A 102578-nucleotide genomic window follows, 5' to 3' on the forward strand; every position below is an offset into this window, starting at 1 on the left:
CTATGTCTATATATATATATATCTATATATATATATATATATAGATCTATATAGATCTATATATATATAGATAGATATATATCTATCAACAAGGATAGACAGGCAGCTTGGAGGGGGTAGAGGGGGGAAGCTGTCCCCGGGTGCTGTGGGGGTAGAGGGGGGAAGCTGTCCGAATGTGCTGCGGGAGGAGGGGGGTCCCTGCTGCTGCTGAGGGGAGAGGGGGTACCTGTCAGCCTGACACGGCGCTGCCGCTGCTGTATCTCCCCCCCCGGCGGCCGGTCCTTGCGGCGTATGTACAGTCAGTGTCGGCGGTCCAGGGGAAATAAGTACTATTTCCCCTGCGCCAGAGGGACCGCCGACACTGACTGTACATCCGCCGCAAGGACCGGCCGCCGGGGGGGAGATACAGCAGCGGCAGCGGCCGCCGGGGGGGGAGATACAGATTATGCTGCCAATGAGTATTGCGGTGAGGATTAACTCACTTGAGCAGCGTGTCTGATTGGTGTGTGGGATACAGCACGGGAGACCACGCGCACACTCTGGATGGGCGGTGATTACCTTACTGTGACCGCGTGTCTATCACCGGCCGGGGTGGCGGGTCTGGTTGCGGCGGTTAGCGCGTCATTTTCTATGTGACAGGCTGACAGGTACCCCTCAGCAGCAGCAGGGACCCCCCTCCTCCCGCAGCACCTGGGCACATCTTGCCCAGCGCTGCACGCTGTGGACCCGCTGCGGGTGCCTGCACCCGCAGCGGGACCATGTACACCACCATTTACACGGACCCGTGTAAAAGGGGTATAACAGGACGGGGGCGAGGGGGAGGGGGGGGGGGCGGAGGGCAGCGGGGCGTACCGCCGGGCTGAAAGTGGTTAATCTTTCAGCCCGGCAGCGCACACACACGGAGATGATTGCTGAAAAAAATCAGCAATCATCTCTACCGTTTAAAGATGCATTCCCATTGCATCTTAAACGGTAGATTACCGTGCAAAACCCTGCTCTGAAAACGGGTTGAAATACCGTTTAACTTTAAACGGTATTTCAACTCTGGCGCTTTCCCACTGCAGCCTTAAACGGTATTTTGCCCTCAAAAATCGGCAAAATACCGTTTTAAGGCTGCAGTGGGAAAGGGGCATAACCTTGCTGACTCTGCTTTTGTTTTCATTTTTATATTGTTTTTAACATTGTTTTAATTACATGTTCTGTTTATATTTATGTTTGTTCATGGCAGTACATTACCTTCCTGCTAATGTACAACATCCCCACCGGGGTTACGGAGAGGATGCTGCTGGTTGCCATGCAACGACAACTGGCCCGGTCTGCTGATGTTATCTGGCGGTTCCAGGAACAGCTGATGGCGGCTCTGTGATTCCACAGCGTGGAGGACGGCGGATGCAGCCCTGGGTGTCTCTACATAAGCAGGGCTGCCAAGAGAAATCCTGGGCCCCGGTACAACAGCGTCACGGGGCCCCCCCTGGAGTGGCGAGCTACAGAAAAGAGGTGCATACCTCCCAACTTTGGCAGCAGACAAAGGAATATATGTGCGTGCCGCAGGCACACGGCAAAAAATTTTGGGCGCCGTTTTGTCGCTGTGAGGGCATGGCCAGTGCTGTGTGAACTGCTGGTCATGCCCTCAGCCTCCCCGCCTTAGTAAACGCATGCAGTGTTTAATTCCCGCAGGACGGTCCCCAAAAAATGGGATGTCACACAAAAATCCATACACACTGACTATGCCACACCACGTTGCCCCCCACAGTAAGGCTTCTAATAAATTATAAATTACCTGCTTGTTGCCAAGGGGGTTAATGTCCGTTGCCAAGGGGGTTAATGTCCGTTGCCAAGGTGGCTAATGTCGGTTACCAAGGGGTTAATATGCATTGCCGGGGTTATTGCTTGTTGTCAAGAGGAGTTAATGTCTGTTGCCAAGGGTTCTTGCTCGTTGCCAAGGGGGGGTTAATGTCTGTTGCCAGGGGTTCTTGCTCGTTGCCAAGGGGTTATTTTTTGCCAGGGGTAAATGCTCGTTGCTAAGGGGGGTTATTTTCCATTGCCAGTGGTTCTAGCTTGTTGCCAAGGGGTTAATCATACTTGCCTACTTTTGAAAACTAATTTCAGGGAGATTTGAGCTGCTAAAAGAACGCAATGTGTCGCTGAGAGGGTGTGTCATGCTCTGCCCAGAGGGCGTGTCTAACTTCACCTATGGGCGCACCTATGGCCACTATGGGGTTTTCCTGCAGTGGCACAAGAAAACTCTGGAACACTTTGGGCCTGATTCAGTTACGGATGTTGCTTCCTGTAACACTGCACTAAACATGTCAAAGAAAACTTCTGCCTCTCTTGCTGCCTATACATATATAAGTATGCATTACACACATCTACCCCAGAACCCTCCCCTCATATTGCAGTCAGTACACACCACTATATTACATTACACACATTCCCCCACATTACACCCAGTACATACATGCTATTACATTACAACAGGGCTTGGCAAATTTTTAAAAATGTAGGAGCCAGGAGGAAAATGTGGGAACTGCAATGCGTATTATACATGCTACACACCCATTACATATTATACCACTTTCTTGATGCCATGGGTAACATACTCTTTGCCAGGGGTTGCATGCTCTTTGCCAGGGGTTGCATACTCTTTGCCAGGGGTTGCATACTCTTTGCCAGGGGTTGCATGCTCTTTTCCAGGGGTAACATGCTATTTGCCATAAGGGATTACTCCTCCTCCTCTTCCCTCTCTCTCCCTCCCCACCGCTACAATGCGCGGTAATGACAAACGCTGTGGGGGACAATCCACCTGGCTCTGGCTGTATCAGATCAGGTCTGCGGCATTGGCTATTTCAAAACTCAAGGTGGCTTTAGGGCCAATTGGAGCTTGTGGTCTGACAGCCATCAGGAGCCACCACTGTTGCTACTGCTTGGCTCCCGAAGTGCGAGCTCTGATTGGTCGCAAGCCATCTCCACACTGCGGACTTGATCTGACACAGCCGGAGCCAGGGGGATTGTTCCCCACTCTGCCCGGCTGTTGCATTGACAGAAACCACCACTCTGCCCAGTGTGATCTGATACCTGGCAAATCTGGTCACCCGCAGGTTCTGGTCCCCATGGCGACCTGGCCCCGGGGTTTGTCGAGCCCTGCATTACGCACAGCTCCCCCATACACAAACTGCCACATAACACACATAATATTAAATTATACACAGTACTCCTAGGGTTACCACCTTTTTGTTGAGAGATTCCCGGACATTGGCCCGCCCCTTGACACACCCACTGACCCGCCCCAGCCCCGCCCTTTGACCCGCCTTATGTTGATTTTTTTTTTTAACCTTTGCTTCAATTTCATTCTTGATTTTGCACACCATAATGCCAGTTACATGTTAGATCACACACATTAATGGCCATTACAAGTTATGCCACACACCGTGATGCCCAATACACATTATGCCAGGACTCAACAATTTTTTTTCAAACGAGGGACAACATGGACAGTGCGCGCCGAAGGCGCGCGCCAAAATTTTCAACATAATGCCGACACACCACACACCCATTACATAGTATACCACATGCCATAATGGCCATTACATGTTATGCCACACACCATGATGCCCATTATATATTATGCCCATTACTCGTTATGGCAGGACTCAAATATTTTGTAAAGTAGGGACAAAACGGACAGTGGGCGCCGAAGGCGGGCACCAAAAAGCTCACTGTAATGCCGATTACGTCACACACCCATTACATAGTATACCACATGCCATAATGCCCATTACATGTTATGCCATACACTGTGATGCCCATTACACATTATGCCCATTACTTGTTATGCCAGGACTGATATGTTTTCTAAAGTAGGGACAACAGTCAGTGCGCGCCACAAAAAAAATCACTGTAATGCCGATTAAATGTCACACACCCATTACATAGTATACCACATTCCATAATGCCCATTACGTTATGCCACACACCATAATGCCCATTACACATTATACCAAACACCATAATGCCCATTACGCATTATAGCAAACACCATAATGCGTAATGGGCATTTAGTACACTATGGCAAGTATTCAATGCCGGTGCGAGCAGCCGGAGAGGGGGTTAAACTGCGAGGATCACAGAAAACCAGTGATCCTCGCAGTTTAACCCCCGCGTCGGCCGCTCGCACTATGCAACGTTCCGGGGGAATCCTCGCAGTCACAGAACGGCGAGGATTCCCCTAAACTGCGAGAGCCGAGGCTAGTGCAGCAAACTCGCTGTAATTAGCCTCGATTCTCGCAACTTTTGGAGGCACATTCGCAAATTCCCCCTCGCTCAAAAAACGGAGCGAGGGGGAATTTGCGTATGAGGGGTGTCAGTTAAATACTGACAGGGTGAGCAGTGACTGCGAGCAAAAAGTCCTGCTCGCAGTCACCGCTCGCCCACGGCATTGAATATATGCCTAAATGTATTAACAAAACGTATTCACAAATTAGGTAAAACCAAAAAAAGGGGATATGCATGCAATAGTTTAATATATCTCCAGTGGGGCTGATGGAGAACTTAGTCCCACTTTGATGTATAAAGTACCGGGCTGTTGTGTGATAAAGCCAGGGGGTGTGTTGCAGGTAGCTGGCGTCCCTACTCCCTGCAGTGCACACACCCCTGGTTTACCTTTTGACAGGACTGTTCCCTGCATCCCACGTAGGTGATGAATGCTGTGCCCTCCTCAGTCTGGGGTGCGGGGGCTGGCAGTAAGCTTTCTCCGGAGTTACTGTATGATTGCCATGCTGTCACCGGAGCATTGCACCGACTGCCAGAAGCAACCCGGCACCAGTGGATCACACACGAGGAACACGCCTTCTAAGCGTATATAATACTGCGGCAGGTGGACTACTGGCTGCCAGGAAAGATAACTGTATAATTTTGATCCGGCACTGGGACTGGCTCACGCTGGGGTGCGCCCGCCGTCACGCAGCGCCGCAGGAGGAGAAGCCAGAAGCAGATGAAGAAAGCCGGAGCCGGAAAGCACATGATGAGTGAGAGTGACATACAGTCTCTCCCTCCTCCGTGCCGCGGCAGAGTGTAAAAGTGAGTGAGACGGAGCGTCCTCATGTCAGGTGGCAGCAATTCCCGGACATTGTATAGTCCAGGACAGCCACCCGCCCGGACTCCGGACGCCGGTCTCAATTACCGGACTGTCCGGAGTAATCCCGGACGGGTGGTAACCCTAAGTACTCCATATTACAACCAGTACACACACACACACACACACACACACACACACACACTGCTGTTACATTACACACACACACACCATTAGATTAAATTATACACAGTATGCCATCTTACAGCCAGTACACACACACTGCTGTTACATTACACACACACACACACACACACACACACCATTATACAGTATTACATTATACACATCCCCCCCCCCCCCAAAAAAAAAATCATATTAAAGCCATTAAAACCTCTGTTTTAAATGACACCCAGCCAACTCCTCCCACCCCCACCCCACATACATACACATTTTCTGCAGCCCCCACTGCCCCAGGAGATACAGCTCTCACCTGGCTGTGTTCTCCCTCCTGTGCAGGTGCAGGGACATTGTAGTGGAGCAGGCAGCTAAAGGCAGACATATAGGAGCAGGAAGAGGCAGGAGCAGGGCTTGTCCCTGACACACAGAGCCGGGCTGCTGCTGCTGCTCCGAGTGTGGTGGGCGGGGCCAGCCCCGCAGTGCAGAGCCCTGGCTGTCAGTCTCTCACTCTCCCCTGCTTCCGCTGATCGACGCTAGAAGTCATTTTTCACTTCCAGCGTCTGACAGGGAGCACAGCCCGGCAGCATTACCAGGAAGTGCAGAGCTGTGCTTCCTGTCAGACGCTAGAGGTGAACTATGACTTCTAGCGTCTGTGCACTATATGCAGGGCAGCAGGGGCAGCCGCAGATGTCAAGCGGGTGGCCGGACACATGGGCGGGCGGGCGGACACTAGTCCTCCCGCAGCCCCAACAAATATTTTTTTTTAAAGTGTGTGTCTGGACCCGGGCCCCCCTGGCAGGCCCGGGCCCAGGTAAAATGTACCCGCCCCCCCTGCCTCTCGGCGGCTCTGTACATAAGGTGAGCATCTGGCAATGTATGTCTATATTTGTTTTTCTTCCTGTTAAAAAGACACACAGTGCTATGCTTGGACCTAAACATCATGTGGATTCTACGGGTTATATATATATATATATATATATATATATACCCGCTGGCACCGAGCGTCTGCACATGCGCATAAATGTGCATGTGCCAAATATCGCTCCTGCGAATGCACGGGGGAGCAAATAACTAGAATAACCCCCTAAGTAACATGCACGTGTATTACCATACCCTCCAACATGACCCATTCCATTAGGTACAAAATGCTCTGTTCCTGGACTTCCCTGCCAGTGGCAGTTACAGAAGTTGGACTCCAGCACAGTCCAAAATTCAAAGAGGGGGGTCACATTAACTGTCAGTGAGTCCAGGCAAGTGATTTTTGGAGTGTCATTAGGTGTGGCTCCGTTTTTTGGAATATTGGACTGTGCTGCAGCCCCACCTCTGCAACGTTCACTGGCAGGGAAGTCTTATTATTATCAATATTATTCAGTCTAGGGCCAAGCAAATCTCACTTTTTAGCATTCCAGCATACTTTCACCCATGCAACGACATGCTTTGAGAAAGATATCTAAGTATATCGAAACCGGTCAGCGGCTGAACTTAACATACTTTGTGGGCCTGTGGGACTTTATCTATCTACACCCAGCATTCCAGGGACACCTGTTAGATTAATATCATGCTAACTTGGAATGCATTTTTTGTGGGCCGAGGTTTATGGTGAGAGTCCTCTGTTTCACACATTGTACTGTTTGTTTTTAAATGATTGTATTTAAATAGTATTACACTATTTCCTAAATCTTATGTGCAGTCTCCGGGCAGGGTCAGCGGGCGGGGGACGCCGGGGAAGGTGAGCTGACAAATAGTCAGCAGGCGGGGGATGCCGGGCATGGGGAGAGGCTGGCAGGGGCAGCTGACACTATATAGACAGCGGGCGGGGGGTTGCCGGTGAACCGGCGAGGGGAACAGCTCACTGCTGGGCAGGAGGACCAGGCAGACGCAGCTTCAATACAAACGAATGGGGAGGCAGTGATTGGCTGAGAGAGCTCTCTCAGCCAATCAGCAATTGGCTGAGAGAGCTCTCACTCTCACTGGCTCCCCATTCTTTGTATTGGTTTTTTTATTCCTTGAAGCTGCGTCTGCCTGGTCCTGCCCACGTGAGCTGTTCCTCTCGCCGGTACACAGGCGTCCCCCCGCATGCTGCCTATGTGTACACTGCCCCTGTCAGCCTCTCCCCATGCTCGGATCAACAGTGTCCCCGGCCAGCTGACTATTTGTCAGCTCACCCTGCCCAGCTGTTCCCTGCTGCTCCCCAGCGTCCCCCACCCGGCTCTCCCCCTGCTCCCGGGGAGCTGCAGGGGAAATCAAGTCCAACTTGTCCCTAGGACAAGTCGGACTAATGTATGGGGGCCTTTAGATTCATTTCTACTAATGTAAGTCGGAAAGAATATCCTTCAGGAAGTACACTGCTTTGATAAGAGCTGCCAGGGAGTATGAAAAGCCAATTATACTTACAGTTAATTAATTTAATTTAATTTTATCTGTGTTTACTGTTTTGTTGGACAAACGCCTTGGGGTCACGGGCAATATAAATTCCCAAGTATTTAAATGTTGAGGCCCATTGTTAAGAAAGCTGGGGAGATGGGAGGTAGTTAACTGGAGCGCCTACTGGAAAAATAATTGATTTTGTCCAGTTAATTCTGAAGCCCGAAAAGTCTCCAAAATCCTTAATCAAATTGAGGATTAGGGGGAGTGCTGTTGCATGGTGCTTCATAAATATCAGCAGATCATCTGCGTAGAGCGAGACCACATCGGTTCGATCTCCCATCTCAAATCCCATAACACCGGGATGTTGCCTGATCAGACAGGCCAGTGGTTCGATTGCCAGAGCGAACAAGACAGGGGAAAGAGGACACCCCTGTCTTGTCCCCCTGGCAAGCAGAAAAGAAGGAGATGTCCAGCTGTTTACCGATACCCGAGCTGACGGGTTGGTGTATAATAGCCGAACCCACTTTATAAAATTTGGGCAGAGACCATAAGTCTGGAGAACAGCCCAGAGATATGGCCATTCTACAGAGTCAAAGGCTTTTATGGCGTCTAGCAAAGCCACGGCGGCTTCCTTCTCTCCTACCTTCCTCATCTGCAGATGGGTGTATGAAGCCCGATTGGTCTGGGTGGACTAGTTTCAAAATGTGCCTGTTCAACCTATCAGCCAATATTTTCGCCAATACTTTGGCTTCCGAGGAGATCAGGGAGATGGGCCGATAAGAGTCTAGCTCCTGCGGGTTCTTGCCTTGTTTCGGTATCACTATTATTTTCGCCTCGGTCATAGAATTTGGAACGGCCCCCACCTCAAAGCTGCCAACCAGTGTGTCGTGTAATAGAGGGGCAAGAGTGTCTATGTAATTTTTATATACCTCGGCGGGGAAGCCGTTCAATCCGAGGGCTTTCCCGCTAGGCAAGGCGTTTATTGCTTTTTTCACTTCTAATTTTAAAGGGGCATCAATTTCCTGCATATCATATCTATTTAATAGGGGTAAATCGATATCTTTAAGATAGTTCGTTATTTCTGTTACGTCGTTACTTGACCTGCTAGAATATACCTGGGCAAAATAGGACTCAAAGGCCCCACCTATCTGTGGTGTGGTGTTCAACTGAACCCCTGCCTCGTTTTTAATTGAGGTTATTATATTTGGCGGGTGCTCTGCCTGTACTAAGTAGGCTAGATATTTACCGGAACGGTCTGAGTTTTGGTAGTTTTGTTGGGCTCTGTGAGACATTATCTTATCGTTTACTGTTTTAACTGCCTCTAGCCAGGCGGCCTGGGCTGCCTGCCACTCCTGATGGGCGAGGTCAGTGTTTTTTATGCGAAATTCAATTTCCTTGGCAAGGGATTCCTTCTCCTTTTCCTGTATATGTTCCCTACTTTTACGTTTGGTCTCAGCTATATGTTTTCTAAATGTGCCTCTCATGAATGCCTTAAAGGCATCCCATACTATAGGGAGGCTAGCCGAACCCTGGTTATGGACCCAGAACTTCTGCCAGTGGGAAACCAATTCCGCACTTTGTCCCAGACTTCGCAACCAGGTAGGGCTTAGTCTCCAGAAGCTGCATCCCCATTCGCTAGACTCTGAAAATTCCATGTATACTGGTAATTGGTCTGATATACCTCTAGACTTATAGTCGATCTTTTGGACTAAGGGCATGAAGTTCCTGGAGACCAATATAAGATCTATTCTTGAGAATGCCACATATGTGGCCGAGAAGCAGAAGAACTGCGTGGTCGTTGGATTGCGCTCTCTCCAGGGGTCTGTCCACCCTATATCTTGAATGAAACTAGAAAATCCCATATTGCTTCTAGCTGCACCCAGTGAACCATTCCTCCACCTACCCAGCTGGGGATCCAATACATTATTGTAGTCACCCATACATATAACAGCAGAGTGCGGGGAAAGGGCTGAGAACTCGGTCGCTTTTATCTGAACGTTATATGCAAATGGCGGTGGGATATAAATTGACAATATTACCAGCGGCATTGCATTAACCACACAATCAAGAAAAATATAGCACCCTCCTGGGTCAATAGAAACCCTGTTGCATGAAAAAGACACTGTTTTTCTTATAAGAACTGAGACGCCCCTGGATGAGAAGGTGTAGGGGGCATGATAGGCATAGCCCACCCATGATTTTTTAAGGGACATTACTTTTCCACCAACTAAATGAGTTTTGGTCAAACAGACAATGTCTGCCCCGTACTGTTTTAACTGATTCATGACCAAGGAGCGTTTTATTTTTTTATTTATCCCTCGGATATTCCATGCTAGCACCTTGAACATCCCGCTATGCTTATTTTCATTACCGGGCCTTCACGTCCTGCATCTAGGCATCCCAGCCTTCCTCGAATCGTCTTGGATCCCCCAACCGGAAGCTGATCTGTACAATGTTTCCTAAAAAATGAGCGCATACCTACGTAACATACAAACATTACCACCCAAACATATATTCCCGCCCCCCTCCCCGTATACCTACTACCCCAAGGCATACCTACACCATTATCCATCCCATCCCCCCCAGAAAAAAAGAAGAGAAAAAAAGAAAACACAAAACACAAAAACATTTACAAAAAAATAGAAAAAAGAAAAAAGTCCAAATGGTATCTTCTTCTGCGGGGCTAAAAAAAAAAATTAAGAACCACCAATGTAAGGGGGAGCTCCCTAGAAATTTCAAGTGTTCCATTCTTTTCTACTCCCTTTTATTTGAACTATGCTTTCTCATTCGCTGCCAGCTGGCGGCCACCCGGGACCCATTTGTCTGCCCATTTCGCGGCCTCCTCTGGGGTTGGAAAAAAGTGGGTTTCGCCATTTGCAATGACCCTAAGTTTTGAAGGGTAGACCATTGAGTATTTTATGTTACTTTCCCGCAGCCTTTTTTTGATAGCAAAGAATTTCACTCTGTCTTTCTGAACATCAATTGCGAAGTCGGGAAAGATTGAAATTTTAGTTCCATTGTACTCCAGCGGTCCCTTTATGCGAGACTCCCGAAGTATAGTATCTCTGTCCTGTAAATTAAGGAATTTTGCAATCAGTGTCCGAGGAGGTGCCCCTGGTGGTGGGGGTCTAGATGGAACCCGGTGGGCCCTTTCCACTGAGAATTGGCTAGTGAACACTGTTTTCCCAAATTTCTCGGTCATTAGTTTTTCAAGGAATGCTGTTGCCACAGTGCCCTCCTCGTGTTCTGGCAAACCTACGAATCGAAGGTTATTCCTCCTCAGCCTGCCCTCTACATCTGATAATTTTGACTTCATCTCAGCCATCTGTTGGGCCAATACGGAAACTTTATTGCACCACTGTGTGCTTGTATCTTCCAGTGAGGAGATGCGACTTTCTGCCTGTTTAATTCTTTCATTTGTCTCTTTAAGGTCAGTTTTGATTGCCGAAATTTCTGTTTGTACTTCATTGATTTTTTCTGCCAGGCGCTGCTCACTACTATTTATAGCCTCCAAAACCTGTTGAAGTGTTATTTCAGGAAGCCTTTGTGGGCTTTTATTTTTTGACGGGGTAGTCTGCGGTGTGGAGGTTGGTGTCTGCGTAGTGTTACCCGCCTGTGTCCGGGCATATCGCTCCAGCCGCGCCGCGGCCGCGGTGTTGCCGGTTTTTCCCATGTTTTCAAAAAGGAGGAAAAAACAAAACAAAAAAAACAGGCTTAATAGACAGGCCAACTTATACTTTAGGGCTGTGGTTTAGTAAACTGCACCAATTTGATGCAGAGTTTATAGAAAAGGCACTGTCCTTAGCCCGTTTATAGATACAAATAGGCATATATGATCGAATTTAGCAGATATGGGCCTTTTTCAGGCCAGTTTGTGTAAACAAGTCTAGATCAGTTGATTAGGCGTTGTGCAGGGACAGGGTCAGGCAGGATTTTTTTTTTATTTTTTTTCCCCTTTCTCTCAGCCCTGTACAGTAAAAAATCTATTCTCTTTCTTCTTTTCTGTCTTCCACCCTCCCCTTTCCCACGAACAGACTTAGTGTAGCAACACAGTCCTGTACCTTCAAACTTGTTGAGGAAGTGCACTCTGCATGAAACATTAGCCAAGGGGTATAGGCAGGGGTACACAGTCTCGGTGTATCACACTCACAATTGTTTAGACAATGCTTTCCACGATGTACAGATTCAGTAAGTTCAAAAGCGACTTATACCATATGACGGTACACTCAGCACATGTAGAGTTTTTCAGGCAAATTTGAATAAACACATTCGGGGCGGATTGCCCGGCAGAAAACAGGGTAAGGCTGGTAAGTGAGTAAACTGGCTAGATAGCCTATACAGACCAACACTCCTAGTTTAGAGGGCAGATGATCTCTTAGGAGTGCTTAACAGACCAGGGGGGGGCAGGAGTGTGGCTTGTTAATATATTGCTCTCCAGTTTATTGGGCAGGTGCCTATTACCAAGAGGGTTTAGCAGCAAGTTCAGTGGCAGACATATAATAATGGTGCAAGATTGTTATACTACACCAGTCTCTTGATGCGCTGCCTCCTTGCCGTACTGCCAGGCTCCACTCCAGCTCTGCTTGCACTGGCTCCTTGGACCCTTCTGCTCGCTGCTCGGTTAGCCCTGGATGCTGTCTCTCAATAGTCCGTCACACAGCAGTGCGCTTACGGCCAGGCCTGCTATCCCACAGGCTGTTCTCACTCCAGCTGTCTGCCGCCCGTGTCACACTGTTTCTCCAGGAACAGATGTGGCTTGGTTGCTGTGCGCAGTTGACCGGCGTCTCCCCTCCAGCCAGGGGCGCCAAGGCTACTGTGTCCTCTGCCTCCGTGGGAGCTTGGCCTCTGGGTGCAATTGCTGTGGTCTGGCGTCCCTCCGCTCACACAGAGCGCCGGAGCTGCTGTACTGACACGTGCGCTACGTCAGTTTCCGGGTATGAGACGCCGGGTGTCAGCTCACATCGCGGGTATGGCTGGGAGTTTCACCGCTAAGATATTCAACCAGGGAGCTCCCTTTCCCTCCGCTCACTCCCTCACAGCCGTGGTCCCGCCCCCTATTGAATTGATGTTTAACGTTAACCTGCAGTAATTAGTATTACGGGGAAATGTCATTCATGGTAATTATTCACTTTTTTTTCCTGATAAATATTGGGACATTATTTTACCTATTGATTGTATTTGTTATATATACGTCTTGTTCTTTCACTGAAGACTGATCAAAGTGCACACAATATCTTTGCCTAATCTCTCTTAAGGTCCATACACACTTTGCCCAGCATGTATGGATAACGATTATGTGTACAATCGCTGGGCTGAAAAATGCTCAGTGCATATACACAGGGAATTTTTTGTACGTTTTAGTGATTTTCCCCTGGGAGGACGGCTTGGAAAACCGTCCACTCTGTCGCTCATCTGCTGGTAATACCAGCAGATGAACGGCCGGGCCAGCAATGATGCAGGAGAACGCATCTTTAAGGTGCCCACACACGTTGCAATTTGTGCTAAGTGCATCTAGCGCAAATCGCATGCGATACACTACAACAGCGTGCAATTTGAACTAGATGCAATCGATCTAGTACAAAAAGTTATGCCTGCACATACATTTATGTCGATATGAACTACGCAGAGCACGCATCTAACTAAAAAGTTCAAAACGCATCCGAGAATCGCACCGTGTGTGGGCACCAAAAGGGACATATTTATCAAACACACATTAAACACAATATCAGTTTTTAGGGGTCACCAGAAAAAGGTAAGTATCCCCTGTATTTAAGTATCCCCTGAATTAGACATTAGACACACAAATAAATACACAGCAAACATACATACATATACAAACAACACACACACACATTGCATACATACATACATACAGGGCAGCACGGACGGTGTAATGGTTAGCATTACTGACTCACAGCGCTAAGGTCATGGGTTCAATACCCACCATGGCCCTAACTGTGCGGAGTTTGTATATTCTCCCCGTGCTTGTGGCTTGGGTTTCCACCGGGTACTCCGGTGTCCTCCCACATTCCAAAAATATATTGGTAGGTTAATTGGCTCCCAACAAAAACTAACCCTACAATATCTGTGTGTACATGTACATGTGGTAGGGAATATAGATTGTAAGCTCCACTGGGGCAGGGACTGATGTTACGGTTCAACTATTCTCTGTAAAGCTATGCGGAATATGTGTGCGCTATATAAATAAGTGGTAATAAATAATAAAATACATACAGTGATGTACCTATCGTGCCGCAGACCATGCGTCAGCTTAGGGGAGTCAGTGACAACAGGGTCTACCCACTGTAGACCCTGTAATCACTGGCTCCCCTAAGCTGCTGTGGCTCCCCATAGTGCGCCACTGCCACTGGCTCCCCATAGCGCACATTGAAAACCTGGAGGCTGAGGAGCTGCTGCGGTGGCGCATGTCATGAGTTGATAACTCTGGGGGATGCTGAGAGGAATTCAATTGGTTCCCTCTACAGCACTGATGCTTTAAGAAGCCTGTGGTTGGGCCATAGTACATGGTTTTTACTGCTTTTTTCCACTAGTACATCCTGACTTGCTACTTAAAGAAATTTGACAAGGTAGGTTAAGAATATTCAACATGCCACTTACCAGTAAAGTTAAATGTATAAAACCTGCATGGTTAAAGTGCTCTAAGTACCATCAGACGAGTAGGTTAGGTGTCCAAAGATAGACGCAGGGAGAACAAAACAGGTTTTTGGGGCACACTTTAAATGATAAATACGTGAAAGAATTGTGAAGAAATGGGTGAAATAAAATCTAACCTTTATTCACTGATACTTAAAATACATACATATATGCACACGTCAATTTTAATGTAATAGACAAATTCTATAGGCGCAAATAGAAATACAATAGAGGTGTAAAACTAGAATTAAATCAGGGTGTAACGGGGGTTGTTACACAATAACCGTCAAATGGGCGAAAATGATTATCAGGGGTTTAGCCAGATAAGAATCCAAATTGTAGGCAAGACAACAATGGTGATAATCACATACATGACTTGTGTACCAATACGGTTAATTAATTAGATTAGGTCTTGCTACGGACCCTCAATAGATCACATATAGAAAACATAATGTTTTCTATATGTGATCTATTGAGGGTCCGTAGCAAGACCTAATCTAATTAATTAACCGTATTGGTACACAAGTCATGTATGTGATTATCACCATTGTTGTCTTGCCTACAATTTGGATTCTTATCTGGCTAAACCCCTGATAATCATTTTCGCCCATTTGACGGTTATTGTGTAACAACCCCCGTTACACCCTGATTTAATTCTAGTTTTACACCTCTATTGTATTTCTATTTGCGCCTATAGAATTTGTCTATTACATTAAAATTGACGTGTGCATATACTGTATGTATGTATTTTAAGTATCAGTGAATAAAGGTTAGATTTTATTTCACCCATTTCTTCACAATTCTTTCACGTATTTATCATTTAAAGTGTGCCCCAAAAACCTGTTTTGTTCTCCCTGCGTCTATCTTTGGACACCTAACCTATTCAGTGATTTTGCTGAACTTTCTTTGGGAGCACCGCCAACCTAGTACCACATATCCATTTGTTTAATATTAGGTCTTATGTTGGTCTTTACTATTTACTATTTACTAATTCTTATCGTATAATAATTCTCTTTAACTGCTTGTGACACTTCACCCAGTTACTAACAATACCATCAGACGAGTGTCAGAATCATGGCACAGGCTTTGTCATGTCAATATACGGTCTCTGATTATAGTCATTTTCTGCATATTATAAACAACAGAATTCTTACTCTTCTATTATAAGATGTCAACAACCTGATTCAGCTTATATTTGTACAGAATACCCCGTTATTGGGGTTTTTACCACATTTTGGGATGCTCTAAGCATCCCCCGCCGGATTATCGCGACAAGGGGCATCGCCAGAAAAATCTGGCGATGCCCCATAGAAGCCTTACCGCATCAACACCTACCGCCTCGCATCGACCCCCCCCCCTCACCTGTGACCGAACAGCACAGAGCTGTGCTGCCCGGACCTTTGACCTCCTCCTCCCTGCACTGTAATCCTCTTCTGGGTGCAGCAGCAGCGCCGGGTAAGGGAGGGAGGGGAGAGCTGCCGGGTCCCCATCACCGCAAAGGACAGCTCTTAACGCAAGAGCTGTCCTTTGCCATAATTATCACATATGTTAGTGCATATGCGATAATTATGAATGCGATGGGCGGCGAAGGGGGGCGGAGCTGGGGTGCGTATGTTAGAACATCCCCCCCTAGGTGTTTTACACCTGCTTGACATGACTGCACAAACACAATAGGAGTGTTCTGGCTATTTTAGGTGAGGTGTTGCACCTGGGAGTTATTATCCATTATTTGTTCATGCCCTAAATGTTCAGGATATTTCATCCTGGGAATCATACCAAATTCAGGGAGTCCCAAAACATTTCACGAACTGAATAAACTCTCACTGGCTTTAATTTCCATACTGCATGATATAATAGTCTTGTCGAAAATAATCTCCCTTGAAATTACTAGCTTCCCCACATTCATAAATTACTTTAACATCAGGGTGCCTTATAAAAAGGGGATACGGTCATATTGTCTACAGCATTTAGGTCTACAAGCATTAGGTCTACACCACTAGGTCGACCTGCATTTAGGTAGACATGCATTTAGGTCGACATGACTGATGGTCGACATGACTTAGGTCGACAGGGTCATTAGGTCGACAGGGTCTTAGGTCGACTTTTATAAGGTCGACAGGGTCATTAGGTCAACATGGGGAAGGTCGACAGGCAAAAGGTCGACATGGGGTCATTTGACTGTTTTATGAGTCGACATGTGCCGACAGGCGGTATTTCATGCCCTACCATCCACTAGGGCGTGGTGGGAGAATAAAATAATGTCACAAGCGTAGCGAGGCACCGTGCCCGAAGCATGGCGAGTGCAGCAAGGGGACGCGGTGCTATGTTGACTGTGTCGACGCTTGAAAAAATTAAGGGTACTTGTATACTATCACGGCTCCCATCGCATGCCATCGCATGCATTGTTCCCTCTAAGCTGTGTGCACGTGCGGGCGCACACAACTCGACGAGAATGCGCACAGACATTAGAACAGAGCGCACTAAGCAGCAGTGGTCCCTTTATGCAGTTGTGGACTCAATTAATGTGTGTTTCACCCATTAACTACATTGTGTGCTGTGTTTTGAATGTTTAAAATCATTTTGAAATAAAGTTAACACAGATGCTGAACGTCATTTTCCAGTTATATAAGTGACACACAAAAATTTTAATTTCCTTCCAAAGTTGCACAGCCAAAATCTTATGCCGCACACAGACTTCGTAAAATTAGAGGGAACATTGGTCCCAGGGATCACGACTGGGATTAGTAACCTGTGGCAGGCGCAGTAAACCCACAAGGACCACAACTGGGAATAGTAACCTGTGGCAGGCGCAGTGAACCCACAGGGACCACGATCGGGAACAGTAACCTGTGGCAGGCGCAGTGAACCCACAAGGATCACGACTGAGAATAGTAACCTGTGGCAGGCTCAGTGAACCCACGAGGACCATGACCAGGAATAGTAACCTGTGGCATGCGCAGTGAACCCACGAGGACCATGACCAGGAATAATAACCTGTGGCAGGCGCAGTGAACCCACATGGACCACGATCGGGAACAGTAACCTGTGGCAGGCGCAGTGAACCCACAATGATCACTATCGGGAACAGTAACCTGTGGCAGGCGCAGTGAACCCACATGGACCACGATCGGGAACAGTAACCTGTGGCAGGCGCAGTGAACCCGCACGGACCATGACTGGGAATAGTAACCTGTTGCAAGGGGCAGTGAACCCACGAGGACAGACGTTTATACTGATTGAGGTCATAAAATTTAACTTGTGTCAACCTTTATGTGTCAACCACTTCCATTTTGACCTTTTATACAGTCAGCCTTTCCATGTCGACCGTATGGGGGTCAACCGAATGCCGGTGTATGTAATTACTGTAGCTCTTCTTACTACACCCATATGACGCTGATCAAACCCGCTCCCACTTAAACCTGGTGTATAAGCCTCTATGGTGGCCCCGGCAAATACAAACAACATGAAGTGCATGTATAACTGCTTGCCGATGGCCTGCAGAATAGTATAGCGGAGAGCTGGCCTCTAAACCTCTGCAGAGTTGAAATGGACAACTTCAAAGACGAGGACGCCGGAAAGGACACCAAGAACCCTCTGGTCGGTTCTTGACACCATGAGGAGTCAATACTATATGCGGAAGAGGGAATCCGGTGACATCACAGGGGCTTCCTCAGCAGAGGCGGATCCTGGGAGTCTATTCTACTGGCCAGCAGGATCACAGCTGTGTAATGTGGATCTGGGGTCCGTCGGTGGGAAGCACAGGACCAATCTATCAGTCGGACAAGCCATGCCAGAGGTCAGAGCAGACTGACTGTTGGTGCCACCCATGCCATTACCACCGGCACCCTGTGGAATCAGCCTCTCACCTCTTTCTCCTTCTGCAAAGCCTCAAACTTCTCCTTCAGCGTCTGGAACTCAAACTGCCATTTCTCCGCCCGCAGAGACTCTGCAGAGTGCTTCTTGTGCAATTCCTGGATCTGCCATGTGCACAACAAAGTAAAGAGGTCTCCTGTTAGTCACGGACATTACTTCCAGCAGTCCGTCCTGTAGCTTTGGGCCTAGCTGATCGTTCATCTGTACCTTGCTTTCATACAAAACTACTGTATCTGCCCCCTGCAGGAGATGCTGGGTGTAGCAGGAATGTATTCACTCACCTGTCGGCTTAGGCTGTCCACCTGTCCATGTGACGCATGAGCTTTGTGCAGCTCATCTTCCAGTTGACAGGTGCGCTGCATGTAGACCGTGTTCCTCTCTTTCAGGAGCTTGACCTGGCGCAGTAGGTCTCCCAAGTCTTCCAGCTTCTTCTTATAGGACTCTACCAGGAACTCCAACTTCCCCACACGGTCTGAGGAGTGCCTGAGGGTGATGGATGGAAAGAGAGAGAGATAGGCAGAGAGAACATTTACCAAAAGCCAGCGAGAGACACGGTCGATATGCTCCTACATCTCTGGGGCATGGTGTGTTATAGGCATACAATGGCCAGAAGCCACACATGGAACAGCTGTGGCCGATGCTGAACAAATAACAAAGGAACACAGGCAGCAACTGCTTGGGAGGCAATAAATAGATACTGAAATTCCAAATATATCCTGCAGGACCCCGCTGCTACATGTTCATGCACGAAGGTGCTTATGCTCTATCCTATTACCGTAGCATGTAGGAACCTTACATTCGTCCACATTCCACAATTGAAGAGTTTCTTTTCCCTGCAGTTTTTGCAGTGTTCATTCTAGCAACCTGCACCTTTCAAAACATGTACAGTTCCTTTTTCCTGCCTGTGGTGGCGTCATCTGCTGTGATTTTCTTCATACAGACCAGACTGTACTAGAAGCACCACAGCAGACAGCACCACCACAGGCAAGAAAGAGGAACTGCACACATTTCAAAAAGGTGCTAGAATGAACACTATTTTGGGATAGCAGCTGTTTATTAATTGTATGTACACAGAGTCGTGAGACATGCGCACCACAATAACAAGCGATGTAAGGATGTGGCTTATACTCTCACTAGGCACTTAGTACATCCCTGGGACTGATCCAGCCATGTAAAGTGTTCAATAGCTGCATACAGAGGAGTCCAGCATAATCTAGGTCACGCGCATTGAAGCATGTAACTGTTGGAGGCCGCATGGGTCTTTGATGCCGTGCATAAGCAACTATTCTTTCCCTTTGGGACGTGGGTACGAGCGCAACACATAAACCTGTTCATGGGAACTACTATCGCGGGTATATTGAATAGTCGCATCTGGGGAAAAGATGAAGCAGGGCATATCTGTACATTTATCCCATTCTCACAGAACAAACTTCATCAACATCAACCAACAAGAGCATTTTATTCCTACTCTGCCAGTTGGTAAGCTTCTACCTTCTACTATATAACTCTCAGTCTGTGTTTGAAAATGACAGTTGGGATTTGACTGGCTGTTGCTTTATCTCCTTTTGCCTGATCTCCACTTTATCTCTTCTCCAGGCTTAATACATCTGCCCCATTATCGGTTGTCCCCATTAAGCCAAGTTATGGCTTCCGGATTACTGAAGCAGCACTAAGCACTAGATAGATATAAGCTACATTGAGCAAATAACTCCTTGTAGGACTGGTGGAAAACACTGGCAATATTAAAGAACACATTTAGGTTTTCTAATAGTTAGAATATCAGAAATGGTGAAAATAAGTTTTAGAATTTGTAAAAAAAAAAAAAAAAACACCTCATATCAGCTGGCATAATGTAGATGACCTTTAGAACTATGCTCCATTGTGACATCACAGTTACCGAAGACATCACACAACTGCTGAAGACACAGAGTCTCAGATGTGATATACAGTTCTTACTGGAGGTCACAGTTGTGATTTGTGCAAATTTGTTTTTGCGATAGTGCAAATTTGTTTGTTCTCTAAGAGCCCTAGTCTTGTCTTTGGACATAACATGGGTCCTATCAAGAGAAAGAAAGCATGGATAAAGAAAGGAAAGAAAATGCAGAGGAGAAGGAAAGTGAGCAGGAAAATAAAGCAGGGAGTGAGACACATGAGAAGAAATGCGCCAATGGTAGCAGGTGTTCAGAGAGGTTGGAAGAGATTGGTAGCCTTTATGACAAAGAAAAGAGATCAGTTCCTTAAATTATGTCGCAGATGTCCCAGATTTTGGCAAGTGAGAAAAAGGAGAAACATGGCCATTGCTGAAGATCCAGGGGAAGGATTAAGCCGTTGGGCAGGCCAGACAAACTTGGCAGAGAAAAAGAGTTGCGATAAGAAGTTAGGCAAAGTAGCTTGGCATAGACACTGGATTAGATTTGCTGGTTTTATTAAAGAGAAAAAGAGTCAATTTATAACAGCAATTGGCAGAGGACAACCAGACACCCTACCAGGTCAGCAAACCGCAGAAGGTCAGCAAACTGCAGAAGGTCAACAAACTGCAGAAGAGAGCGTTACTGTCCCCTTAACAGTGGGAACATTTACTTTCCACTCGCTTCTTGGAAAGGGAGGTTACGGCAAAGTGATGCTCGCCAAAGACTCTGTTCATAAGAAAAGAGTAGCAGTTAAGATCCTAAAGAAAAGAGCACTCATTCAAAGTGCAAAGATGGGAGCATCACTGGAACGTGAGTACGTTATGACCGAGTGTCGGGTACTTCAGGTGGCACATGAGAGTCCTTTCCTGATCCGTGGATACGCAGCCTTCCAAACAAACAGCTATCTTTATTATGTAATGGAACTGGCTGGCGGAGGGGACCTCTTTGATTTTGGGGTCAGGAACATGCTGAACCCATTGGCGATAAAATTTATTGCCGCAGAACTGGTCTGTGGATTGCAGTTCCTGCACTCCAGAGGAATAATCCACAGAGACCTAAAACCTGAGAATGTTTTGCTGACAAAGTGAGGACATGTAAAGATCACAGACTTTGGTCTGGCCATGTTGAATGTATATGGAGAAACCGAGGACAGTATGATTGTTGGGACACGTGGCTATAAGGCTCCAGAAGTTTTATTAGGTGCATCATTTAGTGCAGGAGTGGACTGGTTTGCATTCGGTGTGATATTATATAAGCTCACCCTAGGAAAGCACCCTTTTCCTGGAAAGGATAAGGAAAAGATTGTGAGAAATACCCTTAAGAAAGAACCGTCGTACGCAGGTATTATTGATCCCGCAACAAAGGACATTATATCCCAACTCCTGCGCAAGGACCAGACCCTCCGGCTTGGGGTAAACGGCAACGTGCGAGAACACCCCTACTTCTCTTCAGTTGCATGGCAAAACGTAGAGACTGGAAAAACAGCGTCTCCACTCAAACCGCACATGTGCAAGGCACACGTGCATGGTACAGATCAACAATGTCCCCTGTCTTACAGCGAAGCCTACAAAGAGCCGATTCCTGCCATTGACCAAAGCCTCTTTGACGACATTCAATTTGTGTGCCCTAAATGGGCTCAAAGCTATCATAACGTGCCAATGGAGCTAGATACCATATCATCAGTTAATGGCGAACTGCACGACAAAGAATAGACACCTGTTGCACCTGCTGCCTGCTCCGTCCTCGACTACTTCTCCGGAGATGTACCGTGTTCCACCTGTCCGGTACAGTTCTGCTAACCGACTCTAAGCAGTCACGACTTTCCTTGTCTGTAGTTTGGTCTGAACTACAATGTCATCTGGGGATTAGGGCTACTGGCGACACCCCACAAAAAAAAAACTACACTTGGCAGCCACCTCATGGGTGTGTTGGAAGAGCTGTTAATTATTTTTGAAAGGTTTATAGTTCTAGTGACACCCATTTCATGGATAAGAATTAAGCTGGGTACACCTTAGTTCCTGCCTCAGCGGAGCTTACAATCAACATGCCATACGTACCGTTCACACCAATTTTTTTTTACATACCAGATAAGGAATATATGACTGCCATAATACATACTTCCAAAACATTTAACAAGATCTGGTCTCTATGCCGACTTCTCAAAACAACCCCCCCCCCCCACACACACACTTTGTTTTCTCTCTCTTTCCTTATGTCTTCTCCTTCCCAACCTTTTCTTGGTTCTATTGCCTGTGATGGTTCGCCGCACGGTCATTGTGAGATTTTTTCCCCTTATCTTTTAGTCTAATAAAACTGGATCTGACTTATTGTGATATCACTGCTACTGTATTTTGTTGTGTTGTGTCGAATTTTATGGCGATTCCTTTAATAAATTGTATAATAAAATAACACACACCTAAATAACTATAAACGTAACCGACATGGAAGGTGGCCTCTCTTATCTTTGGGCCCCATAGCAGATGCACCCCCTGCCCCTATAGTAGCTACGCCCTTGTATAAAACACATGGAACTGACAGGGAAGGTGGCCCCTCTTAGCTTTGGGCCCCTAAGCAGCTGCACCCCCTGCCCCTATGGTAGCTACGCCCTTGTATAGAACACATGGAACTGTGACAGGGAAGGTGGCCTCTTTCAGTTCTGTGAACCTTCTACTACATACAGTGCCTGTTTGGCTCTCAGTCTACCTGCTACCACTATTCCCCACTCATATCACTACTATGTGCTGCTGGGTACCCTGCTCCTTCTGATGTAACTCTGCGCACCGGATCGCAGTCGGGGGAAAAAAAACAATACAAATGAATGGGCAGCCAGTGATTGGCTGATTGCTCTCTCAGCCAATTGCTGATTCATTTGATTCAGCCCATTCATTTGTATTGGGGTGTTTTTTCCCCTTGCAGCTCCCTGATCCTCCTGCCCAGCTCACCGCCCTCACTCACAAAGGCGGCACTGCTTGCATTCCTGTATAGGCTGATTCACCCCACAAAATGGCTGCCTCAGCTGTGCTTAGTAGGCAGCTACTAGAAGGGATATTATTCAATCTCATAGGAACCAGTAACATCATAGAGACGAAGGGTTCATCAAGATTTCATGTTTACCTGTTAACAAGCCATAAGGCCACTGCTAACACCATTTTATCTTTGTTTACTTCTTCAGGCGGTTCAGGATTTAAAATTCTGCAGAGTGTCATGTGACTACCATGGCAACCACAGTCACTAGACGATGATGGAGTGAGCAGAGGCTCTGGAACATCCATTTGAGCTCTTTCCTGTGAACTGTAAGCTCCCACCCCCCACCCTAGCTCCCTCTCATCACATGGCATAGTGAGTCTGCATCTGAGTGGAAGCCATGTGTTTCTCCACCCTCAGAGAGATTTTGAAAAGGAGTTAAAAAACATCAGATGACATCCATGAACATTTAGATACAAGCTTAAAATAGATGTGTGATTACTACATTACAGCGAGTACAGACAACAGTGCAAATCAGGACAAGAACAAAGGACATATTACACCTAGGAACCAGAGATTAGTACAACATGGGACTGTACGACTTCCAAGGTGCTACAAGGTCTGTTATAGCCCTATGGAGGCTCTGCACTCTGTGACTGGAAGATACTCACATCCTGATAATATTCCAGAACACTTTGCAGGATACGTTTCAGGTTGCTGACCTGGTGAAAGATAAGAGAACCAATCAGATCACAGCTAGAAATTCCAGGGGAATGTCACCTGTGCAACCAGTCACATTACTGCCTCTATCCAGAGGCACACAATGTTACCCCATTGCTTTAGTAGATAAATACTGAACAGCAGAAATGTGCTAATTTGTTGTTATCTCCTAGGCGAGGCATGTCCAAACTGTGACCCTCCAGCTCTTGTGAAACTACACATCCCAGCATGCATTGCCACAGTTGTAGCATTCACTATTAGTAGAACTGTGGCAAGGCATGATGGGACTTGTAGTTTCACAACAGCTGGAGGGCCACAGTTTGGACATACAAAAAGAAGCTATTTAGATTGGTGCGCTACTAAGATACAGGTACTGGGATTTGTCAATTCCCGAATAAACAAGGTAATGTGAAAAATAGAATGGTGTACCAGCGCAGGCTTGTGGAAAAAATAAAATGCTACTAGAACAGTATCTTTTACAATTTATTTAAATTTTACTTAGCTGTAGTTTAAATTATGGAATTCCATATATAAAAATTGATTAAGAATTTTATGGACATACAATAGTCAATCAATAATCATCACTGTATAATTATCAGTAGTATTAGGCATATTACCAAGCGGACATCAATATTCAGTAGTCTCCAATTTAGCAGCAGGTGAAACACCAGGTGGCCAATTAGTCCCAAATAGCAGAGTCCATAGATGGAATAAGGTCCTCTGGTGGGGTAGATGGTAAACCTGGATGACTGTTACAAGTCTAACGCTGCCTCGGATTGTCCTCCGGATAAGTGGTAGGTATGGAGATAGAAGACTGGATTGTCCGTGTACTTGGATCGCCCACAGTGAGAAGGATATTGAGTGTCCAATGTTTAAAAGCTCAACGTGTTTCCCTGGGATTGGTCTCCCAGATTCCTCAGGAGCAGAATAAACAGTACATCCCATAGAGGCTCTATAAATACCCCCATGGTAATTACATGAATGGATACAGCTGTACATTTGCAGAATAAAACAAAAAAGTTATGGTAAAACCTACCTTTGTTAACTTTCTTTCCTTGAAGTCCATGGGAACCACAGGGGACATCGGCGATGTAGGCGGATCCAGGGGGTCCAAGGCACCAATCAGCGAAGCTTTAAGAATTCCCAGGATGCCCGGGCCCTCTCCCTTGCAACCCCGCCTCCAGGCTCATGTAACCAGTTATTTGAAACAAGCCATAAGCAGGAAGCGGAGCAGAGAAGAGGACAGGAAAAAAGATACATGCCCAAGGACTCATGCACACAGTTAGCACAAGGAAAAGATATTGGTCATTAATAATTACAGTGTAACATATAACTGATAGGGAAACCTCAGGAACAAATTAAAGGGAGGGCACCCTGTGGTTCCAATGGACTTCAAGGAAAGAAAGTTAACAAAGGTAGGTTCTACCATAACTTTCCGTTTCCTTGTCAGGGTCCATCGGGTATGTTACAAGCCGTATTAAGGGTGGGAATTTGCCTGAGGTGTCAGAAGTGCCCGACGACCAAAGGAGGCATCCTGGGAGGCGAACGTGTCAAAAGCATAAAACATGATGAAAGTGTGGACAGATGACCACGTTGCAGCCTTGCACAGCTGTTCGGCAGATGCACCTCTGTGCGCAGCCCATGATGGACCAGCCGCTCTGGTAGAGTGTGCTTTGATAGAGACAGGGACCGGAAGATTAGCCTGTTGATAAGCCTTTTGGCTAGCCATGCGGATCCAGCGAGCGATAGTTTGTTTGCTTGCCGGCCATCCCTTTTTGTGAAATCCATATAGGACAAACAGGGAATCCGATTTTCTGACCGATTTAGAACGGTCGACATATATGATCAGAGCCCTGACCACGTCAAGGAAGTATTCTTCCGACGACAGGTTTTCTGTTGAGAACGCAGGAACCACGATATCCTGATTGATATGGAATCTGGAGATGACTTTTGGGAGGTAGACTGGTTTAGTTCTTAGTACCGCCATATCCGGGTAAAAGACCAGAAAAGGAGACTTGTAAGAAAGTGCAGACTGATCAGAAAGCTGTCGGCTGAAGAAATGGCCAGAAGGAAAATTGTCAGCCATTTGAGGTCTGCTGTGCGAAGCGGTTCAAATGGGTGCTTAGTTAACTCTTGTAACACAATGGAAAGGTCCCAGGCAGTGTTCCCTCTAAGCTGTGCGCACGTGCGCCCGCACACAACTCGACGAGCATGCGCACAGACATTAGAACAGAGCGCACTAAGCAGCAGTGGTCCCTTTATGCAGTTGTGGACTCAATTAATGTGTGTTTCACCCATTAACTACATTGTGTGCTGTGTTTTGAATGTTTAAAATCATTTTGAAGTACAGTTAACACAAATGCTGAACGTCATTTTCCATATATTTTATATATAAGTGACACACAAAAATTTAAATTTCCTTCCAAAGATGCACAGCCAAAATCTTATGCCGGACACAGACTTCGTAAAATTAGAGGGAACATTGATCGCATGCCATATGTAGTGGCATGCGATGGCATGCGATGTGATTTTTCCCGGGGTTTTTATGCATTTGATGTAAAAATCGCATGCCATCACATCGCACATTTGGGGTGCATTTAACATGTTTGCTAATAATTTAAATGCATTTGGATGCATTTGTGATCAAAATCGCATGCGATCGCATGCGATTTTGATCACAAATGCATCCAAATGCATTTAAATTATTAGCAAACATGTTAAATGCACCCCAAATGTTTTTTTTCACACTGTACCACCCCCACTATCAACGCCAACCTGAAGCGTGGCGAGCGCAGCGGTACGTGTCCTACGACCTTTTCATACCCCCACTATCCACGTCGGCGTGGAGAATAGAAAGTGTGGCGAGCGCAGCGAGCCACCAAGCCTGAAGTGTGGCGAGGGGACGCGGATACCTTCACAGGTATCCGTGTCCCCTTGCGGGATTCACAGCTATCCGTGTCCCCTCGCGGGGCTTGCTGCGCTCACCACGCTTCGGGCACGGTGGCTCGCTCCGCTCGCCACACTTTCTATTCTCCACGCGGACGTGGATAGTGGGGGTATGAAAAGGTCGTAGGACGCGTACCGCTGCGCTCAACACGCTTCGGGTTGGCGTTCATAGTGGGGGTGGTACAGTAACAAATGCCCTTTGGGGTGCATTTAACATGATTTTAACACATGTCAATGATTTCTGTGAAAAATGGCATCGAATCACATCGCATGCGATGCAATGCAATTTTTTCCTATATGATACCCATCGTGGGAGCCGTGATACTACACAAGTACCAAATTAAGAAAAACCAAACCAAAAAAAAAACATGTAGACTTTTTCACTGTCGACCTAATGACCCTGTCGACCTAACACCTGTCGACCTAATGGCCCTGGCGACCTAATGACCCTGTCGACGTTCAGTCAGGTCGACCTAAATGCAAGTCGACCTAATGGTGTACACCTAATGCTTGTAGACCTAAATGCAGTCTGACGAATGATCCCATTCCATAAAAAGAGACTGGATGAGTTCTCCAAGATGTGGCTGTTGAACAACAGACATGATATACAACCGTGTTTATGGGGTCATTCTGACTTGATCACACGGCTGCTACTTGATCACTGATAGACTGCGCATGCGTGCAGCATGTAGCATGCCTGCATGAGGCCATCCCCCAATGAATTCCTGATACTTTTTCTATTTGCACACTGTATGATTGACAGGAAGTAGGTGTCTGGGGGTGGAAACTGGACCTTTTGTGGGAGTGCTAAGAAAAATGCAGGTGTGTCTAGGAAAATGCTGGCAGTGACTGGGGAAACGCTAGGTGTTTCTCAGCATTTATGGTAAGGTTTGTCAATGCTGTGTAAAGGTTTTGCTTGGGAAATTGGACTATTTATATTTCCTCATATGAAAACATATTTGTGTGCTAAGCAATCTACTGAATGTTTAATCTTACTGTATAAATGTGCGTGTCTGGCTCACAAACTGCCCATCACACCAACAGAATGTATTACCATCCAAGTACCCATTGACCTTCTACAAGAGCCCTTGCACAATATGACTCTGGTTTCATCCTAGACAATCACAATCTTATTATGTCCACAGACAGAATTATAGTCTTATAGTCATGCCTCACAAAGTATTCTATATATCTGATTTATAACTCATGTAACGTTATTTGATGTGTGCATGTACTAGATAAGAAGACAGAACTGAAAGGCGTTTTGTAAGATCTCCACATTCATTTGGAAAATAAGCTTCCAAAACCAAATTAGTTTCAAAAGTGACCATAAGTGACTTCTGCATATACGAGTAATAGCCAAGCACTTACATTTGAATCCTATCAGCAGCTTGTATAAAGATTTTTTAATCCAAGCAATAACAATCAGGATAAAAGTTTATATGATTGTATGTGACTTTTAAACTTTTATCCTGCTTTTTATTGTTTGGATTAAAAAATCTTTATGCAAGCTGCTGAATATTGTCCTGTGAATATTGTCCTGTGGAAAAGAAACCTTTATGGGAACGCGAGGTAGAATTCAAATGTAAGTGCTTGGCTATTGCTCGCATAACCAGAAGTCACTTGGCAAAGATAACCTTGGCCCTTATTCTGATTGACGCGTACTTTACCGCATACTTTCGGATCGCGTCTTTACGGCGTCTGCGCATGCGTGGAGAACGCAACGCGCATGTGCCACGCCTTGACTCCGTACCTGTTCGGCCAAATCCCGTCCAAAACTGTTCCCCGCAATCAGTCGGGAAATATGGGCGTATTATGGGCGTCATGCGGAATGACACATGGGCGTAGTTTCAAAGTGGGCAAAACGGGGCGGAAACATGGGCGGACACGGGGGAGTACACTTATGTTGGGGGGCGTACATTCGGATAGCACTCCGAATGCACGCGATCAAAAAGGGCAGAAATGTGCGGTGTCCACAAGTGTACTATTGCTTTGCGGACACCACTCGTTCATGCGGTAGGCGAACGTACGCCTAATGACTACAAGCATTAACACCTGAACCCAATAGAATCTACTCCTTTACTCATTACTCACTAATAGGACGCTTGTCAGTGCTTTAATTGAAACCATTGCACTTCAATTGCTGTAAGGGTTAATGTGTGCAATGCATGTGTTAGGCATGCTTGTAAGGATATATTGGCATCTAATTGATTCCAATTCCAAATAAGCAGTTTTTTATGAGGATAGGTAATTGAATAAGTGGGTCATGTGATGTATTGCAGAATATACATCATAGTGGGTTGTTTGGCGTAAATACTCCGCTTACGGGCGGTAGCACCGCTTGGCTCCCGTTCGGATGCGGTATTCCCGAGCATACTCTGTAATACTCTGTAATACCGTGCAGAATCGGAGTGTTTCTCCCGCACACGCATGGTTTGTATGTCGTCCGTAAACACGCCCTGTTCTTAAAGAGTGAGTCCGTCCGAATGCGGAGGACACGTGGGCGTTTCTACGGACGATGGCCGCACGCGGCAAAACACCGTGGCGTGCGGACCGCTCCGTAAGAATGCGGGAATATCCGCACCATTCAGAATAAGGGCCCTTATGTGCACACCTGATAGAACTAGAATGTATGTTTTATTTCTACCTAATAGGGGAGACACCATACTGCAGAAAGATACCTTTATATGCACTCGTGACAGAACATACATACCCTCCAACATGACCCATTCCATTAGGTACACAATGCTCTGCTTCTGGACTTTTTCCTTACTTTAGGATTGCCTTCACCTTTGCTAAAACACCTTTATCATCACTGAACTAGTTCAAACACAGGTGACTGCAATTATCAAATAAGAAGGAAGTCCAGAAACAGTGCATTTAGGGCGGGATGTATTAAAATACATCACCGCCCTTCGCGGCCCCCCCGCCGCGATGCCAGCGCATATGTACTAACATATGCGGCTGGCATTGCGGTGCGGTGACGGAGCTCCCCCGCGATACCTGTACTCTGGTGTGCGGGGGGTCTCCGTCACCTCACTGCCTCCTGGCTCTCCCCTCACGCCGGGGACAGCTAAGCAGGCTGTCCCCGGCGCCTCCCCCCTGCAGCATGAAGGATGTCTGGCTGCTTCACTAGGGGGAGGAGGGGTTTACCTTCCGGGGTCCAGGAGGACCCTTCAGGAAGGTAAGCCAGAGGGGGGGTCGGCGAGGTGGCGGGTTTGCGTCGGCAGCGACGGGCGGTGAAAAGAAGCCCATAGGCTTCTATAGGGTATCGTCACCTAAAGGTGGAGATACCCTTCAATGCGGTATCATTTTTGATACATTGGAAAATGCGGTAAAACCGGGGTTTTACCGCATTTTCCGTTTGATACATCTCGGCCTTAGTACCTAATGGAACGGGTCTTGTTGGAGGGTATGAACATATATGTAAGCATGGAGGTCCTCTTAAAATTTAAAGGGACACTGCATCATTTCAGAACGATTCATCTATCGTTACCATCACCTTCAGCGCTAGTCACTTTAATAATTTCTTTGTGAATCAAAACCAGATTGCCTACAGGAAAAAAACATGGAAACGTTTCTTTTCCATGAGCACTTGTGTTACAAAAAAACACAATCTGTTAATCTGTTTTTCTATGAAGTGGGACACCCATAGCAAATGATCCCTAACCGGTGATTCTTTATGGATCTTGAATCTTCTATTTAGTAAAACAAAACCATTGTGTCATTAATTTTAAATGATAGGGTCAGATGAACCAAGCTTCAAAAAGTGATAAAGTGCAGAATGATAAGCAACCAGACAATCAGCTCCCAACTGTCATGTTACAGGATGGGTTTGAAAAATGTCAGTGCTGACTGGATGATTGCCTATCACTCTCCACTTTATTACTTTTGGAAGCTTGGTGCATCTGGCCCTCTGCTTTCTATTTCTCCCTTGTCCTACAATAAGATGCATTATTCATGGTATATTAATCACACATAACTCTTAAATCATCTTCTATCAAACTGATTTTATTTTCTATGCATAAAACCACCCATCCTAATCCAATATAATGTAGATGTTTCTATTCTTTCCACAAAGGCAGATGGCAAAATAAATAGAAATGCAAATGAAATGGCTGTTATGTATTGTGTGTATTGCAACCGCCTGTGACGTCTTTTGTACAGGTAGAAATCAGTTTCTTATACAGTACATCAGGAGAAGCTGGTATGCAAAGGTAACCTACCTTATATATTCTATACACTTTACAATATAACTGCTGAATTTCTCATCTATATATATGCCTAGTGTCTGTGAGTCTCCGATACACTGCCATCTGCTGGCAGAGAGTGAAACAACATTTCTTTCTCACAAATGCACAAACACAGACGGTAGCAGACTAGCTTTCAAAGCTTTTGCTTCGAGCCAGCTTACTAGTGTAAATATATATATATATATATATATTTATATATGCATTTATGTCTACACAATCTATCTTTCTGGGAGCATGTCGGTCTTCTACCCTTGCTTGCCTATTTGAACATTCCTTCCTTAACCCCTTCAGTGGCAATCCCGAGAATTTTCCAGGCTGTGCCTCAGTGCCCAGTCTGGCAAGCCCGGAAAATTCTCGGGATTGCTGCTTTTTAGAGCCGGTCAGCGCTGCTGAGTTAATCGCTGAACTCAGACAGTGCGCCGGGGCGCAGGGCTGGGCAGCGTCTGATTGACAGTTCAGCGGCGCTGCCCGGACCCGGGGAGGCAGTGGTGGGGTTTTTTTTAGGGAGCACTCCCATAAAAAAACTCGCCCAGTAAGGAGAGCTCCCTAAAAATAAAAACACCACTGAAGGGGTTAAACTGTCATCAATATAGTAGTCCATTTCAGCTACTTAAAGGACCTGACCACAGGACCACAGGACCTTCAGCAATTTAGGTGAGAGTCCAACAGTACCTTTTTTACTATAGTATCAGTAAATTGCTTCATAGAAATAAAGCACAGTTATAAACACTATGCTTAATGTTAGAGTTTAGTTTGCTACAGAGAGCCTGTGTTAGTTTTGTGCGCGATATACAGATGCCAGTTCCTGACTTGCTTTCTTGTTTGAGTCTTTGTGCAGCACGAATGATCTCTGGGGCTGATCCGATGCATCAGACATATGCTATTTGGGCCGATTTTGCCCGAATTCTCGGCCGACCCACTTGAAACAGGTGAAATTGGGCCCAAATTGCATAGTGCATGGGGGCCTTAATACTGTGTGTGTCCTGAAAGCCTAGCCTTGTAGGGATTGCCCTTTGAAGTCATAACTTTTTTCTGGCATGTGACCTCAGCGCAATGCAGGAGGTCACGCAGCACAACCAATTAGTGAAGGAGAAGTGCAGTCATATGCCCTCCTTACTCTATGTCGATTTGTATCTATCCAGTTTGTTTAATCACTGTTTCCAATTGTAAAGCGCAACGGAATATGCTGCTCTGTATAAGAAACTGTAAATAAATAAATAAATAATAAATAAATATGTTCTCCCACTCTGTTCTCCACAGGCTCTGGCTGCATAAGTACAGCTAATGTCTTTGGACATGCAGGGGATGTCTAAGGAACATGCTGTGAAGGTATGTTTCTCATGTGAGTGGCACTAAAGGTGCCCATGCACGTCCCGATGCGGGCGGTGCGATCTGTGCTTTGAGGTGTGCGCTCCCGCGGCACCTCATCGCACAGTACAAAAAGTATGTGCTGCACATACGTTTTGTACTTGCTTTTCATAGCATCGCATCACATTGCATGCACAAGGCATGCAATGCGATGCTATGCGTGCTATTTAAGCTCAAAACGCATGCCCGAATCGGGATGTGTATGGGCACCTTTAGGCAGGTCTTAGGGGTATGTTAACAATGTATGCGGGACATGAAGGAAGGGGCAATTGTGGAAGATCTGAGGTAGAGTTCTGGATGAGTGTCATCTGTACCAACGGGCCCTCAGTGAGCCCGGGCTCCTTCTAGGTGTACAGCCTGTACCTTCCTTATGGCACTCCTGGGTCACATGCTTTGGGGAAAGCATGTGAGAAACATGTCAATGAAGTCTAAAGGATATGTGGAAAGGTCTGAGGTACATGTAAGTGGTATGTTGGAGATTTCTGAGGGGCATCTAAAGAGTTCTAAGCCTGGGGCGTGTGAGGAAAGTCTGAGTGGCATGTGACTGAGATCCAAAGGGCATGTGGATGCATTTGGATGAGTATGTGAGGTGGTCTGAATGACATGGGATGTTCAAAAGTATGTGGGGTGCCTGAATGGCAGTATGGATAGCTTGTGGTTGGAGTCTTCACTGGCCTGCAGGAGAAGAGGCTTGGGAATGGTCTGAGAGATATCTGGGTTTGGCATGAGTGTCATATGGGAGTTTTAGCAGTCGATCCCATTAGCCGCGACGATTTTGTAGGTGCGAATCATTTGGTAGCAGCCACACTATGCAGATGAAATTCACATTAAAGTGCTCACTGCCCTGTCGCAGTGAGCAATATAGTGTGAATTTGGGATGAAAACTGCCTGTGAAGGGTGCAAGTTTGGGTGCTGTTGTCGGCGTGAAAACGGACTCTTCTCATTTAATAGGATTGACCCCTTAGTGTATATGTGGGATCTCAGTAATTGTAACGGTCGGAGTGTATGGAGAGACACTTTGTGGCATGTTAGGTCTGAAGGAAACGTACAGGAATTTAGAAATAAGTGAAGGGCATGTGGGTGCATTTTGGGATCATCACCATTGTTTAATTATAGCATTTCACAGATTATGTAGTTCAGAACAATCATAAATAGTACTTAAGCCACTTACACAAGGGGGGATATTAGACCATATCCCTGTGTGTACGGGGCGACAGTCTCTAGAAGTGCGCTCCCATGACCAGCCCAGTACTAGTCGTTGGTCGGAGGAGCAGCGGCTTTCTCCTGCAGTGACTCTGTTATCATCAGCGACTATTGCTGGTCAGTGGCATAAGTTCGTTCCAGTTGCCCGGAGGCAAGATATATATTGGTGCCCCCCCCCCCCCTTACACACACACACACACACATATACACAACACAATAAAACATTATATAAAATATATATTTCTGTTAAGAAATATAGATAGATAACACATATATTTCTCAGAACTCTATAACTGATTTATACTTGCATGGGGAGGAGAGGTGCCCCCTTGGGAGCAGGAGCCCGGCGGCAGATGACTCCATTGCCTCCCAGAGTTCTGCCTCTGTTGCTGGTCACTGATGAAAACGGGACACTCAGCAATTTGGTCGCTCATCGATTTATCGCTAAGAAACCAAGTCGCTCCATGTGTATGGAGCTTTACATGAATACAAACAATAAACAAATAAAAGAATATTATGAAATATTGAATATACTACACATGACTACAGAAGATTGAAGAAGTAAGCAATTACATCAGCACTGATACATATATGAAGTTCATGCATGTGAGTACAGTAATTAGAATTTTAGAATTAGCCAAAATGCAGCAGACTGACAGTTGACAGGCTTGAGACAAAGGGGGAAATTTACTAAGATGTGTATTCTGTATTCTACTTCACATGTGATGTTGCTATGGGCAACCAATCAGAATCTACTTCTTATTTATTTAGCACCCTCTAGAAGATAGTAAACAGGATCTGATTGGTTGCCCATAGCAACAACACATGTGAAGAAGAATACACATCTTAGTAAATTTCCCCCAAAGGGTATGTAAAAGAGCACAAAATGCTGATTTTAACTTGTGTTCAATATATACTAACAATTACTAGAACATTAGCAAGAATAATAAAAACATACTGCATTTAACCCACAGTGCATTACTGACTTAGACATGCCTCTAAAATAATTGTCAGTCTTCAGCAATGGAGTTAATGTAGCTAAGTATGTGAAAAGCGCACTCCATAATATTTTACAGTCAAGTATCCATCAAGTTCTATTGAGTCCCTCTGAGATCTCTCACTCTCCATAATGAGTTCTGTCTCTGAGCTTTAAAAGGGCTCTGGTTTATAGCTCGGCTTTCAGAGTTAGTGCATGGTCTCTGTTCATATAAATCTAATAGTCGGAAGCACAAATTGGATCTTGATTACATTAGGTGGGTTTTCTCCTGCTGCTGCTACTCCTGTGAGATTCATTATTGGTTCATGCTAATGGGAAATATATTTACCTGTAAATGTAATGTGATCTTATCAGCGTTCACTTACTATATAGTCTCAATATGTATGTACACATGTGATATTGTACACATATCATATATAGTAAGGATTTATATACAGCAAGAGAGAACACAAGCTACATATTATGGTGGTGGGAACCAGTGTTCTTTTGCTGTGAAAATAGAACCATATCACCAAGTATAACTTGAAGGAGAATGCTGGGACCACTGTGGGGTTAGACAGGGACCATGTTTAAACATCATTTCAATATTTTAGGCTCAAAGCTCTAAATGAAATCAGATTTAGATTTATAGTTGTATTTAAAATATATTTATATTATAAATGAACAACTAATTTCAATCTTTGGTTGCCTTTGACTTCTAAAAGGAAGCCAACATTTTTATGAATACACACTACAAATTGAATAATAATATATACAGGTTGAGTATCCCTTATCCAAAATGCTCAGGACCAGGAGAATTTTGGATAACGGATTATTCTGTATTTCGGAATATTTTAATATTTCAATGATGTATTTTGAAGTATCTTGCATTTATGTTGTACAAACACATGAAACACATGAAACACACACAAATATATTTTATTTGTTAAAAAAAAAAAAGGTTGCAAAGGGATGTGGTCAATATGCCGGCGGTCGGAATCCTGACGGATGAAATTCCGATGCCGGAATCCCGACTGCCACAATGCCGGCACTTTGTCTCTCTATGGGTGTCCATGACACCTATAGAGGGAGAATAAATTAGTGTGCCGAGCGTAGCGAGCCCACAAGGGGGGGGGGGGGGGGGGATTTTATTTTCACTTTCTGGAATGTATGGTTCTTGGAATAATTCGGATAACGGATATTCAGATAAGGGATACCAAACCTGTACTTCTATTCCTTGGTTTTTATTTTGTTTAAGTATTTTGTGATATATTGCTCTTCTATTTATAGTACTACAGGTTGAGTATCCCATATCCGAATATCCGTTATCCGAATTATTCCGAAAACCATACAATCCAGAAAGTGACAAAAAATAAAAAAATTTGCTAAAAACTCACTGGGGTCATTTGTAACAGCACTACTGGGGACATGATATGTAACTGGCACTATATATGTACTAGACAATGATTGCTTAGCATTCAAATTCAATATCTGAGATAGTGCACAAATTTTGTTTCATGTTTTGAAACCTTGTTTTTTGAACAAATAAAATATATCTGTGGGTATTTTATGTGGTTGATGTGTTTATACAGCATAAATGCAAGATGCTTCAAAATACATCATTGAAATATTAAAATATTCCAAAATACGGAATAATCCGTTATCCAAAATTCTCCTGGTCCCGAGCATTTTGGATACGGGATACTCAACCTATATTTGATTTGTCTGTACTTATATGTTAGTTGTGCGCCCACTATAGTTAGTACGCTCATACCCCCACTATCAATGTCGGCATGGAGTTGAATTTACACAGTGTGGCGAGCACAGCGAGCCACCGAGCCCGAAGCGTGGCGCGCGTGGCGAGGGGACACGTAAAACTAAGCAAATAGCTTAGTGGGCGCCCAACTATCATATAAGTAACGTTTTTTCATTATAGCACCTTGTAGTTGGTAAGTTCCAGATGAGCAATGGGAGCCAGAGGTGGTGCAAAGAAATAAGTTTTATTTCTGGCTGACAGAATCAGCCACTGTAATAGTTTCTTACAAAGGGTACTATTAAATAACACATTTCAATGTACTGCCATAATCAACATATAAGTCAGTCTAGACTGACTCATATGTTGGCTGAAGATTGACGAATTCAGGGCGGGCGCTGATGTCATTTGATGTCAGCCGCCCACCCAAGCTTTTTCTAAGGGGATGCCCATAAAACAATACGAGGTCGAATTTGGTCCCATACGAACGGGCCTGAATCAGGTCCACAGTTCAAACACTGCTTATATATAATATAAATATAGTTACAAATATTTAAAATATGCACATAACTACAATATATTCCAAACATGCTATATTCTGCTACCAGCACTTAATGAATATGTACTTACTATGTATGTAGACACAAACAGCGCCCGTGGATACAGAAGGCCAACCACAGTTCTCCAAAGTGCACAAAAAAGGAACATGCTCCTGATTGGCTCACACCATTGTCTTCTGGTGCACAGAAATGTAGCACGGATAAGCCAGGTCCCCTACCTACCATTATAGGCACAGGAATCTATCACTAGATTGGCTTTAAACCTTCGGCCATGCCTGATGATAGCATTATAGGACTTTCTATTAATAGGAAGTAATGTTGTGCAAAAAAACAAAACAATAACTCTATAGCACATCTATAGTCTGGATCAATAATCCTGACAGCTAATAAACATGAATAAAAATGTGATAATTAAATTATTTTTGTTTTATAGACAAATGCAATATCACTTCACCATAATTTTGTTCAAATTAAAAAAAGTGGTCTGTATTTATTCTTTCTTATTAATAATAATAATAGTAGTAATAATAATAATGTCTGTCAGTCAAAGGTTCCAATTAATGAGATAATGAACTACCTTTAGGGGGCAATTTACCAAACAAGTAAAATCAACCATAATTTCACCTTTACTAGGTATTATTTCTTTTCCGATAGATATTGTACATCAACTTAGCAATATAACATGCATTGTACATACAGTATACTTATACTGTGTATAAGATATATATATATATATATATATATATATATATATATATATATATATATATATAAGATTTAGAGCCAATATGTACCATCTTGGGAAAATTGGTCTATGTATGGTCATGTCCTTAGGATGACCCGTAATCATTACAAATGAGGACAGAAGCTCCTAACCTATTGATCCAATTATGGGTGTGATTCTTTGGAATTCCATTAGTGTTCATGGGATTAAGTGATGTGTGCAGATGGTCAGTCTATAAAGGTACTGTAAATGTAACACTCTATAAACAAAACATTTCACTAGCAAGGGGTGGTATGGTATACAAACATAATAAAAAAAAATTATATATATATATATTTATATATATATATATATATATATACATACATACATACATAGTTATGGAACCAATGCACTTACAGTTTACGTAGATTCTTGTGCGGTGCTCCCATCAGGCACATATAGAGTGATTGCTATATGGTCCAAGTCCACAGTTCAAAAGAATTAGGGCACTCACCAATCAGCAGTGAATAAATGTAACAGCCATCCACACGTGCAAAACCATGGGCAAATGCTATGAAATATACAACTGGATAGTAAGAACATATGTATAAAATGATATTTTATTTCATACATGGCTTGGTGTTAATTCAAATGCAGATCCTTCATCGCAGGTTCTCAATCACACACCTGACTGCCGATAAATGATGTGATGCAGATATCTTACTCTTTGTTTACATTAACTTAGCCACCTGGTGACCTTATTATATTGAAGTCAAACCATGTGCATCTTTATAAATCAGCAGAGAAATGAATATGCCAGTGATCTCCCATTGCCGTTCATAAAAATAGTTTTACAGACAAAGGAAGAATGACATATGTCAATAACTGGACATTTCTAGAGAAAAACTATGTTACTGTGTCACTTAAGACCCCTTACACATTGCAAACATAAACCCATGTAGATTCCGGATTGTTGCCGGTTCGACCGGGTCTGTGCGATGTGAAAGTGCCTTTTTTGAATTTCCCGGGTCCAGCAACTCGGTATTCTGATCCAGTTTAAAAGAAAGGTTAAACCGAGGTCATAACTAGGTTGTTGTGCAGTGTTAACAGGTAACCCAGGTTGAGCGACCCGGGTCCCATTTACACCATAGAGGAGGTAGAGGTTGGAGACAGCGTCAGCTCCTCCCCTGCTCCTGATGACGCTCCGCCTCTCCCCTGTTTGATGTCATCACCCAGCAATATGCCGGGTAGCTGTGGGCAGCAAAACAACACAAATGCCAGGTTGCTCGTGGGAAGGACCCATTTCCAAATCTTGGGTGTGACCCGAAATTTTCGACGTGAAAGGGGTATACGTCTACATAATAGTACATAAAAGTAACCTTTTTCATCTCAGCACTGAACCCTGCAGATATGATGGAAGAATAAGATTATAATATAGAATTTGAGAACCTCCTGGCCCAGCTAGTTTGCTGCTTTATATCGGTGGCTAATGTGCCCTACACATGCAGCGATATGCATGCATTTTCTCAGCAATGTTACTTAATTTTACTCAGGGTTGCCGACTTTCTTATTCTCCTCTCCGGGAGAAGCCCGGAGAGGAGAGATTCAGTAGCCGCTCAGGGAGCGGGGCTTAAGCGTGACATCACTAAGCCCCACCCCCATGCTGTTAAACCAGCGAATTCAGGGATCTCAGTGGAATTTAATATTGCCCTTGACATTAACTATAACTCTACGGAACCTATTGATTGATTTCTGAATGCAATATTTATTCTGTATACAAAGTACAGGGTATAAGTGGTACTCCAGCTTTTGTGTAACCATAAGTCACTGCAGGACATGATGAGACTTGTAGTTCCAGAACTTCTAGGTGGCATGCCGTGCCACAGTTTTAGCATTCCCTAATAGGAAAATTGTGGCAAGGCATGCTGGGACTTGTAGTTTCGCAGCAGCTGGGGAGCCACAGGTTGCCTACGGCTGCGCTAGGGAGACACTGTTTCCTACCACTGTTGTATAGAAAAAATGGGTACTCTTTACCTAGCACGGCGCCCATCGCGGGCATCGCGGGTACATTTATGTGTGCCCGCGACGCGACCGACGCGATGCTCACGATTTCCCATTGAAACCCATGTTAAACATGGAAATCGCGTCGGTCGCGTCGCGGCCGGCCATAAATGTGCACACGATGGCCGCGACGCGATGCCCACGATTTGCCATAGGAATTAATGTTAAAAGACCCGATGGACACGATTTTAATGTTAAATGGCTCAATGGACCCGATTTTAGCATAGGAAACAATGTTAAATGGGCCTTAGAGCCCAAATACTTACCCTGAACTCAGAAATGGCCCCCCCAATTTTTTACGCCACCCCACGATCAACGTGAACCCGAAGCGTGGCGAGCGCAGCGAGCCCGCGAGGGGCGGCGGTACGCGTCCTCCGACCTTTTCATACCCCCACTATCCACGTCGGCGTGGAGTTGAGAATAGAATAGTGTGGCGAGCGTAGCGAGCCACCGAGCCCGAAGCGTGGCGAGCGCAGCGAGCCCCGCGAGGGGACGCGGATACCTTCACAGCTAGACGCGTCCCCTCGCGGGCTTCACAGGTGTCCGTGGCGACGCGGACACCTGTGAAGCCCGCGAGGGGACGCCTTTACCTGTGAAGGTATCCGCGTCCCCTCGCGGGGCTCGCTGCGCTCGCCACGCTTCGGGCTCGGTGGCTCGCTGCGCTCGCCACACTATTCTATTCTCAACTCCACGCCGACGTGGATAGTGGGGGTATGAAAAGGTCGGAGGACGCGTACCGCCGCCGCTCGCCACGCTTCGGGTTCACGTTGATCGTGGGGTGGCGTACAAAATTGGGGGGGCCATTTCAGAGTTCAGGGTAATTATTTGGGCTCTAAGGGCCATTTAACATTGTTTCCTATGCTAAAATCGGGTCCATTGAGCCATTTAACATTAAAATCGTGTCCATCGGGTCTTTTAACATTAATTCCTATGGCAAATCGTGGGCATCGCGTTGGGGCCATCGTGTGCACATTTATAGCCGGCCGCGACGCGACCGACACGATGTCCATGTTTAACATGGGTTTCAATGGGAAATCGTGAGCATCGCGTCGCGTGCGGGCATGTTTAGCCCGCATACGACGCGACCGACACGATTTTTTACCTCACGATGCCCACGATCAAGATCGTGGGCGCCGTGCTAGGTAAAGAGTACCAAAAAATGTATAAAAGGATCATTTATGTATGTATGTACTCCATGATTGCAGCACCATATGAAAGGAACACCTTTACATACCTCCCAACTTTCATTGGTGGCTCAGTGGGACCTTGCATGTGGTGCAGCCGTGTGGCCGAAATTTTGGGGGCGTGACCTTGCACTGAGGGGCATGGCCTGCAAATCGAGTCACTCGTGCGATGCAACACCCCCGTTTTGCGACTGCTACCCCTCTGCCTGCGGGGAATAGACGCTGTGCGCATAGCGTCTATTCACCGCTGACAAGTGGGTGGCAGCGAGGACTCCCAACTGCACCCCCCCCCCCCCAGCCGCAGGACACTGCTGGCCCTGGGCGGGATGCAGGAACGTCCCCCAAAAAGACTGGACGTTCCCGATGTAAACATAACCATTGAGAGGTATGCATTTATGTTGCTTGTGGGCAATCACCATCTTTGGACTGCTGTATTTAATATTCAATTCAGTTGTTAGTGATGGAAATGGGAGCTATCTAATTTTGGATCTTATTCTGATTGAAATTTGCTGCCTTGCGAGTCCATCAGATGCTGGCCACTACCCGCAGTGCCCGCTGCCCCCCCCCCCCCCCCCCGCACACACTCCCCACCCTGCACAACTATGAATGAATGATTTACATAATCATGCATTCGCAGGCGGGGAGAAATCATTCGGTGGTTGGCCACCATCAAATTATTTCTCCAGCGCTCGCAGTTCAGAGACACCTATATAGTGACTCTGAACTGTGGGTGCTCTGTGCAAGGACAGGGCGGGCAGCTGACATCCGGTGATGTCATCTGCCTCCCCCCCCCGCATGTCCATCACAGCCTCATTAGCTTAAGAGTGCCTAGGGTTCTCATGGGAATGCCCATGGAACATTGGATGTTCCCATATGCTAATGGGGCTGCCTGGCGTCCCCCACGTGGGGTGTGTGCACCCGGCGAACCGAATGTTCACAGACACCCTGTGTCTGCGCATGCGCCTGCGCAGACCCACAACATTGGTCCTTCGTGCTAATGCACAGAGTACCCAACAGATCAGAATGAGGTCCTTTATTTCTGTAACAAGTGCTGAAATCAGCAGTCTCATATTGTGACCTGCCCCTTGCAATATTCTCATTATAGCAGAGAAAAACTAAGTCATGTACTGTAATTGCAATGGAGAATTAAATCAGCCCTCCCCTTGCAAGGCATTACTAATAGATATAAGTTGAAATCAGGGGTGAATTTGGGGGTCAGGCTGCCCCACATCATGTCACTGCACCCTTCATGTTGGGGCCTCCCAACTGACAGGGCAGCACCAACCTCTCCACCACTACAATTTACTAACCATTGTCCCCTTCTCCCTCACCAGTTACTAAATAAAAAAACGGTACTTGTGTATTATAGCGGGTTTACGTTTATAGTGGGGGGGTGGCGTGGGGGTACATTTAACATTGTAAGCACCCATTTTGGTGCTTAAAAGCATCCTTTAGGGTGCTTATACAATGTTACATCGCATAGGGGGCATGGCATGCGATGCGATGCAAACATGAACGCGATGAACACCGGGGGCGCCGCTATAATACACAAGTACCAAAAAAACTATTAGCAATAAAAAAAAAAAGATCACTTGGCTTCATCTGACCGTCAGCCTAGCAGGGCTGTTATGCAAGAGAGCATGATATGCTGCCCCCAAGCAGGTGTCATCCCTAGGCAAGTGCCTCGTGTGCATAATGGGAAATCCACCATTGGTTGAACTTCCTGTTCTAATAACTACTATACATAAAAGTTAGCTCAACTGTAGTATGGAAAGAGACTTAAACCAATTTGAGGGAGAGAAAGTCAGATAATTATATGGGGTACATTATTCATTCAATTACCATGAACATGCTGGACAGGTGTGATAATAAGATAAATGGAACCACTGCTGGGACAAACTACTTTTAGTCATAGGTGCCGATTCTGTGGGTGCTCAAGGGCCCGAGCACCCACAGAAATTGATGAGCACCCACGGGCCCGAGTCCCACCACATTAACTTGCTAATTTGCGGCTGCAGTACCCACATCGCCGGACCCGCCACCTGGGAAACAGTATGCCGGGAAGAGTGTATTCTGTCCGCGGAGTACCTGCACTGTGGGGGCATTTATGTATGTGGAACTCTGTTGCGTAATTTGAATATTGGAGACCACTGTGCTCCATAATAGAAATTGGTATTATTTTGTGGCCACACTTCTTCCCCATGAAGCCACTCCCCTATATTTTTGGCTTGAGCACCCACCAGCAAAAACATAAATTGGCACCTATGCTTTTAGTGATGCATTGGCTCCAACATTAATAAATATTGTATGTATATTTATTAATGGTGGAGCCAACACGTCACTAAAAGTAGTCTGGTAATGGTAATTGAATAAATAGTGTGTAGATTCTCCAACCTGTCAGAATTTTACTGAAACTCTGGCCAGTCACCCCTGTAACTGAGGCACATGACATGACCCTAATTAGGGGCACAGGTCTCGCAGCCACTAATGTGCAAGACAGTGAAAGTGTATGAAGATGTGAAATGATAAGTATAACCAGTGCTACTGTCCATGTCTCTGCCGCATACTGTACATCACACAGCCTCCTACTGTACACCATTGTTACATGGCTACACAATCACATCTGCCCTCTCTGTTGTTATATGGACCCAGCTGATTTTGGAGCTGGTCGCGCTGACTAGCGCATCCTGTATAATGTGCAGCTTCCTCTGCAGGCGCCTGCAGCCCCTCTCTCCACTCCCCAGCCAGTGCGCTGCTGTCATCCAGCCCACATACCTCTGCTGCGGTGCAAACTTACCTGCTGCTGCCGGAGCACATCCTCCCCGCCTTCCCCTCCCCGCTCCTGAGTGCTACATTCCCCGCACCAGCCAAAGTTTGGCAGCTGACACTCTTTCAGATACATCCACTCCATCACCCCGGCGCACAGCCATCACCCTGCCTGACTTACCTGCTCCGTAGCCGGGGCAAACTTCTCTGCTGCTCCGGTGCATCCATCATCACCCGGACACCCCACTGGCAGACTACAGGACGCAGCATGGGGGAGCTGACCTCCCTGTTTCTCCTGTGCGCTCTCCTCCTGGCCGACAGTGAGTAATGTGTTTCCTATGTATCCCATCAAACTTCATGCAGCGATCGAGCCTTACACACTGATGTGCCATTTATACTCATTCACGTCCAGCGGGGAGCAGCCGTGTGCTGGCTGTACTGGAGTGCTGGCTGCCTAGGCGGCAGCAGGCACTCACCCTCCATCGCTGTGTGTACAGCATGCCCTAGTAATCCTGTGCACTACGCTCTGCTTCTTCCCTATCAGGTCACTCAGAAATGGCATTTGTATTGTATGTTTGAAATAATGAGGAATATTTGTGTAATATGTAGGGCTAGTCAGAGACACACACACACGGACATTCTACTTGTTTCTTCATTGTTTTCCTTACATGTGGCTAAAAATAAGATGTTGTCTGAAGTTCACTCATGCACAACATCCATCCCAGGGCTGGTTACTGCTGCACTGTATAGTTCGGAAGGATATGACAGTGTGCAGCCTTGCTAACATCAACACATTATACAGAGCCATTGCCCTGGCCATATGTATGGTAATCAACACTTGAATGGAACAGTAAATCTTGTGATCTCTGTATTGAGTGCACGCAGATCACACTGCACAGTTCTGATGAGCATACAGTATCTATATTGAGAATCATGTACCATTCATGTGTCACTATGCATATATCACACACATGTGCAGCAAATGAGCAGAAATAACTTACATAAGGTTCCACAAATTAAATAATCTGTATATATGATCTAAACTGGATTAATTATCAGTTAATAAAAGTATATACAATATACAACATGTCACTCTCTGTGTGTGTAACAGTGACATGTCACTCGTTACATGTATACAGTGTTGTGATAGTCAATAGTTTATAAAATCTAAATAAAAATATACAATATCCAAACTATAGTTATTGTACACAACAGTGTATATTACGCAATTCCTGCCTTTAATACATATGTTTATGTAGATATAAAATGTATTCATCTAATGCAGACATAGCTAATAACACAATTACCAAATACAATAAGCCACACATCCGACATAAGTATACTAAACTAACCTGAAAGTTATTCACACACACACACACACACACACACACACACACACACACACACACACACACACACACACACACACACACATATATTTGATATATTCTATATTATTTATTTATTTATTTACAGTTTCTTATATAGCGCAGCAGATTCCGTTGCGCTTTACAATAGTAGACAGTGATAAGACAAACTGGGTAACAACAGACAGACTTGGAGGTAGGAGGGCCCTGCTGCAAGCTTACAATCTATAGGGATATAGGGGGGAAACATAAGGACAGGCACCAGTAATAGCATAGCAGTTACAAGTCCAGAAGGGAAGCTATATAATACATAAGTGCCTCGGAGGGTTATGCATGTAGAACTTAAATATGATAGGCTTGCCTGAAGAGGTGAGTTTTCAGGGAACGCTTGAAAGTTTGGAGACTGGTGGAGAGTCTTAATGTGCGTGGAAGGGCATTCCATAGGATTGGAGCAGCCCGATAAAAGTCCTGTAATAATGAATGGGAGCTAGTGATCCGTGCAGAAGAGAGTCCGATGCACTGCTAATATATGATATAAATAATACAATACATCATTAAGAGTTTAAAGTTGCATTAAAAATATATAGGATTATAACATTATTTTTCCAAGAGTCCAGAGTAAGCGATGAAATAAATGCAATTATTGTATAAAGAGTTTTATTGTGAGAGCACTTACATTAATATTTGTATTGTGCACCTCAGGTCAGATCATACAGGCAGGAGAGGAACTTTATGCTCAGTGCATGTTTGTCTCCATGTGACAAGTGTGAAATCATTAGCAATGTATTTATCAATTTATTACTGGTTATTTACATAGAAGCACTTCACTGGTAATATGTAGTAATTCATATTAGTCCCTGTCCTAGTGCAGCATGCTATCACTGTTCCCTACCACATGAACACACATACACATAGATTTTTGTCAGACGTCGCTATTGTACCAACATACACAACTGTCACACAGAGGGCCTTGCTCATGTATTGTATACTAGCATTTCAGAGGTACAGTAACTGGCTGGCTGACAGCAATGTCTAGGTTGACACCAAAAAAAGTTGACATGCATAAGGTCGACATTGACAAAAGGTTGACAGAAGCAAAAGGTCAACACATGAAAATGTTGACATGTGTTCTTAACTTTTTCCTACTTTACCATCCATGTGGACACCCATAGGGAATGGTAAAGTGTGCTAAGCGCAGCGAGGTACCTGGCCTAAAGCATGGCGAGTGAAGCGAGCTATGTGAGGGAACTCAGTGCTCAGGTGTTGACATTAACACCAAAAGAGTGAAAACTAATGTTGACCTTTTGCTTGTGTCAACATTTTGTCAATGTCAAATTTGTGCTTGTCAATCTTTTGTTGTTGACCTAGATTAAGTGGTTAATTCAGTGTTAAATTATTCTGTGCGTTGTATTCGTAGGTACTGTACAGTGGCCTTGAGTCACACAAAAGGTTCACTGCCCCATAGAGCTCTGAACACCTTTGTGCAAAGTGGGGCCTATTTCTGCCCCCACACGGTCAGGGCAGGCGACAGGGGGGGGTCAAGGGGGACAAGTGTGATGGGCCCCAGCAATCTCAAGGGCCCCAGAGTTTCCATGCCCCATTACGGCCGCTGGCCTGTCAGTGACCCTCGCGGCCAGGCCATCTACTGTGCACCATCTATGTGTGACTGAGTCTGACTGACACTGTGTGCCACCGCTGTCTACTGTGTGTGCGCTCTGCCCTTCGGTGCTTAGAGCCATCTACTCTGTGTGTGCACATGGCCTGTGGCCGCAGGTGCACAGCCATACCCGCCGCTGGCACTGTGGCCTCAGTTTCTGGCTCCTGTACTTTATAGCACATGCGTGGGTCATCTGTTCCGTGCCTGCTTGTAGTGCTCGGCATTCTTTTGTGAATCTGACAGGCCAGAGAAGGCAACAGCCAGGAGCCAGATCAACAGGACTGAGAACGAGAGAAATATGCACCTGAAAGCATGGACCTGGAGCAGCGGAAGGTTAAATGATCCTCGTACAGAAGAGGGTTGTGTGGATTTGGGATTAGGTGGGGGCCCCAGAAATATAATTGTACAGGGCCCCAAGATTTCTGTTGCCAGCCCTGCACACGGTGCAAATACAGGTGCTGCTGCTGGTAGTAAAACCCTGCGCCAATGGTAAATGGTAGGGATGCCAATTCCGGGGCATTTTTTCAATCCCGGAATTCGGGATTGAAAAATGCCCAATCCCGGGATTCCCGTGATCCCGGGATTGGCTTCCCTAATACAAAAAACATACAAATACAAAAATCTGCACTGGCCACATGCATATTTACTTACAGGTGCGGTGTGGCCGGATGGGTGGACGATGGAGCCTGGGCAGGTAGGCGGAGGATGGAGCCTGGGTGGATGGTCTCATGGAGGCGGCGGCAGGAGGTCAGCGGTGGCAGGAGGTCAGCGGCGCGGTGCACACAGAAGGAGGCGGCTGTTGTGTGGCCTGCGCAGCGTGACCTCTGACGTCGGCACGCTGCGCAGAGCCGCACTGCCTGGGACGGGAGTAGCTGGGCAGCGTCTGAGCATCAGCTGCATGCGCAGTCTAGTCCCGAAATCCCGGGATTGGAAACTCCAGGCGTTTTAGGGGCCAAAAACTGGGATCCCCACCCCCCCACCGATCCTGGGATTGGCCACCCTAATACCGGCCCGGGGGGCATATGGCACCCTGGTCCAGCCCGCCCCTGGCAGTAGATCCCACCCAGATCGCATTGCAAATGCGATCCTATGGTAAAAGGACCCCTCTATCCAAACTCCATTGCAGAATGTACAGTAAAGGTCTTTTCATCATCCCTTAATTTCCACAAAATTAACATTTTCACCTACTTTTGTAAGTAAGTTTAATTTATATAGCGCACTTTCTCCAACAGGACTCAAGGCGCTTTGTAGAAATTACATTTTTAGTCCATTGATTAGAAAAAGGTAAAGCAGGAGATGTCATGGATATAGAAACATTTAACAGCAAATAATAACCACTTAAAGCATTTAGTCTGCCTTTTTTTTTGACCTTTAGATAGCCTCATTCTTCTTTGATCCTTAGTTCTTTGTAATTAATGAATATTTATATGCCTATCCCAAGCATGTTTACATTCCTATGCTGTCTTAGCCTCTACCACCTCTGAGTTCTAATACTTCTTTTCCTTTGAAGAATGTTTTCCTCTTGGACCTTTTTAAAACCCTTGATATACAGTACAGTATTTGAAAGTTTCTCTCGTGCCCTTCTCCCCATTCTGTTTTCTGCTCCAAAATCTACATAATAAGATGTACAGGGTAAGATGCGCTAAACAGAAAATGCAGTAAAAACCCTGTTTTTAGGGTTTTTACCACATTTTCATGTGCAGTAAAGCCCCACTGACGGGGTTTCGCCGCCGGAGGGTTAGTACAGCTCTAGCTGGAGTAACCCCATAGAAGCCTATGGACTTCCTTTCGTGTCCCCCACTGATCTGCACTGCCCCCCTCACCTCTGTCCGGGCAGCATTCTGCTGTGCTGCTCGGGCCAGTGACCTCCTCCTGGGTGCAGGGAGGAGGAGACGGAGCCCGGCAGCCCCTGCAGACGTCTGACCGGGGGGCTGCCGAGCACAGCAGGAGGGGGAGAGCCACAGAGACCCCCTAACCCCCTCCTGCTGCTTTGCAAGGGCATCTCTTATTGCAATACTAATCACATTTTTTAACACATATTAGATTAGTATGAATGTGATGTGCATAGCTGCCTACCATCCTGCATGAGACTCCCTGAAATAACAGCAATCTCCCTGATTAGTCTAGCAATCTCCCTCATTTCACCTAGCCCACCTTACACTGTTACATTTTTGGGGAAAAGAGGAATGAGAGATAGATACAGTTACATTGAATCATCTGCACCATTTCCCAGCACTTTACCAAGTATAGTATTTCTTACTAACTGCTTTGGGGCTCATCTACATTTAGCAGTACATACCCACGCTTCTAGGTGCCACATTCACAATCTCTCCATATATAGAACTAGACATGCCCTTTGGGAGGAGCTTGACATGCCCCCTCAATGGGGTGCTTTGCAAAATTCTATTACCAACTATAAACTCCCTGAAACTAGTTTTCAAAAGTAGGCAAGTATGGTGATGTGTGGCGGGATGTACCGCAAGTGTTTGGTACATCCCACCCACAGTCTCTAATGTATTTATATCCTTCTGAAGATATGATCTCCAGAAATGGACACAGTATTCCTGATGAGGCCGTAACAATGACCTATACAGTGACATTATTACTTCTTTTTTCCTTCTACTGTTCCCTCTCTCTATGCAACCAAGCATCTGACTTGCCTTAATGCTATATTTAGCATCGGGATGCGGTCATTTGGTCTACAGCATGATGGTCGACAGTCATTAGGTCGACACCGTTAGGTCGACATTGGTCTAGGTCGACATAGGAAAAGTTTGACATGGTTCTAGGTTGAAAGGTCATCAGTTCGATAGGTCGTTTGTTCGACAGGTCATTAGTTTGACAATGTCCAGGGCGACAGTCAAAAGGTCGACATGGGGGTTTTTACTGTTTTTTGAGCCAACATGTGCCGACAGGCGGTATTTCATGCCCTACCATCCACTAGGGCGTGGTGGGAGAATAAAATAGTGCCCGACGCATTGCGAGGTCCAAATACAGATCTTAGGGTACTTCACTGGTACCAGAATGCAATGAAGTTGTAATTTTCCTATCTTGCACCCAGGGCTGTCTTCTGCTTATCTTTCAGCATTTCATCAAGTCCCAAAGACACAAACCGTTCTGTGCTTTACCCCCAGAACCTCTGCCGATCTTCAGATAGCGCTGATTCCCTCACCCTCCTCTTTTCCTTCCCAACGGCGGAAAGGGTTACTTGTTTGAATCCTTCTGCTCAAAGTTGCATACCTGACCCTGATAACAACATGATGTATAGGCCCCTAGATGTGCACAGATTGATCATGCTATTAAAGCTGGAAGATATATGCTACCAAAAAAGGCAGCTGCTACATGGATTAATCTAATGTTAGGTGATTACGCCATCAGTTAATTTCACCCCTCACTCTATCTGCAACTATCAGAACTGTGAGGTCCCACCATGAAAGGAAGCCTGGTCTCATGCCCCCACTGCATCAGCTTCCAGCTTCAGCATCAGTATGAAGGGAAGTCATAAACAGGCTGTTATTTCCCAACCCAGGTGCTGTTTGTACAGGGCTGTGCATTCAGGAACTCATAGTGCTGCTTGGATTTCAGATTTGTCAATGAGGAGAGACAACATTGGGCCGGATTCAGACATGAACGTACGGCTACGAATTCGCACAGCGGGCAATTATGGATGCACTATGCATGCACGCGTTTCTCAGTACGCATGCACGAGGCCTTCCTACTAAGAAATCCTGCTATTTCTTCGTACTCACCGCAGTCGCAAGCTGATTGACAGGAAGTAGGTGTGAGGGGGTGAAACCGGACATTTTGTGAGAATGTTAAGAAAAACGCAGGCGCGCCTCAGAAACCGCTTGGAGTGTGGGGGAAAACGCTAGGCGTGCCTGAGTATATTAGGTGAGGGTGGGTGACGTCAGCTCCAGGCTGGATATGCCTTTATCCATGGCACTGCCGAGTAAGTCCTGGGTTACGCAGCACCTGCGAGGAGTTGTGGAAAGTGTAAAAATCATTATATGGTGAGCCTGTTACCATGGATTTTGGACATTTATGTACAGCAATGCCCCTACAGTAACAAAAATGGGAGACATGGCTCAAGATCAAGCCTTTCCGTGACCTTATAGATAGGCCACACACCCATTTGGGCACACGGGAGATCTCCGCACAAGGGAATACTGACTTAAAGATCATCATGTTTACAGGTGTGCAGTTGGCAACACTGTAGTAAAAGAAGACTGGGCATTAACAGACAGAGAGCAGGACCTGCTTACAAGCTTACCATCCGGGTATGGATCATTGGATAGACATCAATTAGGTTGACAAGCATTAGGTCGACACCACAGGGTTGACATGCATCAAGGTTGACATGACAGAAGGTCAACATGGGGTATAGTTGACAGGGCCATTAAGTCGACTTGGGGAAGGTCGACAGTTAAAAGGTCGACAAGGGTTTTTGTCCAGAATTTTGACACAGTCGACACGGACACTGAAACGTAGAACCACGTACGCTCGCCATGCTTTGGACACGGTGCCTCACTACACTCGGTACACTATTTTATTCTCCCACCACGCCCTTGTGAATGAGGCATAAAATACCTACTGTCGGCTCAAAGAAAAAGTGAAAAACCCCATGTCGAACATTTGACTGTCAACCTTCCCCATGTCGACCTAACCCAATGTTGACCTTCTGTCATGTCAACCTTGATGCATGTCAACCTTGTGGTGTCGACCTTATGCTTGCCGATCTAATTCTTGTCTGTCTAGTGACCATATCCCTAACATCTACCTGGGAATAGGAATTGATACATGCGATTAAAGCTGTGTACACACTATGCTATATTTACAAACGATATGCAGAATAATGATATTGTTACCAATTTTATTGTGCATATCGTCTAGTGTGTACCCCCTATAGCCTTAATGAAGCACAGACCTGAGGGGCATTACTGAACATCTGACATTACACTGTCATCTGAGCATGCAGTCAAATCTGCCTATATCATCAACGACTGCATGCCATTGATGATATAGTGGGGGGGGGGGCAGGTGATGTCACTGATTGATATCGTTAACAATATCAATCAGTGTTTAAGCAATAGATCGATTGTTTGTCTGGGACCACCTCCTATAAAACGATATCGGCGGTGCCGTGAATTGCATAGTTACATAGTTACAAATTCCATATTTATCCAGACATATTTCAAGGATAGAGCGTGCTTAGTGGCTTATGCAACAATCTTGAAACAGTACAGAAGATAAATCATATTTGTTTCTTTTCTTAAAATGAGATGACCTAGTGCCCATTTATTTGGACACTGGTAACAGTAAGTGCTCAATTTGTTTTGAATAAAGGAAATGGGAACTATTAACTATAATTCTTAGGGGTAGCTTTATTCCAATCCGCATATGAGAATTCGGATGTGATGTGATAACATTGTCCCAATCCACAGTGCAATAATTGATTACATTGTATGAATGCATCAACTTTCACATGCAGGGATAGCGCTTGTGGGAAAGACCTGTCCCTGCGAATGCACTCCGTAGCCTTGTTGCCATATTTTTCATGAAAATACCCTGAGTATGTGCAGCGCATGCTCCGCCATCTTTGTCCCTAGGAATAGCTATGATTTTTTCACAGTGATCAGCTTGTGTGTACATCCATTTTGGTAATTTGGCCAGATCGTATTTCCAAGTATGGGAAATGTGATCTGGTTACTAAAAAATGCTCCAAAAGCCTTCTACATTTAAGTAGAACTAAAATAGTGTGAAAATAAATAAAAGGGTGTGAAAACAGTGAAAAGAATGTTAATAAATTGGCCCTTTATACAATGGGAGCAAGGTGGAACATTGTAACATGCGATCCTATCAGCGGTATGTATCCTCCTGCACATGCAGGCACAGAAGCTGCAAAAGGAGCCTGTCTCTGCAATGCGCTCAGCCGGGAGCCAGGGGGTTAATGCATGTGCGGTAAGCGCTGACCCCCCAGCTCCCCCTGCTAAGTAGCGCATAGGCCATCCCATGTTTGGCGCTAGTCCTAAGGCCTGATGCAATACTGCCCAATATTGATGCATCAGGCAGTATCACATAACCCATACAAGCCTATGGGAGATGCGGCTAGAGGGATCACAGCAGGGATCAGAGATACCTGCTGTGGTCCCTTCTAGATACATTCGACGGATACTTAGTATTTACAGCTGCAAATTTTAAATGATAAATTGTCATAAAAAAGTAGTTTTGACTGGTTACAAATGATTACCTATATAACAACATATTTAAACAATGCTGACATCTAGTGGTATGTGAAGCAGAGTTATAATATACCGTATATACTGTACATTACCTAACTACTAAACCTAACATACTGTAAAGGAGATTTTATCAACTTGCATACATTTAGGTCAGTAGTTCACGTACTCGTCCCTCAAGGTCCACTTTTCAAAGATATACATGCTTAAGCACAGATGATTTAGTTAGTACCTCAGTCAGTGTGATTACACTATTGGCACATAAACATGGAAATAGTGAAACCTGCATTTAAATTTACTAAGTTTTATCCATGGTTATTATACCCTTGCACATAGTTGGCTAATGCAGGGTTGCCTACCCTCCCGGAATGGCCGGGAGGGTCCTGAAAATCGGGTCCCCCTCCCAGCCCCCCAGAAAGGTGGGCAACCCTTCTGGATTCTGGGGGACCCCCGCTCGCCCACCCGTTTGTGGCTTCCTCCCCCGACCGCGTTTAGCTAAACTGATTTGCCGATCTCCGGGAGGGGGCGGGGCTAAAGTGTCATAATCGTGTCATTTAGCCCTCCGCGGAGATAGGCAAACCTGCTCATTTTCCAGCATGGGGGTGGGGCCTAATGATGTCACGCTCAAGCCCCACCCCCGAACTCTTGCTGAAAGTCTCCTCTGCTGAAAGTAAAAAACCACTGTATTTACTATTTTGCAGTTGTGATGGGGTTTGTAAAACACTATATTCACATTTGTTACTTTTGTTTTGTTATTGGGTTTGATAATGGCTTTTGATCAAACCACCATAAAAAGTGCCGTAAAACCGACGCAGTCACAAGAAGAGAAATAACCAAGTGATAACTACATTTAACATAGATAATATTGCTTTGTAATAAAACTGAACGATAATTTTAATACTAATTTATATGAATAAAATATAATTTCCCTCATAAGAGAACTATCAGTTTCTGACTATTTTGTAATATATACTGTAATAATGACCTTCATTATAACTGTGGCATTATTCTTCTATTTCTAGTTGACCAAATACAATAGCTCAAACTTCGTTTTGAGGCCAACTTGCATTGCACAACTGCTTCATTTGGGTTTTCTTAGGTTTCTTAGTAAATATGGGATTTCTGAAGTGTGGAGTTTCAGCTGTTTCCTGTTGGTTTAGGCTTTATTACATCCAGGATTGCAGGACAGCCAGAAAGCCAAAACTGAAAATAGTATCCCAGACCTGAGTCAGACCCGGGAAATTGTTCCAGGGTCTGACCTGGGGTGGACCTGGGATGAGATGCATTTCCACTGCACTGTTTCCCAGGATATTGCTGGGTAATCCCTGTTCACAAAGCACTGTTGTTTACTATGGATTACATAAGAAATTGCTTTTTTAAAGGGTTATGACAAGGGGCAGGTCACCATTAACCCAAAGGGCCATCATTAAAGAAAACATTTCCTTATTAATAAAGAAACCTACAATATTGATTTGTGCTTCTATTTTAGCCCCAAATATTCAATATGAAACCTTTTCAAGTGTCTTTACACAAGACATGTAATATTTTTGTGAAAACTGTTTGCAGTATATAGTACCTGAGCCATTGGTGTAACTAGACATGTAGAAAGTGCACATGAACATGTACAAAATGCACATATAAATGCCCCAGAAGCTCCAATCAGCTCTGTTTTTCAAATATCCCGGTTTGGGAGCGTTTCCACTACCCCTTGACCCAGGGGTGTCCTGGTTCCAAACCTGGTAAGTACCTGGGTTGGATTGCCGGTGAATCCAAACTGGGTTATTTGACAATGGCCCCCACAGATAGGGAAGAAGCCTTGAAGCAGTGGGGTCAGGATCAGACTGGCCCACAGGGGAATAGGGGATACCCTTAGTGGACCCCACTCGATGAAGGCCCACTACCTCCTCTAGGGATCAGGTTCCAGGCTGAGCACTTGAATTACACAATATACAGATGGAGCAGGCTCCATCTTTGCAGATCGCCAGCCCCCGCCAGCAGCCGGCTCTCCCCAGGGGCGGGCGCACCCCGTGGCTACGGAGCTGGCACCCCCGCTGCCTCCCCCGGTGCCCCTCCCAGTCAGATGAAGTGCCTCTGTGCCGGCGATCACCAGCGCAGGCATGCTGGCGATCCCCGGCCAAGGATCAGAGGCTCTCCATCTGTATATATATTTTACATTATACTGCACAGGACTATGGTTTATTTTCTAGAGTACATTGTTTTTATTAATATGGTACATTATCATGCAATGCACTCGCAGTGTTTATCTATGAAGGGGTCCAGGCAATGCACTCCATTTGTCAATTTTCTGTGGTGGCTTGCCACACCTCCTATGGAGGCTGTCCACACCATATGCATGGGTCCATTCTGCATTCCCCCTGGTGGGCCCTTTATGCCCCAGTCCTGGTGAATTATCCACCAGGGCAGACTGGCCCTGCCTTCAGCGTTATCACTAAAACTATGGGGGATGTCATTTATGGTCTTGATAGAGTAAACACTGCTATTGACTTCATGATAATGTACCAGATTAATAACCGCAATGTACCGTAGAAAATAAACCATAGTCCTGTGCAGTTTAATGTCAAATTATTATAATGTGTAATTCAAGTGCACAGCCTGGAACCTGAACCCTAGAGGAGGTAGTGGGCCCACAGACAGCGTGTTCCACCAGGGGTAAATTAAAGTTGTAAATACTAACATGCAACTGTGTTGAGGTTTTAGCTGTGCACATAGATTCATCCAACATTTTTTATGCGATAAGTAATGCACATGAATGGATTAATACTATGCTGTCATTTTTATTTAAGTTACTGATGTTATACTATATATTTGCGGTATGTCTTCTTTCTATCTAGATAGCAAAGCAGCAGATTCAGAAGAGAGATTAATGGACACTCTTTTGAGGAAAGATAGATATAACAAACTCATCCGTCCAGCTTATAACAATACACAGCTGGTGTCCATCCAGCTTCAGTTGTCTCTGGCTCAGCTCATCAGTGTGGTAAGATTGTGTAGAACTGTTAATTACTAGTTTCTAAACACAGTAATATTTTGGCTCATTTTCTGGATCCCCTCCTAGCCAATCAAAGACTCATAGGATTTAATTGAATTTGATTTTATCCAGCAGGGTTAATAATTACCATGATTTCTATGGTTGCCGGATGACCCCCCGACAGTCGGGATTTCGACGGTCAGTACACCGCCATCAGAATACCGACTGTTAAATGGCCGACAGTCGGGATCCCAACTTACTATTTTCCCTCGTGGGCATCCATGACGCCATAGAGGGAGAATAGAACCTGTGGCGAGTGCAGCAAGGGGCTTCATTACACTCACACCCTCTGTTGCAGACCCGACCGTCGGTATACTGACTGTCAAGCTGATATACCACACCCAATTTCTATGTGGGTAAGGTTATTTGCAAACCTTATATAGTATGGTAAAAAGTGCAGGTAGTTTCTATTACATAATTCATTCTTGTTCTCACTCATTATGAATGATGAATGGTACGCTTGCCAAACCACCCCTACAGTGTCAAACCGGGACATGAGGGGCCCACCAAGGGAATGCAGTTGGTAGAGCCTCATACCCAGGTCTCCACAGGGGTTATCACTAGCCACTACATTGCTTTGCCCCAGTATAGAGTGCATGGTGTGCCCCAGTATAGAGTGCATGGACTAGGCCTCTTGATAAATATACATAATAAACACTGCTAGTAAATGCGAGATGATCTACCAAATTATTAACAGCAATGCCCTGTAGAGAGTACACAATAGTCCTGTGCAGTAAAATGTATCATGTATAATCCAAGTGCACAGTCAGGAACCAGATCCCCAGAAGAGGAGGCAGGCTCCCATGCAGCGGGCCTACTGGAGGTTTCCCCTGTACCCATGTGGGCCACTCCAACCCTGTGCTCCTATTTTTTCAAACACATGACAATCTGGAGATAACTGGCTGGAGCACCATTTATTATTCCTATCAAATGATTACAAGAATATCACTCAATGTCATACAGTATCTGCTCTCTAGATTAATTCAAATGTACAAATGGTATTTTCCTTAGTAACCCTACTTTCTATTTATTCTCATGTGTCAGGCACTGGGGAGTACTATTTACAATCTGGTAACATGGATACATAATTTGGTCTCTACTATTTGACACATGATATAGTGTATGCCATCATGTTGCTTTGATAATAGCTTTGCTGCATCCAATAATGGTAATGTTTGTGAAATATTAAAATATACTTTACTTACTTTGTAAATTGATAAAGCATATACATAGGTGGACAATCCGAACTAGATTTTATTTCACCTATAAAAGTTTGTAGTCCAGGATATAAATGTACACTATTGGTCAATTCAGACACCTTCCCCCCTGTGGCACACTTCTAATTGGCTTGGCTGGGATAATGGATGGCAGGATAGGACTGGAAATGTAGATCCCTAGGCTTCCATATATCACCCTATCTGCCCCATATCTCATCCACCACCGCCATGCCACCAACAAGACATACTTTACACAGCTACTGCCACCCCTGATCACTGCTAATACATGCTCAACATGTATCCACTATACCAGGAGCAATATAAAGAGCAATTGTGCTGTATTGATGCAACTTTACATGTTCATAAATTATATTTAGGGGGTGATTCTGGTGGAAATTCGCAGCTTTACATGTCCTCTAAATGCCACCCGGTGCCCGCACGAACACCCTCCCCCATCGCACGCTGTTTTCCCCGCACATATGTGAATTAATGTTTACATTTAATTTTCAGCTTTGCGTGCGGGGGCAAAATCAGTCGATGGTCGCCGACCATCTGCATTACGGGTGAATTACGGGTGAATTACGGGTGAATTTCCTTGGGAACGCCCAGCATTTTCATGGGAACGCCCATGAAATGCTGGGAGTTCCCATGGGTGTGATGACGGTCTGCCATCCCTCACCCCCCACCGGCACTGTTGTGTGCGAGCAGCCAGCAAATAATCAATTCACCGCACCCGCTCGCACACAGAGGCTGAACGTGCACATAAATACTTATAAAAAATCGATCCCCTGTGCGAACGTGAAAAAAAAAAACCTTAATGCAGTGCTCAAATTTGTTGCCGTTACCTAGGAATGCCTAGCAAAGGTATAATCCGATTGTGAGATGCACTGGTTATATTGGCGTCTGGAACTTTATCTCTCCGACAGACTGCATCTGTCTGCTATCATATTTGTGTTCTGCTGTTCATTGCTGTCCAACTGTCACAGTTTGTCTTATTATGGGCTGTGTCAGTGATAAGGATCATTTAGGGCCTTATTTTGGTTCATTCTTTCTGACAAAATCCTTCTTAGATGGACAAAACCATGGTTACTGCAGGGGGGGCAGATGTAACATGTGCAGAGAGAATTAGATTTGGGTGAGTAATTTTGTTTCTGTGCAGGGAAAATACTGGCTGCTTTATTTTTACACTGCAATATAGATCTCACTTTGAAGTAAAACCCCACCCAAATCTAATTCTCTCTGCACATGTTACATCTTCCCCACCTGCAGTGCACATGGTTTTGCCCATCTAAGAAGGATTTTGTCAGAAAGAATGAACCAAAATAAGGCCCTTAGTGACAGGAGAGAGAAGTCTGAAACCAGAGTGAGCTACAGAGCTGAAGTCCCTAAAGCTGCTTTACACAACATGGTGCAACGGCTTCTGCTAAGTAACAGCTTGTGACATGTTGTACCTAGTGTGATCTAATAAATCCCAGGGCCAAGTTACAGGGGGAAATGCAACTTTCAGAAGACTTACATCATAGCTTCTGTGTCATTCTGATTTGTTTACAATTTTAAACAAAATTTCAGTGTATGTTGCAGCCCTTGTATTCAGCAGCCATGAATTATTTAGAAAGAGCAACAACAAAAATATATTGTATGATTGTTGCTTGGATTTGTGTTTTTTCTTATATTCAGTTACAAAAAAATCATCAGACATATGGGCCCTAATACAGAGAATATCTGTGCATTAATTGCTCTGCTTCACAGTATGTATGCACATTAAAGTTGTTGCTCCCTCTATGCCAGGGGTAATATATGCTCATGATTCCTTATGTATTGGGAAACAGATATGGGGAGGGAAGGGGCCTCGGTAGTGATATGGCAGGTGTCCATCAATGTTTGCCTAGGATGCTATGGATAATCATCAATGGTTCACCAAAAGATGGTCATCCCTGTTGTTTCACTGACAAGCCTGTGATCCAATCATAACCTGGGGGTCTGGGCTTTTTAGTTTGTCTGGGGCACTGTGCTATGTAACATCGGCTATAAATTAGGTTAATTCAAAGGAGGTGTATTGGTTGCAGCTGCTTCACCACTAGTGCAGGACCCTAATATTATGTAAAATAAATGAAAAAAATATATTTTTTAAAGTGTACCCTCAAAAATAATTACACTGTACCAGCACTATATCTGGAGCTTAATAACTTGGCCTGCAATCAGCAAAACAGGTGGTGGTTTCCCATATGTAAGGGTGATGAAAGAGAGGAGTGGAGTGTAGGCTAATTACAGGGGAGGCTCAAGAGGGGGGGGGGGGGGGGGCAGCACAGGTCAAATAGGGGAGCCAAAACAACTACCACCAACTGTCATTCCAAACTGACTCACTGGCATTTGGAGTTTCTCCCCTAGTTGATTTTTGAACTGTGCTACAGCCCCACATCTGTAGCTGCCACTACCTGTGTCTGTAGATGGGGCTCAGGTCAGCTGCTAAAGGGAAGAATGTATAGAATTTTACTTTGTTCAGGATACCAGCACTAGTTTATGATAGCTCGATCCCCTATTATTATAATAACCAGCTCTAGGCTATCCAGCCTGAATTTCCTTGGGGAATTGGGGCCATCCCTATAATGAAAACACTAAAAGATGAAAGCAGCAGGGCTTATCCTCCATAGAGGTAATAGAGGGAATCTGTCAGATTGAGATTTTACATGGTGCAGCACAGGTTGCAGCTAACCTTGGCAGCCTTAAAGCACTGACACTAGAAGTACTATCTGTGACTGTCAGAGCATGATATCACACATAGAACTACAGACACCAGCATGCCTAAGTATCCTGGGCCTGTGTGATCTTTAGTGTACCATGCAAAAAATCCGTAACCGAAAACACTCCAATGGAGTATTCCCACAAGCATACTGTAGGTGGATTCTATGTACCAGCAATCATCCAATTTTGATTCATATTTGACTCACACACAATACTGGTAGCAGATTTTCTGTAGGTGGTGATCTTTGGAAACGATTTTTACCCTTATACAGTATGTAGTCACCCCCTCCCATCCCTACATTTCTCCTGGCTCGCTTACTGCCAGGTATCGTTCTTTTATAGTTTAGTACTTTCTATAAGTCTCTTGTGCCATGCTCCAGGAAAAGCAGTATATTAGTATAATATAGCGCTAACAGCCAGTTTGTAAATGTGCACTACATAAACCAGTGACGTTCTTTCAAATGCAATTATGAAGTCTATTAGATTTAATGTGCATTTCTGCTATTATTTAATTTAACCGCGAGCTCTGTTCTCTGTCTCAGACAACATACTACTGTGTAAATCTGAAGCACAAATACATTAGGTCACGGCTAAATACTTATTTCTCTGTAACAACACACCCAGCTGGTATAGACGCTTTTGAAACCTTGGAAGGTAAAAGCATTTCTTGAATTTAAAATGTCTCCAATCATTTATGAATTGTAAAAGTCTAAAACAGCAGCACAAATGCTCTTTTGTCATGTTACATGTAGTAGTTACTGTCCTGCTTGCCTGGAAGGGAATGGATTTACATAATGAGATGGCAGCGTATGGAGAGCTGCAAATTTACCAATAGCCAATGGGAGGGCCTGCAGGCGTTCCTTCCCAAGCGCACTGTAGGTACACAAGTGCACTTATTGTTGCACTAAAATGTAAAACGTAGTTTTGATTAGTTAGACACTATTCTAAAATATATTTATGCAGTGGAGAAAGATGATTTACTGTAAACAGGAGTTCCCTGCTTTGTGGAAGAGCATACAGACGTTCTCCTCCATACAAAAAAATGGAATTATTTTAGGTCCCGGATATTATAATGGCAGAGAAAATGGTTAGGAATACTGACTAATGCAGTATACACTTTGTAACACAGCAGTAACACATTATACAATCCCAAAGTCCACATAATCTTTAGAAAATAAATGGGACAGTAATACTTGTTACTGAGAGTCACTTATACCGCTTTCAGACCTCAATTGCAGGGTCACACCGGGACTTTGAAACAGTTCAGTCCTGGTATGACTCTGCAGCGTTTAGAGCTGGCGCTGCGCCAAGCACTGCCTCCTCCATACCGTGAATGGGAAACGGGTTGCTCGACCTGATTAACCGGTTCACACTGCACAGCAACATGGCAACGAACCAGTAAGAACCCTTCTTTTTACCCGGTTCGTATTGCCGTGTTGCTAATGGTTAGCTGTAACCGGTAACCCCTTTACCATTGCACCAATTACAGGGTCGAACCGCCAAGAATCCGGCATGAACCCGATAAAGTAGAGAGAGAATCCTTGGTTACATGCTAAAGGATTGTCTCTCTCTTCTTTATCGGCTTATTAACCCTTGCTTGTGCAGACCTCCATAGTATTCACTGAACTACTATTGCTGCTAAATACCCCTTTTATGGTTACATTAATATAGACCTGGAGACCCCCTACCTCAAGTGCCACTTTATATGGAGTTATATGTTAGATAATTTGTATCTGTTTTTTATGTGTATATGTATTTGGTTACATGTGTGATAAACTTTTAATGTCATAAAATTGTTACAATTTAAACAGTATTTTTATTCGGCAGACATACTCAGCAATTCATATATCCAGCAGCGCAAAGCATCTTTATTTCTACCTCTATGTCTGACTTCTCCACTCTCTTATTTTTCAACCCTTTGAATGCTTCATGAATAGAGCCTACAGTGTCTTGCAGATTTTCCCAGCATTTCCTGGCAATTTTTTTTCCTTAATTTAATTTGGAGCTGGTTACCTAAAGCCCCATACACACTACCCGATGCTGGTCACGGCAAATATACAGTAGTTAACAATGTCGGCTCCGGGTCCCCAATATTTAGTGTACACACTGAACCATATCAGTAAACGATATTGCTCAATGATGTCACTGGAACCCATTGAACATGCAGGTCATTGGCTATATAGCCAGATCGACCAGCAATGTTCAGCAGATGGGAGGGGTCATTAAAGATGTGTGGGAGCGTGCATAATTTACATTACTGACTATTCACCTCTTTCTGTACAACTATTCCTGAGCGATATCTTTTACTATATCCTCTAGTGTGTATGGGTGTGTGAACTGGAAAAATACACAATAATACAAGTCAGTGATAATCATGTTGTTTGTTTATACTGTGTGTATGTTTTTAATGCTTTCATAATTACAACTTTCTACTTCATATTTTCTCTATAGTACGAGGCTTTATTGAAAAGTAATGCCTTCATGGCTGTAAGTTTTTATTTTTAAACACATTTGAACACTTTTTGTACATGATAACTCAGTTTATCATCTATGTAATGCACTATTCACTTTCCAAAATAGTCTCCAGCCAACACTCGACAAGTTGGGCAAACCTCCTGGAGAAGAATACTGGTGGTTGTTATTGACACCAGGACTGAATGGCAGCTTTCACCGCATCATCAGAGTTGACCCTTAAGGTGCTCTTTCATCTGTGAGAAGAGGTGAAATTCGCAAGACGCAAGGTCGGTGCTGTACGACGGGTGTGGCAGAAAAGCCTTGAACTGCAGGCACTGCAACCCTTTTCTCAAAGATCAAAGAGCATCCTAAGGGTCAACACGTCTGATGACGAGGTGAAAACTGTTATTCAGCCCTGGTCTCAAAAACAACCACCACCTTTCTTCTCAGACGCGTTTACCAGACTCGTCAAGCATTGGTGCACATGCGTGGAAAGGGACAGGGACTATGTTGAAAAGTGAATAGTGCATTAAACAGAGGATAAACTGAGTTATGTACACAAAAAAGTGTTCAAATGTGTTCACAAAAAAAACAAAAACTTATAGCCATGGAGACATTACTTTTCAATATAGCCTGGTATTTGACTGATGTAATGTAATAATTTGTCTTTCAATTCTAACAAAATGTTACATTTATTTACATATCCATATATGTGTTTTTTTTGTAATCTTAGAATGAACGGGAGCAAATTATGACAACTAATGTTTGGCTAAATCAGGTAAGTATTATAGAGTACAGTGTTATTACTGTAAAATGATTTTAAGCAAATAAACTATAACCAAAAATGTGAATTCCTTGTATACAGTATATCTTACCGCCCAATAATTCTATTTACACTATTATTGGTAATTGAGCCTCACATCATTTTCTCTGGTTCAAATAGACATTTTATAAAATATACAGTTTGAAGATAGAAAAGGGCACATACAATTGAAGATTTTTTGTTTAATCTAAGCATTGTAAAGGTACTGTACATGTTAGCAATCCCAACTACTATATTCCCACATATGAGACATTCTTTTTCATGCATTTTATCTGAAATGCATTTTGCAAACTGTTTTAACCCCACCTACATGACCACAAATCATAGAATTCCAAACCATGTCAAACTGCTTTGCTCATCTCTTCCTTTGAGCATGTATAGCCACAAGATGCAGACTAAGTGCTTGTATAGTTTGGAATTAATATATTTTAATAAACATATTAGCACGCTGTGTGCACCTTGCCTCGAGTGGCACATTTAGACATGCTTAGATGGGCAGAGATATACATTTCAGAGTATGCTGCAGCTTCCTACTGTTTATTGTTTCCTTTAGGGCCAGTAACTTGGCTGTCAGAATGTTGGATGTCACTGACACCCTTCCTTTAGGGACTTAGCAGCCTGCTTCCTGGAACTTTAATGGCAGCCCATCCCTTGCACTTGTTTTGGGTTTAGTTTGGGTGGCGGGCTGTCAGTAAGACTCCTTTGGGCGAAGACTTTAGGGACTTCAATGTCATTGAGTCTCTGGGGGACAGATGTTAACTGAGTGCTAATTGTTAATATCAAATGAAACTCCAATAAGATGTCTGTAAGGGATAAGAACAGCCTTGTAGCTGCATTAATGTGGTGAGAGTCTGTATTGGGGAAGTGCAGTAAGGAGACTTTTGCAATAATCAACGCAGGAGATGACTATTTAGCAGACTCCCATAACAAAGAAAATAAGTTGTAACGTTGAATTTCACTGTCTGTAGGAGTGGGTGGACTATCGATTGACCTGGAATCCAGCTGAATATGATGGCATAAAGAAACTTCGCATTCCATCCAAACAGATCTGGCTGCCGGACATTGTTCTCTATAATAAGTACTGAAAAACGCTGCACATTATGCAGCTCAACATAATACCTCCTTGCAGTTTGTCATTGTCATTCATATATGCATATACGTGTATAGCATGCCTTTTTAATCTAATAACTTCAGTATGTATTGTATACAGTGGCAAACCCTATACCAGTGATGGCTAACCTTGACACTCCAGCTGTTATTGAACTACACATCCCAGCATGCCCTGCATCAGTTTTAGCATGGCCCAATAGCAAAACTGGAGCAAAACATACTGGGATGTGTAGTTCAACAACATTTGGAGTGTCAAGGTTAGCCATCACTGCCCTATACAATGTTTTCTTTAGTATAGCTACTCAATATGTAATGATATGTTCCTGAGAGAAGAGTTTATTTGCAAATTAGATGAGAAATATTATTAGCAAGTTCTGATGATGTAATAGAGAGTGGTGCTACAGGTAAAGGAGTCATAAATAACTCAATGGGACTGAAGGTGAGGAACATGCTATGGACTGAGAGTATTCCAATAGGAATGGGCTTGGTCAGAAGACACAGTAGATCTGTACATGCGGTCTCATGGCACTTTCAGTACTCCAATGATCACCTTAGTGGTGGCAACAAGTCAGTAAGTCATCTCCTGTATAGCTATTTTATAAGACATTAACTGGTTTCATTGAAATAGGTAAGCAAGGTCATTGTTTGACATTAGTCTGCATATCTAGACGATCGTTTACCATTGAATGCTATGTATGCTTTGTTGTATCTAATATCTTATTTTTAATCTCTCAAATGTTTCCTATTCTCTTTACCAGTGCTGATGGCACGTATGAGGTCTCCTTGTTTACCAACGCAGTTGTGCAGTACAACGGCAGCATTGCTTGGCTACCTCCAGCTATTTATAAGAGCGCATGCAAAATAGAAGTCAAACACTTTCCCTTTGACCAGCAGAACTGCACTCTGAAGTTTCGTTCCTGGACTTATGATTATACAGAAATTGATCTTGTGCTTGGTTACGCCTCGGCTAGTATGGATGACTTTACACCAAGTGGAGAATGGGATATCATAAAACTACCCGGAAGGAGAACTGTCAACCCACTCGATCCAACTTACGTCGATGTAACCTATGATTTTATCATCAAAAGAAAACCTCTGTTTTATACAATCAATCTGATCATCCCTTGTATTCTTATTACATCATTAGCGATACTGGTGTTTTACCTTCCATCGGACTGTGGACAGAAGATGACCTTGTGTATTTCTGTTCTGCTAGCACTGACTGTGTTTCTGCTTTTAATCTCTAAAATTGTCCCACCAACTTCTCTTGATGTTCCACTCATTGGAAAATACCTGATGTTCACTATGGTTCTAGTGACATTTTCAATTGTCACTAGTGTCTGTGTCCTTAATGTCCACCATAGGTCTCCTAGCACACACACCATGCCACAATGGGTTAAAAACTGTTTTTTGGAAAGGCTTCCTGTGTTTCTGTTTATAAAAAGACCAGAGCACAACTCTTCCAGCCAAAAACGACGCAGTTGCCAGCAGAACCCCCAGATGGACTCATACCGGAACTCTGGCTGCTTTACAAATGCAAAAGGATGTGATCAGAGAGTTAATGAACAGTCTGAACATCATACAGCCCAAGATGTCCGATATAGACACACCAGAAAGTTCTCCCCACAGGTTCAAGAAGCTATGGAAGGTGTGAGCTTTATAGCAGATCACATGAAGAGTGACGACGAAGACCAAAGTGTAAGAGCCATCCTTGTACACATGGAAATCATTGTCACAGAGCAAATTTATTAAGCCTTGGATGGAGATAAAGTGGATGCAGATAAAGTACCACCCAACCAATTCCTAACTGTAATTTTTCAAACTCAGGGGAGATGTATTATAGCGGCACTTATCATGGAAGTAACAACGATAAGATGTATTAACATCTTGTCTGCCGAAGCGGGGGGAGTGAAAACTCCCCCATCGGGTGATGCCCCCTTCTGTGCCCAGCGCATCATCACGCACTGATTGATGTATTGTCTCTGCCTGCCTGGCCAGCTGTACTGGGCGCTACTCATGTGAGAACTCCTGCCAACCCGGAGCTGGCGGTCAGCACAGGCAGGGACAGTGTTGTCCCTGCTGTGGAGATAGGTCATTTCCACCCTGCAACTGTCAAATTCATTCATACATTGCCCTGCAAATCGGTGTGCTATCTTTTAATGAATGCCGGCCCCTTCATACAAGTGGGAGAAGTGGTATCACACATTATGTGCGCTGAATATCACTTCTCCCCATAACGACCCTTCATATATCCCCCCTCAGACTGTAATATGGCAGTTATGAGCTTGACTGGTAGATTTCTCCTTCCATTATACCTCCGTTCAAGGCTAATTAAATAGACCCATATATTTCTACTAATGTGATAGTGGCCAGTGGTGCCGGCATAAGGAGGAAGAAAGGCAGCATGTTCAGAGGTCAGGATTTGGGGATACCAAAATATTAGAAATCATAAACTAGTAGATTTAATCATCATTTTCAGGACAACATTTTGTCTTTTATAATGTATAACAAACTAATGCACATGTTTATGCTAATTTGCATTAAGAAAGAAAAGGGCACACATTGAGTCTCTGCCCCTGGCGTCAGCAACACTTCACTGCATATTTCTCTGAATTAAATAACATTTGTGGCCTTCATTTCTATTTTGGTATAGAAGGCTGTGATTGCAATCCTTATGCCGCCCTTCCTTACAAAGCCTACTAAACAAACACCAAATGAAGCTGATAATATTTAATAACTTTACGATTGTTAAATATATGTTTTTTCGGCAGATGCATTGTTTACATTATGTGCAGATATTTATAGCATATTCAGTGTAACAACAGCTTCAATGTCTCCCAGACTTCTTGCCAAGCTAATAACTCATAATAATAATAATAATTATACTGCAGTAGTAGGCTTCTAATACAGTACATTAAGTAGATTGCATTCTTCGTTATTTATAAGTGAATTAGCAACAGTATAATATCTAAGTTTTATTGTTACTACAGTATATACTTCTAGTGCTGTATTTTCTTACCACCTTAAATTTTCTATTAATACTATATTGATGATTTAATGGAAAAATGTCTAAAGGGCAATTTCTGTATTTTTTACCTGGCAGCCATCAGTCTTACTTACATCGGGTGTGGTATAATACCCCGACAGTCGGGATTCCGACAGTCAGTACTCCGAGGTCGGAATCCCGACTGCACAGCGTGGGGAGTGCAATGAAGCCCCTTGTGGGCTCGCTGCGCTTGCCACGCTGCGGGCACGGTGGCGAGCTGCGCTCGCCACCTATTTTATTCTCCCTCTATGGGGGTCGTGGACCCCCACGATGGAGCAGTCAGGATTCCGACGTCGGAGTACTGACTGTCTGAATCCCGACTGTCGGGGAGCCATCCGGCACCCCTTACATCACTTTAATGCATGTAACTATTGTTTTTTATGACCTCAGCAATGCATGCTATCCACAAACACATACAGTACATTTCCACTTACTGTATGTTATTAATACAAATGCAACTGGTGCAATAGTGTATATAATGGCTAACTAAAGGCTAATCTACTGTATGACTTTTTGTTGACTAATAGGCTACATCAACTACAAATGATTATGGCTTAAAGTAGGCAATTTAATTTGTGGATATGGAAGCGAGGTACTACAAAAATGGTTGTAACTCTAGCACCAGAAGGCAACCCGATATTGCAAATTTTCTCATGCACCCTATAGATATTTTCAGGAAAATGCGCAATGTGGGCCATCTGTGAATACCTGTGTTGTGCGTAACCACACATGATAACCACATATTTTAGTCCTCTCTTCCTACAGCTTTGCCCTAACCCACATTTTTTCAGTCACTCATCTCCCCAAAGCCCTCAAACCCCTGCCACTTACTTAGTACTTTCAACACTCAACCCCCTTCTCATCTACCATACTTCCTCACTACAACTGACTTTGCCTCTCTCTTCTATTCCAAAATTGAGGCAATCCATCACAAAAGATTTCTACTTCCCCTGCTGCACCCATCCCACAATACACTACAATTCCACCCCACCACCAATGACAAAGTCCACTCCCAAATCTTGTCCCCCCCTTAACCTGCTTCCTGAACCCCCTCCCTTCTCACCTCCCCCACTCTCTGCCATTGCCTGCTAACACCTTGCTCAACTCTAGACTTATTTTCTCCAATGGCATTTTTCCATTACTCTTAAAACATGTTGCTGTCGTGCCTATTCATAAAAAACTCAAACCCGACCCATCCTCACCCACTACCTTCCACTCCATTTCGATTCTACCTTTCACTTCTAATCTACTGGAGTGGCTTGTTTACAACCATCTTACCAGTTGCCTCTCTGACAGCTCCATCTTTGATCCTCTCCTATTTGGCTTTTTTTTACTCCACTGATACTGCCCTAGTCAAAGTTACCAATGACTTGCTTTCTGTCAAATCCAGGGGTCACTTCTCTCTGCTCTGCTCCCCTCCAATATATTCTCCACTCTGCAGCTAGACTTATCTTCCCCTTGTGCCATTCCACATCTGCCATTAAACCCCACTAAAACCTGCACTTGTACCCCTTCCCCCTACGTAATCCTTTCTTTTCCTTACCCTCACATACAAAGTCATCTCTAACTCGATTTCTCTTTATATCTCCAATCTCATGTCCTTACATACGCCTTCCTGTCCACTCCAATCAGCCAATAAATTTCACCTCTCCTCTGCACTGGTTACTGCATCTCACACTTACATCCAATTTTGCCTGTTTCATTGTTTCACTGGAACAATCTCTCTCGATACATCAGGATTGTTGGCATACCTTTCTGCCAATTACCCTTCTTGCCAGATCACTCACCCCAGCCTCCTACCTCTACCATTTCTACCTCACCTACTTATAGCCCTCAGCTCCCCATCTACATGCTCTTGCCTCAAATCATATGTCTGTCTCTCAACTCCCTTAGATTGTAATCTCCTAGGAGCAGGGTACTTTTTATTTTGTTTCCACAGCCTATTTTGTGGCCATTTAGCTTGGAATTCCTCACATTCATAGCCAATTTTCAATTTTATCAGCTCTACCCCTGCTAGTAATCATGCCATCACTATTGGAAACAGGTTCTACCCTTTGCTAATCACTTTGTTTCCCAGTTGTATTGTAAATTGTGCTGCTAGTTGTTACCTGCGTTCAGTTTATATTTTGGTTACTGTAATGTAATGTTCTGTGTACCCTGTACTACATGTCTACTACTTGTTATACATAACATGTACATTGGTATTTTTGGAGTCCCTCATGAAAGTTGCAAGCTGGCTTTTGTCATAGTTATAAGACTCAACACATATTTGTGATGGCATCATTGTGTCTAGTATATATCTTATTGCAAAATCATTACTCACAACATGTGGTACACTTAAGTCAGCAGTGGCAGTTTATAAATGGCGACTTAGTATGGTGGCCTGTAAAAGATTTTTTCAATAAAGTTTTAGCTGTTTGCATGTAGTGGGCTTGGAGGAGGCATTCCTGGGGCATTAGAGCCATCCTAGCCCACAATACTGGCATTGTAAAGTGTGGGCAGGGCTACAATTATGCAATTTAGCGTATGTCATGTAATCCCTCTGCCCATTCCTCCTGCGTGAGCAGATGGAGGCAAGGGTGTGGGCATGGGAGTTTGTATAGAGGGAGGGGTGCGGACAGTGGAAAGAGTAATGTGGAAGACTTGCACACTTCTCCAGGGGACCAGGAGTGTGTGTGTAAATGTGTCGTTTCATCGCCTATTGTGCAGAAGGCTATGATTGTCACTGTTAGTGACTAACACCTAGTGGCTGATGTAGAGCTGAACAGAAGTTGGTTGGCCAAGTCTATCTTGGGTGTTTTCACTGTACATTCCCTTAATCTGAGCGTATGAATCTATGGAAATCTAGTAAAATTCAGTTTAGTCACCACTTGCGATGGAAAGGGTGTAATGCAGGTGTTACTTGGAATTCACATTTGGAAAAGGTCAGAGAGTGTGTTGGTGGTATTGAAGGCTACGCAAAGTTGTGCATATGTGCAATACTTCCTGTTTTCTGATGGATCTTCTGCATTTAGTATAATGCTAGTGCAACTGTCCACTGATAATGATGACTGCAAACTGCGGAACTGCAAATGAGTAAATATTCACCTTTATTTCTGTGCATATAATATGGGAACAACTGCAACTGATTGATGTACAACTCTGCATCAACCCCTAGACTCCAGAACACAGTGAAGATGGTGATATTAACACATATATTCTTATCTCTTCTAGATCATTGAAGACTGGAAGTATGTTGCCATGGTCGTGGATAGACTGTTTCTATGGATTTTTATCATTGTTTGCGTTTCAGGCACTGTTGGACTCTTCATGCAGCCACTTCTACAACACCAGGCACCATCTGGAAGTCATTAGTAGATAGAAAGCTAATAAACATTACTGTAATAACAACAATGCTTCCTAATTTATATCCTTGCTGGAGTCCAAAGGATAATTGATGAATTTTCTTTTTTTATGATTACATCCTTGGAGATCTTAGGAAACTTTTTCGTAAAGCTTACTCCGGAATGCTTGGATTGCTTTGCATTTATAGCCAATATTCAACTTTTTTTATGATAAAGAAGATGAATCAAATACATAAACCATAGCACATTTTTAGTGTAATGTACAGTAGTTACATTAAAGATGAAAATAAAAAGCTGACAAATTATTATTATGTTGTTTATTGTGTACCCATATTTGTCAAACCCCAAACTAGATAGTTCAGCAAAAATGTAACCTGGTAGAGGTGGCCTTGTTAGTTATGGAAACAGATGGAAACATGTTCTGATTACACATATTTTATATTGTAAGAGCTCTGCTTTATCTGGGGGCCCTACCAGGTGCAAAGTACCTGGTGTTGTCTGGAATGGCTGCCACCAATCACCATGGTTCAACATCCTCAGGGGATGTATGATAATCACAATGGGGTATGGCCATTCCCCACATGCTTGGCCAGGGTTTAAAGTGGTCCAGGAGAGATGGTGGAACTCATGTGAGTATAAGGCTGGATGGGCTGTAATTGAATGAGAACCATGGAGCCCGAGGAAGGGGGATGTGGGATGTGGCTGCATCATCTATAACTTAGGTGGTGTTTTTCCTTTGGAAATTCTGTGCAGGGCCTTGGTGGAGGTGACAATAGTTCCACCTACCATTACAAGTACCCCCTACTTTAACAACTGTACTGGGCAAAGCCTCCAGGGTCCATCTTTCTCATTGTGGCCATGGTCTCAGAATACCCATACCAAGGGGTTTTATCCTCGAAATCTATTTAAAGGTATGAACTGACCCCTGACTGAAAATATTTCTGTTCTCTGAGAGACAATGCAGCAGCAATGGTTTATACAGACTTAAATGTTGGCCTGACATGTAGGGGGAAATTTACTAAGATGGGATATTTATTGAAGATGGGATGTTGCCCATAGCAACTAATAAGGTTCTATCTATTATCTTCTAGAAGGTGCTATATAAATAAGTAGAAGCTGGTTGCTGGTTGCTATGGGCAATATCCGAATAGAGTCTTGTTATAGTCTTTGACTAGCAATGTCTGCTATTCAGTTTTTCCTGTCAATGGTGTTAAATAGTGCAACCAGCTGTCTCTTTGAGAGCTTAATTCCATAGACAGAAAGCATTTGACTAACAGCGAAACCTTTCTGATATAAGTAGTAGAAACTTTGAACAAGCTAATATATAAGATTGCTTCTACTCAATGTTAGTCAGTATTGATAGCATTGACAGTATTGATAGTGCCTTTATGTTTATTACCTAGAATTCACCCAACACATACAGATGAAGCCGGCCTCTTCTTTGCAAGGCCAGTCCCCGCCAGCCACCATCCCCTGACAGCCATCGGAAGGGGGTGTGCATGCATGAGACGCTCATATGCCCCATTCCGACGGAGCTCCCCGCCGCCATTGCCAGTCCCCACCTCCGCCACAAACCCCCCTAACCCTGCCCGTCTCCCTGAAGCAGAGATGGGCAGGATCACACTGCCCAGCCGCAGAGTGACTTGGACACACCTGCATGTGAGATGCACACGCATCCCAGTCTGACGGAGTCCCTCTCCACCAGCGCTCGCCAGCGGGGAGGTTCTGGCGAGCGCTGAGAGTGAATGAGAGGGGCTCCATCTGTATGTACTCTCCAAGGCAGTCCTAATTTACTTCTGGTGTAAGCACATTTCTCTCATGTCATGCAGTTTGTCTTCTCCAACCATCCTAACATGAAGAACTGTAAGTAGTGAGTATTTCTGTGTTAGGGTTTTAACCCCTTTGAGTGCCAAGGGAATTTGTCAAAATAGGAGTGAAAATTGCCAAACAAACCTTTTTATTAGCACTATGAGTGCCAACGTTGCTGTGAGAGATCCCAAAATATCAGCTAAAAATCCCAGCGTCACTCACAGCGACTGTTCTTTTTTTATGGCAATATTTAACTAAACTTTAATTAATTAATTTGGCTGTATTTGTATTTATTTATACTAAAAGAACAGGGTACTCTTTACTTATCACGGCGCCCATCGCGGGCATTGAATGCACTAAAAAATCGGGTGCGCCGCGACCGACGCGATGCCCTCGATTTTCCATAGGGAACAATGTTAAATGTCTCAATTGACCCGATTTTCCTGTTCAATGCCTCAATTGACCCGATTTTTCCATAGGAAACAATGTTAAATGGCCCACGCCACGCTTCGGGCTCGGTGGCTCGCTGCGCTCGCCACACTATTCTATTCTCAACTCCACGCCGACGTGGATAGTGGGGGTATGAAAAGGTCAAAGGACGCATACCGCCGCCCCTCGCGGGCTCGCTGCGCTCGCCACGCTTCGGGTTCACGTTGATCGTGGGGTGGCGTTAACAATTGTGGGGGCCATTTCACACTTCAGGGTGGCTATTTGGCCTCTGTGGGCCATTTAACATTGTTTCCTATGGAAAAATCGGGTCAATTGAGGCATTGAACATGAAAATCGGGTCAATTGAGACATTTAACATTGTTCCCTATGGGAAATCGCGGGCATCGCGTCGGTCGCGTCGCACCCGATTTTTAGTGCATTCAATGCCCGTGATGCCCGCGATTTTTTACCTGCGATGCCCACGATCAAAATCGTGGGCGCCGTGCTAGGTAAAGAGTACCAAGAACAGTTGAGAGCGATGCTGGCATTTTTAGCGGATATTTTGAGGATAGCTCACGGCAACATTGGCACTCAAAGGGTTAAAGGCAAGGCACTGGATTTGTAGGATGCTGCAGCTAAATGATGTGATAGTATAAAAGACAGACTTCTTATGCATGGAGTAAAGACGTGTTCCTGGACTTTAGTGGTACAGAGAAAGATTGTGATACAAACAAACAAGCAAATATTTTTTTGTTTGTGTAAACCTTTTATTGGTATAAACTCTTTTTTTTCATTGCTATGTATTAGAACTTTGATCAACCATGTTTTAATGCTTTCTAATATAATCAATCCAGTTATAGATTTTCATGATTTTTTTCATCTTTCAATAAAACAAATTATTTTTTATAGAAGTATTATTCTTATTATTTCTGCATTTATGTAGATAGAGCAAACCTAATAATTGTTACTGTTAAGAATGAATCCTACTTACTTATTATGAAATTAATCTGAATAGTAATACAAAATGGAAAATGCACTTTTCTGAGAAACACACACATTGGGGTAAATTTGCACAATGTGTATTCTACTTCATATGTGATGTTCTGCTATGGGCAACCAATCAGAATCTACTTCTTATTTATTTAGAACCCTCTAGAACAGGCATGTCCAACCTGCGGCCATCCGGCTGTTGTGAAACTACACATCCCAGCATGCCTTGCCATAGTTTTAGCATTCCCTAATATGAAAACTGTGGCAAGGCCTTCTGGGATGTGTAGTTTCACAACAGCTGGAGGGCCGCAGGTTGGACATGCCTGCTCTAGAAGATAGTAGACAGGATCTAATTGGTTGCCCATAGCAACATCACATGTGAAGTAGAATACACATCTTAGTAAATTTCCCCCATTAAGCATTAGTACCGGGCATGCCAGTGGCAGTAAGCAATTTGAATAGAAGCACTGTAATAAAGGCCTTTTTAGTTCCCATGCTGTTTCAAAGCTTCATGTGAAATAAATCTGTCTAAACAAGTTGCTGGTGTGCTAATGCTAAGCCCAAACAAATAAACTTTTCACACATTGGTTCTCAGATGTATGCTGGAATTCTGAACATAACACTTTTTTTAAAGCAAAAAGCTCTTTTTTGGTCTAATTAATTTGGCAAAAAACATTGTTACAATAGCCCCTCTGGATTGTCCAGGTGATCTTTAGCAAACTAAAGACGAGTAGCAGCATTTTTTTGGGGAGAGCAGCTTCCTTCTTTCAATCCTACCATGCACTCCATTGTTGTTCAGTGTCCTCCAGATGGTAGACATACACGGTACAATTATTGTATACAATTTGGACTAGATCACATCGCATACGTTTTTTAATGCAATGAAATGCAATCTAGTACAAAAAGTATGTGCAGCACATACTTTTTGAGCTGTGCGATGAGGTGTGTGTGCGGGAGCGTGCATCTAACCACACCCAGCAACAAGAAGGAGCAGAGTCAGTTAACGAGAAACTTAAAATTGGCAATATGCCATTTACAACACAAAGTGGCAAGGAAAGGTTAAGGCCTTGGCCTGTGTTCATGACTGGTGGTTCAGCTTCTCACGAAGATGGAAACATCCTTCCTCTTGAAAAATGTTACAAATAAAACTGGTTAAAGCACAGACATCACATATCTTCATAGAAAGTCAAAGTGTGTCTGCGGTTGCGATGTCTAGGTCTGACCTTCTCAACACTGTTCGGGAAGAGGAAGCTCCTTTCACCATTTGCATGCCCTCTCCAAGTGCTGGGAGGAGCACTGCCAGTCTAGTTGCTGACATTGAGATTGAGGATGTTACTGTAGAAGTACACCCGGATGAAAAGGATATTGGTGTGTATCTGGCGCTGAGGAGGAAGTTGACGATGAGGCTTCTAATGGTGATGTGGATTCTTTGAATTAGGCACCAGTGGAGACAGTTGTTGGCCGTGGGATGAAAAAGCCCATTGTCATGCCTGGGCAAAAGACCAAAAAATCTTCGGAAAGAATAATTTATTTAAAAATCCAGATAACAACTAATAAAAAAGTAATTCATTTTTCATGCAGTTCAATAAAGGCAATAAAGTAGGGACTGAGAGAGCGGAGCTGCAGTAGAAGAACATTTTACAGGGAAAGTTGTTATAGCATTCACACAAGATTGCTGGGCTAAAACTCTGTCAGGTAGGTTTATGCATAGTGCTACAAAGAGTTGATATAGAAGTTCGTGTCATGGAACAGATGGTATTGAAATACACATGATCAGTGCCTGGGATTGTACTGCCCCTTAGGGAGGCATTTTATCTGCTACTTCAAGACATAACACTTAGAAAATAATGGCCGACACTGTAAAAATCAAAGCACAAAGCTAATAGTAGAACCCTACCTAGATCTACAGCAGTTCTTGTTTATTTCAGTAGAACTTTTACATCTAATAGTTAAGTACATCAATTTGTATTTGCTATTATCAAGTGTTTGTCCAAACAAGTTTAGCTCTAAATTCACACATTTTGCAAACTCGACAATGTAATAGGGTCCAAGAGCCCATTTACACTAAATAAATATATTATACAATTTCAAAAACACATATTTTTACCCCTAAAATAGCCTACGTATACGTGTATGTGTAAACACGTTACTCATATTATCTAAAATGTACCCCCTGAATAGTGTTGAATAGTAAACATGTAAGGGTTTAAAGCCAATTTTCCTTAATGTACCCCTTAAATAGTGTACTTATACATATACATTTTAAACACAAATTGTTCCAAACAATATACTAAAACATTTGTGTACAGTCAGGGCCCATGTTCCCTAGGCTAATACACATGTAGCTCTGATTATAATGCTACTAATCACACATGTGTGGGCAATCAGGGACTTGCCAGTCATACTGCCCATGTGCATATAATGAAAATTATAGAACTGGCATGTTGAATTTAATGCTTGTGGCGAATCTCCACACAGATACACAACATAAACTGTGACTCCCCAAAACAGGGACCAGGATGGAAGAGGTAATCCCTGTCTAGATGGATCTAATGGAGGCAGGCTGAGGGGAGATCCAGAAGGGAACTGAAAAGAAATAACAAGACAGGGGGAACAAAAGGCCCACGGAGGGTCAAAGCCTCGGAGGGCTACAGAGCAAAAGGAAAGAATGACCAAGCTCCACTGGAGCACTTTCGTGACCCACGGGGAGATGGAGAACGTGGATCAGACGCAGGCTCTGGCCAGGGACTGGATGAGACGCTAGGCACCCACGAGAAGATGGGAGACAGGAACACACAAGAAAAGGTAATCCAGGCGAAGGAACCGGGGACCAAAGACACCGGGGACCGGATATATAAGCTTAACGCTAGAAGCAATAAGCTATAACCGGCGTCTGTGGCCAGCAGACGCCGGCTATTTATTTGAAAATCGCGCCGCCTGCGTGACGTCAGGCGCGCACGTTCCCGGCCACCGGGCGGAAGTTCGGGGATGTTGTCTGGCAACGCCCCGACGCTCGGCCTCAGAGCGAGCCTTGGGACGCTGCCCGGCCTCAGAGCGAGGCTTGGAACGCTGCCCGGCAATGTCCCCAGCTGCCTCCCTCTGCACAGCATCCGCCGTCCGTCCGGGTGCTGGGGATCCCGGATGGCGGCGTGCAACATAAAGTAATAGTTCCATCAGTAAGTTACATTGGCACAGCCATCTGGCAGTCTCCTTAAGAACGTTACCCCCACAGTCCATCAGGACGGGTGATAAGTAAAAAATGGAAAAAATGTGGCCTTCATTTTATTCCTTGGGTGTCACCTGTAAGGCACCCCTCAGGTCCTGGCACCCTAGGCTACAGCCTACTCAGCATATTGGTTAATCAGGCACTGTGTACAGTGTTGGAAATGCAACTATATGTCCACTAAAGGGATGTGGCCATTTGCCAAAGTGGTTGGGGTCGGCCAACAGATAGGTGTTGTGGATCATTGAAAGTATTACCAGCACCAGCTCCCTCTATCTTGTCTACTGTTGGAATACAGCTATGCAACACTACATGCTGTCTGCTGATGCCATCTTGCTTTCTTGGCAACTCCAGTTACAGTGCATACCTGCCTACACGACCCACACCAAAAGGGACAAAATGCTCTGTTCTTGGACTTCAAAAGAGGTGAGCCATACCAATCTGCTCTGCAAGAGGATGCAGTGCAAGGAGGAGCCAGCCTGGAGAGGCGCTCTGCATCTGTGGCTGCCAGCTGCTACTGCTGCGTCTGTCACATTGTGGCAGCATCGTTGGCATCTGCAGTAAGATGCAAGTGTGTACCAGAGTTACATATAGGGGGTTATTCAGATTCAATCAGTCTCCCGCATGACCAATTGTTTGCGACTGCACATGCGCATAGGTTTTTATGCGTATGTGCAGCTGCTGTGTGCGAGCACCCACAGCGCTTGCACACAGAAGTCCGGGCAGGGGGCATGAAGGGGCGTGGGGCGGATGGCCGGGCAATTTGCATATGGGAATGTCCAGGATTTCATGGCCGTTCCCATGAGAACACTGGGCCTTCCCATGCAAATTGCCTAGTGACGTGGGTGCGTGGGGCGGGCAGCTGACGTAAGCGGATGTCTGCTGCCCGCACTATCCTCGCACAGGACGCCAGCAGGTCTGAGACACCATAGAGGTGTCTCAGATCTGCGAGCACTGAAGAAATCATTCAATGGTCACTGACCATCGAATGATTTCTCCCTCCGCACCCAAGACTGCGAATGGATGATTATGCAAATCAACCATTCGCATGCCTGTGGGGATTCACGGGGACAGGCGGCCATACATGCAGTGGCGGCCCTTGGTGGACTCGCAAGGCTTGGTCGACTCGCAAGGCTCGTAAATTCTCAGCCTTGCAAGTCAACCAGAATAAGGGCCATACTGTATATGTGTGCTTTTCCAGTCCTCTGCCCCTGTTCTCTCATCAGACAGCTTTTGCTGCTCTTAAGTACCATAAGGTCCCTTTCACATGCTCTGGCTCCTGCTGGGCGGCGACACCCTGCACGGCCAAGAAGACGTACTGCACTCAGAAGTTTAGAATGGAGGGGATGGCCACAGCCCGGCAGTCATCCTTTCCAGTGGTGGGTTCCGGCTGCAACCGGGCGGCCGGGCCGTGGCCATCCCATGTGAATGGACACAATCGTGTCCATTATTAACTACTGTGTGCGTCACGGTTTTAGGCCATGCGGGGTTTCGCTGCCTGGCAGGAGCTGGAGCGTGTGAAAGGGGCCTTATGGTACTACTGTACATTGTGTTGTAACATAAATAAGGGGCACTATGTGGTGCAATATAATGCACACTACATGTGTGCTTTTTTTTTCCTTTCCTTCTTTCTCTTGTTAGAACTTGTTGGTGGGGTTAATTGCTGCAGGAGGTAAGCAAATGTATTGAGCTTTCAAATTCAACTGCCATTGGTTAAAGTGCCATTGTTTAAGTGTAGAGTTACATCAAAGAAGGAGTTAAATCCAGGAAGAGCTTAAACAGGTTGAAGAGGCGTTGGTCCCCGTTGTTTTGCTTTTGTTTGTTGTTTTTTTCTCCTTGATAGAGGCCCAGTATCTTATTTGTTAAAGGGTCCACACAGTGCTCATCAGCAATCAGGGCTGGTGCTAGGGTGTCCAGCGCCCTGCTGCAAACCATAAATTTTGCGCCCTTTTACATTGCCATTGCAACAAGCTGCAGCCCAATAGTGGGAGCGTATGCAACATGCGATCCTATGGAGGATCTCGGGTGCATGTACATGTATGCATACACCATCTCAGTGCTGTGTCCGCAAAATGTTGCAGGCACTAAAGGTGCCCATACACGCTGCGAGAATCGCATACATTATGTGCTAGATCCCATCGCACGGCATGCATGCAATGTGTGTGCGATGCGATCGGAAAGCAGTACAAAAAGTATGTGCAGCACATACTTTTTGTACTGTGCGATGCGATTCCCGCAGGAGCGCACATCGCATCACACCCTGCTATTGCAGCGTGTATGGCCACCTTTAGGCACATTACCCAGTCCATTATTTAAAAAGTGTCTAAATTAATATTAAAAAAATCTACAATTATTAAAAAAATTGTTCTAAACATGTATAATAAAAGACTCACTGTTCTTTTGCTGTTTAACTCTTGTGCAGTCCCTCCTCTTCTATCTGCGTAGGCAGGACGCTGAGGATGCCATTACACCCCTCTCGTGAGGGGGAAAGGAGGGGAGACAAGGAGGAGATGGAAGAAGAGGGGGGGGAGATAGAGGGGGCGGAGTGGTGAGGACTGGCAGTGGCACTGGCACAGCACACTGAGAAGAGGGAAGGAAGGGCGGCGCTGCTGCCTGTTCATCATTTGATTGACAGCTGACAGGCGCAGGGAGCAATGGGTAGGGGGCGGATCCGGACATGACATGTCATCCAGGCATTCACAGACAGTGCTACATGCCTCAGCGCAAGTGTCTGTGAGGAAGAGGGGGCAGGTAGCAGGAGGAGGACAGTGTGTGCATGGTGCAGGGAGCTGCTCAGCCTCTCCATACTGCCGTCCGCTGTCAGACAGGCACTGCGGGCGGCGTGCAGGCTGTGTGCACTTACGGTGCAGAGAGCAGCTGCCCACTGTCAGACAGGCGCTGTGGGCAGCATGCAGGAGGCAGTGACAGTGAGGGCTGAGGCAGCTTTAGCAGAGCAGGGAGGGAGACAGCACCTTTTCAGCATGGCGCCTCCCTGCTTTGCAGGAGCTGCTGAGTGGGTAGCGCCGGCCCTGTCAGCAATCTTCCCTACAGATTGTCAGCTTGCAGCAGGGCCCTCCAATCTCTATGTCTGTCTGTTTTACCCAGTTTGTTCTTTCAGTGTTGTCATCAGTTGTAATGCGCTACGGGAATCTGCTGCGCTATATAAAAAACTGTAAATAAATAAATAAATCTTCACATAAAGACAGACATGCAATCTCCCATCAGAAAGCTTGGCCGGACACTGGGCTTTATTCTGGTTTACTCTTACAGGCAAATTCCTTCTCAAATGGACAAAACCATGTGCACTGCAGGTGGGGCAGATGTAACATGTGCAGAGAGAATTAGATTTGGGTGGCCTAAATCTAATTCTGCCCCACCTGCAGTGCACATGGTTTTATCCATTTGAGAAGGAATTTGCCTCCATGTACACATGGCAGATACTGCTGTGAGATGCCAGTCCCGACACGATTAGATCGCATCAGGACTCGCATCTCACGGCAGATCTGCACTATATAGTGTTGCCTGCCCTCTCTATCTGGCTGCCGATATGCGCTCACACAGGAGCGCGCATCGGCAGCGCTTCGGCTCGGAAGCCCTAAAAAAGCATGCGATTTGCATGCGATTTGGCTTCCGATGTTCCCTATATTGGGAACATCGGAAGCCAAATCTAACCGTGTGTACACACTATAAGAGTGAACCAGAATAAGGCCCACTGTGAGGAGACCGACTGCAGGACAGTTAGGTATCTTTTCATTTGATTACTGTTAATTACTGTTCTGTAATTATTATTATTATTATCGTTTATTTATATGGCATCACAAGGGTTCCGTAGCACTTGACAATACAAAAGAACAAAACATTTAAAAATTTTTTACAGTACAAATGCAAATTAGGACAAGTACAGTACATGGTAAATAAAAAGGACAGTTGCAGCAGCGGACACTGTGGCAGAGATATATTCGATTATTATATTCTGAGAAAAGCACATGAGGAGAGCTTACATTCTAAAGGTAAGGGGCAGACAAAGTGGGGTGACACAGCAGGGATAGAAGCGAGCATAAACATAGGGTTAGGATGAGAAATCGTTAGATTTAATGAAGTGGGTCTTGAGAGCCTGTTTAAAGTTTTGTAGGGAGGTGGCAAGTCTGATATGGAGAGGTAGAGAATTCCAGAGATACGGAGCACAATGGCCAAAGTCCTGGAGGCAGGAAATGGGAGGAAGTAACCAGTTTGCAGGAGAGGCGACGTGCATTAGTGGAGCAGAAGAGAGGAGTATGAAGAGAGACAAGGTCAGATATCTAGGTGGGAGAGGAATGGTTGATGGCTTTGTAAGTGAGTGTAAGGGGGCTTGAGTCAAGCAAAGAAGAGAAGATAGGTAGCTGGGTAACAGTTAGGGGGTCTAGGAGAGTAGATGATGGAGGAAGTGGCAGGCAAGCTCTGAGCTACCATACCCTAGTAGATACGCCCGAATAGACGAAGAAACTAGGGATGGGAGTGAGGAGCTGGGGGAGCTGGCAGGGAAGGGTTCCTCTAGCAATCAGAGGAATACCCTCTCTGGCAGGGAGGGTAATTCAGAGAGGAAGGACCCAAGGTAGAAAGTGGTGATAGGGGATTAATTTATTAGGAAAGTTGATAGGGCAATCTGTTATCGGGTTATTGGCACCAATGACAAAGTCAGGGGTAGATGGGATGTCCTAATAAAAGACTTTAGGGATCTAGGCAATAAACTTAGGATGAGGACATCTAAGGTAATAATCTCAGAAATATTGCCAGTGCCACGAGCTAGCCCAGGGAGACAGAGGGAGATTAGGGAGGTTAATGTGTGGCTCAAAGATTGGTGCAGGAGGGTGGGATTTCAGTTCCTAGAAAACTGGGTGGGCCTTTCGGTCAGGCGCCATCTCTTTTGCTGCAACGGATTGCACCTGAACGAGGAGGGGGCAGGGGTGCTCAGGGGTAGAATGGTGGGAAGGCTTGAGGAGATTTTAAATTAGGCGGGCGGGGGGAGGATATAGTAATAAATCTTAAACCAATAAATGAGTGTAGTATAGAGAGCAAAGACAGCTACATTGTGGAGGAAGCAAGGGGAAGGAAGGAAGAAGGGAACAAGGTCTGAAAAAGGTGTATGAGAGACACACAGCCAAATGAAAATAATGTCCATGATACAGTATATCATATCAGGAACCTTGTACAACTACAACAGGTAACACGACAAGGGCAAAAGAAAAAACAAGATCTGAAATGCCTTTATTTGAATGCTAGGAGTTTAACTGGTAAAATGGGAGACCCTAGTTTTGGAGGAAGATTTTGATATCATAGGTATTACCGAAACTTGGTGGGACGAATCACATGAGTGGAAGGCTAACATAGAATGTTATAGTCTGTTTAGATTAGGCAGAAGGGGAGGGGGTATGATTATATGTTAAACCATACATAAGGGAAGACATATACAAGAGAACAATGGAGTCAGTAGAATCGGTATGGGTAGAAATAATAGGAAAAATTAAAGGGGCTAAAAATCTTATAGTAGGAACATGATATAAACCACCCAACATAAATATGGAGGAGGAAAAAGACCTCTTGCTGCAGGTGGGAAAAGCGGCCATCTTAGGGGACATTATTATTATGGGTGACTTTAACTACCCAGAAATAATTTGGAAGGATAGGTCAAGTAGTACCGTTAAGGGAAATGTTTTATTGGATGGCCTAAATTACCACTATTTCTATCAATTTATTGAAAGTCCAACCAGAAATAACAATATCCTGGATCTCTTGATAAGCAACAACGGAGACATTGGGGCAGATGTATTAAGCAGCGTTAAGTGCAAAAATGCACTTAACGCTGGTTAACTGGGGGGGATTACGTCTGTCCCTAATGTATTACTAGCGCACCTAACGTGCGCTAGTGACAGCCCGCCGAGTTACGCTCGGCGGGGCTGTCCCTGCAATCCCCCCCAGGGATTAACGGCCGGGGCGATGTATTAACAGCCTTCAAGGCGTTAATTCGCCCCGGCCGCTTCGCCAGCTCAGGGCTAGCGTTGTCCTATCCCCCACTATGGGGACAACGCTAGCCCTGCGTCTGGCTTGGGCTGCGCTGGAGATGTCGCGGTTTTTGCGAGATCTCGCGCATGCCCAGTGCGGCCGGCCGGGGGACAGGAGATAGCGCATCAGTATTAACTGATGCGCTATCTCCAGAAAGGGACATCGCCGAAGGGGGGAGTTAACGCTCCCCCGCTTCGGCACACAAGATGTTAATACATCTTGTCGATGTCCCTTCCTGCTTCGCCTCGCTATTGAGGCGAAGCAGGAAGTATCATAGCGGCGCGATAAGCGCTGCTATGATACATCTGCCCCAGAGTTACTAACATAACCATAAGGGAGACATTGGGGAACAGTGATCACAATATGATCATGTTTGCTTTACATTTTAACAAAGATAATTATATTGGAGCAACTGGGTCCTTATATTTCAGAAAAGCAAACTTTGGTAAGTTTGAGGAGTCCTTAAGGGATATAAACTGGAAGCGGTATGGATACTAATAAAAGGAGGCAAACTTAAAAAAAAAAAAAAATTATTGCAGGAGGACACTGATAAATTTATTCCTAGGGTAAATAAAAGAACAAATGTCAAAAGGAAGTGCAGAATGGTGACTAATAGCCTGAGGCTAGTAGTAGACAGGCGCCTAATAGGGTGGTTTGTCAAGCAGCTCCTCTAGGGGGCGTCAAACCCCTATGTAGAAATATACAGAAAAAAAGAAAGGTGTGGAGCGCTAAAAACAATTGGATCAATATGGTATGGTATAAAATTACAATCTATTTATTACACAATATATAGTGGAATAATTCCACTCAACAGGTATAAAACGTGTACACATTTGTTACAGGTTCAAAATGTCAAAATACAGACAACAACACTTTGAGATAAATAAAAGAAATGGGTATGATACTTATAGGCTGGATTCTTGTTGAATTGCCCTTATTGGAGGCACTTGTAAATTGGCAGTTTTTATGTGGTCTGGAGCTGGTTTATAATGGGATCCATATACCTTGCCGGATAAGTGACGCTGGAGGAAGAGTATTAGCCCACTGGGATTGTGGGATTTTTTTTATTTATCTCAAAGTGTTGTTGTCTGTATTTTGACATTTTTAACCTGTAACAATTGTGTACAAGTTTTATACCTGCTGATTGGAATTATTCCACTATATATTGTGTAATAAATAGATTGTAATCTTATACCATACCATATTGCAGGGCCGAAACTAGGGTTTCCGGCGCCCGGGGCAAGGCAGTCTTTTGGTGCCCCCCCCCCTCCAGCGATGCTTCTGCGCGCCTCTGGCGCGCCAAAATTTTTCGGGGGCGTGGCCTAATTTGGGGGCGTGGCCTATAATCGCTGCTCTCCCGCGAGGCCACGCCCCCATTTTGCCGCTATGGGGGCATGACCCAGAGGCTCTGTGAGCCTCTAGCCATGCCCCCAGCCCCCTGGCTGCGGGAATAGACGCTGTGCGCATGCGCACAGCGTTTATTCCCCGCTGCTTAGTTAGCAGCTGACAGGGGGACCGACCAAATGACGCCTTGTCCCTGGCGCCGGAGACCCCCCCCTCCCCGCACAGCCGGAGACCCCCCCCCTCCCCGCACGGCTCTCACCGTCCATCTCCTTCTAGCGCGGCTGCAGGAAGCGCTGATGACTTCAATAAGACTTGCCGGACGCTGATTGGCTGAATTCAGCCAATCAGCGTCCGGCAAGTCTTTTCGAAGTCATCAGAGCTTCCTGCAGCCGCGCTAGAAGGAGATGGACGGACTCCGACGGCCCCGACAGCGCCCCCTCACCTCCAGCGCCCGGTGCGCGTGACCCCCCAGCCCCCCCCTAGTTACGGCCCTGCATATTGATCCAATTGTTTTTAGCGCTCCACACCTTGCTTTTTTTCTGTAAATGTCAAAAGGAAACTGATGTGGCTTAACAGCAAAGTCAAATTTGAAATAGCTAAAAAGGAGGGCATTCAATCGTTTAAACAAGATGGGACACCCGAATCAATTGCCACATATAAAGAATATAATAAGAAATGTAAAAATACAATCAAGATGGCTAAATTAGAGACATTGGGGGACATTTACCAAAATGGATTCGTAGAAAAAAGGTGTATTCGTAGGCAGAAATACACCTTTTTTTTACGAATTTGTATTTTCGGGATTTACAATCCCAAAAATACAACAATTCGTAGTCCTAAAGATGGAACATTCGTATTTGTATTTACAAATACGAATGTCTACACCATCGATAGAATACGACAGAAATCACCATTCAAAAGAATGGTGGTTTCTGATTTACTAAGCAGCCGTACTGATAATACGGCTGCTTAGTGGTGTAAAACAGGCATGCAAATACGACAGGAAAATAGAACACCATTTTCATGTCGTATTTGCGTTTTAGCCTGCACGGATCAGTCAGATCCGTGCAGGCTTCGGTGTAAAAAAATAGAAAAATAAATAAATTTAAAAAAAAACCGGCGTGGGGTCCCCCCCACAGCCGAAACCAGCACCAGGCTGACAGAGCCTGGAGCCGGTAATTAAAAATCAGGGAACCCGACAAATAGGGGTTCCCCGATTTTTAACAACCAGCCCCAGGCTCCTGCTCTGGGGCTGGTTCCCAAAATACGGGGGACAAAATGACTAGGGGTCCCCCGTATTTTAAGAACCAGCCCCAGGCAAAACCAGCCAGCAGGGTAATGCCATAGCCGGGGGGAGACTTTTTATACAAGTCCCCCCGGCCAAAGCATTCATCCCTACCGACCAGTCAGCCTGGCCAGGGGCCCTGGGGGAGTGGGGACCCCCCCAATAAAGGGGTCCCCCCCCTCCAGGACTTACCTGACCAGGCTGAAGCCTGGTGCTGTCCTCGATGCCCCTGGGCGGTGGGCATCGAGCTGATGGTATGGTGTAAAAAATAGAATAAAAACCATTGTCTTTTACTGGTGAACTATGAGTCCCAGCAAGCCTCCCCCGCAAGCTGGGACTTGGAGAACCACAAGTCCCAGCCTGCGGGGCATTAAAGGGCCCGCTGGGTCTTGTAGTGCCACAGTAAAAGAAAGAGTTAAATAAACACACTGACACACGTGAAAAATAAAAGTTTAATACATACATAACACATACATACTGATACTTACCTTTCTTGATCCCATAGGTAGCCCTGGTCCTGATGTCCTGTGTCGTCCATGTCGGCTGTCTGCGTCGTCCTCCAGGTCCATGTCGACGGTCCGTGTCGTCCTCCAGGTCCATGGCGGTGTCCGGGTCCGAAGAAATCCATGTTGGAGCTGTGGAAGGAAATCCTACTCACCTGGTCCTGCGCTGAAGAAGTCTTCTCTTGATCCGACGTAGTCCAGGTAATCTTCATGCTGTCGCCGGTCCCCGCTGTCTGCGCTGTCTCTGCATCGCGCTGAGGAGAGATGCTGAAGTTTCATATTCGGCGCCTCTCCTCAGACTGAATTCTATTGGCCGCCTAGCAGGCCAATCAGGAGCCGACTTTCGGTAGGGTCGGTAGGGATGAATGCTTTGGCCGGGGGGACTTGTATAAAAAGTCTCCCCCCGGCTGTGGCATTACCCTGCTGGCTGGTTTTGCCTGGGGCTGGTTCTTAAAATACGGGGGACCCCTAGTCATTTTGTCCCCGTATTTTGGGAACCAGCCCCAGAGCAGGAGCCTGGGGCTGGTTGTTAAAAATCGGGGAACCCCTATTTGTCGGGTTCCCTGATTTTTAATTACCGGCTCCAGGCTCTGTCAGCCTGGTGCTGGTTTCGGCTGTGGGGGGGACCCCACGCCGGTTTTTTTTTTAATTTATTTATTTTTCTATTTTTTTTTACACATTGCAGCCTGCACGGATCTGACTGATCCGTGCAGACTGCTAGAAATAATTCGTATTAGCGGCCGTATATACGGCCGCTAATACGAATTCCTACGACATCGGTGGGTTACAAAGCAGTCGTATATGACTGCTTTGTAAATCCCCCTCCGGAACACGACTTTGCATACGACTTAAACAGTCGTATGCAGTCGTAGGGAAAATACCAATACGAAAAACTAGGTTTTTCATATTGGTAAATTTCCCCCTATATGTAAAATATGGGAAATGGTAAATGAAGGAAAATGTTTGCCCACTATAAAATAAGCAGGGTACCCTGGTAATAGAAGGAAAAGAGAAAGCAGATTTATAAAATTCAGTTTTTACTTTGGTATTTACAAGGGAAGAATCTTCAGAGGATCTATCACTGATTAAATGCTCGGCTCTTCATTGCTCCCAAACTGTATGTTTGAGTGAGGAAATAGTCAATAATAGATTACAAAACCTAAATAGTAACAAATCTCCTGGACCGGACAAAATACGCTCTAGGATACTAAAAGAATTGAGTTCTGTCATAGCACTAACATTATGGGGGAAATTTACCAATATGAAAAACCTAGTTTTTCGTATTGGTATTTTCCCTACGACTGCATACGACTGTTTAAGTCGTATGCAAAGTCGTGTTCCGGAGGATCAGTTACAAAGCAGTCATATACGACTGCTTTGTAACCCTCCGATGGTGTAATGATTCGTATTAGCGGCCGTATATACGGCTGCTAATACGAATTATTTCTAGCAGTCTGCACGGATCAGTCAGATCCGTGCAGGCTGCATGGTGTAAAAAAAATAGAAAAAAAATAAATTAAAAAAAAAAACGGCGTGGGGTCCCCCCCACAGCCGAAACCAGCACCAGGCTGACAGAGCCTGGAGCCGGTAATTAAAAATCAGGGAACCCGACAAATAGGGGTTCCCCGATTTTTAACAACCAGCCCCAGGCTCCTGCTCTGGGGCTGGTTCCCAAAATACGGGGGACAAAATGACTAGGGGTCCCCCGTATTTCAAGAACCAGCCCCAGGCAAAACCAGCCAGCGGGTAATGCCACAGCCGGGGGGAGACTTTTTATGCAAGTCCCCCCGGCCAAAGCATTAACCCTACCGACCAGTCAGCCTGGCCAGGGGCCCTGGGGGAGTGGGGACCCCCCCAATAAAGGGGTCCCCCCCCTCCAGGACTTACCTGACCAGGCTGAAGCCTGGTGCTGTCCTCGATGCCCCTGGGCGGTGGGCATCGAGCTGATGGTTTTGTGTAAAAAATAGAATAAAAACCATTGTTTTTTACTGTGGCACTACAAGTGCCAGCAAGCCTCCCCAGCAAGCTGGGACTTGGATAACCACAAGTCCCAGCCTGCTGGGCATTAAAGGGCCCGCTGGGTCTTGTAGTGCCACCGTAAAAAAAATAGTTAAATAAAACACACTGACACCCGTTTTAAATAAAAGTTTAATACACACATTACATACATACTGATACTTACCTTTCTTGATCCCGTAGGTAGCCCTGGTCCTGATGTCCTGTGTCGTCCTCCAGGTCCATGTCGGCTGTCTGCGTCGTCCTCCAGGTCCATGTCGACGGTCCGTGTCGTCCTCCAGGTCCATGGCGGTGTCCGGGTCCGAAGAAATCCATGTTGGAGCTGTGGAAGGAAATCCTACTCACCTGTTCCTGCGCTGAAGAAGTCTTCTCTTGATCCGACGTAGTCCAGGTAATCTTCCTGCTGTCGCCGGTCCCCGCTGTCTGCGCTGTCCGTGCATCGCGCTGAGGAGAGATGCTGAAGTTTCATATTCGCCGCCTCTCCTCAGACTGAATTCTATTGGCCGCCTAGCAGGCCAATCAGGAGCCGAGAAAGTCGGCTCCTGATTGGCCTGCTAGGCGGCCAATAGAATTCAGTCTGAGGAGAGGCGCCGAATATGAAACTTCAGCATCTCTCCTCAGCGCGAAGCAGAGACAGCGCAGACAGCGGGGACCGGCGACAGCAGGAAGATTACCTGGACTACGTCGGATCAAGAGAAGACTTCTTCAGCGCAGGAACAGGTGAGTAGGATTTCCTTCCACAGCTCCAACATGGATTTCTTCGGACCCGGACACCACCATGGACCTGGAGGACGACACGGACCGTCGACATGGACCTGGAGGACGACGCAGACAGCCGACATGGACCTGGAGGACGACACAGGACATCAGGACCAGGGCTACCTACGGGATCAAGAAAGGTAAGTATCAGTATGTATGTAATGTGTGTATTAAACTTTTATTTAAAACGGGTGTCAGTGTGTTTTATTTAACTATTTTTTTTACGGTGGCACTACAAGACCCAGCGGGCCCTTTAATGCCCAGCAGGCTGGGACTTGTGGTTATCCAAGTCCCAGCTTGCTGGGGAGGCTTGCTGGCACTTGTAGTGCCACAGTAAAAAACAATGGTTTTTATTCTATTTTTTACACAAAACCATCAGCTCGATGCCCACCGCCCAGGGGCATCGAGGACAGCACCAGGCTTCAGCCTGGTCAGGTAAGTCCTGGAGGGGGGGGACCCCTTTATTGGGGGGGTCCCCACTCCCCCAGGGCCCCTGGCCAGGCTGACTGGTCGGTAGGGTTAATGCTTTGGCCGGGGGGACTTGCATAAAAAGTCTCCCCCCGGCTGTGGCATTACCCGCTGGCTGGTTTTGCCTGGGGCTGGTTCTTGAAATACGGGGGACCCCTAGTCATTTTGTCCCCCGTATTTTGGGAACCAGCCCCAGAGCAGGAGCCTGGGGCTGGTTGTTAAAAATCGGGGAACCCCTATTTGTCGGGTTCCCTGATTTTTAATTACCGGCTCCAGGCTCTGTCAGCCTGGTGCTGGTTTCGGCTGTGGGGGGGACCCCACGCCGTTTTTTTTTTTAATTTATTTTTTTTTCTATTTTTTTACACCGAAGCCTGCACGGATCTGACTGATCCGTGCAGGCAAAAACGCAAATACGACATGAAAATGGTGTTCTATTTTCCTGTCGTATTTGCGTGGGTGTTTTACACCACTAAGCAGCCGTATTATCCATACGGCTGCTTAGTAAATCAGAAACCACCATTCTTTTGAATGGTGATTTCTGTCGTATTCTATCGATGGTGTAGACATTCGTATTTGTAACTACAAATACGAATGTTCCATCTTTAGGACTACGAATTGTTGTATTTTTGGGATTGTAAATCCCGAAAATACAAATTCGTAAAAAAAAGGTGTATTTCTCCCTACGAATACACCTTTTTTCTACGAATCCATTTTGGTAAATGTCCCCCTATATCTGATATTTGACGATGAATTAATAAACTCGGGGACGGTATGAAGGGACTGGCGCATAGCTAACGTAGTACCAATATGGAAGAAAGGTAGCAAAGCTAACCCTGAAAATTGTAGACCGGACAGCCTTACATCCATTGCAGGGAAAATATTACAGGGAATAATAAGAGTATCCAAAATTTCTTAGAGCAGGAGAAGATGATAAGTAAGGCTCAGCATGGGTCTGTCAAAAATAGATCATGTCAGACTAATTTAATTAGCTTCTATGAGGAAGTCAGTAGGAGGCTGGACTGGAAATCTGTTGATGTAATGCTGCTTGATTTCGCTAAAGCTTTTGACACGGTGCCTCATAAAAGGTGGTTATTAATGAAACTAGGTAATTTAGGGTTAGGAGACAAAATTTGTAATTGGATTAAAAACTGGTTTCACAATCCAGGACAGAGAGTGGTGGTAAATGGCATACATTCCAGCGTGTGTAAGGTCCAAAATGGAGTCCCACAAGGTTCAATATTGGGACCTACTTTGTTTTTTATATTCATTATTGATATAGGAAGTGACGTTGGGATCCCAACTGTTAAAACATCGACGGCCGGGTTCCTGACAGCCGTCGGCTATTCTCCCTCGTGGGGGTCCACGACCCCCATAGAAGGGAATAGAATAGGTGGCGAGCGCAGCAAGGCAACGTGGCAAGCTCAGCGAGCCTGCAAGGGGCTTTGTTGCGCTGGCCACGCTGCCTGAGTCCACCCAGTCAGGATCCCGACGTCAGGCTAATGATTGTGGGGATTCCGACTGTCGGAACCGCATACCACACCCAATACAAAGATAGGTTAACCAGGCTCAATATGTTTTCACTGAGAAATGGAGGTTGAGAGGTGATATGATTAGTATGTTCAAATACAGGATTGGGAATCATATGGAACTGGGAGATGATTTGTTCACTAACAGGTCTATACTTAGGACACACGGGCATGAACTGAGGCTTGAGGAAAAGAAATTCTGTACTGAATTAAGAAGAGGATTCTTCACCATTAGAGCAGTAAAATTCTGGAATTCATTGCCGGTGGGGGTGATTACAGCAACTACTGTTACTAAATTTATATCAAAACTAGATACATTTTTGGCCACTAAGGGAATCACATAGATATGGGGCACATAGCGGGGAGAGGCCCACCTTCTCTGCCAAAGTTAAATGTTGTATACTGTATATAGTTTTCACCATTGGTAGATACATATAGATCTATTTAAACTTCTACAATCTTGAGGAGCTTCTGAAGAAGGTGTGAGCAACACCAAAATGCTCTGAGCAGTTCTTGCATACAAGTTCCAGACAAGCAACTACAAGTAGAGGCACATTCCACCAATGACTCTGTGCCATTTCAACTTATTGTGAGGACCCCTTGCTAAGGATATGGATCATTGGATGGACTCCCATCATTTGTGGGTAATTACTAGGCTCCAGCTGGGCAATAGACGGGGACTTTATTTTATTCAAACTATTTTGTAACACTTTATTACCCTTACTAGGTGATTCATCGCACCCTACGGGCGCTCTTCACACCGTTGTTAGGGGCTGTGCCCCTTTAATTTGTGAACGTTTGTATTGTGAGAAATATGGTTAGAATTGTATGAAAGATGGCCTGTATTGCAACTTGAGTTATAGGTGAAATGTGTTAAATAGAGAGCATATGATTTGGAAGGGGGTGCATATTGTTTTGTTTAATTAAAAAGCGGTTACAGAGTAAGATGTACATTGATAGTGTGGATGGTACAGTGACATTTGTGGGTGTGGGGGGGGGGGCTGTGTGTGCGTGTTGTTTAGGTGTGTGTGTGTGCAATAGTATTTTAGGGTGTTTTTGAGTCAGCGGCTCCCCACTGGTGGAGGTCACGACACAGGAAAACAGGAGGCTGGGTAGTGATAGGGGTGTGTGGGCATAAGGGGGACTAAAGAGGAGGGTGGGAGACACTGTGCAGCTTCTGCCAGTGGGTGGGGGTCCAGCATGGCAGTACAGGAGTACAGGACGGTGGCCCTGAGTCAGCGTCTCCTCCTACTGGGTGGGAGTTAGGGTGCATGAGAGTAGGAGGCTGGGCTATGAGGCATGATAGGGGTATGTGGGCAACACAGCGTCAGCGACTTCCCAGTGGTGGAAGTTACGGTTCAGGAGAGCAGGAAGCTGGGTAGTGATAGGGGTGTGTGGGCATACGGGGGGGGGGGTGCGGCGAATCACGGGAGGGGGGGCGCAGTGGGTTGCCGCGAATCGCGGGAGGGGGGGTCGTGGGGGCCAGTGTTGCAGCAAATCGCGGGAGTGGGGGTCGCGGGGGGTGGGTGTGTGCCGCGAATCGTGGGAGGGGGGTCGCGCGGGGGGGGGCGTTGCAGGGCGCTCACCTGGTGGCTGTGGAGTAGGTTCCTGGGCAACATGGGGAGGCAGAGGGTGTCTGGCACTGTGGGCTCACTGGGCTGGTTCTCTGTCATGTGAGTCAGTCATGTGAGTCAGAGGCTCCACCCAGCGTTAGAGACACACTTACACACTTTGAGTGACAGATGTAGCCGAATATATAAGAGATTACCAAAGGATCAGCTTGGACTATATTCATTCACCCACCGGAAACATTAGGGGTGATGTACTATTCCAATATTACCTAGTTTTATATTGATTCCAATGTGATTGGTTTTTACATGTGCATCTAAAAATGCAAGGACTGGCATCCCGCTTGGTGCATATTTAAATGTTACCATCGGTCAAACCATCAAAACTTTCAAAAGCCATATTATAAATGCAGATGTTCCATTGTATGCAGCCAATCCAGTGACATGCCCATGGCACATCCACAGTAAGCCCCAAAAGAAAGACTATTTATGTGTGCCGGAATGGCCGCTTCACTTTTACCACCCAGGAATGGACTAGGAGACCAGAGTGTAGTTACCAGCAAGAAGAGACAGGTCTTCTATGTGGTAGGACTGGTCATTGTCCACTGGAAGTTAACAAATGATGGTCAATGTTTTGCCATTGATAGCAGAGAATGAATAATTCGCTGTCATTAATATCAGAGAGAGTTTTGTGATTTTTCCCCCCAATGCACGGGTACAGAGCTTAGCCTGAACTTTTGTCCCCTCTCCTGCTACCACTTTTATTCCCTTTCCCTCTCCCCTAACTGGTCCACTACCCATAGCATGGATACCCACCAGTGGTTGAAACCATCAATGGTTTCCCAATGATGTTTTATGCCATCATTGCAAAGCACTGATAGCACCATCGATGATAACAACTTCAGTGGCCATCCCTAAGATTAGGTGGGAAAAAGTGTGCATAGAAAGGTCAGTTCAGTCACCTGCTAGTTATATTATGTATAGTACAGTATGTATATTTATGATGGATGTTTAATCTTTTACTCACTGCATTCTAACTTTAACCTCCTAAACCCCCTACCGCAGCCTAACCCTATGTCCCCCTATAGTGCCTAAACCTAATCCTCCTTACCCCAGCCGCAGGCTAGCCTGCCCTGCATAATACTAACTGATCAGAATGCCAGATGTAGGTATTCCTGTGTCAGCCTCCTGAACATTTTCAAAATTCCGGCACCGGTGTTTTGACGGTAGTTGGAATGTCAGCATTGATATATTGAATGCTGGCATCCTGACCACAAAAATGCTGACCCATTATATTAGCCTGTATTAGCATACACAAGATCTTTGGCAGCACTAAAACTAGAATTTGTTCCCTGGGGCAAGGCATTCAATTTTTTCTGCTCCGTCATCCTCTTCCCAGCATAAACGTACTGGTATCACATCCAGTCTCCCCTTATTTGTGGTCCTGCCTTGGGGCTGAGTGCCGAGTACCAGTGAGCACTATGGGAAATAGGAGCTGCATTAGTGAAGCCTGAAACTGTTCTTTAAGTTTATAAAAAGGCTTGTAGAAAATATTATATAAAGTCAAAAAGCTGCCATGTGGCATATGTTTCCTTTATCCCTTTACAACTATTGGTTGGTGTCAATTTAACTCTTTCTGGCCCACATTGCCAGCCTGGCACCTTCTAACAGCCTACCACTCTTACACCTGCATGCCACCCTCTACCTCCTAACACACCCACATCACCAGTCTGTCACCCTCCACCCTCTTCTGTCTCCAGATGGATCCATAGGCATCCAGGGAATATTCATTGTAGCCGTTATTACCACTCTGCCTCTGTAGCAGCCATTCGTCATTGATTTACATTGGGTCCGAATGAATTTATTTCTGTTTTTTTCCAGGTTAGGATTTTGTGGTTAGGAACTGAAAAAAAATCAACATAAAAGCCTATGGAGATTTCGCATGCATAAGCACTTAGTAACCATGTGGCAAACATTTTGGAAGCATCAACATTCTTATTTTGCGTTGAACATTTCCCATTAGATACATATTGCTAATGTGTATAACAACTTCCTGCCGAAAGAGCTGCACTCTTTCTTTGCATGATTTAGAATACAAATATTACCCAACACCCATTATAGAATGAATGACTTCCTGATTACTGAAGATGAAGCCTCAATATAAAGCATGTTCTATGTGCCTGGTATACTTTAAACAATTTAGTAATCTGCTTACAGCAGAGGGTTGATTCTATATATTACAGTATATAAGTGTCCAACATTACAAATGCACTAGAATGGTTTCTTATGGTTTGGGAACTTGGGAGCTGTTGTTAGTAATTCATTCTCAGTTATCTTCTATTCAAATATAAAGTGTCAGCATTTTAAGCAGAACTGTACAATGGGATTGTGTATCAGATTTTGAACATACAGTTACACATTGAAATAAAAATGTGTACAAAGACCTGCTTAATGAACTGAAATAAGGGTACGATTTAAGAGGAATCGAGAACATGGAAGACATATGATAATGGTGAACTGTCTGGTACTATATTTAAGATGGTATTGGAGGTAATACTGGAAACCGCTAGCTAGGATGTTTAGATTAAGTTTGGTAGAGTTAAATCAACATTTGGATCGTGTATGCTGATCTGCAGGACATAAAATCCTGTGTTTTCTTATATAATTTCAGGTAGTTGCTACACAGAAACTACATAAGCTAATAAGTCTCCTTTCAAGCTAAACTAAACTCTTATGTTACTATGTTAAGTTAATGACTTTTAAAGATTAGGTTAATTAATGATGAGAGTATGATATTTTATGACACTCACAAACATTTTCCATTATATGGCAGTAACTGGGATTCTCTCTGTATTGTATTGCAGCCACTGTTACTCTCTAAGATATGTATTGTTTTGTACCCTCCACCTCACTACTAAAGTTTAAATGGGTTCCTCAAGACCCATTTATTTATTAAAGTATTCCAGCTCTCTTCCTAACACACTGCTTTATACATAGTTACATAGTAGGTAAGGCTGAATAAAGACTTGCGTCCATCGAGTTCAACCTAGTATTTATGCCAATTGCATGGTCCCTGCCATCTGTGTTGCCTATGTCTGTCTCCCACTTCCCTTTACCCAGGGTTGCCAACTCCCGGAGAGGAGACTTTCAGCAGGACTTTGGGGGTGGGGTTTGAGCATGATGTCATTAAGCTCCACCTCAGGATTTTCAGGACCCTCCCAGCCATTCCGGGAGGGTAGGCAACCCTGCCTTTACCTTGTAAGCTTTCATAAGCAAGACCATCTTGTGCATTTCCTTTCTTGACTTACAGTATACCATGATATCCCGAATAAATTTTTATAGTTTCACGTGTAGTGATTGCACAGTGTGTAGGGCTACCCAAGTCTGTGCAGTGGATCGCAATCTATGTGAAAGCCGATCCCTCCCTGCTAACAGAACCTGATGGGTGCCATGAAAGACTGGATTAACAATCTTCAGTCATTCAAAGTGTCAGCATGTACGCTAAAGATGCTATCACTTGAATATGAGGTGCTGTGTTTATACAGATCACAGTCACCTGCTGAATATATCAGGTCTGGATGTCTCGGGGTGTCTGCCCTGTACAAATATCAGAGAGACCTCAACCCCGGATGGCCAGTAGATAGATAGCGTGGCTGCTCAGTGGTGTCTCTGGGGTGAAGTGCTATCCTGTATATGAACCAGGGGCGCTATAACCTTCAGAGAGGTCCCCACTGTGCAGGTATAAGTATATGAGGAACCCAATATATGAGGTATCCTTACTACGAGCACATATGCAGGTTCAAGCCCTAATAAGGGCTGCTGAAACACCACACTGTGAGTACATAAATCAAAATGCAATATAAGAAAAATAACAAAACAGCAACAGAACTGCCTGCGTACCGCTAGCCGGCATGCGCTTCGCAGTTAAGCTTCCTCAGGGCCCTGAGGAAGCTTAACTGCGAATCGCGTGCCGGCTAGCGGTGCGCACACAGAGCCTCGGTGACTGTGTAGACACTCAGGCTGGGCTAATCTCCTGGGATTCACAGGCCTCTCCAGTAGTGTGATTGCAGTTGCTAATGTATACATGCCCAGAAATCATCATCCAAACAGCTATGACACCCCTGCATTCATCTGACCCCTACCCAATACCACACCCAAAAGCTAACTTCAAGCCATCCTGAGTGCAAGGATGCTGACCACATCCCAATTATACAAGCTTGTACTATCATACACAAGACCTTGGGCAGGGCTGAAACTAGGATTTTCTTCAAAGCATTCAAGGTCAAGGAATTACATTTTCTCTGCTTGGTCATCCCCTCCCCTGCATGTATGTATTAGTTTCACATCCAGCACCTGGGGCATGCAACCCCCCCTAGCCTCCTTATTCGCAGCCCTGCCTTAAGGATGAGTGCCGAGTACCTTACAGGGAATATTCCTTATAGGCCGATGCACCAGTGAGGCCACCTACAAGCCAGTGATTTTTTTAAGATGTAGCACCATCTCCCTCCTGTCTCCAACTTAAACAGCCTTTGCCAGTTCGCAGAGTAGCCTATGCTTTGAAAACATGTTATTTTTTTAAATGTTGAGATTTGTGCTTTGTCACAGCAGCTTAAAGGTCTTGGGGTCACAAAACTACCAAGCATATTGAAATCAGCGGCTTTCACACAGGTGTAATGATGTATTAATTCCGCCTATTTTGGTGCTGAATCCGCCAACAGTACATTTGATTCGGTGCCTCCCACATAAGGCCACTTCTAGAAAAAAAATTCCAGTGCCACCTTTAGTTCCCAATCCACCTCTGAGTCTACATCGGTCTACTGCTTGTTTCAGAGTCACATCTATGCGACAGTGCCACCGTTGTCCATCCACTTGTCAAAATAACCATCAGCAGCAGCAATTTGCATTAGCACCAGTCCTATACTTGGTGCAAGAGACCCATCTGATGTTGGAAATATCTCCATGATCACCTCTGAATAGACTACAATTCATTTTATGAGGCTATGGCCATATAGCCTGTTGTTGCAACCAGGCTAGACCCACTGTGCTACTAGTGGAGATGGGCATACTACTATTGCAATGCAATTGAATGTAATTTTTTGGATGTAATTTCTCGTAGATTTTTAAATTAATTTTGTTAAACATCATCTTTTTTTGAGGCTGTAACCTCCTACTGAAATCGCTGACAAGGTTCCCAGCTGCACTGAAAAGTCTTTCAGAGCACACACTGGAGGGTGGGCAACTTAAGTTCAGCAAAGCCAGTTTGTGCAAGGGCCTCCAAAATTGTCCTTTTTTGCTGCCAGAAGTTAAACGGACTATCTGACATGTCTACTTGGATGCTGTCACTGAAATAATCATCAACAATTCTTTGAATGGTGACTGAATCAGATGGAGTCACGGTAGACATGCACTAATTGTAGGCAGTTCTTTTAGACCCGACCAGATGTCATAAGGTTTTGCTGACTGATCTGCACCACCACCAGTGGGTCTCTTAGGAAAATGATGTTTTTCCTGGAAGCTGCAGTAAAAACTGAAAGAGGACATGTTGCAGTGACATGTGCCGCTTAAGCTAACATTTTGATACAAATATGACTTAGACTTAGGACCAAGTATGGTCACAAACCCCTAGTGAACAGTGGCAAAGCGAATTAAGATCTTGATCTACAAGTTTAGTTTTTATTAAGATATTGTTAATAAATCTGCCTTTTAAACCCACAAAATACCCATCACACACTGCTCTCTGCAACCATGTGTAACCTGTGTTTAGTAGCCATTAACCTTAACTTAACATGTCCCGCAGTTGAAAAACAAATTGGTATTGATAATATATATGCATAAAATACCATAGTGTACACATTGCCTCCTACTCTGGGTTTGTTCAGTGTTAATGCTTCAGCTCTTCATATTCATACAGCTGTTCTGTTCTGCTGGGGGAGGAGGACATCATTATGAGCAGATCTGTTTTTATTATCTGTAATGCAGACCCCTCTCACACAGTCTCCCAGTAACTCCAGTAAGCCTTCTTGTATATTCAGTATGACTGAGACAATGAAATGGCTTTATACCTGCATGATTCTATTGACTTTAACTAAGGGTGAGTAATGTTTGCATATTCAGTTTCCAATCAGTTCACTATTTATCAAGTTGTAAATCTAGCCTAGAATATATTAGCATATGTTAATAGGTCTGTACATATGTGTGTGTGATTGGTGTAAGTATGAGAGAAAGCTTGCAGGCTCCGGTGGTTTATAAGTATATGAAGGCAGGCAGAACCAAGGACATAATGATGTCTATGTAATCAATATGTATACACAGTGTGTGTAAAAGTTTGGGTATAATGTGCTAATTAATGGGTGTGTCTGCTATACCATTATACCACTACTGTACAGTTAACCACTGTAGTTCTTATGTGTGGCAATAAGAAGAAAGTACCACTAACCAATTTTATATAGAGAACACAAAATCCAGTGCTTTATATCAGGACATAGCTAACAGTCATCCTGCTGTAAATGTAACTGCAGGATACAATATATGTATATAAATGTGTTTTATCTTCCTTAAGGTGAGCCTCTATGTACAGTATATATATTACATACAGTATGTCAGTGGATTTTTAAGGATGCATTAAATACTAGATGGCAGTTATTCTTAATTTGGCTTGGCAATTCCTATATTTAGATATTTCTTGCTAAAAGTTTGTATTCATTTGTTTGCTTGTTAGTCTGCTGTGTACAGTAAGATACCTATTAGAAATGTATTGTGCAAAAGTCCAGAACTCCTTTCATTTATTTTTCTATGAGTAGTACTGTACAACTTTTATCTGCCTACAGTACATCATACAGAGAGTGCTGATGTTGGTCGCTATGGAAATCTCATGTGCAGTATTTTGTATATTTATATACTGTGTTTTTTTTCTATGTGCATAACTTTTATTCCGGCATTTAGTCTGTGTAAGATATTGTAATATACCGAGTTATATAAGATATTTGGGGAAAATATTGGATGGTGTATTTTAGCATGAATAAAAAGGTGAGCACGTACACTGTATATACTGCAAGGAGATATTGGTATTAATCTAACCATTCCTTTTCTGTGGTGCCCTTGCAAATATTATACATTACACTATAAATGTTTATTTTATATGGGATTTTTTTAAACATCACTAGAATTAAGTAGGATCCAAACACTACAAATGTATACATTTGCAGAAAAAAAAAAAAAAAAAAAAAATATATATATATATATATATATATATATATATATATATATATATATATATATATATATATATATATATATATATATATATATATATATATAAAGTGAACTTCCTTATGTGTCCCCCAAAACTTGCTGAATGAGAGATAGTTCAGTGTGGTTGAGTGTACTTCATTATAGTCTCCACCCTGTTATTTGGATAGCCTTACTTACAGTGGATTACTGATCAGGATAAGGAATTATACTAGTACAGCACACTGTATAACAGAACAGGGTATGTAGAAGGGAGATGCTTCTCCATGCGCACAGATCCACAAATTACCCAGAGTAGCTTTACTGAATTTATGCCCTTATGTCATTTAATATTCTACTGAGGTGTTACTTATTTTAGTTTATACATGCCATTGCTTAATATAGGAGTCAGGGGCGTAACTAGAACTTTGTGGGCCCCATAGAAATTTTGGTACTCTATACCTAGCAAGGCGCCCACGATTTTGATCGTGGGCATCGTAGGTAAAAAAATCGCGGGCATCGCGGCCATTGAATGCACTAAAAATCGGGTGCGACGCGACCGACGCGATGCCCGCGATTTCCCATAGGGAACAATGTTAAATTTCTCAATTGACCCGATTTTACTGTTCAATGCCTCAATTGACACGATTTTTCCATAGGAAACAATGTTAAATGGCCCACAGAGGCCAAATAGGCACCCTGAAGTGTGAAATGGCCCCCACAATTGTTAACGCCACCCCACGATCAACGTCAACCCGAAGTGTGGCGAGCGCAGCGTGCCCGCGAGGGGCGGCGGTACACGTCCTACGACCTTTTCATACCCCCACTATCCACGTCGGCGTGGAGTTGAGAATAGAATAGTGTGGCAAGCGCAGCGAGCCACCGAGCCTGAAGCGTGGCGAGCGCAGCGAGCCCCGCGAGGGGACGCGGATACCTTCACAGGTAAACGCGTCCCTTCGCGGGCTTCACAGGTATCCTTGTCCCCTCGCGGGGCTCGCTGCGCTCGCCACGCTTCGGGCTCGGTGGCTCGCTGCGCTCGCCACACTATTCTATTCTCAACTCCACGCCGACGTGGATAGTGGGGGTATGAAAAGGTCGTAGGATGCGTACCGCCGCCCCTCGTGGGCTCGCTGCGCTCGCCACGCTTCGGGTTCACGTTGATCGTGGGGTGGCGTTAACAATTGTGGGGGCCATTTCACACTTCAGGGTGGCTATTTGGCCTCTGTGGGCCATTTAACATTGTTTCCTATGGAAAAATCGTGTCAATTGAGGCACTGAACAGTAAAATCAGGTCAATTGAGAAATTTAACATTGGTCCCTATGGGAAATCGCAGGCATCGCGTCGGTCGCGTCGCACCTGTTTAGTGCCCGCGATGACCGAGATGGGCGCCGTGCTAGGTAAAGAGTACTGAAATTTTTAAGTAGGCATCACAACTCAGGTCTCTACTGACCAGTTGCACTTTGCACACTGGGGGCGAAATGTACCATACCTCCCAATTGTCCCGCTTATCGCGGGAATGGCCCGGTATTTTGGGACATTCCCGCGTCCCTCCCACCGGCGGCAGTGTTCTTGGGGGGTAGGCAGTTGTGAGTATCCCCTGTCGTCCGTGAATAGACATTGTGCGCATGCGCACAGCGTCTATTCTTGCAGGCAGAGGGGCTGGGGGCTGGCCAGCAGCTCATAGAGCCGCTGGGCATGCCCCCACAGCGGCGAAAAACGGGGGCGTGACCTCGCGGCAGCGCTGCGATTATAGGCCACGCCCCCTTTCCGATAGGCCACGCCCCCCGAAAAATCCTCCGGCGCGCGCACTGTCCCTCCCCGGCATCTCCAAAAGTTGGGAGGTATGATGTACTAAGCCTTGAAAAGTGATCAAATGGAGAGTGATAATCAACCAACCAATCAGCTCCTACCTGTCATTTTTCAAACACAGCCTGTGACACGGTAGTTACGAGCTGATTGGCTGGCTGTTTATCACTCTCCGCTTTATCACTTTTTAAGCTTAGTACATCTGGCCCTGGATGAGAGCTTCTGCCAGTGACTGAACTCCATCCTGTAACTTCTGTCACCCCAGGATGGAGCACGCGCTGCAGCGCAGGTGACAGCTCCGCACACTGCAGTGGTGAGAAAGGGATAAGAGTGACGACTGCAGGGCTCTTGTGGGCTGTATCTGCTAGGAATCAGCTGTCTGACGGCACTGAGCTGCTCTCCCACTGCCTAGCAGACTGTGCTACTAAAAATGCACACAGCGCACAGGGAAGAGGCAGCAGTTCTGCATCCTCCTGCCGCCCTGGGAAATAACAGCACCCAGGGCTGTAGCTGAAGCCCCCCTCCTCCTCAGTGGCAATAGCATGAGTCAGTGGATGAGCCATGCAGTCACGCGGTGCATTGGCAGGCGTGGGGCCCTGTGCAGTTGAACAGCTCATCCGCCCATAGAAACTACAGGTTGTGCAATGCATTGTGTGTTTTGAGCAGGGAGCTCGGTACTTGTTTCCTAGCACGGCCACAATCGCGGGCATCGGGTGTCATTTTTAGTGGTATATGACGCGACCGACGCGATGCCCCCGATTTTCCCATTGAAATGCATTGAAAAAAGTCAATATTGCGTCGGTCGCGTCGTATGCGGCTAAAAAAGGCTTAAATGGTCCAGACGCGATGCCCCCGATTTCCCCATAGGGAACAATGTTAAATGCCTCAATTTACTCGCGATGCCCCCGATTTCCCATAGGAATCAATGTTAAATGGCTCAATTGACCCAAATCATCATAGGGAACAATGGTAAATGGGCCAGAAAACCCAAAAAACACCCCTGAACAGTGAAATGTCCCCCCAAA

The 102578-nt window shown here is 44.9% G+C and overlaps 1 protein-coding gene and 1 long non-coding RNA gene across 2 annotated transcripts; one reads left to right on the plus strand and one right to left on the minus strand.

Moving 5' to 3' along the window:
- Window positions 1–18494: 18494 nt before the first annotated feature.
- On the minus strand, window positions 18495–24919 carry LOC146072470 (uncharacterized). Its single transcript, XR_014473142.1, has 3 exons — window positions 24776–24919; window positions 23691–23741; window positions 18495–18628 (listed from the first exon to the last, which is right to left on the minus strand). It is a non-coding gene; the product is annotated as an uncharacterized LOC146072470 (long non-coding RNA).
- Window positions 24920–43502: 18583 nt separating this feature from the next.
- Window positions 43503–71572, plus strand: CHRNB4 (cholinergic receptor nicotinic beta 4 subunit). Its single transcript, XM_083179698.1, has 6 exons — window positions 43503–43835; window positions 55628–55773; window positions 62971–63015; window positions 64029–64138; window positions 64929–65868; window positions 70430–71572. The coding sequence occupies exons 1-6, from the start codon at window positions 43784–43786 to the stop codon at window positions 70568–70570; spliced, it is 1434 nt and encodes a 477-aa protein (XP_083035824.1). The 5' UTR covers window positions 43503–43783; the 3' UTR covers window positions 70571–71572.
- The last annotated feature ends 31006 nt before the right edge of the window (window positions 71573–102578 follow it).

This window comes from Crinia signifera, chromosome 4 (assembly GCF_055691185.1).
Source record: "Crinia signifera chromosome 4, ASM5569118v1, whole genome shotgun sequence".
Taxonomy (NCBI): domain Eukaryota; kingdom Metazoa; phylum Chordata; class Amphibia; order Anura; family Myobatrachidae; genus Crinia; species Crinia signifera.

What these genes read in the sequence shown, in the direction of transcription:
- CHRNB4 (XM_083179698.1), top strand. Translation starts at nt 43,784, where the DNA reads ATGGGGGAGCTGACCTCCCTGTTTCTCCTGTGCGCTCTCCTCCTGGCC. An exon ending in CGCTCTCCTCCTGGCCGACA is followed by an intron (nt 43,836 to 55,627) that starts GTGAGTAATGTG and finishes CTTTCTATCTAG; the next exon opens with ATAGCAAAGCAGCAGATTCA. An exon ending in CTAATGTTTGGCTAAATCAG is followed by an intron (nt 63,016 to 64,028) that starts GTAAGTATTATA and finishes CACTGTCTGTAG; the next exon opens with GAGTGGGTGGACTATCGATT.